This window comes from Peromyscus maniculatus, chromosome 4 (assembly GCF_049852395.1).
Source record: "Peromyscus maniculatus bairdii isolate BWxNUB_F1_BW_parent chromosome 4, HU_Pman_BW_mat_3.1, whole genome shotgun sequence".
Classification (NCBI taxonomy): domain Eukaryota; kingdom Metazoa; phylum Chordata; class Mammalia; order Rodentia; family Cricetidae; genus Peromyscus; species Peromyscus maniculatus.
The window spans coordinates 7,148,391-7,288,538 of NC_134855.1; the positions used below are offsets into that span (position 1 = coordinate 7,148,391).

Below are 140,148 nucleotides of genomic sequence, written 5' to 3' on the forward strand. Positions count from 1 at the left end.
ATCTGCCCCACCCCCCGAAGCACCAGGTCAGTCTCAGACAGTCCAAGGAGAGGGACAGGTAGCCCAAGACAGTCTGCTCGGAGACTTTTCACCCTGAGGCTCTCTGAGGCAGAAGTCAAGGTTGGGGAAGAATGGCTGACCATGTTCCAGGGAAATGTTATGTAGTAAGGGTGGGAAGTCTTGCGCCAGCCAGCCCATGTGCTCCGCCTTTGACCCACTACTACCCTCATTAGCAGAGGCTAGATTGAGAGACAATGCCACAAAAAAAAAAAAAAAAAAAAAAAAGTAAAACTGTAAGGTGAGAGGGATGGCTAGACGCTTAGGAACACTGACCTAGGTCCCAAGCACACCCGCACGTGGTGGCTCACAGTCTGTAACTCCAGTTCCAGGGGATCTGACGCCGCCTTCTGACCTCCACAAGCAGGATGAACGCATGGGGCACACATACATACACGTAAGCAAAACACTCACCAAGAAGTTTAAAATAAAAATAAAGACTAAAAACAAATGAAACCACCAAAACATGGGCCAGCAAGATGTCTGCTGGTAAAGGTGCTTGCCCCCAAGCCTAGCGACATCAGTTCGATCCGGATGACCTAATCCACATGGTGGAAGGAGAAAACCAACTTGAAAAAGTTCACTTGTGTCCTGCACAGGGGCGCCGTCACCTCGGCCCCACAACAGATGTTAAGATAAACAAACGTCTAAAACACCCAAACTTCATTGGCTAGCTCGGTCCTGGTGGCCACGCCTTCAGACTCATCCCACACTCCAATTGGACAATCTTGCCCACGAGGGCACAGGCTCCCATTGGTCAGCTCTAATTGGGGGCGGGTTCTAGCGTCCCATTGGCCACGCCTGCCGCGGAGGCCGCGCTCGCCCGAGCGGCGACAGTTCGCGGGTCGCTCTCTGCGGTGCCAGCATGTCGCCCGAGGACGCCGAGGAGACGCTGCCGCTACTGCGGCCGCCGGCCGCCAGGTGCGGACCCCGGGGGTCTGCGGCCTCCCTCTCACGCCCAGCGGCGCCGCTCACGCCCCGCCTTGTACCCGCAGCGTTCCCCGCGGCCGCCGGGTCTTCCTCGCCGCCTTCGCCGCCGCCCTGGGCCCGCTCAGCTTCGGCTTCGCGCTCGGCTACAGCTCCCCAGCCATCCCCAGCCTGCGGCGCACCGCGCCCCCCGCCCTGCGCCTCGGAGACAGTGCGGCCTCCTGGTTCGGGGTGAGCCCGCGGGGGTCCCCCACTCTCCGCCGCACCCCAGGGTCCTTTATTCTCTTTCCTCTGAGGCTGCGGGGCGTGGGGTGGAGGGATCGTGGACCGTGGCCCTTGGTGACCGTACGGGTTCCCAGGCCATCGTGACCCTGGGCGCTGCGGCAGGGGGCGTACTGGGCGGCTGGCTCGTGGATCGTGCAGGGCGCAAGCTGAGCCTCCTGCTCTGCACCGTGCCCTTCGTGACCGGCTTTGCCGTCATCACCGCGGCTCAGGACGTGTGGATGCTGCTCGGAGGCCGTCTCCTCACTGGCCTAGCTTGCGGAGTCGCCTCACTAGTGGCACCGGTGAGTGGTTTGGGCCTTCTAGATGATCTTTGCCAGGAAGGCAGTGAAGCCATTCCTCACTTCCAGCATTGCCCTTAGTTGAGCCTCTTTTACTCTACAAATGATGGTATCCCTGTTGTTTAGCAGTTATGACTGGGTTCCCCCTCTTTTCATGTCAGCAGGGCGGTTCTGTTCTGCTTTGTCCCTGGGACAGACTTCTCACTACCTTCACTGCTTGAAACCTACACATTTGCAGCCCACACCAGGATCTTTTATCTGGGCACAGGCTCTTCTCTAAGCTCAGTCCGCGCCCTTGTAAATTAAGAGTTATCCTGAGCTGGTTGTGAGGTCTTTGTACGGGAAGCTGCCGGTCCAGGCATGGTCTCTAGATAGAGACTTGGGCCCTGGTAACAGATCACCAGCAACCCGCAACCACAGACTTGGATGACCACGTCCCTTCCTCACCTCTCATTCTCTGCATCCGTCGGAGCTGTGAAGGAGCTAGAGGAGAGGGAGGCTGTAGACCTGCAGATTTTTTTTTTAACTAGCATAGTCTTGGGCATAAGGTATGGAATAATCTAGAAGTATGGTCGATGCCTGTGACCCCTGAGCTTTGAAGAAGTGATGGCAGCCCCTGGTCGAATTAGGCTGGACACGGGCACTTTCAGTGTCCTGGGTAGCACCTGGAGCTGACCAGGAAGGGAGAAGTCTTTTGTTCTAACTCACATTTGTGCGTATTAAACGTGTACTGGGCTGGGCCTGGTGGCACATGCCTGTAATCCCAGGACTTAAGGGGTAAACACATGAAGATCAGGAATTCATGGTTATCTTCAGCTCATTGGAGGCTAGCCTGGGCTACATGAAACTGTCTAAAAAAATAAATGAGTATAAGGAAGTTCTGTGCACTCCTCTCTCCCCCTGCTCATACACACAGCAGCAACCATTACCCACAATCCTCTCTAAAAATCTGCAGAAGATGGGGTGTCACTCTGCGGCAGTGTGGTTAGACCCTTCCGTCTAAGGGCCCAAGTGAAGTCTCACCTTACCTACGCAGGTGTATATCTCGGAAATTGCCTACCCAGCCGTCCGTGGGCTGCTCGGCTCCTGTGTGCAGCTGATGGTTGTCACCGGCATCCTCTTGGCCTACGCGGCAGGTAGATTTGCACGCTGTCTTTATCCCCGTTAATGGCTACGTGGCCACTTTGGAAACTGAGGTTTAGAGAGGGCAGGAGTTTGCCCAGTGCTACTGACCAGGTGCCAGGTTCTCGGTCACACCCCTGGAGCTTGGTGTGGTAACCGAGCGCCAGGGAGAACTAGAGCAGGTGGTTTCTTCCTTGTCCCAGAAGCCCACGGCACTGGGGGGGCGGGGGGGGGGGGGGGGGGGGACGACTCAGCAGAGGGTTCCAGTGCAAGGAGGGGCGGGGTATAGGGAAATGCCTTAGCTCCCTCACTGGGAGAACTGGAGTTTCAGCATGTTGTCACTGGGTTCAAGTCACATGAAGGAGGCTGGTTCCCAGAGACCCTGAGGGGCAGAGCTGGTGGCCTGCAGAAGTTTCAGGAATTGTTTCCTCACTAGGAAACCTGCCACACCGCCACTTGCTACGTGACTTTGGCCAAGTTTCACTGCCCCTGAGAGCCTCAATTCCCCATCCCTAAATAAATGTCCAGGGCCAGGAGAGTGACAGCATGTGGATGTGCCTGAGAGTGCATCCCCAATGAGAACTGTTAAAAGTTGAGAGCCATGGCGGGTGGGGTGGCTGACAGGCTGTGATCTAGCCTGGGGTATACATACTGGATCTTCACAGTGAACCCCACACAGGTCTCAGTCTTTCATGTTTAACCCCTTTATTGTCCCGGCTTTTCTGTTCGTCCCTGCAGCCTGGCTGCCTCAGGAGCGCTGGGTGAGCCAGAGCCCCTGTGAGGCACAGATGTTGACACTGTGGTGAGGAGACAGTCGGTGTCCGTCAACCACAGTGTTGCCTCCAATGCGAATTCATCACACTGCCTTGCACTGACCTGGTTCTGTCCTTTTGACCCACTGGTATGAGTTGACTGTGACACCAGAAAGTGACGTGGTGGGAACAATAATGCCTCAGTCACGAGACTTAGTGGAACAGCTATTTGTGAGCCTAATTGCTAAAGCAAACTGACTCCTGCAGGCTGTCCTCTGACCTCCACACACGCTGTGCCATGCATCATGCATGCATTTATGTTTTTCAAGACAGGGTTTCTCTGTGTAGCCCTGGCTGTCCTAGAACTCTTTTTGTAGACCAGGCTGGCCTCGAACTTAGAGATCCGCCTGCCTCTGCCTCCCAAGTGCTGGGATTAAAGGCGTGCACCCCCAGGCCCAGCTTAATTACTTGTATACCGCTATGACAAAACACCATGATCAAGGCAACTTATAAAAGTCAACATTTAATTTGAGGTGTATGGTTCCAGAGTCTCCATCATGGTGGGGAGCATGGCAGCAGGCAGGTAAGCATGGCACTGGAACAGAGGCAGAGCTAACTGGGAATGGCAAGGACTTTTTAAACCTCAAAGCTGCTCCCACTGACACACCTCCTACTCCTTCCCAAGCGGTCCCACCAACTGCGGACCAGGTATTCAAACATGCGCATGGAGGGGCCATTCTCATTCAAACCAGCACACCCCAAATAGTTAAATGATACAATAAAATTATGATAAAGGTATAACATGGGGCTTGGGAAGTAGTTCAGCAAGTAGAAGAGCTTGATGCCTAAGCATGGGACCTGAGTTCAAATCCCAGAACCCACATTAAAAGCGGAAGTGTGGTCATGAGTTCCTGGAACTCCAGTGCTGTGGTAGGGCAGACAGGAGGATGCTGGGGCTGCTGACCACCAGCCTCGCTCCAGGTCTAATGGAAGACCCCTGTCTAGGGGATAAGGTGGGCAGCAGTAGACACCAGTGCCTCTGGCTTCCACACTCATACATGAGTGCATACACGCCACACTCACACAGATAAATCAAGAATCGCTTTAAAAGCATACTGTAGTAAATGCATCAATGCAATAGCAGTCATTTCTAGCCGTTTTGCGACGCCCATGCTTTAACATGACTGGGAGGGCAGCCTTTGGGCTCCATCAATATCACCACTGCAGTGCACTGTAATATGTTACCATGGCTACAAGGCAGGCTTGGCATGGACATCTTTCAGCTGCGATAACTTTACATCTTATGTGCAGTCCATCTGTATTCCCCTAAATAGATGCCACCCAATGATGTCCTGATGGAACATTCCTAGTAGCAGCAGTCTCTAACCAACATGAAGGCAGCCGGGCGAGGCAGTGAGGGCCACCCTTGGATGAGTCCCCGCCCGGGCTGGCAAGGGGGCTAGGCTGGCCCGCCCTGGCGCTGACGTCTGCCTTTGCAGGCTGGGTCCTGGAGTGGCGCTGGCTGGCCGTGCTGGGCTGTGTGCCTCCCACCTTCATGCTGCTGCTCATGTGCTGGATGCCCGAGACCCCACGCTTCCTCCTGACTCAGCACCAGCACCAGGAGGCCATGGCTGCCCTTCGGTTCCTGTGGGGCTCTGAGGAGGGCTGGGAAGAGCCCCCCGTTGGGGCTGAGCACCAGGTGAGAGGCTGAGAGATAGCCCGCTGCCAAGGCCACATGCCTGCGTGGCAGCAGCCCTCCCCCCTCAGTGAGGACCAGGACCACCCTGCCTGGGGGCGGGGGGGGGGGGGGGGGCAGCCGGAGCCCCACTTAGCTCCTGCTGTCCCAACAAGTGAAAGGCCAGGCCTGAGGGGAACCGGGGAGGGCTTCATTTCCTGGGAACCACAGGCAGGGGAGTCTCCAGAGTCAGGGCACGCAGACACTGGGCAGCTGTGTGACTGGCCATCTTTGAGTCTTGGCTCCTTCACCTGTAAAAGGAGAGTCCTCACCTCATGGTGATGCTGAGGTCCACACACGGCTACAGGAGGTACTCTCCTCCCCCAGGTGGAGGTGAGCCTGAACACACACAGGTGCTTGTCAGGTACAGGATTCTTGCCCGGAGGGCTGGAGTGCCAGCCTCCACCCCTCCCCTCCTACGTGAGGAGGCTGCAGGGGTCTGTCTGCACACTCAGCGCCACAGGTGGGGTGGGGCCAGCAGGCTGAGGCTCAGTCCCTCACTTAGGCTTCTGGGCTCAAAGAGGGCTTCTCAGGTCGGAGAGAGAACACTGACAGCCGTCTTTGCGGCAGGGCTTCCGTCTGGCTATGCTAAGGCGCCCTGGCGTCTACAAGCCCCTCGTCATTGGCATTTCACTCATGGCCTTCCAGCAGCTGTCAGGGGTCAACGCCATCATGTTCTATGCCAACACCATCTTTGAGGAGGCCAAGTTCAAGGTAAGAGGCCTCCGCCCAGCCTGCCTCATGCCACACGTGTGATTTAGCCTCCCGAAGCCTGGGGCTTTTGACCCAGCTCAGGGACAGAGGGAGAGGGAGGGACTTGCCTCTCTAGCAGACCACCTTTCCCCTCTTCCAGGACAGCAGCCTGGCCTCGGTCACGGTGGGCATCATCCAGGTCCTCTTCACTGCTGTGGCGGCCCTCATCATGGACAGAGCAGGGCGGAGGCTGCTTCTGGCCTTGTCGGGTGAGGCCTGAGGGGAGGGCTCAGCCTCCGCAGCTCACATGGGGAGACAGGGTCAGGGAGGCAAGTGACCATCTGTCCCCAAGCCTTCTTTTCCCTCTGAATTGGGGAAGGGCTGTGGTGAGGTCAGGTCCTGGGCAGTAGCTTTGGCCTACACGCCCATGGGCCACTGGAGCCTGTGAAGGCCGCTGTGGGTGTGGTTGGCCGCTGCCCTTGCTGCTCCTGCGTGTGAACCTCCCAGCATTGGCTGAGGGCTGAGCTCCAAAGCATGGTAGGAATGCTGTCCAGTTGGGCTACCACGGCCAAGGTGTGAGAGTGCGGAAGCTGGCCTTACTCTATTGGAGCAGCCGCACACACTGCCCTCTAGGCCCGTCCCCGCACCCTGCCGAGCCTGAGCCCTTGCCTGCAGGTGTGATCATGGTATTCAGCATGAGTGCCTTCGGGACCTACTTCAAGCTGACCCAGAGTGGCCCCAGCAACTCCTCCCATGTAGGCCTCCTGGTGCCGATCTCTGCGGAGCCTGGTGATGTCCACGTGGGGCTGGCCTGGCTGGCTGTAGGCAGCATGTGCCTCTTCATTGCTGGTAAGAAGGGACTCGGGACGCTGAGGGCGTGGTTTTCCCTGTAGCCCACCATGCCAGGTTCGGTAGCACACACCTTCAAATTTCATCTTACTTGGCTTTGCCCTCTGTCCCAAGGAACATGACTTCCGTGCATGTGGCTCTGACCGTGTGCTGGGCACTGAGCTAAATTCTTTCACATACTCTCCATGACAACTTGCAAGCAAGTCCCATCCTTGTCCTGAAGTCTAAAACGGGAAGGGACTTGCCCAAGGCTCCCAGCAGGGTTGAGGCTGGTAGAACCCCTAAGGCCCGCAGGCTGGGAAGAAGGATGGCGTCGGAGCCCAGCATGTGGGCCTCAGCACTGCCTTGCTCCCACAGGCTTTGCGGTGGGCTGGGGACCCATCCCCTGGCTCCTCATGTCGGAGATCTTCCCTCTGCACGTCAAGGGTGTGGCTACTGGTGTCTGTGTCCTCACCAACTGGTTCATGGCCTTTCTGGTGACCAAAGAGTTCAGCAGCGTCATGGTGAGTGTGGACCCGAGCTTTCTCCTCACACTGTTAGCAAAGGCTTACCTCATGAAACTTATTTCACTGCCAGAGAGATCCCGTGCCTGTGACCTTGAGTGTAAGTGAGGTCTCCTCATGACGGGGACACTGCCATCTCAGGAGTGACATGGAGCCAGAGGCTGAACCAAATGAGGAACCAAATGATCCTCTAAGTCTTCAGTCTGTGTTGGGTTGAAAATAACATGGCCGGCCTTCCCCATTAATGAGTGTCAGAGACACAGGTCAGAAGCCCGTGATATATTTAAGGAAACTTGACAGGCCTGGGCTCTGAGACACACACACACACACACACACACACACACACACACACACACACACACCGAGGGAGAGGGCCTGCTTCCCTGTGCGTACTGCGTAACTGTCTCTCAACATGGACCTGAAGCAGCAGCAGCGCGGGCACACAGCAGGCCTTCCTCTAGGTTGAAGGGATGTCAGTCCATTCACATTTCTGCCCTCAGTGTTAGCTGGCGCTGATGTGGCTGCTGCCTGCCAGCTTCTGGAGAGAGGTCCTGGGGCAGATGAGCGGCCATCTCTTCAGTCACTGGTGCCCTCCATGTCTCCCAGCATGGGCCATGCCCAGGCCTGATTAAGGCAGCAAAGATGGCACCAACTGAGGAGAACAGGGTCGCTTTCATGACAGGTGCCAGGAAGGTGGTGGGTGGCGTGGACACCCAGCTAGCCAAAGACATGCTCAGGCAGACGGGGCCTCCCAGAAAGCCCAGAGGAAGGCGAGCAGAGCCATCATGGAATGTAATAGGGAGCAGCCAGCAAAGGACCTGGGGGAGGAAGCCCAGGAGGACGTGACAGAGACCCAGCAGGGACCAGGGGAGCACCCTGCTGAAGAGGCTGGAAGGTCACTGGTGTCCCCTCCTGTGAGGAGTGAACGGAGGAGGGGACTTTGCTCTGCCACCTGCAAGGTCGCAGCCTCGCCCCTGCCCTCTTTCAAGAACAGCAGTTCCCCGCCCTTCCTCAGCAGAGGACTCACAGCAGCTGGGACACTGGAGGGCAGCGCCTAAGGTGTAGGAGTGAGGGCAGGAAGCCTGGGATGCCCAGAAACAGGAACCTGTGTCCTTGACATTTCTGATCTCAGGGCAGTCACTACATTACCTACTGTGAGCCTCGGTTCTCAGACACACGTCACCTTGGGTGGCGGTGAGCTATCATCCACACAGCTGGGTCTCCAGAGACATGCCAAGCCGGCAGGGCAGGCTGCAGTCAGGGTTGCAGGGTTGCGGGTTGCGAGGGCTGACCTCTGACCTCTGGCTACCTCCACATGTTGACCTCTGGCTACCTCCACATGTGCCTTCCTCTTCTGCAGGAGATCCTCAGGCCCTATGGCGCCTTCTGGCTCACCGCTGCCTTCTGTGTCCTCAGTGTCCTTTTCACGGTGACTTCTGTCCCTGAGACTAAAGGCAGGACTCTGGAACAAATCACAGCCCGTTTCGAGGGACGGTGACAGCCGCTTTCTGTAACTGGCAGCCCTGAGCTGGCCTGACTTCGGGTTTCAGGAGTAGACTGCCTGTAGCTGAGCCACACCTCGGTCTGAGCCTGGAGCCCCCGACTCCTCACCTCAGAGCCCCTCCTTGTCCAGGCTGAGACCCAGGCCCATGCTGTGAGGTTCACCGGGTTCTGGATCTAGTCTCTGCAGCCTGCGGCACACGCCGGACATCTGAGGAGCTGTGCAGCGGAGCCTCGCAGGAGTGTCTCCTGCCTCAGTCAGCATCTGAAGTGACGTGAGGCCTCCTGCCTGCTGTTTTCTGGCTGGGGATCTTTTGGCTCTTGGGTCCTAAGCATCTGCCTGTGCCTCACACTTGACTGTGGGATCAGAAAGGAATTTGGCCGCATAAAAGTTGGGCTCAGAGACAGGGTTGTGACCTCTTTGAGTGAGCCCAGATTGAGAAGAAATGTTCTAGTCAACCAAGCCCTCCTCAGCCCTGCCCAGAGATCCTGTGGATCCACCTTGGGGTCAGCCACCTTACCCATCACTTGGAGGTTCTTTCCAGCCCTTTCCTGGGTTCAGTGTCCTGGGTCAAATCTTGTTGAGTTTCCAAAAATAAAAAAAAAACAAAACTCTTTCTGTTTGGCTGTAATGGAGCCAGAAGTCTTTTGCAGGTTGCTTGTATCATGGGTCATGCATGAGACAGATCGAGTTAGCATGGTTGACAGCAGCCAGCCATCTGCTAGAAACTTGACTGGCATGGAAAAGCTGTGCCTTTCCAGAGGTGACCCCGAAGTGAGACCATGGCTCCATCATGAGGCTGTCCTCTGACACCCGCTGTCAGTTACTCAAAACAGCGGGCTTGCGTGGTGGTGCACTCGAGGCGGAGGCAGGGGGATCTCTGAGAGCGTCCTTCCACCGTGTGCACCTGGGACCCTGGACAGCAGGGGTCGTTCCCCAGCAGGTCATCTTGCCAGCTATCACGCCTGGCTTTCTGTGGACGTCCTGGATCTGAGTCAGGTCCTCAGGCTGTCACAGGCTGTCACAGCAGCCACTTTACTGACTGAGCACCCCAGCCCCTGGTGTCATTTTTTTACATTTATAGTGAGACACGTGTGTCATAGCTCACGTGTGAAGGTCAGAGGGCAGCTTTTGTCCCAGCTTTTGAAGCAAGGGCCTTTGCCCACTAAGCCATCCTTGCCAACTTCCAGTGTCTGTTAGGATCCTCTCTGGCTGATGGAAAGTGTGTTGCCGGTTAATCATATGGATGGAGCACTGCGGTAGCTTTCACCATCTTGGTGACTTAAATTGGACAAGAAAGAATGTAATTGTAAATCTGTTTTTGTCTGTGACTTTTTTATTTTATCTTGGGGACAGTCTCACTCTTAGTCCATCTCTCATCTCCTGATTCTCCTGCCTTAGCCCTTGGCTTCCCTGTTCCCTCTTGCGCTGTAAGGACGCCATTCTCCCTGCTGTCCTGGCTGTTTAGTTGATGCCGTTCCTGCTCTGTCCCGACTGTCTATAGTCAGTGGACGCCGATCCTGCTCTGTCCCGACTGTTTATAGTCAGTGGATGCCGTTCCTGCTCTGTCCCGACTGTCTATAGTCAGTGGATGCTGTTCCTGCTCTGTCCCGACTGTTTATAGTCAGTGGATGCCGTTCCTGCTCTGTCCCGACTGTCTATAGTCAGTGGATGCTGTTCCTGCTCTGTCCCGACTGTCTATAGTCAGTGGATGCCGATCCTGCTCTGTCCCGACTGTTTATAGTCAGTGGACGCTGTTCCTGCTCTGTCCCGACTGTTTATAGTCAGTGGATGCCGATCCTGCTCTGTCCCGACTGTTTATAGTCAGTGGACGCTGTTCCTGCTCTGTCCTGACTGTTTAGTTAGTGGACACTGATCCTGCTCTGTCCCGACTGTTTATAGTTAGTGGACGCTGTTCCCGCTCTGTCCCGACTGTTTATAGTCAGTGGATGCTGTTCCTGCTCTGTCCCGACTGTTTATAGTCAGCGGACGCTGTTCCTGCTCTGTCCCGACTGTTTATAGTCAGCGGACGCTGTTCCTGCTCTGTCCCGACTGTTTATAGTTAGTGGACACCGATCCTGCTCTGTTCCGACTGTTTAGTTAGTGGACACCGTTCTTCCTGGTTGATGTTTTTCTCTCACTTTCCACTTAGATCCTTTTTGTGGGGAGGATATGGAGACAAGTTCTTGCCCTAGAGCAGCCCAGGCTGGCCCTAAAACTCAACTGTAGCTCAGGCTGGCTTCAAGCTTAGTGATCCTACCACTGGGTGCTGTAATCCCAGGTGTGCAATTCCAGGTGTGCAAACCACACCTGCTTTCACGACACCTTTTTGTGTCTTTGCTCTGTGCTGTTTCACTTTATGTTCTACAAATACTTTGCCCTGGCAGTCATGCTTTAAAGCAATTCTAATCCTTTTCAGTTTATGACGATTGTGAGACCACACCCTCCCCTGGTGAGGATTCTTGAACAGAATCACACTGGCAGCTTTGGTGGGGTGAAATACTCTTCTGCAAGTGTCACTTAAGCCAAGTAAGCTGTAGGGTGGTGTTGCCCAAGTCTCCTGTATGAGGCAGGAGAGATGGAGCCAAACCCAGAATACATACAGGGTGTACAGAGAGACGGGTGTACAGAGAGATGGATGTACAAACGGATGAGTGTACAGATGGGTATACAGAGAGACAGGGGTGTACAGAGAGATGGATGTACAAACAGATGGGTGTACAGACAGGTGTACAGATGGATATACAGAGAGACAAGCATACTGAGAGACAGGGTGTACAGACAGTGTACAGAGACGGGTGTACAGAGACAGTGCACAGAGAGACGGGTGCAGAGAGACGGTGTACAGAGAGACAGTGCACAGAGAGACGGGTGTACAGAGAGACAGTGTACACAGAGACGGGTGTACAGAGACGGGTGTACAGAGAGACAGTGTACAGAGAGACAGTGCACAGAGAGACAGTGTACAGTTTTTGCAACGGGCTGAGAAGCCCAGAGTCGGCAGTGAGTCAGCAGCTCGTGGCCCAGGAGTGCTGACAGTGCGACTCCAGCCCAAAGGCAGGCACGAGACTCAGTGCCATTGCTGCCAATGACCATAGCCAGCTTTTGCTGCGGGTGCGGGAAACCCGCGCTTGGGTGTTGGGCTGCGGAGCAGGCACCTCAGTGACTGAGCCCTCCCCCAGCCCCTAGTTTTGTCGCTCTCTCTCCGTCTTCTCCATTTGTCTTACTCTCTGTGACTTTATCCTGTGCTGCTTAGGGTGTCTTTTCTAAGGATATACACTTACACCATTTGAGCCAGGCAGTGGTGGTACCTGCCATTAATCCCAGCACTCGGGAGGCAGAGGCAGGCAGATCTCTGAGTTCGAGGCCAACCTGGTCTACAGAGTGAGTTCCAGGACAGTCAGGGCTACACAGAGAAACCCTGTCTTGGAAAAAAAAAATCAGAATGAGGCATTATTTACATAAGCAGAAACCAACAATCAGTACAAAATCTAATGATTTATAGCACAGCGTAGTTATGAGCCACCACCACACTCAAGGACAGGACACTTTCATATCCCTGTGCAGCATCACCCCTGCATCTATGGCCCTGGACACCAGTGGCCTGTGCTCTCCACCAGGCTTTCCACAGAATCGTATAAAGGTGTAATCATGGTGTGAGGCCTCTGTGCTTGGCCTCTTTAATGGAGCACAGTACCTTTTGGATTCATTCATGTGGTTAGGGGCATCAACAAGTCACTTCCTGTAATCTGAGAAGATTGTCGCTATTTCCAGTTTGGGGATATTACTGGGGGGCGTGGAGCCCCATTGCCAACATCTGCAGACATATCTTGTGTGTGGAGCGTACTTTAGAAGCTGCTTCGACTTTCAAAGTTGTTTCCCATCCCACCCAGTGGCGCCATGTCATTGATGCTTATTCCCTGTTATAAAGCAAGCCATAGATTCTAACTTTTTTAAAGTCGTCTTGTTTTCTGATTTCTCCTCCGATGAGTTGATCTGGTTATCTTGACCCATCTCAAACAGCTGATTTTTCGCATATCTGGCATGTTTTGTCCGCACTTAGGCTTAGGGCTGAAGAACTACATTCTAATACCTGGCATAAGTCTCCTGACTCAACACACACACACCTCCAATACACTACAGATTTGTTTCTATTAATACACCTCCGATGTCATTTTGGTGGGTTTTGACAAGGAAGAAATGGAGGTGTATGTTTGGTTCACCATCAGTTCGTGCAGTTACCATGCTGACAGTACCTGGCAGAGGTAGATGCTCAGATATTTGCTGGATGTAGAATTATTCCACTGTATAACTATATCAGTACTTACGTCAACCCTTTATTAGATATAGAACTTAACGCAATTCCATAATCCACATTTAGGTTGTTTCCAGTCTCTTTATTGAGAATTTGGGTGTCATATGTAGATTCATTTTAAAAGGGGGAGACTGACAATAGATGGAGATGAAAGGAATAAAGGACAATGGTAGAGACAGATGGAGAAGCAAGGAAACCCCGAGAGGTGAGGGGGTGGAGGGTGAGGGTGGACATGAAGGAGGTAACGAAAAGAACAGATGTTGTCTGAGCAAACCTCCACAGGATGAAACCGTACAGGTGTGGTTGTTGGTCAACAGTGTGCACACTGGCAGAGCAACCCGTCCATCTTGATAGGCCGCAATGGCTGTGTCTGAGAAGGGCCTTCCCTCGTGACCAAGTCAGTTCTCAGCGAGTCACAGCAAAGGCCATGGCGTAGCACCTCAGACAGGTATGGACATGACTATGACTAGGGAAGTTAGCCGGCTCAACACATCAGGCCACAGGGGCTGAGGCAAGCGGCCTGCCTACACCACTGTCTGCTCAGGCCATCTATTCTCAGCCACAGACTGGTCCTTGCAAAGGTTAACTGTAGCTTGCCCACTGTCCAACCTCTGTCAACGGGCTAATGAAAGACCAGAAGGCAGGAGGTCAGGCGCATAGACCACTGGAGAGGTGATTAAACATGTAGGCACTATCACTGGCTTCAAACTGATTCCCTGTAACCTGGGGGAGGAGCCAGGCAGCATGGGAAAGGGTACGTCAGGAGGCTAAATTCCAATTCCAGTGTAGTACTTACTGCCTGTGACCTGGACTGTCACAATGTCTCTGGGCCAATTGATTACCTCTAAACGGCCTGGTGCTGAGGTACGTAAAGCGCCTGAACAGAGGATGGCAAAGAAAATGCTGGCCCACAGCAGCTGTTTGAGGGGGGTGGTAGGGCGCAGCATGTGTGAACCTCGGATGTATCTATCACAAACGGACACTTGAAAGGGAGTTTTCAAGGAAGGGCCTCACTCTATAAACCAGGCTGGCCTTGAACTCTTAATCCTACTGCCTTAGGTCTCTTTCCCCAGTGCTGGGATTCCAGACACACACTACCGCGTCTGGCCTGAGGTTTCCTCCTGTTTTTCCCCACCCTGCCGCCTCAGGGTACCGCCTTCTGACTACCCACCTGCTCCCAGATGCCAGTGCTCTGGGCATCCATACATTCCCCAAGGCCTCCACAGTCTCTGGAAACTTCCCCTCGGAGTATAAAGTTTGAGAAGCCACGAGCCAGCTCCATCAGACAGTCCTGTGCCTGCCCCCGCCCCTCCCCCACCAAAGAGCCGAAGTCAACAGCCTAAGAACAAGGCATGGAGAGGGGAGATGGCCATTTCCAGGAGAGGTGTAGCAGACACAGCTTTATGCTGCCTGAGGTACAAACCTGCACTCCCCACAAATGTCAATTACCCCTTACCACATCCACATTACCATCCCCGGAATAACGTGGGCAAATCCTGGTTTCTGCAAAGCGCGGAAGTGGCCTGCACCCCTACGTAGCCATATGCAGAATGACATCATCTGACACCTGAAACACTCTGCCATCTCCCGGCGGTCAAAAGTGAGACCACAGGACTAACTAAGACAGGAAACCTGCTAAAGACCAGTGGCCCTTACGGGGCTTAGCTCCTACCAGGCCTTGGAGCCATGAAGATCAATCACGCTAGCTGAGGTGAGCTCGGGGCTGCTCGATCCCAAGCAGGGGAAACGATGACTCCCTGGGCTCCGGAGCTCGTCCTGACTGCTGAGCGTGGCAGGTCAGCGAACAGTGAGGCCCAAGCTGCTTGCCTCCGACCCTCCCGGCCCGCGCCCCACCGCAAACGTGCTCGGGGCACCGCAAACGTGCTCGGGGCACCGCAAACGTGCTCGGGGAGCAATGACCTCTGTTCTCTGGGAGTCGCCCACATCAGCACCCTTCCCGGCATCCCTGGCGGCCGGGTCGCCCCCCGTCCCAGGTTCCACGTCCGGATCCGAGTGCCCTGAAAGATGCGGAGTTTAGTTCCAGGATGGACTCTGGAAGCGAGGACGGGCATGCGGGAGTTCTGTGTGAAACACACCGCACGAGGCAACAGGGGTTACAATCCTGGCAGCCGGGAAGAGACCGCAGAGGAGCGGACACACCGTGACTTGTTAGAAGTGACTTCCGGTGTGCGGACTGCGCGTGGCCGGAAGTGACGTGATTCCTACGCGCCCGCCTGCCGCGGGTGAGCGGTCCGCGCGGTGTCTGGGGCCAGGGGCTCGCAGGAGGGCCGCGTCAGGGCTGCCGTCTGTGGGGCGGTGAGAAGCGGCGGGGAGCTGTGCAGCTGTGCGCAGGAGCGCCCACCAGAACTCTCTCCACCAGCGGCCTGAGCGGAGTGGGCTCTGCGTACCCCCTGCCTGCCTCTTACCCAGAGCCGAGAGGGACACGGGCGACGTTGGCTTCCGCCCCGGGAAGCAGCTGGAGATGCTTGGAACAGGGAACACTTGGAGGTTCAGCCTCTTAGCACGGACTTCGCAGAGGCAGGGGAGGGTGCTGTCTGAAGGTCCTTAGCCTGGGTTTCTCTGTAGAAAACAGATCTTAGCTCTCTTCATGTCTCTAAGAACTGTAACCAGGTGAAACAGCGTCTGAAGGTACTTGGAACGCAGAACAAATGTGTGTGACTATCCTACCTGCATCCCAAAAGATGACGGTGTACAGGGCTAGATGCACATCAGCAGTAGGTCTATGTTAAAACCAGTGCCCGGTTCTGACCTTTTATTCAGATTAAGTTACACATCATAGTAGTCGTTTCACGCTTTTAAAGGTGACCTTTTACATTCGGTGGTTCAGGCAGTGTTTTCATGTAGTTATGTAACCACTAGGTAATTCCAGAACACATCATCTGGAAGAGAAACCCCTTATCTATTTATTAGTAGTCACTCCTCAGACCTAAGCTCCAAGTTCCTCCGCTTTCTGTCTGGATTTGCCGGGCATGTTACATAGGTGGATTCATGCAATACATGGCCTTGTCTAGCCTGTCAGTGTTCAGGGCTCATCCATGTTATAATGTGTATGAACACTCAGACCTCTTTATGACTGAAAAACACACATCCCATCTTATTCCTCAGTGAATGGACATTTTGGATTACATTCACTTATAGGTCGTTATGAGCAGTGCTGCAATTAACACGTATGCAAAGGTTGTGATGACATATTTAACGTGTGTGCACCCATGCCGAGTGTACATACATGCACACCCCAAAGAGTGTTGAATCCCCTGGAGTTACAGGTGATTGTGAGCTACCCCACTTTAGGTACTGGGAATTGAACTTGGGCCCTCTACAAGAGCAGCCACGCCAGGCAGTCAAAAAAGAAGCAGACATCCTCAGTGTGATTGTCTTAAGGGGAGAAAGCCTTCAATCTCTAGTATGTTAGTACCACATTCCATAGTAGTTATTTCCAGTCAGTGTTTTTGGTTTTTGTTTTTGCAGTACTTTAATTAGCGTAGAGCTTTATGCTTTCTAGTCGACTTCGCCCTACCCTCTTAAGAATTTTGTGTTTATGCCTGTGAGTAAATGCCACATGCATGCAGGTACCCACATAGCAGAGGTGTCAAATCCATAAGGGCTGGAATTACAGGTGTTTTAGCCAGTATGGGGCTGGGAAACACACTCAGGTCCTCTGCAAAAAGACTTAAATTCTTTTCGATTTTAAGGTGTATGTTGACCTTGCATTTATGTGCATCCCATATATGTACATACATGCCCTAAGAGACCAAAAGAGGGCATCAGTATTATTATTCAGCTGTCATGTATGCTATGAACAGAACCCAAGTCCTCTGGCAGAGCAGCCAGCATCCTTTAAACTTCTTAAAACTGTCCCCCAAATTGCTCAGGGTGGCCTACTTCAGCTTCCAATAGCCAGAATTATGGCGGGTGCCAGGAAGCAGCTTGTGTTTTAAGTGTCCACTCTGGCGGCCCACCTTGTTTCTTCTGCTTATGGTAAGCTGAGTCACTCACTAGTAATCACTTCTCATCTGCAGCCACTTTCCCCAGAGAACTAAACACGCCGTATTTCTAAACCCACCTACATGGAAGGCAGCATTGTATACCAACTGATTTACCCATAAAATCCAAAGACCAGCAGAGGTCCTGGCTCAGGCAGATCTAAACTCAAGGCCAGCCTAGTCTAGTGTTCCATGACAGCTAGAGCTATACATAAAAACTGTCTCAAAAAGACTTAAAAAAACAAAACACCTTAGACCTTTACAAGATTATCCCCTTTCCACTGATGTATGATTTGCACACTGATCCCCAGCATTGGACATGGGGAGCATAACTTTTTTTCTGAGACAGGGTTTCTGTGTAGTTTTGGTGCCTGTCCTGGATCTCGTTCTGTAGCCCAGGCTGGCCTTGAACTCACAGAGATCCATCCACCTGGCTCTGCCTCCCGGAGTGCTGGGATCAAAGGCGTGCGCCACTGTATGTATGTGTCAGGTCTCCTGGAACTAGTTTGTTGTGAGCTGCCATACGGGTGCTGGAGGAGCAGCCAGTGCTCTTAACTTCCAGCGCCCTATATGAGGGTAGGAAATGGGAAAAACTACCCAAGCACCCAGGGACCATGTCACCTGAGCCTCCCCCCTCGTGGTCAACACGGCAGCAGACAGGCTTCATTGATTTCTTTCAGCGCCTTCCCAGCCCCTAGGGTGGCTGGATGGGTGTTTGGTGAGCTGAAATCTGACAGGTTTGTAGACTGCTGCCAGCATGTGCCTGTGCATGCTTGGTATCCTTGGAATTAGAGGTGGTTGTGAACAACCATGTAGATGCTAGAAATCAAAGCCTGGTCAACTGCAAAAATACATGTGCTACCAAGTCATCTATGCAGTGTTGTTTAATTCAAGTTACATTGGACCTTTTCTTATTCTAAATACAGACACAATTTGTGTTCATTGGGGAGAAACACTTATGAAGTGGAAAACACACCCTTGACCCCACAGAGCGCTTTCCCTTTCATGCTGTGGTCCAGGTGTAGAGCTTTCTCAGATGCCTTGCTGTACATACTGCTGTCTTTTGTAACCAAGTGTCTTAGATGGCCTGTCCCTAAAGCTTAGCTGGGTTTTGGGAACTTGTACCCCACACTAGATACCACCTTGCCCAGGCTTGACCCAAGGGGAGGAACTCTGGGCCTGCCTCAACTTGAGGAGGTGCCAAGCTTTACCTCAAGCCCACAGGAGGCCTGCCCCCTTGAATGGAGGCAGGAGTACAAGGGGAGGGGGGAGTACTTGGGGGAGAGGAAACTGGCTGGTATGTAAATTAGAACAAGATTCTTCCTGACAGCCTGACCACACCCACAGAAAAGGCCCCTTTCCTTCCTAGCTGTCTTCTGAGCCTGTCTACAAAGCTACACCAGGTCTTTGTGCTTCATATTCTGCTATCATGGCCATACTGAACATCCCAAAAAGAGAAACACTCCCCCTTCCCCAAAAAACAGCCAGGCCCATTGGTTATCAGACAGATGGTCTTTTATTGAAATATTCTCTCTTGTTGCTTCTTAACTCTGTGGAAAACGGAGGAAAATTCACAATCACAATGGGGAACACACATTACAAAGAATTTTCACCCTTTAAGGATGCCCCAATAAGACACCAGAGGCAACCAGAGCCCCGCTGCCCCCACTCTAACAAGGGGAATCAGGCAAAGTCACTTACAGCTGGGCATTCCACCACACCACTGTTGATGTCGTCAATGATGTCATGAGGATGGCGCCCGTCCACATTGCAGCCCACAGACTGTGCAGTGCCCAGGATCTCTTTAATAGTTCCTATATAACAAACAAAAGTGGCCTCAGCAGATCTCAGTTCCTTGCAACTCTTAGACTGAGGGGCAGAGGGAAAAAAAAACATGGCTCCATGGGCTTCCGTGATGCTCAACTAAAAAATTTGCATCCTGCTGGGTGGTGATACACACCTTTAATCCCAGCGCTTGTGAGGCAGAGTTCAAGGCCAGTTGGGTTTACAGAGCTAATTCCAGGACAGCCGGGGATACAGAGAAACCCTGTCTCAGAAAAGTGCATGCCAATCTTGGGCCTTCAACAGCCGTTTAGTGAAAATAATTTGCTCTTACCAGAAAGTTCTCTGGCTAAAGACCGGTGTCGCATCTGCCGGGCAATGTTGACGATCTCGTCGAAAGTGATGTTTCCACTGTGTTTAACTGCAGGGAAGAAAAAAAGCTTTAGTTCAATCTGAGACAAGACCCCATGATTTCGTTTTCCCTATTTCTGGGCTGTCCCCATGCTTTCGGCACAGAGTCATCCACATGGAGGACAACCCTGTTTCCTAAGCTGGGATTTCTGTCAGCTCACCACTGGATTGCACCAGCCAACAACGCTGGTCAGGTGCAGTGGCGGGTGGCTAGGGTGCAGCCGACACTAGGGTTATTTCTGCACCCAGAGGACGAGGCAGGGGACAAAGGGCCTGAAGTGAGCCCATCCTGACCCATTTAGAGGGAACTAAATGCCAAGCAGCAAACACTGGAGGGGAACCCCGGAGTGCAAATCGACTCACTGTTCTTCTGCTTCTTTCTGTCTCTTGGTGGCTCCTTGAGGGCTTTGATGATCAGGGCAGAGGCAGAGGGCACCACCTCAATCTGCAGGAAATTAAGTTAATAAGCACAGTGCAGGAATCCTCCAACACCAATACCGCTACCAAAACATGCTAACGGAGCCAGCAAGACAGCTCAGTGGGAAACAGTATTTCTTGCTGGGCCTGACCACGAGTTTAATCCCTAGGCCCCACACGTGGAACCCTGCACCCTGGCTCCTACACCTCCAGAACAGCCAGATCCCATGACTGTCCAAGGCCTGCCACCCCCGCCCTCCCGACACCCAGCAAAGCGAATACCTGGGCCTGTCTGTTCTGGATGGTCAGCTTCACTGTGATCCTCAGGCCTTTCCAGTCTCCGGTTGCCTTGGCAATGTCGTCACCAACTTTTTTTGGAGACTGTGGAAATAATGGCAATAAAATAATTACCACGTGCCCGAAGTTGAAGGCATAGCCTTCCTCATCACTCCACATAATCGTGCCCAAAGACCCCCAAAGCTCGTTTACTAAGCCAGCTCCGTCCCAAGGGCACAGCAGCAAATGCCTTCAGCCGCAGTGGGTAACCTAGAGCTTCGCTGCTGGGTTACCATGTTACCAGGCGGGTGCGACCTTAAAGGTGCACAGGCTGGCCACAGGGATTTTACTAGCCACTCACCGACTCCACTGCTCCACCTAGGAACCAGGTAAGAACACTACTTCCTGTCCACCAGGCACATGGTGCTGTTTGAGCTTCCTCTTTACCTCCTAGAGCCCATGGGCAAGTCTGCGAGCTGGCTCAGCCAAGCCCGGGGACTGCCACAACTGTGCCGAGGCACGAGCCCATAAGCACTCATCTCAACTTTCCTTTGTAAGTGTTAGAAACAAGTCAAAACGGGGCTGCAGAGGGCCCGGGTTCGAGTCCCAGCACTCTCCCGGTAGCTGGCCCACATGAGGCACGTGGTGCCTTGACCTCCACAGGCACAGTCACGCAGTCCGCTCTCGCGGTAAGTACACGTACACGTACGTACACACACACACAAGCTCTCGGCAGCGCCCACTTACCAGACCCAGGGGGCCGATCTTGGGGGCCAGGGCGGACGTGGCGCCGACCTCACCTCCGGTGCACCTCAAGTACACTGAGAAAAAGCACAATTAGACCTCCTGCGGGGCGCGCCGGGTCGCCCTGGGCTCGGGCCGCAGACCTCCGGGGCCAGGCCTTACCCTCAGGCGCACAGGCTGCGGGGGCGTCGGTACTCCCTCCCCATCTACACTCGAGGAGGCCGAGGCCCGCGGCAGACCCGCCAGGCCCGGAGCCAGGCCCCGGGACGGCGCGCGCCGGGGAGGGCGCCCCCCGCAGCCCGGCCGCAGCCAGGGCACGCACCGACTTTGATCTCGTTGGGGTCGAACTTGGGCGGCATGGTGGAGGCGGCTGGTGTCGGATGAACCCGGATTCGGGACGACCGAAGAGCGTTGCACCGTGGCCTCCTCCGAGCCGAAAGCCGAAAAGGCGGCCGCCGCCCCGCCCACGCCGGATATAGGCAGGAAAGCTCGGCTCTCGCGATAACCGCCGGCTCCGCCCCGTGTCGGGGCGACACCCTCGCCGCCCTGTTTTTTGTGGGCAGGCGTTTGCGGCAGAGGACTGGAGAGCCGGGTTCGTGGGTGAGCCAGGGGTTCGGAAGGGGTGGACGTTCGGAGCACTTTTCCCGGGCCCAGTCAGAGTAGAGGGGCTGCCCCAGAGGCCCTGGCGCCTGATGTAGTCCACCTTCCTTACAGGGGTGACTCTGGAGTCGCAGGACCCCGCCCCGCCCCTAAGGAATCCGCACCAGGCTTGCGGGACCCCAGTGCCAATGCTGCCCTAGTACCCTCCTTACCCATTGCTGTGTGTGCATGTTAGTTATACGAGCAAACTATTCCGGTCTAAATCACGATCTTAATTCTGCAGTGCCTTGGTTTCTAGAGTCGCAAGACTTTGTCATCCTGAACTGCATGATTTTATGAGATTCAGAGTTTCGGTCCTAACTTCCTATGTTGGAAGGAGACCGGACTCCAGCCGGCCTTCCTGGTGCCTATGGTCTGCATATATGACCAAGCCTTCAGCGTGACTGGCCTACCTTGAGGTCCACCCCAAAATCGGAACATCAGTGAAGGACCTTTCCATCCACAAAGCCAGGTCAGCCACTGGCCAGCTCTGCCAGGGAAGGATGGGTGTGGTTCTCCCAACCAAGCTACACCGTCAGGGAGGTTCAAACCAGATCTGAAAGAGCCCGTGTTGAGAATGACTAGGGAAGAGGACTTGGGGTGGAGGGTGGGAGGTAGTCATTGAATAGGAGTTCCCTTGGAGGATAGGGAGGGGGGAGAGCCAGTCAGTAGCAAGCAGAAGGTAAGTCATCCATACGGGATGGAGGAGGGCTGTTTTACATCATTCTTCAGGAGTGCCAGCAGGTGAGTGGGGAAAGAGCTGGCTCTGCAGACCTGACCACCTCCCCTGACAGCCCACAGCCAGGAATGGAGGTCTGAAATCTCTAAGGACGCAGGATGTGATGTGTCTTCAACGGCCAGGCTCCTCTAGCCCTTTCTCCTGGCACCTGTAATACTTCCTGAATCTATTTGTCATAATGCACGTATGTGGTGCACTCTGTGTCAGATTCTGTGGCACAGGCCTGACATGCATGCATCACTGAGTCCCACAGAACCCACTGTTGGCAACATTACTCCATGTCACATTTGAGGAAATAGGCTGTGTGGTGACCCCCAGTGACACAGCTGATGTCTTGGATGTCAAAGCCTATGATGTGAGCTACACACTCATTCAGCACTGGAAGTTGCAGATTCTGAGCCGGCTGTGGGCACCCAGCTCCTGAGTTCAGGACAGAGTGGTTAATTTTGCTGAACTGTGAAATCCAGGGGGCTTCTCAGACCGCACAGCATCAGGGTTTGACCAGCAAGCATCCCGGGCTGGTTTTTCTGTAATCCAGGTCCTGTAGCCAGATCACTGAACTTAGTAATCACCATATTCCCCACAGGAATCCGCACCAGGACTGTCCCCGCAGGGCAGTCGTGACAATCAAGTGAATGCTAGCTTCAAGGGTGGGAAGGTGCCTGAAGGCTGCGTTTTAATTTTTATTTAACTCATACATCTCTTTAGTCTTGGCATGGTTGAATTTCCCCTGAGTCGTGGCTACTTCCAGTTTGGATTTGCGGGGCCACTCTGACAGTTTCATCAGCTGAGTCTGTCAAGGGTTCCAGAGAACATCCTTGGAAGGCACCTGGGGGACTCCTCCCTAAGGTGGAGAAAATGGCTCCCCACTGGGAGGTGATGTCAGCACCTCCCAGAGGGTCAATGGCAAAGGAGCCAAAACCCTGGGCACCTGGCCTGTGTTAAAGTTCTTTCCACCATAGTCTGTGTTTATGGCTTCGTGTGGGCTCAGGGCCCAGCTGAATGGGGCAGACAGCCCCGCCCGCAGGGCACTCCCACCAGCTCACCAGCTGCCTGCATCTATGAGCTGCCCGGCTGCAGTGTCTGTCAGATGCGGTGCAAGTTCCCAGGTGTGACTTCCCTCTCATGCCTCCAGTGTCCAGAACTCACACAGGAGGATGCCCCTTTTCTTTCGGAAGCGGAAACCCAGTGAGGAGGCTCGGAAACGCCTGGAGTACCAGATGTGTCTGGTAAGGCAGGTGTATTGTCTCTCCCTTCTCTGCCCCCTGAAATGTCGCCGGGTGCTTGCTCCTTCCCTCTGCCTTCCCACCCTGGGAGTGCCCTTCCTCACAGGCTGAGTGACCTCAGACAGTCACTGGGCCACCTGCCAAAGGGACAGTAAACGCTGGCTATGGCTTGGCTGTAGCTTTGCTGTGGTCCCTTCCAGCTCCTTCCTCCTGAATCTCCTTTCTTATTTTCTCCATTCCACAACTGTGTTTTGCCTGAGTGTTTTTTTTTGTTTGTTTGTTTGTTTGTTTTGGGTGGGGGGAACTGAGCACGGTTCCCAAAATACATGGCTCACACCTGTAATCCCAGCACTTAGGAGTCCGAGGCAAGGAGATTGCCGCAGGTTCAAGGCTAGCAAGGGCTACATAGTCGGTTGCAGGCCGGCCTGAGCCGTGATGTGAAAACCAGCTGTGCTTGCCTCACCGGTAGCAGAGGGGCTGTGTTCTGTATCCAGCACAGCCACGGAGGGCAGATAAAAGAGCAGGAGTTCAGGAAGGCATTGCCGAGAGCAACCAAAAAAAGGGGCTGGAGAGATGGCCCAGCGGTTAAGAGCACTGGCTGCTCTTCCAGAGGACCTGGGTTCAATTCTCAGCACCCACATGGCAGCTTACAACTGTCTGTAACTCCAGATTCCAGGGAATCTGACATCTTCATACAGACATACATGTAGGCAAAACACCAATGCACATAAAATAATAAATAAATCATTAAAAAGTGTTGTTTTTTTTTTTTTAAGAACGTTCAAGGCTGAAAACAAAGCCAAACTAGTTACCATCGATTTTAAGAGGCTAACACCATGAATATGAAACGCTCACAGAATCAACAGATTTTGTAAACATACAGAAGGATTTTTTTCGGGGATGGGGGTAGGAGTAGCCCTGACTGTCCTGGAACTTGCTCTGTAGCCCAGGCTGGCCTCGAACTCAGAGACCCGCCTGCCTCTGCCTCTAGAGTGCTGGGATTAAAGGTGTGCGCCACACCAGGAAACTTGAAGATTTTTAAAAATCCACTCTCCCTCCCTCCCACCCTCCCCCTCCCACCCTCACCTGTGCTGGAAGCAGGGGGATCAGAAGTTGGAGGCCAGCTTTGTCTACATGATGAGTTTGAAGCTACATGAGACCCTGTTTCAACTTAAAAATGTCTATTTCACCTTAGGCAAAAGAAGCTGGGGCAGATGACATTCTCGACATCTCTAAATGTGAACTCTCCGAGGTAAGGTGAGGGTGTGCAAAGACTGAATTTAACCTGTCCTGCGTCCGTGAGGAAAACAGGTGTAGACTGAGACTTTCAAAGTGCCAGGAGTGCAGGCGGGTGGGTGGACCACCAGTGAAGCACTTGCCTTCTGAGCGTGAGGACATGAGTCCCCTGGGGCTCGCTGGCCAACCATCCCAGCTGAGTCAGTGAGCTCTGAGTTCAGTGAGAGACTCTGAAAAACTCAAGGCGGGGAGTGAGACACCTGACATCTCGCCTGCATAGAGTGTGTGCACACAGACGTAGCCAGACCAACATTGCCATCTTGTCCAAAAGAATTGAAATGATCTTTTGACCTCAGCATAGTCTCCCAGAGTCAGGGCCTAGTTCAGAAATGAGCCAGGTGTAGTGGAGCACACCTTTACTCCCAGCGTAAGGAGGCTTATGAGTCTGAGGTCAGCCTGGGCTACATAGTAAACCCTGGAGAAAGGCCGGAAGGGAAATCTGGGGATAAACTCAGTGGTAGAGTTTGTCTAGCATGCAAGATGCCCTGGGTTCAGTCCCCAGAATGGGAAGAAGGGAAAACATTACGGATTCCTGGGGTGCTGGGAGAGAGGGCTGCCCCCTGAAGTTCCTGATACCCCAGAGTAGGTAGGCTAGGGCGGGCTGAGTGCCAGCTGTTTTGCCCCAGCCCGCCCCTGGCTGAGCACTGTTCCGGGGGCAGTGGCTTACACTCCTCAGTCACCTCCCAGCATGCCACTGGGAGGGCAGTGGGGACAGCGGCAAGTGAGGAGGCTCTGACCCTTCTTTGTCTGGTCTTAGATTCCGTTTGGGGCTTTTGCAACGTGCAAAGTTCTGCAGAAAAAGGTGAGCAGAGTCGTTGTTCAGAGAATTGCTAGCTGAGTGTCTGCTTGGGGGAAGCCACACGGGACTTAGAGGCGCCTCACGCGGCCGTCTTCCTTCTCTCTGGCCCTCACCCTTTGGTCTGCAGTAGAGGTTGTCACAATCAGAAGAGCAGGCTCTGGGGTTGGACCGCTCTGGGCCACTCCTGGCCCTGGCTTCACCAGCTTTGTGACTCCGCTTCTTTACACGCTCACGCCTCTGTTTCTTTCATTAACTTTCAGTGTTTCGTGTGTATGGGTATTTTGTTTGCGTGTATTTTTGCGTCACGTGTGTATGTTGCCTAGGAAGCCCATCAGACTCTCTCGAACTGGAGTTATAGCTGGCTGTGAGCCACCATGTGGGTCCTGGGAATCACACCTGGGTGCTCTGGAGGAGCAGTCAGTGCTCCTAACTGCAGAGCCAGCTCCAGCCCACACACCGTTCTCCTCATCTGTAGAAGGAAGAAGACATTCCTAGCTGTCTCGTGATACTGTGGGAATTGAATGAGTGCTAGAGTCTACCGCCATGCAGTTATCACCTCCCCCAGTGTCCTTAGAGAAAGGACACTCAGTGCACTCTGGCCACCCCTCAGAGTTAGAAGGGCCTGAAAGTGTTTCCAGAAGGTCGCTCCAGGCTCTGCACATAGGCGGGTTCGTCCGCACCCTTAGATCTGGACACAGAAAGGTAACATGTGTTCCCTGCCAGCAGCATAGTTGAGGCGGGAGTTAATGTCGGACAGAAATGGCTGTGGTTGACACAGTCTGAGGGGTGGACCGTATGATAGCCTGGGCTAAACACTAGTCACCAGGTGGCTTGGTAATTATGGCAGCCCTTGGAGAAGGCCCTTTGTTACTCTCTTTTCCAGGAAAGATTAGAGCCAGGAAAGGCTAAGCTCATGATAGCTGCCCCCCTCTCAGAATAGAAGGTAGAATTAGACTCCCAAACTCCCTTTTCCCCCCAGGGATCTCGGACCTTGCAGCCCTCTGAGTCAGGCTCAGAAGTGCCCGTGATCGTAACAGCCTCCCCCAGGGTGGGTCTGGTGGACGCATGGAGCACAGCATGGCCGCTCTGTGCCAGGGCCAAGCTGCTTACCTCCCATCAGCCTCCCCTGCCTGCTGCTCCTCTGGGACCTGACTTTTCTCTCCTCTTTTTCTCACAGGTGTTGATTGTGCATACAAACCATCTCACCTCCCTGCTTCCCAAATCCTGCAGCCTCTTGAGCCTCGCCACCATCAAGGTACTGGGCCCTCTCTAGGCGTTGGGGACTCTGCTCCAGGTGACAGCAGTGCCTCCACACCCTCCTTGGGACTTGTGTTAAAATACGCCAAATGGTCCTCACAGGATGGTCACTGTGGTGTCTGAACAGCGTGGTTTTCTAAGCACTCCTGTGAGTTGTTGGTAAAGAAAACCAGCCCCAGCCCCTACCCACCAAGGGTTCCACTCCAGCTGGTCCTGAACTCAAGCCCCGACAGCAGAAAGGACCGACATGATGACCCTAACCAGGGGGAGCAGGAGGGGCATCCAGAGAGGTCATTGCATTTGATGCCTCAGTGAGCTGGTGGATTCCCTCCAGGGTACGGGAGAGTCATAATAGAGTGCAGTGTCGGCCCAGGCTGTCCTACATGAGTGTGACCTGGTAGGGTGGGACTGAAGTCCTGCACGCCCTCCCAGTACTCCATCCTTAGCTCCGACAGGTGGGGCGGGAATAGCTCTGCTCCATGTGTTCTTTTTTTTAGATGTGGGCTCACTGTGCAGTCCTAGCTGGCCTAACACAGGCTGTGTAGTCCAGTCTTACCCCAGACTCACAGAGATCTGTCTCCCTCTGTCGCATGAGTCCTGGAATTAAGGGTGTATGCCACCACACGCAGTGCTCAGTGCGTTAAGAGATTGATTTTTATTTCCTGTGTATGATTGTTTGCATCTCTGTATTCCGTGCACCACACACATGCCTCAGCAAGCCAGAAGAGGGCATCAGGTCTCCTGGAGCTGGAGTTACGGGCTATTGTGAGCTGTCCAGTGTGGGTGCTGGGAACCAAACTTGGGTCCTCTGCAGGAGCCGCTCTTAACTGCTGAACCTTCTCTCCACCCCTACTCTATGCTTGTTGTTGTTTGCTTTGTGTTTGTTTATTTATTATGTGTGTGTGAGCGTGCGTGCGTGCGTGCATTGGGAATCAATATACCCAGGCCCTCACACATACTGATTACTTGCTCTGCCACTGAGTCACACCCCAGCCCATGCATAATTTTTGTATTCAGTGAAAAGAGACCACTTAAGCCAGACGTGATATATCTGCACATATCTGCAGTCCTGAGCATTGGCAAAGAGGCTGAGGCAAGAGAATTGACCTAGCCTGGGCTACATTGTAAGAGCCTGCCTCTAATACCTGGAAGAGAAAGAAACACAAGAATATGAGATGCAGAGCTGATGGAGCTGCATGTGCGGCACACACCTCTAGTCCAGCAGATGCAGGCAGAGCTCTGTAAGTTCAAGGCCAGCCAGGACTGCATAGTGTGAGACCTTGTCTCAAAAAAAAAACAAAAACAAAAACAAAAAAAACAGTTGGGCATGGTGGTGCACACCTTCAGTCCCAGCACTCAGGAGGCAAAGGCAGGTGGGTATCTATAGGCCAGACTGGTCTGCGGAGTGAGTTCCCGGACAGCCAGGACTATGTAGAGAAACACTCCCCAAAAAATAAAACTAAAAGACAGAAAAGACCCCGAGACGGCATGCTGACCAGTGGGCATGAAGAAGGATGCTGTGGTGTGTGAGTCCTGCAGGAAGATCAAAGGATCGCTGCAGGATGAAAGCGGCCTTGCAGGCAGCAGAGAGGATCAGCCATGCAGAAGCTGATTTCTTGACAGTCACACAAAAGTTGTTTTTAAAATAAAACAAGTTCCTTAGACCAAAATCGAGATCTAATCTCCATTTCTGGAAAGAACACCTCACCCTTCCATTTTCTGTTCTTAGTGTGCGCTGTTTGCAGTACTTCATAATGAAAGACGTTCCAGGTGTGTCAGGGCCATCACGTGACCTTGTCATGAAAGGCTGTGAAGGTCCTTCAGAGAAACAACTCTGTAGATATCAGAAAACAACCACTGTTTTCTATATTGATTTCTTCAAGGTCTAGGTACTTGCAGAAAACAGCTGGTTTGTTCTGTTGTTTAGACACAGCAACTCTGTTAGATTTCCTGCTACAGGTTGCCATGTTATTACCAGGGTATGGGGTGGCCTTATCATCTCCCAGCTGCTCTCTGGGCCTGACCGACGTGTTTGTTCTGTAGGTTCTGGATCTCCATGACAACCAGCTGACAGCCCTTCCTGAAGACATGGGGCAGCTGACAGCCCTGCAGGTGAGGCCCTGGGAGTCACCACTGGACCAGGACTTGGCTTGTACTTCATGGTATTTCATGGCTTCACAGCTCTCACTCCTCCCCACAAAAAGCCCAACCCCCAGTGGGTCTCCACCTTAAAGACAGATTCCACGACTGGAGAGATGCCTCAGCTGCTCTTGAGAAGGACCCTGGTTAGGTTCCCAGCACCTACATGACAGCTCACAACTTTCTGTAACTCCAGTTTCAAGGGACTTGATGTGCTCCTCTGGCCTCCACGGGTGCTGCATACAAGTGGTGCATAAGTTTTAGTACATCATTTTAAAAGGACAAATTCTGTACTCTCCTGGCTTCCCGATGCTTTGTCTGTAGCTGCCCTGCACTGGCTGAGTGCTTTATTTGGGGCTAGCCTGAGCTCTGCCTCCCCGTTGTTCAACAGTAGATAGCCGTATCCTAACCCTCCCTGCCTCACTGGGCCCCTGGCAGCCTTTCTGCCTCCCTGTTGCTTCATGCAATTCCTGGGCATTCTGCAGTGTGTACAGATGGTAAAACCTCAAGTGGGGGTGTGTCCGGGGGCCTGGCCTGGCTCTTCTAGACACATGACCTCTGTAAGTCTCAGTTTTCTCATCTCTTAGATGCGACCATAACAATCTCTACCTCCCTGTCAGGGCTGTAGGAAGAGGTCAAGGCAGGTATATTCGGTGCCTGGGTGACGGCAGGGCTGAGCACGCAGACATTGTTGTCCTGTGGGCTCCTTGCATGATCGTTTTCTTCCTTAGGTACTGAACGTGGAAAAGAACCAACTGACTCATCTCCCACGCTCTATTGGGAACCTGCTGCAGCTCCAGACCCTCAATGTGAAAGGTGGGGCCACAAAGCCCAGTCCATGTCAGCAGCTCCAGGGTCAGGCCAGCTTGTCCTTCCAGCCTCCACAGAGTGTGAGGGTGATGCCATAAGCCAGATTGACCTCCAGCTAGCCAGCCTGTCTCTGGTCACGAACCAGAGGCAGTGTGTCTAAAGTGCCCTGACCCCCAGAATCAGAGACTTGTGGGGCAGAAGGCAGAGTGTAGCGAGTGGTAAGCTGAGCGACGGGAAGAGGGTGGCCTAATGGGCAAAACGGAAGGAAGTGACTGGGTAGCTTGGGGCACTCAGTGAGAAATGCTGGCCCTGTGCATGTGACTGGCCTGGTAAGTCCCTGAGGCAGGCTCAGAGCTGTGGCCTGCTCGGGACCCCCACCCCTGCATTGAGGTAGTGATTAGCCAAGATACCAGCGTAGTATCCTCATCCTCCAAAGAGGACTTGCCTCACTGTGGCCAGGCTCTTCATCTCACTCTTGCGGCCCCTCAGCAGAGGCTCAGCCCATCGAGTGACTGATGGGAAGTAGTGGTGTTGTTACCGAGGAGAAGCCGTACAGGGAGGGAAGGCCAGGTGGCCTGAGTTGCTCAGCTTAGTAGTGACAGAGCCTCCCGGCCCCACATCCCCCCACCCCACCCCCCGGGTGTCAGGAGGTGGCCGCAGGCTTTGGGTACCGAGTTTGCCGCCTGGGTCCCTGCAGACAACAAGCTGAAGGAGCTTCCTGACACACTGGGAGAGCTGCGAAGCCTGCGTACCCTGGACATCAGTGGAAACGAGGTTCGGAGACTGCCTCAGATCCTGGCTCATGTGCGGACCCTGGAGGTAAGGGGCGTTCTCTCCAGTGCTCACAGAGACTGACGTGTGACCGCTTGTCATGTTGTGACTTTGCTGCCATCATGGAAGTGGGAGGGCGGAAGTCCAAAGTGACGGAGAACAGTTGAATCCAGAAGGTCCTCACTCTGTGGCCTTGAAGCCAGACTTTGAAGAGCAATGAGATTTGGGACATAGCCATGGAAATGGGGGTGTCCAGTAGGGAGAACAGGACACAGACGTAAGCAAGATGGAATGAGCTGTGGACAGAAAATAACAAGGCCAGAAATTTCTGTGCCTGGAGCCTGGGAAGCTGGGAATAGAGCAGGAGCGATGTGGAGAGCTGGGCTTCGGTGTGGAAACCACATCTCATCAGAGCATGTGGGTGAGCGTCCTGGGACCCCACGTGAGTCACCTCAGGGTGGAGATCCTCACACCAAAGGGGTTTGTGTCCTCACAGTCTGGTGAGAATCCAAGGCCCCACTGCTGACAGACAGGGTTGGTTCCTTTAAGGCCCCCCTCTGCGGGTGGCCTGTCCTTCCCAAGCCCTGGACGTCTGTGTCACATCTCCTCTTTCTGAGAGGACACCGGTCAGATTGGACTAGGGTCCGGCCTGGCTCTAAATGTAGTCACATTCTGGAGTCCAGGGGTTAGGACTCAGGGTATAAAGCGGGGACACAGCTCAGCCCACCACCGGAGCCAGCACCAGGTGGCCCGCCAGGGCAGTGGGCTCTTGGTCGTGACAGGGTGGCTTGTTGCTGCTCTAGCACTTTGTGCAGCTGAGGATGGCCTTGAACTTACGATCCTCCTGCTTCCACCTGCTGAGACTACAGATGTGCCCGGGCCTTTTCTCAGGGTGAGGGCACAGGCATTGTCTACAAGGCCATATTGTGTGCTGACTCCATTCCAAGCTGTCCAAAGTGACTAAGGACGTCAAGGCCCAGCACAGCTAAGTGACCTTGCTGGGGTTTAAAGCCAGGCTGAGTGTCTCAAGAGACAGACTACCCCTGCAGGGAACAGAAATGCTGTCATCCGTGCGGCCACCAAGAACTAACTGGTGGCTACCAAGCTGATGTGCGGTTCCTCTAGCCCAGGTGGCCTTAACTAATTAAAACTGCAACGAAGGGTGCTGTGACCATGCACCCCCGTGACCCTGATACTCGGGAGGCAGAAGCAGGAGAATCACAGGTTCCCATGCAGCCTGGACCACAAGATCTTGTCTCAAGAAACCATTGGAGCTGGGGCGATGACTCACTGGGGAAGTGCTGGCACAGGACCTGAACCCGGGGCCCCAGAGCCAGGCACCTCCAGTCCTAGCCCTGGGCGCAGAGACAGCAGGTCCCTGGGCCTTGCCAGCCAGCTAACCTAGCCAGCTTACCCAGTTCAGGCCAGTGAGAGATGATCTCAAAAACAGTCAGTGGTTCCTAATGAACACCACTCAGGGTTATCCCCTGGCCCTCCACACATACACACACGCATGTACACCCAGGCATGCACACACAACTCAAGAAATGTAAATGGCCACATGTGACTTCCAGCCACCGTACTGGGCAGTGTGGCCCAGAGTGCACACTCAAGCCACCCCAGTGGTGACTGGTGTCACCAGGTGGGATTAATGCTCTTTAGATCTGGCCTTGGCTGCTCCCTGGGTGCTCCTAGTAGGCAGGGGAGACTGTAAGCACCCAAGTTAGTAACAAAACCAAGCGCCGGGCTGTGAAGTGGTGTACACGGTAAGGGGGTTCTCTGTCCACAGACGCTGAGCCTCGATGCCTTGTCCATGGTCTACCCGCCTCCAGAGGTGTGCGCTGCTGGTGTTGCGTCTGTGCAGCAGTTCCTTTGCCGAGGTAAAGGCCGGCCACCCCGCTCCTCCCCACACCCTGTGGTCATCCCCTGCCACCAGGCTGGGACAGCTGAGACCAGCTGGTGCAGTCTGCCTGGTCAGAGGTCAGAGGTCAGTGAAGGATCACACAGGGACGTAAACACCCAGGCTGAGCTCAGGAAAGATTAGGGTCAGGAGTCTGCCTTAGGTTAGAGCTGGGGAAGGCTGAGAAAGCAACGTGGCCGACACCTGATGGGGAGCTGGGCCAGGAGAAGAGACCGTTTTTAGCAGAGGAGGCAAGTGCTAAGAGACCTGGAGGAAGGTAGGGAACCCGAGGTTCTGTGGAGAAAGAGCCGGTGTGGCTGGAGTGCTGAAGGCCCAGGAGGAAGGGTGGGGTGCGGCCCAGCAGGAGGCCTGGTTTCACAAAGATCACATGGTAAAGTGAGAAGTAACTGGAGTAAGGACTACAAGCTAGGCAGGCCCCTGGGGCCGCCGAGGGGACACCCTGGTGGCCTGGGCACCAGGAGGGAGCAGCTGTTGTCTGCTGTGGCTCCCGTCACCTGTGGCATCCTCAGCAAGCCTCTGGTCATCTGAATTATTCAGGATGTGGTACAAAGCGAATTGAAGGATCTTTTCAATATGCAGCTGATCCCAGATCCAATGGCCTGGAGCTGCAGGAAAAACCAACTCCAGTTCAAGGCCAGGCTATAGCACCTGACTGTCTCCAGAGAGGCTGGGGAAGCAGATGTGCAATTCTGTGCTGGCCTGGTAAACACGAAGCCCTAAGTTGGAGCCCCAGTACCACATAATGTTTGTGTGGTAGCACAGACCCATAATCCTAGCACTCCAGAGGTAGAAGCAGATATGTAGTGTTATATAATATAAATTATAGCTGGGTGTGGTACTGAGTACTTGGAAAGCTGAGGCAGGGAATTCAGCCTGGGTTACATAGTGAGTTCAAAGTTAGCCTGAGCTGTGGAGCAAGACTCTGTCCGTCTCCCTCTCCCACTTTGGATGTTACCGGCATCTGTTTGAGCTGAACATTCAGGCCTGCAGCTCAGTTCCCTGACTAGGTGTTTGCGCAGCAGCAGGAGAAGCCGGTTGCTCCCTAGCAATGTGACCCGTAGGAGACTGAACTGTTTCCCCCTCACATGTGAGTGCACACAGCATAGCGAACAAACTGCGTACGGCGAGCTGGAGTCTCTGCCAGAGAGAGGAGGTAGGCCTGGCCTGGCGTGTAAGGGTGTGTTTGCCTTTACATGGGCTTCAGTCTAGTACACATGAGGCCCTGGCTTTAGTTCCCAGCTGCTAAAATAAAAGAGAGTTTTCTGGGTAGAGTAATATCACCTATAATTTTAACACCTGAGGGAACAGAAGCAGGAAGATGGTGAATTTGAGGCCAGCCTAGGCTACCTACCGAGGCTCTCAATACCAAAGTAATGTTTTAAGAGTCTCTAATTTTCATTTAAACAGACATAAAAATAAAGAGTAAATTTGCACATGCTGACTACAGAACTCAACTATGACCTGTATTTTCCTCCCTAGGGGTGGAACTGGGGCCCACACACGGCAAGGGCTCTGCGCTCGTGCATCCCAGTCCTTTCTCTGTTTTCATTTTGAGACAGGGTCTTGCTGAGTTGCTCAGACTGACCTTGGACTTGCTCTGTAGCCCTGGCAGGCTCAGAACTTGCAGTCACCCTGATCTCTGAGTAGCTGGGATCATAGGCCTACGTCACCAGGCCTGACGCTGAGCAGTACTTAGCAGTGAGACCCAGCCTTGGGAGAGGAGAGTGGACTGAGCCAGCGAGGAGGGTGAGGGCAGCAGGAGCAAGCCGCCGGGGTGCTTCTGGCCAGCCTGTGCTCCTTCTCCCATAGAATCAGGACTGGAGTACTACCCCCCTTCTCAGTACCTGCTGCCAGTCCTGGAGCAAGATGGAGCTGAGAACTCCCAGGACAGCCCCGATGGACCCATAAACAGATTCTCCAGGGAGGAGGCTGAATGGCAGGTAAGAGAAGCTGGCAGCGGGGGCGTGGCTGCTCGGCTGTACCTGTGCAGGTATTGAGGGCTGTGTGGGGCGTTTACCCACCAACCCCACAGCTTCCCAGAGTTTTCTTGAGTGCAAGCAGCAGGAAATATTAGATAGAAGGATTTATATTGCGGAGATAAATAGATAGAAAATAAAGGATAGCCCCAAGAGGGCCTGGAACCTTTTCCAATGGGCCCTGACTGTCTCTGCCCCAGGGTATTTATAGAGACGCTAAGGGGTGGAGCAAAAGACCGACACCCCCCCCCCCCCCCCAGCACAGCCAAGTGCAGACCATCTCAGACACCTGCACTCAGGCCCGTGACTCTAATCATCCTCTATGAGGACCTGCTGGGTAAAGCCACGAAGAACCTGAAAACAGGCTTCCACAGGTCCCCCTTTCTTAATATTTAAAAAAAGAACTCATTAGTAGCTTATAGCAATTTCCATAGCTGTTATACCTCCCAGTATGGAGTAGAGGATGATATAGATGGCATTTCTCTTTTGGATTAGGTCCAAGGTGACTACAGCAGTCTTAGCTGCCTCAAGCCCTTTCTAAACCAAAACTTAATGCAATCACAAACTTAAAGAATCCCTTAGCTTCATCATTACCATGAACAGGTTAACAAACATTGCTATACATAGTCACAGTTCTCCCAATCTTACAACTCAAAGCAAACTCAACAGAACCATTAGAATTAGCATATATGGTGCTATATATAGTCAACAATTTTCTCCGTCTTACAACTTGAACTCAATCATTTGAATTTTCTTGCTAACAGGACATAGGGAAAACTTCAATGTATTCACATCAAACTTAAATATTTCCTTAACTCCACAAAACCAGGGTGCATTAATACCAATAGGGCCGGGCGCCTTTGATCCCAGCACTGGGAGGCAGAGGCAGGCGGATCTCTGTGAGTTCAAGGCCAGCCTGGGCTACCAAGTGAGTTCCAGGAAAGGCACAAAGCTACACAGAGAAACCCTGTCTCGAAAAACAAAAACGAAAACAAACAAACAAAAAAAAAATACCAATAGGTTAAACATAATTTCTGCAAACATAATTCAACCTCATAACTCCTCCTTTTCTTTATAATTTAACAAAATCTCGAACCTAGTTAGAAAATACCCAAACTTATACAATTCCTACAAACCCACATTGAAAAGCAATATTCTCAATCTAACCATTAACACTTTGAAAACTTAGCAAAAATTCCAAAAGCAGTTTCTTAATAAAACTCTTTACACTTTAAAAGTAGTCTCTTAGTATACACCATTTGCATTTCTTACTAACAAAATATGACATTAATCCACTCAAACAACAATTTAAATTAAATAGACTAAGGAATATTAACTCTCCCTTTTCTTTATAATTTTTAAGCAAAATCTCAAGCCTGGTTAGAAAACCCAAACTTTTCTGTTTAAACAGTTCTATTTGTAACACAAAACTAGTTCCATAAGTAATTCCATTTTTACATAAACCATTCCAAGATCATTACTATAAGTAAACTCAAAATTGTCCCATTGCAATGAAATCTATTGTTCATTTCATTAAGTCCCAAAATTCAAATAAATTCTGGTATGAGCCTTCCAAATATGAAGAAATCCATAACCAAAATCGTTTTGTAGTTTTATCTCATTTTAACTTCAAAAAGTTCAAACAAGAAATAAATTCTGATATCAGGCTTTCACTTCAAAATATGAAGAGACGTTTTACAACCAAAACTTTTTGCAGTTAACAATTTTAGTTCAAACAAGCGTCTCTGCAACTTTTGTTCTCACAGATAGAGACCTTTTTAGGTACAGTAGTATTCTAAACCGCACCGTTTTTTATGTTAGCTCAGGTTTTTCTGTGTTGCGTCGATTTTCCACGGATCTCAGCTGCGGATGCTTTGTTGTCCTGGTTCTGGCGTCCGCCATTCTTAGCTTCTTAGCGGCTTCTGGAGCTTTTGAAAACCGCTCAGACTGACTACTTTGCAGTCTACTAGGACGCTACACCTTCTGTGTCTTGGGTTCTTTCAACCATATACATTAAGCATAGACTCACACTTAACATTTACACTTTTTTACAAACTCACATATAACATATTAACATCTACTTATTTATACTCCTTAAAGAAACTATAGAACTACTTTAGCAAATATATTTCTTATATATATATATATTTTTTTTCTCCTCAAATTGCTTTTGATCATGGTCTTTATCACAGCAACAGAAAACAAACACACTGGCCTTGAGTGAATGGCCCTCCCTTTCTCTCTGGAGTGCTGGATTACAGAGTGTGCTGGCACTTCTGATTTTTGCGGTACTGGGTTTAGACCTAGGGCCTTCTTCATACTAGACAGGCATTCTACCAACTGAGCTGTAGTCTGAGTCCTTCAACTTCTTTCTTTTTTTTTTTTTTTTTGGTTTTTCGAGACAGGGTTTCTCTGTGTAGCTTTGTGCCTTTCCTGGAACTCACTTGGTAGCCCAGGCTGGCCTCGAACTCACAGAGATCCGCCTGCCTCTGCCTCCCGAGTGCTGGGATTAAAGGCGTGCGCCACCACCGCCCGGCCCTTCAACTTCTTTTAATGCAACCATGTAGCATGCAGCCTTTTGAGTTTAGCTACTGGAACTCAGCACAATGTCTTCAGGATTCATCAACATCCTTGTGTGAATTAGTAAGTCATTCCTTTGAATTGTCAAGTAATAGTTCATTGTGTAGACTCACGGCGGCAGTTTGTTTATCCACCAACAATTAAATACTTGTGGCAAGTATGAATAAAACCCCCAAAGCACTGGCAAGTATGTTTTCTTCTGTGTGTATTAATTTTCACTGCCTTGGTAAGCCCTAATAGAATTGATGGGTAGTATATGCTGATGTCAGTCAGCTTCCTGTGCATGTGGGCGCGTGCGTGCGTGCGTGCGTGCGTGCGTGCGTGCGTGCGCGTGTGTGTGTGTGTGTGTGTGTGTGTGTGTGTGTGTGCATTTAGAGGCCATATTACTTTTTCTTTCACTCTCCATATTACTTTTTTAAAGTTACAGTCTCTTCACTGAACTTGGAGATCACCAACTGGCTAGCTTGGTTGGCCCGTGAGCTCTAGGGATCTGCCTGTTTCTGTTCCTTTAGTGCCATGGTTACAGAGATGTATCACCATGCCTGGCTTTTTATGTGGGTTCTGGAGATCTGAACTGAGGTCCTAATGCTTTGTGGCAGGCACTTTACCAACTGAGCCCTCTCCTTAGACCCCTCCATAGTATGTTCTAGACACTCACTGTTTTACTTCTTACATTTAGGTTTGTAAACTCTCTGTGATTTGCTTTTGTGTATGGTGTGAGCCAGAGATCAGATTTTTATTCTCCCATGTTGATTCCCAACACCATTCACAGTGAAAAGCCTCATTTTCTCACTTTCCTGCCATTTGGTAATAGACCAAGTGCTTATAAATGGGTGGGTCCACTTATGGACTCCATTTTCTTTGATTTCTATTATCACACTACTTCTTAATTCCCTTTAGAATGATTTTATACTTGATTGTTTTTCTTTGACTGTCTTAGCTATGAACAAAACCTGCACAAGATCAAGCCAGTCAACACAAAATCTCCATCTCTAACTGATGATAGCCTCTGAGGGAGGGTTTGGACTCTGGTAGGTAGACTACACTCCAGTGGATGGCCCCATACCTAGGGGCACATGGGCAGTAAAAATTGGGGTTAGTGAGTTATATGCATAGAAAAGGGGATATGAAATTGGTGGAGGGATGGGCAGGGGCTGGATCCGAGAAGAGTTAGAGTTAGGGGGAGGTGTTGGGATAATCTTTCTTTTTTCTTTTTTTTTTTTTTTTTCCCCCGAGACAGGGTTTCTCTGTGTAGCTTTGCGCCTTTCCTGGGACTCACTTGGTAGCCCAGGCTGGCCTCGAACTCACAGAGATCCAACTGGCTCTGCCTCCCAAGTGCGCCACCACCGCCCGGCTTTAAGTCTTTTTTTTTTAAACTTTATTTTTTTTTTTTTTTGTCCTTTTTTTAAAATTTTATTTTATTTTACAATACCATTCAGTTCTACATATCGGCCACGGGTTCCCCTATTCTCCCCCCTCCCACTCCCTCCCCTTCCCCCCAGCCTACCCCCCATTACCACCTCCTCCAGGGCAAATCCTCCCCCAGGACTGTGATCAACCTGGTAGACCCAGTCCAGGCAGGTCCAGACCCTTCCTGCATAAGCTCCAGGTTTCAAACAGCCAACTCATGCAATGAGCACAGGACTTGGTCCCACTGCCTGGTTGCAATCAAGCCAATCAACTGTCTCACCTATTCAGAGGGCCTGATCCAGCTGGGGGCCCCTCAGCCTTTGGTTCATAGTTCATGTGTTTCCATTCATTTGGCTATTTTTTTTTTCAATAATTGAGTAAAACCGAAATTTATTATAAGCCACAGTCGTCCTAGGGACCTCCATGCTATATATATAGCCTCCATGGTTCTATGGGTTGTGGTCTGATTGTTCTTTATTTTATATCTAGAATCCACTTATGAGTAAGTACATACCATGACTGTCTTTCTGGGTTTGGCTTACCTCACTCAGGATGATGTTTTCTAGTTCCATCCATTTGCCTGCAAATTTCATGCTTTCATTGTTTTTCTCTGCTGAGTAGTACTCCATTGTACCACATTTTTCCCATCCATTCTTCCATTGATGGGCATCTAGGTTGTTTCCAGGTTCTGGCTATTACAAATAGTGAGTGCTGCTATGAACATAGCTGAGCATATATCTTTATGGTATGAATCAGCATTCCTTGGGTATATGCCCAAGAGTGGGATGGCTGGGTCTTGAGGTAGTTCGATTCCTAATTTTCTGAGAAACCGTCATACTGATTTCCACAGTGGTTGTACAAGTTTACATTCCCACCAACAGTGGAGGAGTGTTCCCTTTGCTCCACATCCTCTCCAACATTGGCTGTCATTGGTGTTTTTGATCGTAGCCGTTCTGACAGGTGTAAGGTGGTATCTCAGAGTCATTTTGATTTGCATTTCTCTGATGATTAAGGATGTTGAGCATTTCTTTAAATGTCTTTCAGCCATTTGTAGTTCTTGTTTTGTGAATTCTCTGTTTAGCTCTTTAGCCCATTTTTTTTTTTTTTTTTTGGTTTTTCGAGACAGGGTTTCTCTGTGTAGCTTTGTGCCTTTCCTGGAACTCACTTGGTAGCCCAGGCTGGCCTCGAACTCACAAAGATCTGCCTGGCTCTGCCTCCCGAGTGCTGGGATTAAAGGCGTGCGCCACCACCGCCCGGCTAGCCCATTTTTTTTAATTGGACTGTTCAGTATTTTGATGTCTAGTTTCTTGAGTTCTTTATATACTGTGGAAATCAATCCTCTGTCAGATGTGGGGTTGGTGAAGATCTTTTCCCATTCTGTTGGCTGTCTTTTTGTCTTATTGACTGTGTCTTTTGCCCTGCAAAAGCGTCTCAATTTCGAGAGGTCCCATTTATTAATTGTTGTGCTCAGGGTCTATGCTGTTGGTGTTTTATTTAGGAAATGGTCTCCGGTACCAATGCATTCAAGAGAGCTTCCTACTTTCTTTTCTATTAAGTTTAGTGTAACTAGATTTATGTTCAGGTCTTTGATCCACTTGGACTTTTTTTTGTGCATGGTGACAGATATGGATCTATTTGTAATCTTTTACATATTGACATCCAATTATGCCAGCACCATTTGTTGAAGATACTTTCTTTTTTCCATTGTATAGTTTTGGCTTCTTTGTCAAAAATCAGGTGTACATCCATATTCAAAAAGTTCAGAACAAAAAGAGCATGATTTGCCTTGCGGTGGTGGCGCACGCCTTTGATCCCAGCACTCAGGCGGCAGAGGCAGGCGGATCTCTGTGAGTTCGAGGCCAACCTGGGCTACCAAGTGAGTTCCAGGAAAGGCGCAAAGCTACACAGAGAAACCCTGTCTCCAAAAAAAAAAAAAAAAAAAAAAAAGCATGATTTAATGTATTATGTGGTGATTGAGGGTAAATTTCTTTTATTTTTACTTTTTGAAGTTGTACTTTAAGACTGCTATGAGCCCTTTATACAGTACCTTGTCCCTGAGAATTATAAGGAATACCTGTTTTATGTACGATTTTCCATTGGTTACAAAATTGTTGAAATGCCTTACTACCATATCCAGAACCATTATCAGTTTTAATTTTTGGTATACCCATGTACGAAAAACACCTCAAACAGTGCATAATTACATGTTTTGTAGCTTCCCCAGGTTGTGCACTAGCCATTAAAAATCCTGAACAAGTGTCAATAGTCACATGTACATATTTTAATTTGCCAAATTCTGCAATATGAGTAACGTCCATTTGCCATAGATGATTAGGAAGAAGACCTCGAGGGTTTACCCCTAAGTGAGGGACTGGAAAATATTTTGGATATACCCCACATTGTTTAACTATGATGAGCTGCTTCTTTGGCAAGATTGAATTGCTTTCTTAAGGTTTTACTATTTTGATTATGAAGAGCATGTGACTGTTGAACCATTTCCACTTGGGATAATGCTACTATCTTTGTTAATTTATCAGCCAGTGCATTACCCTCAGCTAAAGGACCAGGAAGATTGGAGTGAGCTCTAATATGACCCACAGAGCATGGCAGCTTTCTTTTGTGAATAGCGTCTTGAATTTCTTGAAACATTTTGACTTGATTGTTGTTAGTTCCACTATTTCCAAAACTGTTACTATTCAAAGGAGTCAAGAACATAGATGTTCTTTCGTGAAACATATCCTTCATTAGCTTACTCTGAGAAAAAGCATTTTCAGGATTTAATATTTTCACTTCATTAGCTTTAACTCCTGATGTTATTAGCTGTGGTATTTAGCACTGATTTCTTATAAGGAAGCTTTTTTTTAAGACAAATTTTTCTGAAGTTTGTTTCCCATTATAAAGCAGTCATTTCTTTTTTGAATGTCTGTTTCCTTGTCTCTTTATTAGATTTGCAAAGGAATTACTCATTGCAGGCAGTTTGTTCAAAAGGCAAAGAACTTTAATTTCAACATAAGTTTCTTCATATCTAAGACAACGTTCAGTGTATAAACTGCTTTCCCTTGTTTTAAGGATTTTAAAGTGGCTTGTTTGCTCTTATAGGTAGCTTTTTGTCGTCCAACTACTGTAAAAACTTTGCACAGTTATTAGGGTAAATAAGGCATTTTACCAATGGCGCCCCAAACCGCGAAGCACCTAGTTCCGTATCCTTTCAATTTTTCATTGGAACTGACACTTAAACTTAGACGATTTTCCTTCTTATTCTTTTAAAAGCTGTATTTTAAGTTTACCATGAACGTATTTTCGAGCTGACAAAAGTGTTTCAGGGCAATGTCGCCATCTTTAGCGGTAAAACTACCTTTCCCAGAATGCATTTCCCTTATGTCAGTCCCTATTGCAAGCTAGCTTTTGGACTTCATTTCCCATAGTTCTTTTTGGGTCTGGGAGTCAACCTCCAGTACTTTTACCAGGCTTGCTTACGAAGTTTTTGCTTTTGCAACAAGAGATTTGAACCAAGAGTTTTAAGTTTTCAATTATGGGACATTGAGAGATTTCTGTTCTCTCCTCAGCTGGCTTTAACAGGTGTTTCTCCTTCATCAGACATGGGCCGGATCAGAACCGCACCTGCCTCGTTATTGCGCATTGAGGCTGGCATTTCTGATAGCAACTTTCCTCGGGGCTTGTGCTTGCCTTAGCCAGTCAGTGAAAAACAACGTTTTACAGCAGAGCTTTTCCATGGCTCCTTCAGAGAGACTTTCTCCTACTGATTTTATTCTCATTTTGCTTGTTCCTTTGCTTCCCCACCCCTCCATACAGAGCTTCAGGTATCTGTGTGCGGCTCTGTTCCTCTGCTAGCTGCCTTTGGAGGTACAGGCTTTCTTCCCCCTGAATCTGCCTCAGATTCTAGCAGCTTTTTCAGGTCATGCATTTTCTGGGGAGGAATCTGTCCCTTCTGTTTCTTCAGAGTCTTTCTCCCTGACAGTTCCCAGTTTGGTCTCAGTTTATCACCTCTACCCCAGCAACAGTTTCCGACACTACAGTGGCGGCTTTCCCTGCTACTGAAGGTAGGGGCTTTTGTCCGTTTCTGTTTTTGGGGTCTGAAGTTTGTGTTCATAAATCAAGCTTAGCAAGGGAGGTTTTCACCATTTCTAAACTCCCATTAGGACAGGTGTTTTGCTTCATCAGGCCTTCACCTGGCCCAGTCCCCCAGTGGGTTGTGTTTGTCTGGGTGCTCAAGGACAGAGCTTATGCCAGAGGCAATCACCCCTCAGGGCTACACTCCCTCATCTCACCAGGAGTCAGTTGAAACAAAGCTTTTCTCAAAGATATGCTTTCTCTGACAGAAAAGAAAGCTTTACTCCTGGATAGTTCTGTTCTGCCCTGGCTGGGCTCTTTCCCCAGACAGCGTTCTGACTCAGCAGCACGACTGCTTCAGACACAGTTCAGCTTTACTGTTTTCCCAGAAAGGTCCTTTCTCTGATAGGAAAGCTTTTCTCAGATTTCTTTTTTGCAGCTGTGGACCTATCAACCTGGGACTTTTAGGAAAGTGGACAACTGTGCTGTTCCCACCGGCTTTAGCTTTGATTGTTCATTAGCAATCTTCCCCTGGGTCCTGCACCTTCCTGCCTCAGCTCTGTGCTCCAGGAAGTTCACAACTGCAGGAACCCTAGTATCCCCGAAATGCACTCCAACTCAGAGACGCTGGCCAGTCACCTCTGGGTTTTTGCTCAGAAGCGAGGATACAATGCTAACAGTTTGCATTGCTTCAGGGGATCTTTGCTTTAGGACGATTAGGAGCACCTTTTCATTCTTTTTTTTTTTTTTTTTTTATTTTATTTTATTTTTTTTTTGTTTTTTTTTTTGTGATATATATTTTTTATTTTACAATACCATTCAGTTCTACATATCAGCCATGGGTTCCCCTATTCTCCCCCCTCCCACGCCCTCCCCTTACCCCCAGCCCACCCTCCATTCCCACCTCCTCCAGGACAAGTCCTCCCCCGAGGACTGTGATCAACTTGGTAGACTCAGTCCAGGGAGGTCCAGTCCCTTCCTCCCAGACTAAGCCAAGTGTCCCTGCATAAGTTCCTGGTTTCAAACAGCCAACTCATGGAATGAGCACAGGACTTGGTCCCACTGCCTAGATGCCTCCCAAACGGATCAAGCCAATCAACTGTCTCACCTATTCAGAGGGCCTGATCCAGCTGGGAGCCCCTCAGCCTTTGGTTCATAGTTCATGTGTTTCCATTCATTTGGCTATTTTTTTTCAATAATTGAGTAAAACTGAAATTGATTATATGCCACAGTCATCCTAGGGACCTCCATGCTATATATATAGCCTCTATGGTTCTATGGGTTGTGGTCTGATTGTTCATTTTATATCTAGAATCCACCAATGAGTGAGTACATACCATAACTGTCTTTCTGGGTTTGGGTTACCTCACTCAGGATAATTTTTTCTAGTTCCATCCATTTGCCTGCAAATTTCATGCTTTCATTGTTTTTCTCTGCTGAGTAGTACTCCATTGTGTATATGTACTGTGATACCTCAGTAAAATCCCCCACTCTATCCCCTACAGACAAAGAGAGGTTTAAACCAGGATTCCTAAGTGTAGATAAGAACTTAGACCCCTTTTCCCCAGGTGGCTGTATCTGCTACAGGGACTTTGGAAAACAGTCAGGATATTCAACCAAAAGACTAAAAAGGGAGGCTGGTTAAAATAAATTATATGGTCTGTGTCTTTAAGAACTAGCCTCACAAAGAAAGGGGAGAGCTCCTTCCCACCTCCCTGCTGTGAGTGAGAGGTTTGGAAGAGCCTCCCTGGAGACTTGTAAACTTAGAAAACACCTTACTTTTGCATTCTGTACCTAAAGTCTTCAGTGGGGGCTTTGGGGACTGTGATTTAGGCCAGGCCAGTTTCAAGTCCCCAGAAATGATGGTGCCAGCCCCAGGAACAAAAGAACAGAGTCAGGATGTCTGATGGTAACCAATTAACCACGAGATGCCCCTCTCCAGAGATAACAAGACCTGACCCCGGAGAGAAGTTGTAAAACTCCTGACAAGGCAAACAGACAAGCTAAAATAAGATAAAGTCCAGGCCCGGGAAAAACTTGACCAATCAAGGATGGACCCGTACTAACCCCCTCCCCTCTAAGAAATTTTATGGGTTTTGCCTATAAAAACTAACTTCCCCAAGAAAGAGGCACTCCTCCCTGCCTCACTGTATTGGGTGTAGGAATGAGTCCCTGTCTAGACTTGTATTTGCAGAATAAACCTTGCTGTTGCATTCTGGACATCCAAAGGTCTACGGTGGACTCTTTGGGGGGTCACAATCTGGGCATAACATTTGGTGCATTGGCCGGGAAACCCCAGAGACCCCACCGGGACCCTCAAGGGTCCAGAGGTTTATTGACATCTACCGGTAAGAGCGCTCTTTGTCTTGTCTCTGTCTCTGTCTTGTCTCGTTCGTTATGTTTTGCGCCGGTCGACTGATTTGTACTTCGAAGGATTTGTACTTTGCAGGCTCGATTTGTACTTTGCAGGCTCTCACTGGGACAGACGTGTCCGGACAGTGATCCTGGGAGGGAAAGAGAGACGTCTCATTCCCTCATTTGGGCAAGGGACCCCCTAGTCCCGAGCCATTTGGGGCCACCTCAGAGGTGACCATTTGATTTTGGGAGTCTCCTCCAGGGAGTGCTTAGGAGAGGAGCATCTTTGGGTACCTTTCCCCATGGTGGGAAAAAGTGCCACTTTGTATTTTGTCCCGGGAAATTGTTAGAGCCATTTTGTGGGGGTTTTTTGTATGTTTTATTGTGGTCATTGTTACTTTACACTCTGTTTCTCTTCCAAGAAATAAGGTACATGTCTGATTGACAGGGATGTGAAAGCCCCCTGATGTCTGTTTGATCAAGGACAGAGATCCTCGAGTCTGGATTGTTTTTGGTGTGATTGAGACTGGAGGGTCACTCTCCACAGAGCACATCAGGTTGTCATTGTTCTTGGAGCTTTGTTGGTTGTCTCGTTGGGGCAAAGTTTTTCTTTCGTGTGCCCTTGGTCTTGTATGTAGTGTGTTAACTGTTCTCATTGTTGACTTGACTGTGACGGACGCTATGGGACAGTCCCCTTCTTCTCCACTAGACCTTTGCCTAGCCCACCAGAAGGATGTGCGAGCCGCAATCGAGGGGCTTGCTTGCTGTGAGTGAGGCCATCATCATCTCAGTGCTGATGTGCTGGTACTTGAATTGTCTGTGTAAAGGTCATCTGTTTCTGCTACTCACCTCCCTCCCTCCCTAGCTCTCTTGCTATCAGGACTGCAGGCAGCTGGCTGCTCTCACGAGGGTGGGGGTGCGTGCTCTCGGTACAGGTGGGCTAAGATTCTCATGTCCTGCTCTGGACAAGACAATGGCTGCCTGCAACTGACAACTGTGTGAACACTGAACAGAGAATCTGACTTTAGTCAGAGGAGTTAACAAAAACTTTTTTTTTCAGGAACACTGGCAGCCAAGGACATACTTTATGACCACTGCTCCCCCTCCCTTCCTTTACTGTGGTAACTTCAAGGTTTCTTCTGCCAGCCAGGAATTTCTCTTGTTAACCCTTCTCTGTCCTGGTTTTGCTTAAAAAAAAAAAAAAAGGTTACCAGTTCAAGATACTAGGAAAATTATGCTTTTGTTTCCACAGGAAAAACAAAAATTTACATGGGTTTTGGTCATTTGAGTTCAATGTGTTACAAATACTTGCCATCATTTAAAAAAATTGGTTTCAAATTATTGTTGGTTAAGATAAAAGTTTAAATAAATGATTTTTGATTTAAAAAACAGTTTAAGATATAAAAATTTAAAGGCTTAAACATGTCATGAGGGTTTAAATATATGATATTTTGGGTCTAAATAAATAGTTAAAAGATATAAAAATATAAAACTTTAAAGCTCAACTTTAAAGTTTAAATAAATTATAAGATTTAAATAAGGTTTATATAGGGTCTAAGATATAAAGATTTTATATAAAATGCAAGCTATTAAAATAAGTTATAAAGGTCTGGCTCCAAGAATAAAATGTCACTGCCTATGATTGATAAGCTACCATGGCTATGTTATAAGTTTAACTAACAGTTTCTTGTTTATGGTATAGTGCTGATGCAAATTCAGAGTTCTTCTTGTTATGGTATATGCATGTATTTCTGTTCTTGTTTAAAATATTGCAACTTTACAATATATTCTAGAGTACTGAGGGAAATCACAAGAAGGACTTTGGTAAGAGTTTCTGTTTTAAAGGAAAAAATAAATAAAATTTGTCTAGCGTAAATGTTTGAGGGATCAAAGGAATGGACTGAGGGTACATGGAAGGTCGTAGAAGGTCAGAGGGGATGTGATATAAACTGTTTGTTATGGTTTCTTATACCTGCAAATACTGAATTTGAAAGTTAATTCTTATTGGTTTTCATCTTAAAAATGGCTAATGATTCTGCAAACTGCTTATGTATGTATGTATACAGGCATGTGACTTGAAAATGAAAGCAAGCTTTAACTGTATGTATATATGTAACTTGGATCCAACTGTGTGTATGTGTGCAAGTAATTATTGTTAAAAAAAAAAAAAAACGAGCTTTAAACAGCAACCACGTGGCTCCCTCCATCTTGGCTGGTGACCTCATGGGCAGCCATGTGGCTGGCAGCCATCTTTTACTAAGGTTATAAAGATCTACTCGGGTTAATACCTAATACTTATGTCTTTACCAAGTGTTCAACAGCAAGTTTCTAGAGAATTTAAATAGATGGCAACATATGTTTAATAAATAAGGTATTTAATTAATATTAAAGCTGCACATCAACGCTTTTATATACAGGAATATACCTTGCTCTGGCAGCCAAACTTTGCAACATAAAGGAATCATAGGAAACAGCTGAGGTTTGCAAATGTATGGCAGGACTAGAGTTCCAAAAACAGTCTAGTTGCAGTGGTGAAAGACATTTGAGAGATCTCAGTCTTTTAAGAACAGTTTTTATAGTTAAAAACCAATGGCTTAAAAAATGTTTCTTCTTACCCAAGGTATGTTCAGGCTTCAGAATGTTATATAATGATATTTTATTTTGGTTTCTTTACTGAACCTGCATTTGATGCTAGAAGAGCTTCAACTTAAAAACATTGTTTTTAGGCTACTTATTGTAGACTATTAAAGAACATAAATAGACAGTCATAAATAATTGAGTTTTTTTTTTTTAAATTATAATCAAGATAAATAAATACTGATATAATATTACAGGGATATGTTTACTTATTTACTCAGTCCTTTGCATATGTTTTCAGGGTTGAGCTTGAAACAAGTAACTAGAATCAAAGTTTGTCTATTCAGATACATTTGGACAGCCCTCATACTTCAGAGATCTACAGAATATGGCATTTAAATGTTGATCTAAAAGCTTATTATATCAGACAGGCTTCCAATCCTAGCAGTGACCCAAGGTCTCCAAAGAAGATTACATACAAGGCACCACAACGTCTCTGCCTGGATCATGGCTACACTGACCACAGGGCAAGATGCCCCAATGCCTGGTTTACCCGAGAGCTGCAGAAGGAAGTGGCGCATTTTTGGGAGCTGCTGATGGCTCAGGGACTCTCAGCCTCTGCCCTAAGAGGTCTAAAGGTAAAAGAGAACATTCCTGGAGATGCTCTGTCAGTGGTATCATCTCCTCCCACCCCAGCTTCACCCTAGTCTCCTCCTCCACACAATGGGGAGCTGGAGCCCTCCTTCTCCCCCAGTGCTGAGCCCCAGATTGGGCCTGAGGAGGCCATAGAGAGGCTACAGGAGATAAAAAAGATTATTGCCAAGATAAATGAGACTTAAAAAAAGCCTCCTAAGACAAAAGCCCTCAGAATGGAGAAAAAAACATTGCTGGCAAAGATGGGCATGGCTGTCCGAGAAGATGGTACTGTACTGTAAAAGACTCCCTACCTGGTAAATCTAAATGAGGACCCCTTAATATCTGAATGTCTTCCCTACCACATCAAAGATAATGTCACCAGGGTTGGCCAGGTAGATGTAGATATCAAGTTGACTGGACAGTTCATCTGGGAGCAACATTGTCTCTTCCGAAGCATCCCCCAGCCTGATAAAAAAATGATGGTCACATTAGAGCCTGGTAAAGGAACTGATGGGAAGCTTGTGATGGAACTGCTGGTGCTGAAGTCAGGAAACAGGATCGTAATGGGCCGGATGATGAAAGAAGATTGATGCTGTTCTGACTGGTGCCTCCAACGCTCTAGAGACCTGGGTAGGGATTGGTCCCTATAATTTATAGGATTGGAAGCTTCTTGGTCTGCACTCAGATATTATCCTTCTCAGATTTCTGATAGTACTGATGGCTAGGCTAGCTCTAACTTTGTCAGCATGGGAGCATCAACCAGATCCTTCTGCAAGGAGATAACTAGCTTGTTAGTTCACTTTTACAACAAAAAAACTTCTAAGCTTTGACGATCTCAAAAAAAAATGATTTAAGATAAAATATGTTTCAGATTACTCTCTTGTTCTATGGTTCAGAGCTTAACATTTAGGAGCCCTGATGAGCTGGTAGAGCAATGACTACTTATTGTTCAGTTACAAGCTCAACATTTTAAATTTGTTTTAGATGTCATCTAAATATATGTAAATATAAACCTAAAAATGCTTCTCATGAGGCCAAAAATCTCTGTCCAATTTATACCTGGCTTTCTGGACAGAAGAAAAATGCACAAGCTTTTAACCCAAATCTGTAGTTCTTGTTGGGACTCAAAGGTATGAGTCCACTTCTGCTGTTTTACAGATACCCATTACCTGCTTTGTTTACAATATAGATTTCAGTACAAATTAGTTATACTAACGTATCTAAAACTTTTATGTCATTTTGTAAGTAGGCCTCAAAGGATCAAAAGAGTCATAAAACCTAGACCCACTTCACAGAGGTCGGAAGGACCCCAGATAAGTATTCCTAAAGATAGTATTTTCCTCTCTCATAGTTTTGGGACTAGTGCTTTTCCCATTACTAAAGATATGGACCTAGGGGTTCCAAATAAGTTCATAAATTTTAACTTCTGTTTCTAGTTTAAATTTGTCTCAACAGATCTCCATTTGGCTGGCAGTCACCTCCAAGCTTCAGTTGCTGACTGCATTGCTCCAGACGACTGTGAGCTCCAGACTTGCTAAAAGCTGACGTGGACCAGCCCAGCTAACATGATTCTTCCCTGTCCCTATGGGGTCAGGCAGATACATGCTTCTGACAAATGCCCCTTGCCCAGTCTTTGACCAGCATTTCAACTTTCTGCCCCCTGCCCGACTACTGCGCCCCAGTGCCAGCATGAAGCAGTTCCAGAAGAAAACACTTCGTCCATTTTCCCTCTTCAGTAAGGCTGAAATGCTGGGTCAAAAAAAAAGCTCCCTAACATAGAGGCAAGTCTAATAGGGCCCACTATGATCCTCATTATCTTACTCAGGCCCTATACCCTTAACAGACAAGTACAATTTATAAAACAGGCTTGGCAGCATATAACTCATGGTACAACGGAGTTATACACAAGTCAGGACCACCAAATATGAGTCATATGCAGACCCCGAAGTGAGGACATGGGAATCTCTTAAATTAGAGCAAGTTAGGGGCTCATGATTGAGCCCCTCTAGGAACAAAGAAAGGGGGGAAATGTGATACCTCAGTAAAATCCCCCACTCTATCCCCTACAGACAAAGAGAGGTTTAAACCAGGATTCCTAAGTGTAGATAAGAACTTAGACCCCTTTTCCCCAGGTGGCTGTATCTGCTACAGGGACTTTGGAAAACAGTCAGGATATTCGACCAAAAGACTAAAAAGGGAGGCGGGTTAAAATAAATTATATGGTCTGTGTCTTTAAGAACTAGCCTCACAAAGAAAGGGGAGAGCTCCTTCCCACCTCCCTGCTGTGAGTGAGAGGTTTGGAAGAGCCTCCCTGGAGACTTGTAAACTTAGAAAACACCTTACTTTTGCATTCTGTACCTAAAGTCTTCAGTGGGGGCTTTGGGGACTGTGATTTAGGCCAGGCCAGTTTCAAGTCCCCAGAAATGATGGTGCCAGCCCCAGGAACAAAAGAACAGAGTCAGGATGTCTGATGGTAACCAATTAACCACGAGATGCCCCTCTCCAGAGATAACAAGACCTGACCCCGGAGAGAAGTTGTAAAACTCCTGACAAGGCAAACAGACAAGCTAAAATAAGATAAAGTCCAGGCCCGGGAAAAACTTGACCAATCAAGGATGGACCCGTACTAACCCCCTCCCCTCTAAGAAATTTTATGGGTTTTGCCTATAAAAACTAACTTCCCCAAGAAAGAGGCACTCCTCCCTGCCTCACTGTATTGGGTGTAGGAAGGAGTCCCTGTCTAGACTTGTATTTGCAGAATAAACCTTGCTGTTGCATTCTGGACATCCAAAGGTCTACGGTGGACTCTTTGGGGGGTCACAATCTGGGCATAACAGTACCACATTTTTTTCATCCATTCTTCCGTTGATGGGCATCTAGGTTGTTTCCAGGTTCTGGCTATTACAAATAGTGCTGCTATGAACATAGCTGAGCATGTATCTTTATGGTATGTATCAGCATTCTTTGGGTATATGCCCAAGAGTGGGATGGCTGGGTCTTGAGGTAGTTCGATTCCTAATTTTCTGAGAAACCGCCATACTGATTTCCACAGTGGTTGTACAAGTTTACATTCCCACCAACAGTGAAGGAGTGTTCCCTTTGCTCCACATCCTCTCCAACATTGGTTGTCATTGGTGTTTTTGATCTTAGCCATTCTAACAGGTGTAAGGTGGTATCTCAGAGTCGTTTTGATTTGCATTTCTCTGATGATTAAGGATGTTGAGCATTTCTTTAAATGTCTTTCAGCCATTTGTAGTTCTTGTTTTGTGAATTCTCTGTTTAGCTCTTTAGCCCATTTTTTAATTGGACTGTTCAGTGCTTTGATGTCTAGTTTCTTGAGTTCTTTATATATTGTGGAAATCAATCCTCTGTCAGATGTGAGGTTGGTGAAGATCTTTTCCCAATCTGTTGGGTGTCTTTTTGTCTTATTGACTGTGCCTTTTGCCCTGCAAAAGCTTCTCAGTTTTGAGAGGTCCCATTTATTAATGGTTGTGCTCAGGGTTTGTGCTGTCGGTGTTTTATTTAGGAAATGGTCTCCAGTGCCAATGCGTTCAAGAGTGCTTCCTATCTTCTTTTCTATTAAGTTTAGTGTAACTGGATTTATGTTTAGGTCTTTGATCCACTTGGACTTGAGTTTTGTGCATGGTGACAGATATGGATCTATTTGTAATCTTTTACATATTGACATCCAGTTATGCCAGCACCATTTGTTGAAGATACTTTCTTTGTTCCATTGTATAGTTTTGGCTCCTTTGTCAAAAACCAGGTGTTCATATGTGCATGGATTAATGTCAGGGTCTTCAATTCGATTCCATTGGTCCGTATGTCGGTTTTTATACCAGTACCAAGCTGTTTTTATTACTATAGCTCTATAGTAGAGTTTGAGGTCCGGGATGGTGATGCCTCCAAGGGTTGCTTTATCGTATAGGATTATTTTAGCTATCCTGGGTCTTTTGTTTTTCCATATAAAGTTGAGTATTTTTCTTTCCAAGTCTGTGAAGAATTGTGTTGGGATTTTGATGGGGATTGCATTGAATCTGTAGATTGCTTTTGGTAAGATTGCCATTTTTACTATGTTAATCCTGCCTATCCATGAGCATGGGAGATCCTTCCATTTTCTGATATCTTCTTCAATTTCTTTCTTTAGAGATTTAAAGTTCTTATCAAAAAGGTCTTTCACTTGTTTAGTTAGTGTTATCCCAAGGTATTTTATATTATTTGTGGCTATTGTAAAGGGTGATGTTTCTCTGACTTCTTTCTCAGCCCTTTTATCATTTGTGTATAGGAGGGCTACTGATTTTTTTGAGTTGATCTTGTATCCTGCCACTTTACTGAAGGAGTTTATCAGCTGTAGAAGTTCCCTGGTAGAGTTTTTGGGGTCACTTATGTATACTATCATATCATCTGCAAATAGTGAAAGTTTGACTTCTTCCTTGCCAATTTGTATCCCTTTGATCTCCTTTTGTTGTCTTATTGCTCTAGCTAGAACTTCTAGTACTACATTGAATAAATATGGGGAGAGTGGACAGCCTTGTCTTGTTCCTGAATTTAGTGGTATCGCTTTGAGTTTCTCTCCATTTAATTTGATGTTTGCTGTTGGCTTGCTATAAATTGCTTTTATTATGTTTAGAAATGTTCCTTGTATTCCTATTCTTTCTAAGACCTTTATCATGAAGGGGTGTTGGATTTTGTCAAAGGCTTTTTCAGCATCTAGGGAGATGATCATGTGGTTTTTTTCTTTCAGTTTGTTTATATGGTGTATTACATTGACTGATTTCCGTATGTTGAACCATCCTTGCATCCCTGGGATGAATCCTACTTGGTCGTGATGGATGATTGTTTTGATGTATTCTTGGATTCGGTTTGCCAATATTTTGTTGAGTATTTTTGCATCAATGTTCATGAGGGAGATTGGTCTGTAGTTCTCTTTCTTTGTTGCATCTTTGTGTGGTTTGGGTATCAGGGTAATTGTAGCCTCATAAAAAGAGTTTGGTAGTGTTCCTTCTGTTTCTATTGTGTGGAACACTTTGAAGAGGATTGGTATTAGTTCTTCTTTGAAAGTCTGGTAGAATTCTGCACTAAAACCATCTGGTCCTGGGCTTTTTTTAGTTGGGAGACTTTTGATGACTGTTTCTATTTCTTTAGGGGTTATTGGTCTATTTAAATGGTTTATCTGGTCTTGATTTAATTTTGGTATTTGGTATTTATCCAGAAAATTGTCCATTTCTTCCTGGTTTTCCATTTTTGTGGAGTACAGGTTTTTGAAGTATGATCTGATGATTCTCTGGATTTCCTCATTGTCTGTTGTTATGTCTCCCTTTTCATTTCTGATTTTGTGAATTTGGGTGTTCTCTCTTTGCTTTTTGATTAATTTGGCTAGTGGTTTGTCTATCTTGTTGATTTTTTCAAAGAACCAACTCTTTGTTTCATTGATTTTTTGTATTGTTCTCTTGTTTTCTATTTCGTTGATTTCAGCCCTCAATTTGATTATTTCCTGGCGTCTATTTCTCCTGGGTGAGTTTGTTTCTTTTTGTTCTAGAGCTTTCAGTTGTGCTGTTAATTCATTGGTATGGGATTGCTCCATCTTCTTTATGTGTGCATTTAGAGCTATGAATTTTCCTCTTAGCACTGCTTTCATAGTATCCCATAAGTTTGGGTATGTTGTACTTTCATTTTCATTGAATTCTAGGAACTCTTTAATTTCTGTCTTTATTTCTTCCTTGACCCATTGATGTTTCAGGTGGGTATTATTCAGTTTCCATGAGTTTGTGGGTTTTCTATAATTTTTGTTGTTATTGAGTTCTAACTTTAAGGCATGGTGGTCTGATAAGATACAGGAGGTTATTCCAATTTTTTTGTATCTGTTGAGATTTGTTTTGTGTCCAAGCATGTGGTCAATTTTTGAGAAGGTTCCATGGGGTGCTGAGAAGAAGGTATATTCTTTTGTGTTAGGATGGAATATTCTGTAGATATCTGTTAGGTCCATTTGAGTCATAACATCTGTTAGGTCCTTTATTTCTTTGTTAAGTTTCAGTCTGGTAGATCTATCTTTTGGTGAGAGTGGTGTGTTAAAGTCTCCCACTACTAATGTGTGGGGTTTGATGTGCGTTTTAAACTTTAGTAGTGTTTCTTTTATGAATGTGGGTGCTTTTGTATTTGGAGCATAAATGTTTAGAATCGAGACTTCATCTTGGTGGATTTTTCCTGTGATGAATATGTAATGTCCATCCTGGTCTCTTTTGATTGATTTTAGTTTGAAGTCTATTTTATTAGATATTAGGATAGCTACACCAGCTTGTTTCTTAGGTCCATTTGCTTGGAAAACCTTTTCCCAGCCCTTTACTCGGAGGTAGTGTCTGTCTTTGGAGTTAAGGTGTGTTTCTTGTATGCAGCATATGGATGGGTCCTGTTTTCTAATCCATTCTGTTAGCCTGTGTCTTTTTATAGGTGAGTTGAGACCATTGATATTGATGGATATTAATGACCAGTGATTGTTAATTCCTGTTATTTTTTTGGTTGTGTTGTGTTGTCCTTCTGTGGTGTATGTTGGTGTAGGATTATCTATTGCTTGATTTTTCATGGATGTGTTTAGCTTCTTTGGGTTGAATTTTCCCTTCTAGTGCTTTCTGTAGGGCTGGGTTTGTGGACAGGTATTGATTAAATCTGGTTTTATCCTGGAATATTTTGTTTACTCCGCCTATGGTGATTAAGAGTTTTGCTGGGTATAATAGTCTGGGTTGGCATCCATGGTCTCTTAGTGTCTGCATGAGGTTTGTCCATGATCTTCTATCTTTCATAGTCTCTATTGAGTAGTCTGGTGTTATTCTGATGGGTTTGCCTTTATATGTTACTTGGTCCTTTTCCTTTGCAGCTCTTAATATTTCTTCTTACCTTTTCATTCTTAAAAGCTCACTAAGAAACAAAACCCTTGATGCCTCAGCTTGGCTGTAACTGAAAAGCTTGGCTTTTTTGCTTTTCCCAGTAAAGTTTCCTGCCCTTTTGGGCTCTCTGTACCTCTTTACCCACACTCTCCCAAGCATTTCCCTCAGGGTACCCTGACCCGCTGTCTTTTACTAGCGTAAAGAGACAGAGTTTAGAAGAGGTTTTTAGAACTCCATCCCTGCCTCCTGCGTTGCAGGGAGGATTTTTAAAGTTTGAAAGAGAACTTAGAGAGGTTTTACGGTCTTAAGAGGTTTGTTGTTTTCCCTTAGAGCTAATCACAGGTGGTCCTCAGTGTAGCTAGTCCACAGTCAGGATGAATCTCTGTCACCCGCCAGTCCCACAGCCGCTCAGACCCAACCGAATAAACACACTTATATTGCTTACAAACTGTATGGCCGTGGCAGGCTTCTTGCTAACTGTTCTTATATCTTAAATTAATCTATTTCCATAAATCTATACCTTGCCACGTAGCTCATGGCTTGCCGGCATCTTCACATGAGGTTTGTCATGGCGGTGGCTGGCAGTGTCTCCTTCCGCCTTCCTGTTCTTTTTTTTCCACTCTTAGTCCTATCTATACTTCCTGCCTAGCCACTGGCCAATCAGTGTTTTATTTATTGACCAATCAGAGTAATTTGACATATAGACCATCCCACAGCACCTCATACTAATATCTTCAGGTGATTCTAATTTGTCCTTCTGAGAATTCTGAAAGGCTTTAGTTTTTTAAGTTTGAGAGCTTTTGAGAAAGATTAAAGCTTTTTAGAGAGTTTTCCCAAGAGAGAAAGACCAACTTTATCCAAAACTTCCCAATTTTAAGCTTTTTGGCTTCTTACACCCACATTTTTGCCTCAGGGAAAAAATACTTTCTCCTGCCACTTAGCATTTCAGCTGTCACCAGGTCAAAAGTTTCCATGAACTTTTTCTTCCCCATAAACTCAGAGAAGAGCTTTTTTACTACCCATAAAGCTCAAAGATTTTTTTCCCAGTTTGCATTCATAGCCCCCAAAGTTAGAAAATTGAAGTTTTTCTGTCTAGTTGCCTTACTTATTTTTTCTACACGATCTTATACTTCTAAGTTTTTCCTTATATTACTATACTATGCCTTATATTTTTCACAGATAGAAAATGAGAAAGGGATAGAAGATAGAAAATTTTGACAGAAGAGAATTTTGCGCTGCAGCATCGCACATCCTTCGAGTCCGTTTTTCTTTTTCTCTCGAGGATAAAACCCCTGCTCCTCAATAATATATACATAAAGTGTGTGTGTGTGTGTGTGTGTATATATATATATATATATTTATATATATATATATATATATATATATATACATTCCCCCCCCCCCCATAACACTGGCATGCCACTTTCCACTGGCAGGGCTGACTCACATTTTCGCTAAAAACTCTGTAATAAAACTATTATTTTCCTTTTTCTTTAGTCCCTGTTCATTTGTCTTTAGTCCCCTTTTTTTCTTTTTTCTTTAGTTCCTGTTCATGGCACCATTCTGTGGGGCGTTTACCCACCAACCCCACAGCTCCCCAGAGTTTTCTTGAGTGCGAGCAGCAGGAAATATTAGATAGAAGGATTTAGATTGTGGAGATGAACAGATAGAAAATAAAGGATAGCCCCGAGAGGGCCTGGAACCTATTCCAACGGGCCCCGACTGTCTCTGCACCCGGGTATTTATAGAGACGCCAAGGGGTGGAGCAAAAGACCTCCTCCCCCAGCACAGCCCAGTGCAGACCATCTCAGACACCTGCACTCAGGACCGTGGTCCTGATCATCCTCTATGAGGACCTGCTGGGTAAAGCCACGAGGAACCTAAAAACGGGCTTCCACAGGGCTGCTGCACGGCTGTACCTGAGCAGGTACTGAGGGCTGCTAGCATAGGAGCTATAGCCGCAGATTCCTCCTTCAGACCCACAGACCCAGCTACCACAGCTGTCCCAGGCCGTCCGCTCACCACATCAAGTGTCCGGGTCTCCTCTGTTCCCTGAACAAACCATGTCCCTTTCCCAGCAGTGTCTTAGAGCAAACCATTCCCATCTGGAACTCTCCCCACTCACTCTGATTTTCATTTTATCTTACTTATTTTTTTTTTATTTTTTAATATGTAGCTAAGGATGGCCTTGAACTTAAAAATTATTTATTAGTATTGCATGTGTTTTTTTTGTTTGTTTGTTTGTTTTGTTTTGTTTCGTTTTGTTTTTTTTTCTTAACTCTTTTGGCTCTTTGCTCTTTTGGGAGGTCCGACACACACCTACCAAATAAATACACACATGGAGACTTATTACTTATAAATGTCTGGCCTTAGCTTGGTTTATTTCTAGCCAGCTTTTCTTAAATTATCCCATCTACCTTTTGCCTCTAGGATTTTACCTTTCTCTATTTTTTTATATCTTTTCTTTCCTTTTTACTCCATGTCTGGCTGCATAGCTGGCCCTTTCCTTTCTCGATCCTTCATTTTCTCTTCCCAGATTTTGTTATGCCCAGATTGTGACCCCCCAAAGAATCCACCGTAGACCTTGGATGTCCAGAATGCAAGAGCAAGGTTTATTCTGCAGATACAAGTCTAGACAGGGACTCATTCCTACACCCAATACAGTGAGGCAGGGAAGAGTGCCTCTTTCTTGGGGAAGTTAGTTTTTATAGGCAAAACCCATAAAATTTCTTAGAGGGGAGGGGGTTAGTACGGGTCCATCCTTGATTGGTCAAGTTTTTCTCGGGCCTGGACTCGATCTTATTTTATCTTATCTGTTTGCCCTGTCAGGAGTTTTACAACTCATCTCCGGGGTCTGGTCTTGTTATCTCTGGAGAGGGGCATCTCGTGGTTAATTGGTTACCATCAGACATCCTGACTCTGTTCTTTTGTTCCTGGGGCTGGCACCATCATTTCTGGGGACTTGAAACTGGCCTGGCCTAAATCACAGTCCCCAAAGCTGCCACTGAATACTTTAGGTACAGAATGCAAAAGTAAGGTGTTTTCTAAGTTTACAAGTCTCCAGGGAGGCTCTTCCAAACCTCTCACTCACAGCAGGGAGGTGGGGAGAAGGAGCCTCCCCTTTCTTTATGAGGCTAGTTCTTAAAGGCACAGACCATATAATTTATTTTAACCCACATCCCTTTTTAGTCTTTTGGTCGAATATCCTGACTTTTCCAAAGTCCCTGTAGCAGATACAGCCACCTGGGGAAAAGGGGTCTAAGTTCTTATCTACACTTAGGAATCCTGGTTTAAGCTTCTCTTTGTCTGTAGGGGATAGAGTGGGGGGTTTTACTGAGGTATCACATTTCCCCCCTTTCTTTGTTCCTAGAGGGGCTCAATCATGAGCCCCTAACTTGCTCTAATTTAAGAGATTCCCATGTTCTCACTTCGGGGTTTGCACATGACTCGTATTCAGTGGTCCTGACTTGTGTATAACCCCATTGTACCATGAGTTATATGCTGCCTAGCCTCTGTTTTATAAATTGTACTAGTCTGTTAAGTATATAGGGCCTGAGTAAGATAATGAGGATCACAGTGGGCCCTATTAGACTTGCCTCTATGTTAGGGAGCTTTTTTGACCCAGCATTTCAGCCTTACTGAAGAGGGAAAATGGACGAAGTGTTTTCTTCTGGAACTGCTTCAAGCTGGCACTGGGGCGCAGTTGTCAGGAGTGGGGCAGAAAGCTGAAATGCTGGTCAAAGACTGGGCAAGGGGCATTTGTCAGAAGCATGTAGCTGCCTGACCCCATAGGGACAGGGAAGAATCATGTTAGCTGGGCTGGTCCATGTCAGCTTTTAGCAAGTCTGGAGCTCACAGTCGTCTGGAGCAATGTAGTCAGCAACTGAAGCTTGGAGGTGACTGCCAGCCAAATGGAGATCTGTTGAGACAAATTTAAACTAGAAACAGAAGTTAAAATTTATGAACTTATTTGGAACCCCTAGGTCCATATCTTTAGTAATGGGAAAAGCACTAGTCCCAAAACTATGAGAGGAAAATACTATCTTTAGGAATACTTATCTGGGGTCCTTCCGACCTCTGTGAAGTGGGTCTAGGTTTTATGACTCTTTTGATCCTTTGAGGCCTACTTACAAAATGACATAAAAGTGGCCGGGCGGGGGTGGCGCACGCCTTTAATCCCAGCACTCGGGAGGCAGAGCCAGGCGGATTGCTGTGAGTTCGAGGCCAGCCTGGGCTACCAAGTGAGCTCCAGGAAAGGCGCAAAGCTACACAGAGAAACCCTGTCTCGAAAAACCAAAAAAAAAAAAAAAAAAAAAAAAAAAAATGACATAAAAGTTTTAGATATGTTAGTATTACTAATCTGTACTGAAATCCATATTGTAAACAAAGCAGGTAATGGGTATCTGTAAAACAGCAGAAGTGGACTCATACCTTTGAGTCCCAACAAGAACTACAGATTTGGGTTAAAAGCTTGTGCATTTTTCTTCTGTCCAGAAAGCCAGGTATAAATTGGACAGAGATTTTTGGCCTCATGAGAAGCATTTTTAGGTTTATATTTACATATATTTAGATGACATCTAAAACAAATTTAAAATGTTGAGCTTGTAACTGAACAATAAGTAGTCATTGCTCTACCAGCTCATCAGGGCTCCTAAATGTTAAGCTCTGAACCATAGAACAAGAGAGTAATCTGAAACATATTTTATCTTAAATCATTTTTTTTTTGAGATCGTCAAAGCTTAGAAGTTTTTTTTTTTATCGTAAAAGTGAACTAACAAGCTAGTTATCTCCTTGCAGAAGGATCTAGTTGATGCTCCCATGCTGACAAAGTTAGAGCTAGCCTAGCCATCAGTACTATCAGAAATCTGAGAAGGATAATATCTGAGTGCAGACCAAGAAGCTTCCAATCCTATAAATTACAGGGACCAATCCCTACCCAGGTCTCTAGAGCGTTGGAGGCACCAGTCAGAACAGCATCAATCTTTTTTTACCATCCGGCCCATTACGATCCTGTTTCCTGACTTCAGCACCAGCAGTTCCATCACAAGCTTCCCATCAGTTCCTTTACTAGGCTCTAATGTGACCATCATTTTTCCATCAGGCTGGGGGATGCTTCGGAAGAGACAATGTTGCTCCCAGATGAACTGTCCAGTCAACTTGATATCTATATCTACCTGGCCAACCCTGGTGACATTATCTTTGATGTGGTAGGGAAGACATTCAGATATCAAGGGGTCCTCATTTAGATTTACCAGGTAGGGAGTCTTTTACAGTACAGTACCATCTTCTCGGACAGCCATGCCCATCTTAGCCAGCAATGTTTTTTTTTCCATTCTGAGGGCTTTTGTCTTAGGAGGCTTTTTTTAAGTTTCATTTATCTTGGCAATAATCTTTTTTATCTCTTGTAGCCTCTCTATGGCTTCCTCAGGCCCAATTTGGGGCTCAGCACTGGGGGAGAAGGAGGGCTCCAGCTCCCCATTGTGTGGAGGAGGAGACTAGGGTGAAGCTGGGGTGGGAGGAGATGATACCACTGACAGAGCATCTCCAGGACTGTCCTCTTTTACCTTTAGACCTCTTAGGGCAGAGGCTGAGAGTCCCTGAGCCATCAGCAGCTCCCAAAAATGTGCCACCTCCTTCTGCAGCTCTCGGGTAAGCCAGGCATTGGGGCATCTTGCCCTGTGGTCAGTGTAGCCATGATCCAGGCAGAGACGTTGTGGTGCCTTGTATGTAATCTTCTTTGGAGACCTTGGGTCACTGCTAGGATTGGAAGCCTGTCTGATATAATAAGCTTTTAGATCAACATTTAAATGCCATATTCTGCAGATCTCTGAAGTATGAGGGCTGTCCAAGTGTATCTGAATAGACAAACTTTGATTCTAGTTACTTGTTTCAAGCTCAACCCTGAAAACATATGCAAGGGACTGAGTAAATAAGTAAACATATCCCTGTAATATTATATCAGTATTTATTTATCCTGATTATAATTTAAAAAGAACTCAATTATTTATGACTGACTATTTATGTTCTTTAATAGTCTACAAAAGTAGCCTAAAAACAATGCTTTTAAGTTGAAGCTCTTCTAGCATCAAATACAGGTTCAGTAAAGAAACCAAAATAAAATATCATTATATAACATTCTGAAGCCTGAACATACCTTGGGTAAGAAGAAACATTTTTTAAAGCCATTGGTTTTTAACTATAAAAACTGTTCTTAAAAGACTGAGATCTCTCAAATGTCTTTCACCATTGCAACTAGACTCTTTTTGGAACTCTAGTCCTGCCATACATTTGCAAATCTCAGCTGTTTCCTATGATTCCTTTATGTTGCAAAGTTTGGCTGCCAGAGCAAGGTATATTCCTGTGTATAAAAGCATTGATGTGCAGCTTTAATATTAATCAAATACCTTATTTATTAAACATATGTTGCCATCTATTTAAATTCTCTAGAAACTTGCTGTTGAACACTTGGTAAAGACATAAGTATTAGGTATTAACCCGAGTAGATCTTTATAACCATAGTAAAAGATGGCTGCCATCCACATGGCTGCCCATGATGTCACCAGCCAAGATGGAGGGAGCCACGTGGTTGCTGTTTAAAGCTTGTTTTTTTTTAAAACAATAATTACTTGCACACATACACACAGTTGGATCCAAGTTACATATATAGTTAAAGCTTGCTTTCATTTTCAAGTCACATGCCTGTATACATACATACATAAGCAGTTTGCAGAATCATTAGCCATTTTTAAGATGAAAACAAATAAGAATTAACTTTTAAATTCAGTATTTGCAGGTATAAGAAACCATAACAAACAGTTTATATCACATCCCCTCTGACCTTCTACAACCTTCCATGTACCTTCAGTCCATTTCTTTTATCCCTCAAACATTTACGCTAGACAAATTTTATTTTTTTTTCCTTAAAACAGTAACTCTTACCAAAGTCCTTCTTGTGATTTCCCTCAGTACTCTAGAATGTATTGTAAAGTTGCAATATTTTAAACAAGAACAGAAATACATGCATATACCATAACAAGAAGAACTCTGAATTTGCATCAGCACTATACCATAAACAAGAAACTGTTAGTTAAACTTATAACATAGCCATGGTAGCTTATCAATCATAGGCAGTGACATTTTATTCTTGGAGCCAGACCTTTATAACTTATTTTAATAGCTTGCATTTTATATAAAATCTTTATATCTTAGACCCTATATAAACCTTATTTAAATCTTATAATTTATTTAAACTTTAAAGTTGAACTTTAAAGTTTTATATTTTTATATCTTTTAACTATTTATTTAGACCCAAAATATCATATATTTAAACCCTCATGACATGTTTAAGCCTTTAAATTTTTATATCTTAAACTGTTTTTTAAATCAAAAATCATTTATTTAAACTTTTATCTTAACCAACAATAATTTGAAACCAATTTTTTTAAATGGTGGCAAGTATTTGTAACACATTGAACTCAAATGACCAAAACCCATGTAAATTTTTGTTTTTCCTGTGGAAACAAAAGCATAATTTTCCTAGTATCTTGAACTGGTAACCTTTTTTTTTTTTTTTTTAAGCAAAACCAGGACAGAGAAGGGTTAACAAGAGAAATTCCTGGCTGGCAGAAGAAACCTTGAAGTTACCACAGTAAAGGAAGGGAGGGGGAGCAGTGGTCATAAAGTATGTCCTTGGCTGCCAGTGTTCCTGAAAAAAAGTTTTTGTTAACTCCTCTGACTAAAGTCAGATTCTCTGTTCAGTGTTCACACAGTTGTCAGTTGCAGGCAGCCATTGTCCTGTCCAGAGCAGGACATGAAAATCTTAGCCCGCCTGTACCGAGAGCACGCACCCCCACCCTCGTGAGAGCAGCCAGCTGCCTGCAGTCCTGATAGCAAGAGAGCTAGGGAGGGAGGGAGGTGAGTAGCAGAAACAGATGACCTTTACACAGACAATTCAAGTACCAGCACATCAGCACTGAGATGATGATGGCCTCACTCACAGCAAGCAAGCCCCTCGATTGCGGCTCGCACATCCTTCTGGTGGGCTAGGCAAAGGTCTAGTGGAGAAGAAGGGGACTGTCCCATAGCGTCCGTCACAGTCAAGTCAACAATGAGAACAGTTAACACACTACATACAAGACCAAGGGCACACGAAAGAAAAACTTTGCCCCAACGAGACAACCAACAAAGCTCCAAGAACAATGACAACCTGATGTGCTCTGTGGAGAGTGACCCTCCAGTCTCAATCACACTAAAAACAATCCAGACTCGAGGATCTCTGTCCTTGATCAAACAGACATCAGGGGGCTTTCACATCCCTGTCAGTCAGACATGTACCTTGTTTCTTGGAAGAGAAACAGAGTGTAAAGTAACAATGACCACAATAAAACATACAAAAAAAACCCCCACAAAATGGCTCTAACAATTTCCCGGGACAAAATACAAAGTGGCACTTTTTCCCACCATGGGGAAAGGTACCCAAAGATGCTCCTCTCCTAAGCACTCCCTGGAGGAGACTCCCAAAATCAAATGGTCACCTCTGAGGTGGCCCCAAATGGCTCGGGACTAGGGGGTCCCTTGCCCAAATGAGGGAATGAGACGTCTCTCTTTCCCTCCCAGGATCACTGTCCGGACACGTCTGTCCCAGTGAGAGCCTGCAAAGTACAAATCGAGCCCGCAAAGTACAAATAGAGCCTGCAAAGTACAAATCAGTCGACCGGCGCAAAACATAACGAGACAAGACAGAGACAGAGACAAGACAAAGAGCGCTCTTACTGGTAGATGTCAATAAACCTCTGGACCCTTGAGGGTCCCGGTGGGGTCTCTGGGGTTTCCCGGCCAACGCACCAAATGTTATGCCCAGATTGTGACCCCCCAAAGAGTCCACCGTAGACCTTTGGATGTCCAGAATGCAACAGCAAGGTTTATTCTGCAGATACAAGTCTAGACAGGGACTCATTCCTACACCCAATACAGTGAGGCAGGGAGGAGTGCCTCTTTCTTGGGGAAGTTAGTTTTTATAGGCAAAACCCATAAAATTTCTTAGAGGGGAGGGGGTTAGTACGGGTCCATCCTTGATTGGTCAAGTTTTTCTCGGGCCTGGACTCGATCTTATTTTATCTTATCTGTTTGCCCTGTCAGGAGTTTTACAACTCATCTCCGGGGTCTGGTCTTGTTATCTCTGGAGAGGGGCATCTCGTGGTTAATTGGTTACCATCAGACATCCTGACTCTGTTCTTTTGTTCCTGGGGCTGGCACCATCATTTCTGGGGACTTGGAACTGGCCTGGCCTAAATCACAGTCCCCAAAGCTGCCACTGAATACTTTAGGTACAGAATGCAAAAGTAAGGTGTTTTCTAAGTTTACAAGTCTCCAGGGAGGCTCTTCCAAACCTCTCACTCACAGCAGGGAGGTGGGGAGAAGGAGCCTCCCCTTTCTTTATGAGGCTAGTTCTTAAAGGCACAGACCATATAATTTATTTTAACCCACATCCCTTTTTAGTCTTTTGGTCGAATATCCTGACTTTTCCAAAGTCCCTGTAGCAGATACAGCCACCTGGGGAAAAGGGGTCTAAGTTCTTATCTACACTTAGGAATCCTGGTTTAAGCTTCTCTTTGTCTGTAGGGGATAGAGTGGGGGGTTTTACTGAGGTATCACAATTTCTCCTTCTGTATATCCTCTCTGCCTGCCAGCCCCCCCCCCATCCTTTCTCCTGCCTTGCTATTGGCTGTTCAGCTCTTTATTAGACCATCAGGTGTTTTAGACAGGCACAGTAACACAGCTTCACAGAGTTAAACAAATGCAACATAAAAAAATGCAGCACATCTTAGCATCATTAAACAAAGGTTCCACAGCATAAATGAATGTAACACACACCTTAAAACAATATTCCACAACAGTGTGTGTTCATGCATGCATGTGTGTGTGGTGTATACATGTGAGTGTGAAATTGTGTGCATGTACCTGTGTCCATGAATGTGCATGTGTGCATGCATATATGTGCACGGAGTGAGTGTGTGTGCATGAGTATGAGTGAAATTGTGTGCACATGTGCACAGAGTTAGTGTATGTGCATGCATGTGGGGGTCTGAGGGTGACTTTGTAGCATTCTCTGCTCTTCCACGGATCCTGGTTGACAGGGCTGCCATGCCTGTGTGAAGCTTTGCTGCTGCTGAGCCATCTCTCCAGCCTCTCAATTTATTCTAAGATTTTTTATTGTATTTATTTCGTGGAGGAGAAAGAATGCACATGAAGACCAGAGGCCAAGTCTCGGGAGTCCATCCTCTGCTGTACCTGGCTGCACTAAACCTACCAGCCAAGGTCACCTGATACGGCCTCGAGGAATTCACCCAGGCCAGTTGGAGGGGCCACAGCACAATTGGGGCTGTGACAGTTTTATTGAGAGCACTCAGACTTTTTGTACCTTTATAGAAACAGAAGATAATGGCAATTGTCAGGACCAATACAGTTATGGTTGCCAGGACCCAGTGAAGTTGGCAAGTCATACAGGGCACACAAGATTAATGTCTAAGACCAAGTGTCCTGTCAAGCTTCCGTGACTGCTAAGGGAGCATACAGAGAAACACAAAGCGGCCTGAACACTTCACAGCCTGAGGGAGTGCATCAGCCTCTCAGGAACTGGAAGGCGCACAGTGCCCCAGGAGCCACAGAGTCTAGCCTGAAAAACCCAAGACATCTGCCTTTCAAGGTGGCCAGGCCAAGCCAGCTCCATGGTTCCCAGCACTTTCCTGCCGCCATGCAGGTCCTAGGGATCATGGGGTCATCAGGCTTGCTGAAATTAGCCTCTACCTGCTGAGTCATCTCACTGGCCCTGGTTCTCAGTTAAGATGTATCCTGTGAGCGTCCCCAGCCTAGGTTAAACCAGCTCCGGGCTCTCAGTGTCCTTCACATTGCCAGGGAGCGCTCACCGGTGCTGTTTAAATAACGGATTGTGTGCTAAATGTTTAGGTTACAGTCCACTCCCGCCTCCCCACTCCCGCTTGTCGGAGCTTCGGGGAGGCAGGGGGAGGCAGGAGCGTGTCTGTGGATACCTGTCAGAGCTTCGGGGAGGCAGGAGCATGTCTGTGTTGATACCTGTCTCTGCACTCCTTCCTGATCTCATGCTCCTCACTGACTAGGATAGCCGTGACTCAGGACTAGTAAAGGGACAAATGGGCACACAGGTCAGCACCCGCAGCAGGCAGGCGCCTAAGGCCCCTGAGGCTCAGCAAAGTTTGCCACAGTTATCTAGATACATCTGCTACCGGAGCAGGCAGGACCTGCCTCTGCCGTCTCCGCTCTCACCCCGGCTCACAGAGCAGATCTGATGGCTGTGGAGCAGGCAGGACCTGCCTCTGCTCTCACCCCGGCTCACAGAGCAGATCTGATGGCTGTGGAGCAGCCAGGACCTGCCTCTGCTCTCACCCCGGCTCACAGAGCAAATCTGATGGCTGTGGAGCAGGCAGGACCTGCCTCTGCCGTCTCTGCTCTCACCCCGGCTCACAGAGCAGATCTGATGGCTGTGAGTGGGAACTCCAGCTGCCTGCAGTGCGCCTTCAGTCTTCCGGGGAGTCTCACCACTTTGCCATTGTCAATGAGAATGCCTCTGTGACCTGTCGCTCTGAGCAGTTAGTGGAAATTGGAGAGGGAAGAGGGGACGAAGCAGGAAGCTCAGGCCTTTCGGACTTGGAAGCATCTGCAGTGCCCATGCCCGTTGGGCCGTATCTGAGTGTCTCCACTTTCTCTCTAAAATTCTCCAGAAACCTGCACAGCACCTTTGTGCTTTCAGAGGTTCGGGTGGCCAGAGTTGGGTGCTGTGGTGTGTTACACAGATATCCAGGAGGTAGATGGCCTGTCTTGCTCTTTCAGGAGCCCAGCACTGCCTTCCGGAGCTATCCTGGAGGACTCCTTCCTTCCCGTGGTGTCAGGCATACAGTGGTTCTCACTGCAGCCCCCAGGCCCCTGTATCAGTTCTCATCCTTCCCTGTCCTCATCCCAGTGAGGCAGGCCCGGCAGGCCAGGGTATGCAAGGGGAACCACGGCCACCACCCTCTCCTCACCTCTGGCTCTTCTCTCCCCAGAACCGGTTCTCCGACTATGAGAAGCGAAAGGTAAGGCCCTCCCTGCCACTTTTCCTCTGGAAGGTCGCAGCTCCTCAGAGACTTGGGGGACAGCTTCCTCCTGGCTTGCTTTAGACATAGAAGGCAGGCAGCTTGTCCCCACAGGAGCAGAAGATGCTGGAGAAGCTGGAGTTTGAGCGGCGCCTGGACCTCGGGCAGCGAGAGCATGCCGAGCTGCTGCAGCAGAGCTACAGTCACAAGGATGAGATCCTGCAGTCAGTCAAGCAGGTGAGTGGCCACACACCAGCCTGTGCCCCGGGGAGTGACCACACACCAGTCAGCCTGAGCCCGGGGAGTGAGCACACACCAGCCTGAGCCCCGGGGAGTGACCACACACCAGCCTGCCTGAGCCCCGGGGAGTGACCACACACCAGCCTGTGCCCCGGGGAGTGAGCACACACCAGCCAGCCTGAGCCCCGGGGAGTGAGCACACACCAGCCAGCCTGAGCCCCGGGGAGTGACCACACACCAGCCAGCCTGAGCCCCGGGGAGTGACCACACACCAGCCAGCCTGAGCCCCGGGGAGTGACCACACACCAGCCTGAGCCCCGGGGAGTGGCCACACACCAGCCTGTGTCCCGGGGAGTGAGCACACACCAGCCTGTGTCCCGGGGAGTGACCACCAGCCAGCCTGAGCCCCGGGGAGTGACCACACACCAGCCAGCCTGAGCCCCGGGGAGTGACCACACACCAGCCAGCCTGAGCCCCGGGAGTGACCACACACCAGCCTGAGCCCCGGGGAGTGACCACACACCAGCCAGCCTGAGCCCCGGGGAGTGAGCACACACCAGCCTGAGCCCCGGGAGTGAGCACACACCAGCCTGAGCCCCGGGGAGTGTGACCACACCAGCCTGAGCCCCGGGGAGTGTGACCACACCAGCCTGAGCCCCGGGGAGTGTGACCACACCAGCCTGAGCCCCGGGGAGTGTGACCACACACCACCCTGAGCCCTGGGGAGTGTGACCACACACCAGCCTGCCTGTGTCCCGGGGAGTGACCACACACCAGCCTGTGCCCCGGGGAGTGAGCACACACCAGCCTGTGCCCCGGGGAGTGACCGCACACCAGCCTGTGCCCCGGGGAGTGACCGCACACCAGCCTGTGCCCCGGGGAGTGACCACACTCCAGCCTGTGCCCCGGGGAGTGACCACACACCAGCCTGAGCCCCGGGGAGTGACCACACACCAGCCTGTGCCCCGGGGAGTGACTACACACCAGCCTGTGCCCCGGGGAGTGACCACACACCAGCCTGAGCCCCGGGGAGTGACCACACACCAGCCTGAGCCCCGGGGAGTGACCACACACCAGCCTGTGTCCCGGGGAGTGACCACACACCAGCCTGCCTGTGCCCCAGGAAAGTGGCAGAGCAGGGGATTAAGCTGTCCCACCATCCCCTGGAAGCAGGAATGGAAGTCCTGACTAGATAGCCTGGCCGGCCTCCTTGGGTACAGTGGACACTCATAGGCCTAGTGGGGAGGGATGGACCAGCCCAAGGTCACAGAGGGCACGTAGAAAGTGAGATGGGAACTCCACTGTCCTTCCTGCAGTCAAGCCCCGACTGCCTGCATCGGGTCCTGTGCCTCCCCCGCTGCAGGAGCAGACGCGGCTGGAGCAGGGCCTGAGTGAGCGCCAGCGCTGCCTCGATGCAGAGCGGCAGCAGCTGCGGGAGCAGCTGAAGCAGACCGAGCAGAGCATCGCCAGCCGCATCCAGAGACTCCTGCAGGACAATCAGAGGTCAGTCTGGCGAGCCCCAGATGCCCTGAGGGCAGGAGGTCTTCACCCTGCCCAAGCACTCCTCTGCCAGGATCCAGGGAAGGCGGGTCAGTGCTCTGATTTGCAGAGAGCCTATCCTGGGGATTGCAGACCGGGCTCTGTCGCAGGACTGCTGACTGCACTTCTCCCCAAGGCCCATTTCCACATTAGCAGGTGAAAATCACAGCCTGCCCCTGCAGGTGGCTTCCAAGTAGCCTGTTTCCTGAGGGCTCACCTGTAGGTAACACACTGTCTTACATAGGAACTACCAAGAGCCGTTCGTGATGGAGAGAAAGGAGCCGAGTAGAAATCTCAAGTCTGAAAACATTGGGTTAGGGGTCCGCCATAGGAAGAAGATTCTAGAAACTGGCTATAGCCACATGCTCCACGAGCCCCTGCTTCCTTCTTCCCTGCCTTGGGTCCTCTTTCTTCTGTCATCTGTCAGTGACAGAGTGAGTGAGTGCAGGAAAGGAGACACTGGCTGGTGCTTCTGTGCCAGGCGCTCTGTGTTCCCACACTTGTGGTCTTTTCCAAGACAAGTTTCTCTGTGTAGCCCTGGCTGTCCTGGAACTCGTTCCATAGACCAGACTGGCCTTGATCTCAGAGATCGCTGCCCTTTGCCTCCCAAGTGCTGGGATTAAAGGTGTGCGCCACCTTATCCAGCCGCCTAAGAAGTGCTTTGACTCTCCTGTCACAGAGAGCCTTAGAGGGCTTCACAGCCTGAGAACAGAGCTCCTGGGTAGTGAGCTCAGCCAGTGTGGTGAGGTGGGCAGCTTGGTTAGAAGCAGCATCGCTGTACTCACAGGGCCCATCTCTGTTTTTCCCACAGGCAGAAGAAGAGTTCTGAGATTCTGAAGTCACTGGAGAATGAGAGGTGAGTGAGCCTCTAGGACCAGTGTCTAGAGACAGTTCCCAGGGGCACTCCAGAACTGGGGAACATGGCAACCTAGGGCGCTCACTGCTCTGGGAAATGGATACCCTGGGGCGCTCACAGCTCTGGGGGAAGGGAGCCATAGGCTCCTCCCTTGTACTGGGAAGTCTCCTTGGTGCTCTAGGAGAATTACCTCTTGGCATCTAGTTAATAATAGCTCTTCTTTTAGTTTCTTTTTTTTTTTTTCAATTTTTTAAAATTTATTTATTATGTATACAGTGTTCTGCTGGCATGTATGTCTTCACTCCAGAAGAAGGCACTAGATCTCATTACAGATGGTGTGAGCTACCATGTGGGTGCTGGGGATTGAACTCAGGACCTCTGGAAAAGCAGCCAGTGCTCTTAACCACTGAGCCATCTCTCCAGCCCTTCTTTTAGTTTCTTAAAATAAAGGTACACTCTCGAGAAAAACTGAGAAATATGAAAGAAGGAAGATGGATCTGTAATGCCTGTGTGTATTTTGGCTATAAAACATCTTTAAAAATTCACATTTAGCCAGGCAGTGGTGGCGCTCACCTCTAATCCCAGCACTCGGGAGGCAGAGGCAGATGGATCTCTATGAGTTCGAGGCCAGCCTGGTCTACAAAGTGAGTTCCAGGAAAGGCGCAAAACTACACATAGAAACCCTGTCTCAAAAAAAAAAAAAAAAAAAATTCACATTTAGTCCAGGTACAAGTGGCACACGCCTTTAATCCCAGCACTAAGGAGGCAGAGGCAGTCAGGTCTCTGTGAGTTGTAGACCAGTCTGGTCTACAGAGTGAGTTCCAGGACACCCAGGCCTACATACACAGACCCTGTCCTAACCCGGAAATAAATGAATGAAAATTTTTAAAATCCACATTTGTAGAAATAAAGGGAATGTGATACTTCTGGCCCCCAAACCACAGCTGCTCAGGTCCCTTAAATAAAGTGAAATATTTGCCTAGAGCAGTAGGTCTTTGTGAGTCATGACAAGGAATTTAATAACAGTGGTCGCCTAAGACCATCGGAAAACACAGATATTTACATTCTGATTCATAACAGTAGCAGAGTTACAGTTACGAAGTAACAATGAAAATAATTTTATGATTGGGGTCACCACAACATGAGGAACTGTATTAAAGGGTCACAGCGTTACCAAGGGTGGGAACCACTGGCCTAGAGCCTCATACATTTCCCTGCCTGCTGTGTGTGCTTTGTGATACCCGATACAATGTAGATGCTGTGCACATAGCAGCTCTGCTCCATTGCTTAGGAGGTGGGGGGACGATGACACATACTCATACCAGTATAGACACAAGATTTTTCCAATATTACTGATCAGCAATTGGTTGGACCTGCAGACAGAACCCACAGGTACAAGGACCAACTGTATCCCTCGTTGCTAGAAGTGGGCAGCATCAGAGCAGCGTGGACACAGCTGTAGGCAGAAGTTTCTGTCCCGCCAGCAACTCCCAAATGTCCACAGCCACTTCCCAAGTAATTCCCTCAGAGGCCTATTGTATTACTTATAAATGCTCGGCTGGTAGCTCAGACTTATTTCTAACTAGCCCTTACACTTTAATTAACCCATAATTCTTATCTATGTTTAGCCATGTGGTTTGATACCTTTGCTCGGTACAGCATTCTCATCTTGCTTCCTCTGCGTCTGCCTGGTGACTCCTGACTCCACCCTTCCTCTTCCCAGCATTCTCAGCTTGGCTTTCCCACCTAACTTCCTGTCCAGCTACCAGCCAGTCAGCACTCCATTAACCAATGCGAGTGACAAATCTTTACAGAGTACAAGAGGATTATTCCCCAGCACACAGTGTAGCTCTTGCGATGTCTTGCCTGTGGAAAGCAAAGGGGCCCATCCCCAGGGTTGTGCTGGGCGTCTGTGGTAGACAGGAATGGTGGCCTTTGTTTTCTCTCTGTCTTGGGATTTACCAAGTTGGCCACTTTGAGGCATTTGTCATCAGAGAAAGTCATAGGTCACCGTTGGCATGCATCTGTCCTTCTAGCATTAGGGAAGTGAAGCCAGAATTCAGAAGAATCAGGAGTTCAAGGCCAGCTTCTACATAGTGAGTACTCATACCAGAAAGGGACTGAGAGATGGCTCAGTAGAGAGCTTCCCACACAGGATGAGGGTCTGAGATCAGACCATCCTTAGCCTCTGCATAAAACCCAAGTGTGGGAGTGCATCCCGCCATTGCAGGATCAGGGTGGGGTGTGTGTAGAAACAGGAACCTGAAAAGCTCTGGCTGGCCAGCAGGGAGAAACTCATGACTTCAGTTCAGTGAGAAACCTTGTCTCAAAGTAAGGTAGAAAGAAACAGAGGGAGACATGCAGCATTGACCTTTGGCCTCCACAAACACTACATGTACATACACTCATACTCACGTGCATGCACACACACACACACAAGTATGGTGGTGCACGTCTGTAATCCTAGCACTCAGGATTACAAGCTCAAGACCAACCTGGTCTGCATAGGAAGTTCCAGGCTGGCCTAGGCTATATAGTGAGGCCTGTCCAAAAGAGATAAAAAGACACAAAGATAAATGATGGTGGGAAGGGCCGGCACCATTGCCTGTCCCCGCCTGAGGCATATACTGTGACTCTTTCCTGATTCTCCTGGGTCCCACGATAACAGTATTTCTGAGCTGCCCTGGGAACCTCCTCTCCCCAGCCACCTCAGCCCTCACCACAGGAGGATCTTCTGAATGCTCCCTGGGGTCTGTCCTGCCCAGGCCAGCTGCGCGGCTGCGGAGGCCTCGCTCAGTGGGAACTGGTGGCCTCATCCATTCCGCCACTACTAACAGACCGTGTCGGGTGCTGGCCAGGCCCAGAGGACAGCCCCGTATCAGGTGGCAGCGGTTGGAGCCTCTCGGAGGGTCCAGGCCTTTGAACTAAGTCACACTCAGGAACGTGCGGGGTGCTGAGTGATGGAGGCACTCTTGGCATGTGAGAACACAAAAGCACCCAGCATGCACCACGTGTGGAAAGTTTCCTCTGAGTTTTTTACTCTTATGTCATGGATGTAGTTTTGTGCCCCAAACCTTGTTTGTAGAGGGCTGGAGAGATGGCTCAGCAGTTACAAGCACTAGCGGCTCTTCCAGAGGACCCGGGTTCAATCCCCAGCACCCATATGGCAGCTCACAACCATAACTCTAGGTCCAGGGGATCTGACAGCCTCTTGCGGCCTGTGGATACTAGGCATGAATGTGGGATGCAGGTACACATGTGGGAGAAAAAAAAAAAAAACTATATACATGGGGGCTGGAGAGATGGCTCAGCGGTTAAGAGCACTGCTTGTTCTTCCAGAGGTCCTGAGTTCAATTCCCAGCACCCACATGGTGGCTCACAACCATCTATAATGAGATCTGGTGCCCTCTTCTGGTCTGCAGGTGTACATACAGATAGAGCACTGTATACATAATAAATAAATAAAACTATACACATAATATGTTTAAAACCTTCTCAGAAGCCGGGCGGTGGTGGCGCACGCCTTTAATCCCAGCACTCGGGAGGCAGAGCCAGGCGGATCTCTGTGAGTTCGAGGCCAGCCTGGGCTACCAAGTGAGCTCCAGGAAAGGCGCAAAGCTACGCAGAGAAACCCTGTCTCGAAAAACCAAAAAAAAAATAAATAAAAAAAAAAAAAAATAAATAAAAAATAAAAAAAAATAAAAAATAAAATAAAATAAAGCCGGGCGGTGGTGGCGCACGCCTTTAATCCCAGCACTCGGGAGGCAGAGGCAGGCGGATCTCTGTGAGTTCGAGGCCAGCCTGGGCTACCAAGTGAGTTCCAGGAAAGGCGCAAAGCTATACAGAGAAACCCTGTCTCGAAAAAAAAAAAAAAAAAAAAACCTTCTCAGAAGGCAGCGGCAACAGCCAGGGCTACACAGTAGAGAGACCCTGCGTCAGAACGAGGAAACAATAAAAACCTTTGAAGCCATCTCTAGGCTGCTGTCCCCTTAGGCGCCGTAAGTGGACATTTTGGGGTGAATGCGAAGATTCAGGTGAGGATGGGACTCTCACAGACCTGTTGACAGTGTACACTCCTCTGGGCAGCGCACGAAAGTACCCATTGTCTGACCTCAGCCTGCCCTGCCCTTCAGTGGACCAGGATGTTAGGTGTCTTCCTATCTGTTCATAGTATTGGCTCCTAACGTTGGTGGCCCACTGTCCTCAAGAGTAATCACCTTCTACACGAGATCCTTTGAAGCTAAGGCTCAAGGTTAACATCCTCAGATGTGTGTGGTGCTGTGGGCATGCAGCATGGATTGGTATATCAGGGCAGACTTCCTGGAGGAGGAAGTGTCTATCTCGTAAGATTCTAGTTGGAATGAATGGGTGGGTTTTGATTTTATCTTTTTTTTTTTTCTTTGTCTTCCTAGAATAAGAATGGAACAGTTGATGTCCATAACCCAGGAGGAGACAGAGAACCTGAGGCAACGTGAGATCGCCTGTGAGTTGTGGGGTGGGAACAATGAGAGTGCTTGTGGACAGTGCTTGTGGGTAGACTGTTCCTCTCAGTCTCATGTGGAGGGTACTGAGTGTCCACCCTGAGGAAGGGCAGCCAGGTCTGTTGTGGCGCTCAGGCTCTGGGGTCAGGCAAGCTTGGATTCTGAGTCTCGAGTTTCCTTGTCTGTAGAATGGGGGGAATCTACAGTTACCTGCCTGCCACACAGGACTGTCGGGGATCCAATGGGGTCATTCCTGAACATGTCACAAAGCTGCTCTGGCTTCTGCTGTTGAGAGCCGGGGTCAGCCTCACGTGGCCACTCTTGCCCTTCCCAATGTGCCCCGTTGGCCCTGGGTTCCACATGGTCAGCGCTGATGTGACTTGATCGAGACCAGCACTGAGAACTTGCAGCCACGTGCCAGGGAAGGCCTCGGAGGCAGTGCCTGTCCTTAGCTGAAATGGAGATTGGCTCACCCCATCTTTGAGGCCTTTGTCGTGGAGGGGCTTTCTGTGTGCCAGCTCACCACACACGTGCTCACCACACCTACAGAGGGGACAGCTCACGGCCAGCTCTGTTCAAGGTCACTGTCACCATCTGTTACAGAACAGCTGTGGAAATCACCAGATGTTTATTAAGTTAATTTCACAGAGCTGGGACCAGCGTCCAGTGCTTTTGTTTTCAGCCTTTCAAACCTCCCAGTTGCTGTTGCTTTGATTGAACCCAGGGCCTAGCACACGCTAGGCAAGCACACTAGCACTGAGCCACCCTGCCCCTCACGACTTTTATAACTTAGAAAAAAAAAAATCAACAAGGAAACAGGAGAGCTGGCTCGGTGGTTAGAAGCATAGGCTGCCCTTCCAAAGGACCTGGATTTGAATTCCAGCACTTCGTGGTGGCTCACGACCATCTGTAACTCCAGCCCAGGGGATCCAGTGCCCCCTTCTGGTCTCCACAGGCACCGCATGCACGTGGTGCACAGTCACACACGCAGAACAGCCATACACATAATTTTTTGTATTTTAAAGAATTCAACAAAAAATAACAAAGGGGGAGTGCTATTTTGGGTTTTTCAAGACAGGGTTTCTCTTTGTAACAGGCCTGGCTGTCCTGGAACTCGCTCTGTAGACCAGGCCTTAAACTCACATAGATCTGCCCACCTGCCTCTGCTTCCTGATTGCTGGGACTAAAGGTGTGCGCCACCAGCACCCAGCAATACAGATTTTTTTTTTTTTTTTTTTTTTTTTTGGTTTTTCGAGACAGGGTTTTTCTGTGTAGCTTTGCACCTTTCCTGGAACTCACTCTGTAGACCACACTGGCCTTGAACTCACAGAGATCCGCCTGCCTCTGCCTCCCGAGTGCTGGGATTAAAGACGTGAGCCACCACCGCCTGGCTAGATACTTTTAAGGCTGGGTGCTGGTGCTCATCTGCAGACAGAGAACTCAGGATGCGGAGGCAGGAGGATTGGGAGTCCAAGGCCAGTCTGGCTGTTTAGCAAAACTGTCAAGGGAGGAAGGAAGGAAGGAGGAAGGGACTTTGTTAAGAATGACTGTCCAGCAGTGAGCAGGGAGCCCCTGGGCCTGTCCTCAGCAGGGAGCCCCAAGAGCAGCCACCTTTTCTCAGCAGCTCACCGCTGTCTCTCCACAGCCGCCATGCAGCAGATGCTGACTGAGAGCTGTAAGAGCCGCCTCATCCAGATGGCCTATGAGTCTCAGAGGCAGAGCCTGGTCCAGCAGGCCTGTTCCAGGTAAGGTAAGGAAGAGCGTGTGTTCCCGGGTGAGGGCTCCGAGAGAGTCAGCTGGGGGTCCAAGAGTGGAGCGAAAGCTGAGCCCTGACTCCCCAGGCCATCCCAGCCGCGGCAGTGTTACCAGGACAGAGGTGGCCGACCTCTGGGCTTCCCCATCTAGACTCATCATGAGTCAGGGTTAGGCAGCGATGAGTGAAGGCAGCCGTCTACCTCTGGCCCATTCTGAGTGTCGGGGGCTGGCCTGTGTGTGGAGACGGAACTGTTAGCCATCCCCTGTACATCAAAGCTGAGCTTCTGGGGGCACAGTCAAAACAAAACAACAATTCAAGTCTTGGCCGGGCATGGTGGCACACGTTTGTTAGGTAGAGCAGGAAGATCATGGGTAAATTACCTAGTGAATTCAGCACCCATTTGAGCTACATGAGACCCTGTCCACACGCGCGCGCGCACACACATACACATGCACACCACACACACACACACACACACACACACACACACACACACGGCTAGAGAGTTGGCTCAGCTGTTCAAAGCGCTGGCTGTACTTGTAGAGGACCAGAGTTCAGTTTGCAACACCCGCATGGTGGCTCCAGTCCTGAGGGACCTGGTGTCCTTCTAGTCTCTGTGGGCACTGCACACATGTGGTGTATTTCTATATATGCAGGCAAACCCTCATAAAAATAAGTCTTTTTTGAAAACACCAAAACAGTTTTAAAGTTAATGTGAAGGAAACTCGAAGCGGACGTCTTGATGCTTGGGAAGCCTGAGGCTGCAGGTTCTGTGCCGGTCACCAGCCTTGTAGTCTGAACACGGTACAGCCAGTGCAGAAATGCTGCGAGGACCATTCCAGAAGCCGAGCGGCTCACCAGGACATCAAGAGGTGGTTGGGCCGGAGCTAGGCATCCACTTCAGGGGTGTTGTGAAAGAGATCCAGTGGAGGACCTGGGTGGTTCTCTGCCAGCTCGGAGCTCTACCCGCTCCTTGATGTCCGTGAGACTGCACACTGCCCTCTGTAGTGTGCAGAGTGATTGTTTATCTCGGTCTCCCCCAAGGTGCCCAGCACACAGTAGGTGCTCAGGAAATACTCAGTGTGTAACTGCTGTTTTTCTGGCAGCATGGCGGAAATGGACAAGCGGTTCCAGCAGATTCTGTCATGGCAGCAGATGGATCAGAGCAAGGCCATCAGCCAGATCCTTCAGGAGGTGAGCCCTTGCCAGGGGCCTGACTGCAACCTCGGGTGGGACCCGGGGACCTTGGGAGCCTGAGCCTCCAGGCACAGCCCTCTGGTCCCTGACTCTAGAGAAGCTCCCCTTGCCTCTCCCACCCTGAGCAGGGAGCTCCACCTAAGGACTTTTAGTTCCCAGAGGTGGCTGGCGTCCTGCTCAGGAAGCCCGGGCAGGGCCTCCTCTTTCCACACACTCGCCTTCCCCTGTAGCTGAAGCTCAGACAGGGCCACACAGAACCTGATGGATCAAGCAAGGGCCCCTCTGTGGTCCTGAAGCCTTTTCCCTGAAGCGGGCCCTGATCTGCCCTGCGCTTGTCACGGCCTGTCCCTTTGTCTTTGTGTCGTCCCAGCCCTGCGTAGCCATCTTGTCCACTTCTCTTCCCAGCTCCGCTTTTCCCAAACGCGCATGATTTACCGTCTGTGGGACTTGCTGCTGGGGACCCTGGTCCTCAGGAGGGCACCTGCCTCTAGTTACGGAGACGCTGGGCATCTGGGTAGACTTGGCACCTGTCACAAGCAGGTCCTCATCTGTGAAATGGGCAGCAGAAACAGGCATGCCAACATCTGTTGTAGGAATCCAGTGTTCAGGGCTGGCCATGTGGCTCGGTGGGTAGACAGATTCCCTAGCATGCCTGAAGACCAAGGTTCCATCCCCAGCACCTCAGGAAACGGTGTGGTGGCATACACCTGTAGTCCTGTCATGAGGGGGGCGGGGTGAATACAGGAGGATCAGAAGTTCAAGCTCATCCTCAGCTACATAGGGAGTTGAAGTTTGAGACCAGCTTAGGGTACAGAAGACCACCTCACCTCAAAAAAATAAAGAGTCTGGGTGTAGTGGTGCACCCCTTTAATTCCAGCACTGAGGAGGCAGAGTGGGGCGGATCTCTGTGAGTTAGTGGCCTGCCTGGACTACAGAGTGAGTTCCAGGACAGCCAGGGAGACAGAGACCCTGTCTCAAAAATTTAAAAAAATAAATAAATAAGTAAAACAGAAAAAAAAGAAAGAAAGAAGTTGAGTGCATAGTGTGGGACGTGGAAAGCATGGTGCCAGCCCTTAATTAGCATAGGGAATGATGTTTAATACAGGTATGTCAACCTTCCTTATGTTCACCCCCATTTCCCTCTTGTTCCCCTTACCCCTTCCACTGGATCTCTTCCCCTTGCAGTAGTCCCCTCTGTTCTCATGTCTTTCCATCATAAATGCATATGTGAACTATATATATTAAATCTAGAGTCCACACATAAGAGCAAACCCTGATATTTATCTTTCACTTAACATGGTGATCTCCAGGTCTTCCTACAGACAACACAGTTTCGTTCTCCTTTATAGCTGCATAAGACACTGCATGTGCGTGTGTACATCACACTGTCGTGTGTGTGTGTGTGTGTGTGTGTGTGTGTGTGTGTGTGTGTGTGTGTACACGTCACACTGTCTTTGCCCAGTGACCTATGGTGTACATGTGCAGTTTAACAATGGCGTTTCTTTGTTGGTTTTGTTGTTGTGTTTGTTTGGATGGTCTGTCTGTTGATAAGAGAATCCTGAAGTCACCCACCATCTGTTCCTCTATGTACAATATTACCTTGTGAAATTAAGTGAACCAGTATTTGGGGCACACATACTTACAATTGCCACTTCCTCTCGCTAGAGTGTCCTTTTATTAACATTGACTTGTTTCATCCATGGGGACCGGTTCTGGCTCGGGGTCTCCTTTGTCAGGTGTGACCGTCACTGCTGGTGCTTGGCTCCATTGCTCCTTGTTGGTCACTGGTTTCCATCGCGTCGGTCCTGTCTTTGCTGAGAAGGTGTTTCTACAGATAACAACAGCTTTTTGACCTTTAATCGGAGGGCAAAGTCCATTCACATGCAGTTAGGGCTGAGGAGGCTTGCTGCTTGGTGACTTTGTCTGTACTTTTCCCCATTGGTTTGGATTTCCTTTGCGCTCTTCTTCCCCTCTCACGTTCGAGGCTGTCTTGTTTGTTGTGACTCTGCTGGGTCGAATTCATGTGTCGCTGTCAGGAAATTTACTCTGCGGGATCTCACGACTGTATTGCTTCTTTCTCTCTTCTTAAAGATCTGTTTCTTTTATTTTATGTGTGAGTGTTTTGCCTGCATTTGTGCCATGTGCTGGCTGTGCCACGTGCCGGCTCTGCCCTTGGAGACCAGTTGTGGGATCCCTGGAATTGGAGCTACAGGTATTGCTGGTCCACATGTGGGTGCTGGGAACTGAACCCCGGTCCTCTGCCGGGGCAGCCAGTGCTCTTAACCTCTGAACCATCCCTCCAGCCCGAGTAGGAGTTACCTCAGAACATGTGCCGAGCTGGCTCTGTGGTCCGGAACGGCTTCAGTTTCTCTGTGTCTTGGAATTCCATGCTTTCCTGGCTCCTAGGGTTTCTGCTAAGTCTGGTGCCATCTGCATCTTGTCTTTTTTAGGTGAGCTGATGTTTTTCAGTTGCTGCTTTTGAAAAATGATTACTACATTTATTTATTTGGGGAGGAGCACACAAGTGTCCTGGCATGGAGCTGGTTCCTCTATGTACAATATTACCATGTAGGTCTCAGGGCTTCTTCATGTAAGCACTCAGGTCATGAGGCTTTATCCCAAGCACCATTGGGCAGGAGCCATCTTGCCTGCCCTCTTTAAGATTGTAACTTTGTATCTTTGTTTTGTAGTCTTAGCAGATTAACAGAAAGTGATGGGAAGCTTAGTTTCTGATCGTTAGGGCGCTTCAGAGTACCTCTTGATCTTTTGGATATTTGCTTTCCTAGATTTGAGAACTTTTCAGTTATAATTTTTTTTTTAATTTATTTATTTCCTATATGTACAGAAGAGGGCACCAGATCTCATTACAGAGGGTTGTGAGCCACCATGTGGTTGCTGGGAATTGAACTCAGGACCTCTGGAAGAGCAGTCAGTGCTCTTAACCTCTGAGCCATCTCTCCAGCCCCAGTTATAATTTTTTTAATGTATTTGGGTGTTTTGCCTGCACTGCCCATGCAGCCCAGAAGTTCCTCTGGAACCGGAGTTACAGACAGAGTAAGCTGCCATGCGGGTGCTGGGAACTGAACGTGGGTCCTCTAGAAGAGCAACTGCGTCGAGCTCTTTCCAGCCAAGGTGTCGATTGGCAGTTGCTTAACTCCAGGTTTGGAATTCAGCTACAATCTCACTGAATGGGTCTTTTTTTTTTTTTTTTGGTTTTTCAAGACAGGGTTTCTCTGTGGAGTTTTGTGCCTGTCCTGGAACTCACTCTGTACACCAGGCTGGCCTTGAACTCACAGAGATCCGCCCGCCTTTGCCTCCAGAGTCCTGGGACTAAAGGCGTGTGCCACCACCGCCCTGCTATGTATTTACTTCTAATCTCCACTCCTGTCCCGTGGATTCTTAAGTTTGGTCAGTTTGTGGTCATATTTGAGTTTTGTTGTTGTTTTAATTTTTTAAATTAATTATTTTAGGGAGTATATGTATATTGTATATTTGTACACATGTGCATGCAGGTAGGTGTGTGTGTATGTGTGTGTGTGTGCATTTCTGTTTGTTTTGTTTCTGATTTTTATTTTTCAAAATCTTTTTTTTTTTTTTTTTTTGGTTTTTCGAGACAGGGTTTCTCTGTGTAGCTTTGCGCCTTTCCTGGAACTCACTTTGTAGACCAGGCTGGCCTTGAACTCACAGAGATCCGCCCGCCTCTGCCTCCCAAGTGCTGGGATTAAAGGCGGTGCATACCACCGCCCGGCCTCAAAATCTCTTTTTTTAATGATTCATTTATTTGTGTGCATAGGTATTCTGGTTTCATGTATGTCTGTGAGGACACTGGATCTCTTAGAGATGGAGTTACAGAAGAGGAGGAGGAATTGGGTCAGGTCTAAAGCAAACTCTATGTGAGCTGCTGTGTGGGTGCTGGGAATTGAACCTGGGTCCTTTGGAAGAAGGGCCCGTGTTCTGCACTGCTGCGCCATCTCTCCAGCCCCCAGAATCTCTTACTTGCTTGCTGAGTTCTTCATCCATGTCAGCAGCATTCCTCCCCCCCTCCCCCCCCCCACCTTGAGTGACTTCCTTACTCACCCATTTACCTGCTCTCACCTCCTCTGAAGCATTGATCTTTTGTACAGGTAGACTTTTGAATTCTTTGACTGGCGTTTCAACCATTTCAGTATCTTTGAATTGTGTGACTGGGGAGTGATGATCCTTTGGAGCAGTCATGTTGCCTTGAATTTCATTGTGTGTCTGCCTGGTGATGTGCACGTCTGTTGGAATGGGTACCAGTTCTGGTTTAATTTGGGCGGCTTCCTAGTGAGCAGACATCTCTTTTGTGTATATATATATAATTTCTTTATTTGTATTTTGTGTTCATTGGTGTTTTGTGTGCATGTATGTCTGTGTGAGGGTGTCGTATTTCCTGGAACAGGTGTTACCATGAGCTGCCATGTGTGTGTGCTGGGAATTGAACCCAGGTCCTCTGGGAGAGCAGTCAGTGCTCTTAGCCGCTGAGCCATCTCTCCAGCCCAAGCAGATGTCTCTTAAGGACTCAATCTTGAGTACCATTCAAAAAGGAGAGAGGAAAAAAGAAAAAAGAACCACTGGTAGATAAGGTGTGGCTGTACCCTCCCCACTGAGGACCCAGGACTCGAGTCACAGCGGGCTGCAGCATGATTTTGCTGCAAGGCCTTCTGTTCCTCCGAGTTTGGGGCCACTCTTCCCCTCCTGTGGTCTCTGGTGTTCTTCTCGTTCTTCAGAATACCACTGTTACCCTGACTCTTCTCAGTCAGCCATACAAACACAGATTCTGATCTGCCCTTTGACCCCAGAACCCTTAGTAGTACCTTTTTTTTTTTTTTTTAAATTTAAACAGATAAGATAAAAAGTTACTTCTCAGCTGGGTGGTGGTGGCGCACTCCTTTAATCCCAGCACTCAGGAGGCAGAGGCAGGCAGATGTCTGAGTTCAAAGCCACCCTGGTCTACAGACAGCCAGGGCTACACAGAGAAGCCCTGTCTCGAAAAAACTTACTTCTCCAGCTGGATGTGGTGGCATAGGCTAGTAATCCACCACTCGGAAGACTGGGGCAGGATGATGGAGGCAGGATTCAAAACAACTTGAGTTACATAGACCCTGCATCAAAGGAAGAAAAGAGGGGAGCTGTGTCTCCCCAGAAACATGAAGTCACACTTGAAGGTGTTTTAGGCAGATGTTGCTCCCAGTGGCTGGTGTGTGCCCTCGGAAGGGCAGGGAGTGCCCGCAGCCGAGTGGTCTGTGTGTGGTCTGTTGCAGAGTGTGATGCAGAAGGCTGCATTCGAGGCTCTCCAGGTGAAGAAAGACCTGGCGCATCGGCAGATCAGGAACCAGGTGAGTGCGGCCGGCCGCCGGTCCTGCTCCCCTTACAGACCTGGCTCGCTGGGGCAGCAGTCAAAAGACTGGAGTCTGTGGCTGGCCAGCTCACGTGAGACCTCTCCCCGGGAGACCTTCTTTTCCCCAGCAGCCACCAGTGGGACTGGTGCCTTGTGCCTTGAACAGCGCTGGAGATGGCCTCATCCCAGAACCTGGCCAGAGCCTTCGGGCAAATACAGTGTGTGCTTCCATGATACATGGGCTGGAGAGAGGGCAGCTCTAACGTGGCTCTTTGGGAAACTGGCCAGCTCAGACTCCAGTACCCCCATCAGCTCAAAATGACTGAACAGTGGCTTCTGGGGGTGGGTTGGATTTCCCACTTGAGTGGGCAGCCAGGTCCTGAGATCTGCTGAGGAAGGACCCTGGCTTGGTAGGGGGAGGCCACCCTCCCATCCAGACTCCACTGCTGACCTGTGGAGGGCCTTGGGCAGGCCTGCTGGAGCTCGTGGGGCTGGGCCAGAGGCTCTGCAAGCTGTCAGGCTATGGGAGCGCACCTCGCTTCGTGTTCACATGAACCTCATGTTTGCATGCTCTCCTTTCTTTTTTCTTCTTGTTTGACCTACACCAGCTGGATTTTTTTTTATCTCCCTCTTTAATTTCAATCCCACATTGCCAGACATGAAGCTCATTCCTCTGACCAGGGATTGGTGGGGTCAGGGACTCAGGGTTGGAAGAGGCCACAGGGCCATTGATTGACTGACAGGGGTTAGAGAAGTCACTGGCTGTGGGGTCTGGGAGCATGTGGTGACCCCCAGATATTCTCAGTGTCCCTGTTCCACTTCAGACCTTGAGCTGGGCTATCCCAAGGAAACATTCTCTCACCACTCTGCTCTGTGTCCTTGGACAAGTTCCTTAACCACACTGAGCATCAGTTTCCTTACCTGGGGTGAAGGCAGTAATGCGCCCCAACAGCCAGAGTACCAATGAAATGAAGCCGCTGCAGCCCGGCAGCGCACAGGAGGTGATCGGCAAATAACCGCAGCTCATTACTGAGTCACGTTTGTTACCCGCTGGCCCCCCTGACGGCTACATGAAAGAAGCATGTTCATGCCACAGTCCACAGATAAAGGCCCCAGTGATGAGCAGGAAGGAAGCCCCTCCGTCTCACAGACTTTCACCCAGTGCCCGCTCTGAGATGGGCCCCGTGCTGGGCTCTCGGTCAGTGATGTTGACCGAGACATGTATGTCCATGTTCCAGGCCACCCAGGGCCGTGAAGTGGCAGCTTGTTTTTATTTCCTTTAGTGAGATCCCAAGGCGCACAAGCCCCACCGTGTCCGGGGCTACCCAGCCTCCTGGCAAAGGTCTCTGGTCCCCGCTTGGCCAGGCAGCAGCACCTCAGGGATCGTGTGATTGTCCATCAACGCCCCTGTCTCGTCTTCTGTTTAGATTAGGCTAATAGAGACTGAGTTACTGCAGCTGACACAGCTGGAGTTAAAGAGGAAATCCCTGGACACAGAGACGCTGCAGGTATGTGAGGCTCCAGCCAGACAACGCCCTCGCCCCATGCCCGACCCCAGAGCGGCTGCTCCTCAGGCCCAGGCACGGGGTTCCCCGCAGGCAGAGGGCAGGTCCAGCCCTGGGTCCAGCACGGCCCAGGATCAGAGGCAGCTTGTGCTGGGCAAGAGGGTCAGAGGAAGGTTTCACTGCCAGGCCTGATGGGCACCATCACCATCTCTGCATTCCCTTCTCTGGGCTGGTGGCTGTGTGGTCAGGCGGGCTTCAGGTCCCACTCTCTGGGCTGATAGTCCCTGTTGGGGGAGCTGGGGTATCTCAAGAGCCTGTGAGCAGAAGCTGGCTGCTCACAGACCCCCGGGGGCAGCGCGGATTGGCACATAGCAGTCTGCACTGGACACTGGGACCTGGCTGTGGCTCACACACAGCCTGGCCATACAGCCTTGGCACATGGAGGAAAGGGGTCCCCTTCTCCCTTCCCTGAACCTCATTCTCCCCAGACGCACACAGGAACAGGGTAGGATGGCATGTGAACACATGCTCACGCCGGGCTTCCACCTGCCACTGTCTGTGCCCAGGAGAAGAGTCTAAGTTGACCCACAGCCTCCCAGAACTGAGGGTCCCGCTGCCCTAGGTGGCCTTGGACCTGTCATTATTTCCACTGGCCCCTCGTAAACCCCTCTCTAAGGTGGGAGCCATTTTTCATGGCTGGCCTGTGTCATCAGCCCATCAGAGAATGTTCTGGGTGAGCCCGATGGTTTTCACAGATGAGGAGCTGGGCTGCGCAGGGAAGCGGCCACCACTCTTGGTCCTTGCCGGTTTGAGTCACAGGGCTATCACTGTTGGGACCTCCGTGGGGTTTCTGAGGACAAAAACAGGGCAGTTGGCACGTGTCTCCCTGTGTGGCAGCCTCCTCATCTGTGTATGGTGCTCCCCCTGTGTATGGTGCCCCCTCCTCCTCTGTGTATGGTGCCCCCCTCCTCATCTGTGTGTGGTACCCCCCTCCTCATCTGTGTATGGTGCTCCCCTCCTCTGTGTGTGGTGCCCCCCTCCTCATCTGTGTATGGTGCCCCCCTCCTCATCTGTGTATGGTGCTCCCCTCCTCTGTGTATGGTGCCCCCCTCCTCATCTGTGTATGGTGCCCCCCTCCTCATCTGTGTATGGTGCCCCCCTCCTCATCTGTGTATGGTGCCCCCCTCCTCATCTGTGTATGGTGCCCCCCTCCTCATCTGTGTATGGTGCTCCCCTCCTCTGTGTATGGTGCCCCCCTCCTCATCTGTGTATGGTGCCCCCCTCATCTGTGTGTGGTGCCCCCTCCTCATCTGTGTATGGTGCCCCCCCTATGTATGGTGCTCCCCTGCTCTGTGTATGGTGCCCCCCTCCTCATCTGTGTATGGTGCCCCCCTCCTCATCTGTGTATGGTGCCCCCCCTCCTCTGTGTATAGTGCCCCCCTCCTCATCTGTGTATGGTGCCCCCCTCCTCATCTGTGTATGGTGCCCCCTCCTCCTCTGTGTGTGGTGCCCCCTCCTCTGTGTATGGTGCCCCCCTCCTCATCTGTGTATGGTGCCCCCTCCTCATCTGTGTATGGTGCTCCCCTGCTCTGTGTGTGGTGCCCCCTCCTCATCTGTGTATGGTGCTCCCCTGCTCTGTGTGTGGTGCCCCCTCCTCATCTGTGTATGGTGCTCCCCTCCTCATCTGTGTGTGGTGCCCCCCTCCTCATCTGTGTATGGTGCCCCCCTCATCTGTGTGTGGTGCTCCCCTCCTCATCTGTGTATGGTGCCCCCCTCCTCTTCTGTGTATGGTGCTCCCCTGCTCTGTGTGTGGTGCCCCCTCCTCATGCCGGTTCCACATCAGCCCTTCTTGCATCAACTCTCACCTGTGTGCTGTGGTCAATCAGGACCTGTGGCTTGTCATCCCCTGTGTGTGGCCTTCCCCCCCCCCCCCACTGTCACCATCACTAGGGTCCCATGCCTGGCCTGAGGGCTTGGGAGGAGGTGGGTAACTGCAAGAATAGGGGTGCCTCCAGACTCCGTCCCTCCACTCGGCCTAGAGGCATCAGTCAGAGCCTGAATTCAGTTAGTGGGGCTCCCAGGCCGTGCCTGGCTGCATCGTGGGGACACCGCAGGAGCTGACAGTGGCCTCAGGTCTGATCCTTTGTTGCAGGAGATGATCTCGGAGCAGCGCTGGGCACTGAGCAGCCTGCTCCAGCAGCTCCTCAAGGAGAAGAGGCAGCGAGAAGAAGAGCTCCATGACATCCTGGTATGCTCTCGGCCTCTGCTCCGCTCCTCACCTGGGCGGGCGCGCCCCTCGGTGCCGTGTGCGCTCCTGAAGCGCTTGTTATCCAGTAGTAGGTGCTCATCGAAGGGGACTTCAGGTGCCAGTTCCCTGGGTGCTGTCATAGGGAGTTTATTTCCTCACAGTCAGCTGATCACAGCACATCCAGAGTCAGCAGAGAGGAGCGAACACACGTCTTAGCCCCTGCACAGGGCTCTCCATGCCCTCGAGATGTGCTGGAGGGCAGTCCCCAGTATTCTCCCCAGGACAGGACTCGTTGGGAGCAGACCACTGCTTCTAGCCGGAGTGGCCCAGCCATTCGGTGTAACTGGTTGCCTTTCACCCTGGCTTTTCACTCTGGCATATATCAGGTTGGCTGAATCCCACTCCAGACATCGGTTCCTACACACTGAGGACCCCGGCTAGGCTCGCCAGACAGGGCTGAAAAGATGGAATCACTCCTATCTTTGAATGTCCCAAACGTCCATCCTAGACCAGTTGAGACGAGTGGGACCAGCTCCCACAGAGCACACACAGCCCAGGTGATGTGTCTCATGCCCATCCAAAGTGACCCATTCCCCAGGATGCCTCGCTAGTGTGTGAGCAGTGACCTTACCTCAGCAGGCCCAGGAGCCACATGTCTCAGGGAGGAAGCACCAGATAACAGACCAGTCGGGACCACGGACCCAGAAGGAAAATGTTGCCTGGCATAGTGCCGCACCCCCATCACCCCAGCCCTCCGGGGCACAGTACAGAGGAGAAGGGAGAAGGCCGTGAGGCGGCTCAGCAGGGTCTAACACTGTCGCCAAGCCTGATGGCCTGGTTCTACCGGGACACCCGGTGGAGGGACAGAACCACCTCCCAAGGTTGTCCCCACGGTAGTCCTCTGACCTCTGCATGTGTGTTTGGGGGCAGGGAGGCGCGCGCAAGATAAATTAATGTTATATCCAAACTTAAGAAAGGAAAGTGGAGTTCCCAGCCGTCTCAGGAGGGACCGCCAAGGACAGTCAGATGCAGAGCCGCTGGGAGACAGATGCCTGCTGCTGCGTCTGTCCAGAGCACACGCTCTAGAGCAAGACAGACCTGCCCAGATCCTGCTGTGGCACTGGGACAGATGTGAATCCCTCCCTGGGGGGTCGGCTCTTCCACAGAGTTGGGACGAGGGTCCCTCTGGGATAGCACCCACCCAGAGCAACCTTTATGAACATTTCCCAGTGGCAGAGCAAAGACCTCACTGCCATTGGTGACAGCCTTGTCCAGCAAAAGTGCCCTTCACCTGAAGAGACCTGCCTGGCATCCAGGTCAGGCCTGCTCTTGGGGACAGAGGTGGCTGCACAAGACTTTGCTGTCCCACAAACAGACGAAAGGGGTCCCTCTCAGCTATGACAGGGTGGGGCTGAGTGCTGGAGGCCAGGAGCAGGGCTCCCCTGCCACGCTCGTTCTCTGCAGCTGTTGGGCACAGCTGTACTTCCTGTCTGCCCTGCGGTTTACAGCAGGTGAGCAGGTGAACAGATGGCAAAGCCCGCACACTCGGAGGAGCGTGGAGTCGGAGACATGGTTTGATCATCTGTTTCCTGACTGGAATCTGAACGGCAGCTAATCGTGTCAACTTCTGTTATTGGCAGGTGGAATTAGAAGCCAAGAGCGAAACCAAGCAGGAAAATTACTGGCTTATCCAGTACCAGCGGCTCTTGAACCAGAAGCCTCTGTCCTTGAAGCTGCAGGTAAGGACCCTGGTGCTCATCTGGCCCAGGAGCTAGAGGGATCTTTCCAGAGGTACCTCAGCCCAGCCCCAGTGGGAACCACTGCACTGGGGATCCCACGTGTCAGCTTCCTGCAAGGAAAGGGAGTGAGTATTCACCTATGGGAGAGGAAGGAGAGTGGTCCTTGCTGTGGGCGGGGCAGGTGGGCGGGGCAGGTGTGGTCCCGCCCCTTCCCTCCCTTTGTGCACTCATGTGCACACATACACATAAGGTCTCCCTATGTAGCCCTGGCTGACCTGGAACTCACAGAGATCTCCCTGCCTCTGCCTCCTGAGTGCTGGGACTGAGGGTGTGCGCCACCACACCTGGCCTAAGACACACAATTTCTTTTTTAATGTTTAGTTTGGGGGGGGGTTGTTTGTTTGTTTTTAAAGATTTATTTATTTATTATGTATACAGGAGGGAGTGCCAGATCTCATTACAGATGGTTGTGAGCCACCATGTGGTTGCTGGGAATTGAACTCAGGACCTCTGGAAGAGCAATCAGTGCTCTTAACCTCTGAGCCATCTCTCCAGCCCCAGTTTTGGGGTTTTTTTATGAATGTGTTTTGTTTTATTTTGAGGCAGGGTCTCACTGTGTATCACTGGCTATCCTAGAACTTGTCGTGTAGATCAGGCTGGCCTTGAACTCACAGAAATATACATGCCTCTGCCTCCCAAGTGCTGGGATTAAAGGCGTGTGCCACCAAACCCAGCCTAGATTTACTTTATTTGTTTGTATGTGTGGGTACCTGTGAAAGTTTATGTGCACCATGTGCATGCAGGTGCCCCTGGAGGCCAGAGGGCATCAGACCCCCAGAACTGGAATTACAGGGGGTTGGTTGTGAGCTGCCTGAGGTGGGTGCTGGGAACCAAACCTCAGTCCTCTGCAAGAGCAGCACGCTCTCTCAACCACTGAGCTCCACGGATGCCATTCTGCTCACTCGCTTTCTCTCCTAAGTTCTGATGGACGGCTCCCCGTCCATGCTCACACCTCTCCCCGTTGTTCTCAGGTGTCTGCATGGTGCCCAGGATGTGGCCTGGCTTCTTGAGCCAGCTCCTTCCTGGTAGACGTTTAAGTGGCTTACCATTCAAGTGTAGAAAGCAGTGAACTCGCGTGTAGGTGGATCTGTGCACTGCACACACCGTCCTCTGGGAAAAAGCCCAAGGACACTGTGTCATGGACTCTGACTGTCCTATTTGAAACCCATGGGGTCTCCTGTCCGTCCACTCTGACCCTCTTCCCCGTGGGGCCGTCCTGCAGGAAGAAGGCCTGCAGCGCCAGCTGGTGGCCCTGCTGGTGGAGCTGTCTGCCGAGCACTACCTGCCCATATTCGCACACCACCGCATCTCGCTGGACATGCTGAGCCGAATGAGCCCTGGAGACCTGGCCAAGGTGGGCAGCCACTGGGGGAAGTCAGAAAGGCTGACTAGGCCTGGACCCAGTCTGGCCAAGGGTTGGTGTATATTTTATTCCATTTTGGAACCGCTGCCCGGTCGGCCTCCACTCACCTGTGTGCTCAGCCTGTCAGCTAACTAAGAAAGTGAGGAATGTGGATCCTGAAGTCTGGATCTTCACCTGGACGGCTAGCACAAGTGCTTGGGAGGTTCTGCGCCAGCCCCGGCCTGTGCCACAGTGTCACATTCATAGCCATAGCCCTGCCTGAGCCCCAGTTAGATCCTGACCCCACGCTGAGCGCCTTTCATGGAATTAATCCATTTCTCTTCCAAGTGAAATAATGCTGATGGTCACCAGCCCCTCCCTGGGACCCACACATGCCTGGCATCTTAGGTGTCTCACACACCAGCCACGAACCTGGAACTTGACTGTGAGTGGCTGGTAGCAGAGTCCCTGCTGCCATCCTCTTGGTGTCCTGTCTCATCCAGGACGATGAGCTCCAGGTGCAGGAGACTTTATGACACTGTGGGGCTCAGTTCACCGTGTACGTGACCGTGGGGGCAGGGTCCAGGGGAGCTGTGGTGCAGGTGACATCGGGCAGTCCTGTCCCCTGAAGCATTTAGTGAACCACATATGTCATGGATTTCCTTGGGGGGAGGGCTCAATGATGACCACATGACAGGTGAACCCGGACCTGAGTCAGCTCTCTACACAGCTGTGGTTCTGCCCTGCCACGTGCTGACCCAAGGCCCTGTTTCCATTGAAGATGCCAGAGGTGGGGGTCGAGGCCGTCCTGTGGGCTTGGGCACTATATATAGCTTAAAGCAGGAGGCTGGCTCCCGCCCTCAGCTCTTGGTCTTCTCTGTTCTGCCACAGGTGGGTGTCTCGGAAGCAGGCCTGCAACACGAGATCCTACGGAGGGCCCGGGACCTGGCAGATGCGGCCAGGGTCCAACCAGGTGCTGACTCTAGGCTCTTTCCAGGGCTATTGAGGCCCAGGTGTATGTGGACTGTGGCTGGACTCGGGGCTGCTGGCTCCAGGGCAGCACTCTGGGCATAGACAGGCCTTTGCCTGGGGGAGGGCTGGGGAACAGAGGCACCTTTGGGGTGTTCCCATTCTGCCGTCACCTCATGGAGTCCTTCTGTTTCCTGGGAACCTGGTGGAGGAAGCCTATCCTGCAGCTCCACCACTAGATGGCGATATGGCCCCAGGCAAGTGATGGCTTCGCTCTGAGCCTTGTGTTTCTGAGCTCTGAAGGATCCAGAGTGTGCGGTGGGCAGAGAATTCACTCCCGTCTCACGGATGGAGACGTGGGAAGGAACGAGGCTCAAAAAGAAAGAGCCTTTCCCTGCTCTCGGACTGGAGGCACCCCGCCTTTGTCCTTCAGACCAGTCACTTTGGGGTGCACACAAACAAGATCTCCTAGGGGTTGGGATCATCTCGGCACGACTCCTGCTTAGCCTGTCTGTCCCTCTGGTTTCTTCAGAGTTGGAACCACCCAAGGGTGAGGTCCCTGATGTCCTGGAGCCCCCCGCAGCACCCCAGGAGCCTCCTGAGACAGTGAGACCATCTGCTCCCCCAGAAGAACTGGACATGGCGACCTCAGAGTGTGTCGTGTGCCTGGAGCGTGAGGTTAGTGTGCGGAGATGCCACAGAACCCAGGACTCCCGTGACCCAGACGGGAGCAATGCCAACATCAGTTCCTAGAGGTGGTCTCCCCCAGAAGAAGGATCCTTCCCTCGGCTTATTAACTAGATTAGGGGAAATTTCCCCTATCATGACTCACGAAGAACACAGTTTCCCTGCCAGGTCTTTTTACAGTTGTTGTAAAATTAGCATTGCAAAAAGTAAACATGCGGGTGCTTGGAGCCAGGTCCTCCGTCCACCGAGGGACAGGCTTAGAAAAGTAGCCAGGAGCTGGCATGGGTGCACCCCTGTGGTCCCCGCTTGTGAGAGGTAAAGATAGCAGGGTCCCTGTGAGTCTGAGGGCTGTATAGCAAGACCTGTCACAAGAAACCCAAAAAGGCTGGAGAAATGGCCTACGCTTGCTGCTCTTCCAGAGGACCCAAGTTGGTTCCCTGTAACCGTGATAGGTGGTTCACAACTCCAAGGACCCAACCCCTCCTCTGCTCTCCGTGAGTAGCTACACACGTCTCACACACACATAAATAAGGCGGCCACAGTGGCAGCTGGATAGCTCTCCAGCTTTCGGAAGACTCTGGGATGCTGTGTCGGGGAGAGCACAGGCATGAGAACTCTAACCAAGGCCCTGTCCTCGGCTCTGGAAATGACTCCCAGTCTCATGATACGCTAAATGAGTGTAGAGTTGGAGACTTCTCAGACATGTGCATACCATGGGGTCATGCTAAACAGAGTGGGGCACATATACAAGACTGGTTGACCAATAAGGTTGAAGTCATTTTAGACCAGGCATCAGAATTTGGCAAGTACACAGAATAATTACAAATAGGCCGAGAGCCAGGTGGTGGTACACTCCTGGTATCCCAGTCCTTGGGAGGTGGAGGCAGCTCCGTAATAGGGCATTGGGCCTAGGATTCAGCGGAGGAAAGGGCCGTAGGGCTGCAGGTATTTAAGTGCTATTGTAATCCACAGAGAAACAGGCACAAAGCTGCCAACAGGCCTGACCAGGTTTGCGCATCCACAGGCGTGCTCCCGGGGCTGGGACGTGGTCGAGCTCCAGGACAGCCAAGCAGCGCCGCCACTCACCTGCTCTCTCTCTCTCCACAGGCCCAGATGGTCTTCCTCGCCTGTGGCCATGTCTGCTGCTGCCAACAGTGCTGCCAGCCGCTGCGCACCTGCCCACTGTGCCGCCAGGAGATCTCCCAGCGCCTCCGGATCTACCACAGCAGCTGAGCGCACAGCCGCCCGCCAGCCAGCGCTGGCCCTCGCTTGGCGCCACCCCTACCGCTGCTGGGCTCCCACGCACACGCACCCACGTTCCCCAGACTAGGGCAAGACTGCCATGGCCTTTTGCCACCCCCAGGCAGGCAGGTGGTGTGTTCCTGGTCAGTGACACAGTGGACAGTGAACAGATGGGCATATCTGCTGGTGACGGAGCCTGTGGGACAGGGGCAGGGTCCAGGCTGTGGAGGTGGCCATGCCGCCAGCAGGACTCAGGAATCCATGATGTTAGGCAAGCCTTAGTGCCACAGCCAGCTGTCTGCCCCGTGTGGAGGTGTCCTTGTCTGTGGCTGTACCACCTTTGGCCTGAGGTGGGGCGGTGTTTGGGTCGGGGTGGGCTGTGCAGGACCGCTCCCTCCCCGCCCTCCTGCTGCTTTCCAGTACCCGCCCTCCCATGTCTGCATCCTCAGCCCACAAGGCAGCTTGACTCAAACAGGAACACCAATAAATCTGAGTTCCTCCCAGAGTGACCTGTGCGACCTTGGGAACTTGGGAGGGAGGGGAGTGGGCTGGGTCCCAGGAGAAGGCAGCTCCTCGGGGGAGAGGGAGCAGAGCAGAGCTAAGGCACCTAGGCCAAAGGGAAGGCAGCACCCTCTTCAACAGAGGGAAGAGGGACAGCCGGGGATGGCCTCGTTATTTATAAGCAGCTCATGGGCGGGCTGTGTTCCCTGCGGTGATTATCCTAGGTAAAGACTGCCAAGCAAACTGACAAGGCATGCTAACTCAGATGGGCAGTCCACTCCCACCAGCTGTAGTGACAGGGCCAGTCCATGTGACATGACACCCTCTGCCCTTGTCAATATGAAGTGTGTGGCCTGCAGCAGGTGCTCAGCAAGTGCCACGTGATGAGCTCTGGGGAATTAGCGTGGCCATTGGCACCTAGCACAGGCCTGGAGCCCACCCTCGTGGTAGGCACTCTGGAAGAGGACAGTTACCTGAAAGCTCTGTGGCCTCTCCCTTCTCTCTGAGCCTCAGTTTCCCCCTCTAAAATAGGGCATTATAAGATCGGGTTAGGGTCAGGTGGTGGTGGTGCATTCCTTTAGTCCCAGCAGAGGCAGGTGGATCTCTTGAGTTCTAAGCCAGCCTGGTCTACATAGTGAGCTCCAAGATAGCTGGGACTACACAGTGAAACCCTGTCTCATGAAAAAAGAAAAAAGGGGGCACGGGTTAGAGAGAGAGCTCAGAAAGGTGGTTGGCCTTTTGAAGATTGGAGTCCCACACTCACGTGGAAGAAAGGCAAGTGCAATCACACACAGTACTTGGGAAGCCCAGGCGGGCGGATCCCAGGGCTCACCAGCCAGCCAGGAACCCTAATTGGTGTTTCAGGCTAGTGAAAGACCTCGTCTCAAAACACAAGGTGGAACGACACCTAAGATACTCTGGCTTCTACATGCACATGTGAGTTCACACCTACACACACACACACACACACACACACACACACACACACACACACACACAGGGACCTAGTAGCTCATATGATGAGTCCCAGAAAGCTGAGATGAATGGGGTCCCTAGACACCCTAGGCCCAGGTCTCCTGGACCCCAGCAGCACATAAGATGAGCTTTAAATAAAGCGTTTATTGATGAGCAAAGCTTACACAGTTTGCATAGATTCTTCATACCATATCTGAAGGGCGATGGAAACCCCAAGGCACTAGAGGACATTGGAAGGAATTAGTGACACAACTGAGTAGGCCGGGGGACTGGTGTCCCTGCGCGCCAGCCACATCCTAGGGGCCTTGAAGAGGCCTGTCTGCCTTGCTCTCCCAACCCCAGCATCCGAGTCTGCAGAGGCCCAAGGTGAGGGTCATGTATCAGTCATCCTTGCTTGGTGTGACCATCATGACCAAGGGGACAAACCCATATGGCTCACAAGGACGTTGGAAGAGGGGTCTGGAATTGTCAGGGTTAGAGTGGGCTCAGAGGCTGTCTTCAACAGTGTCTCAGAAAGCCACGGCCCTCGGTGTCCCTCGGGAGCCCCGCCAGCTTCCTGGCAGGTAGTGAGTACCTTGGAAGAGCAGGGCGAATAGCCCACATCCAGGCTCTGCCAATGAGCAGCTGTCAGCCCAAAGTGGGGGTGGGGGGGCCAGGCAGACAGGAGCGGCGAGCACCCGAGATTCTCCAGCTTTCAGACACTTTCTTCACGTCTCCATCCGGCCTCCGTCGGACACTCCCAAGCTCCCCCACTCAGGACACTTCCCCTGCACAGACTACCACATTCTGGGCCTTTCTCACCCCATCTCAGGCCCCTTGCATCTCTCCCCTGCAAAACCCCAAGCCCCACCCTCCTACAGCAGCAGCTAGCAGAGAGGCCAGTGACAGCAGTCTGTCTGGTCTTGGGGCCTGCAGGGAGGGCTGAGACAGACCGGGCCCCACCCCTTCCTCGCCACCTTGGTGCCAAGGAGCCCCAGAGTGAGATGACAGAGTTCACCGGCTTCAGGAACAGCACCAACGCTTTCACCATCTCCATCCAAAGACACAAGAACCACCATGAGGGAAACAGGTGACGGAGGAAGGAGGGGGTCACCAGCCCCTTGCACAAAGAGGAAGCCCTTGAAATCAGACATAGCATTGGAGACCAGCCCACAGAGAACAGGGCAGTAACAGGTATATTGAACCCCATAGGGTGACTTGGGTAAGCCAGCCCCCTGCAGGTGCCACACCACCCCAGCCACCTCCCCCACAAGGCACAGGCTGGGGTACCCCTCCCCAGACATGAGGCTACAGTGCCCAAGGAGAGGCGGCCCAGTGCAGTGTCCAACAGAAGCCCGGGGGCAGGGCCTAGAACTCTGTCTGCACACCCGCGCTGTCCTCGGTGGTGTGGATGGGAGGACGGCGACCAGGACTGGACACCTGCTCCCCGGTCTCCTGGTCACTGGGCTTCGGGGGCTCAATGTCCATACCCTTTCCAGGTGGGAGATGCCCAAGGGGCGAGGCTGGCGGTGAGGAGGCCTCAAGGACTGCCATGGGCTGGGGGCTCTCCTGGACAGGGGCCCCATTGAGAAGGGGGCTGGCTGGTGGGGGGCTCTCAGCCTGCAGATCCTGGGCCAGCAGACCTCGGAGCTCGGCGACACTGTCCGGGGATGCAGGTGAAGGTGGTTCAGAGCCAGCCTCAAAGGGCAGCCCTGACTCCTCGTCCTGGACCACGGACACCACCTGCTTGGCACGCCTGCGCTTTTCTGTGAGGTTGGCTGCTTCAGAAGGGCAGGGGCTGGGGCTGCCCCCACTGTCACTGCCATCACCGCTGTCGCCATACTGTTCGCCCCAGTCGATGGGTGCACCCTCGGCCAGCAGGTGTAGGTTGGGGTCACTGTTATGCAGAACCATGCTGTCCCGGTAGAGGTTGTGTTTGCGCTGCACGGCGGCCTCCTTCACAGCTGCAAGACCACAGGAGAGAGGCAGTGCTCTTAGCACGGGACTCGGGCCAGGCCTCCCTGCCGCAAAGCTGTAACCTCACTGACCACTCTCAGCAAAGCCAGGGACCAGGGAGGGAAGCAGGCACACAGAAGCCAGTGGTCCATCCCAGCCTCCTCTCGGACTCTTGGGTCTCTCTGTGCCCTTTAGCTAACGCCACCTGAGCCTCCTCTGGGCCGCCCCTCCCTCCTCGCTCACCCTGCAGGATGTCCTTCATGACCGTCTGCAGCACCACCTCCTCGTAGGTGTTCTCCACCAAGATGAACCTGGCGAAGTCCTCAAAGATCAGTTCCTGGAAGCGTGGCAGCTCCTGCCGGGGAAGCAGGTAGAGATGGGTCAGAGGCTTTACCCCGGTGGCCAGTCCCTGAAGGGCTAGGGCAGGCTGGGACTCACCGACTTGCAGGTGGGGGCCAGCTTTTTGAGCAGAAAGGGAATGGTGATCTGCAGCAGCGCCTCCCGGAAGAACCTCTTGCGCACAGAACTGCTGTCGTAGTCGTATTTCTGCAGGGAAGGACGCAGAAGCGACCTGGGTCAGGGGCTCCCCTAAGCACCAGGGTCCTCCTGGAGACGGGCTGGGCAGTCGGCTCTGGCTTCAGAGGCCGTGCAGCTTCCAGCCCGGGGGAGTCAGGCTCACCTTCAGCACCCGCTCCAGAATCCGCTGGATGGACTTGCACAGCTCCTCCTTGGTAGGCCCCTTCCCCAGCTCCTGGTGCAGGAGGGTTTCGAAGGTGTACACAGCATTGTCCATTTGCTGCAAGGCACACGGCAGGGCTTGTGAAACCCTCCCAGGGTGACCAGAGCCCCTTCCTGAGCCCTTGGCCAGTCTCCCCACCCCACATCTGCCACAGAGCAACCGGAGATGCTCTGGGGTGTATGCTCACTGGGGGTCTAAATGCAGGTGTCTGCCTCAGAGTACAGATCCCAGGAAGGGACTAGGCAGTAAGGACAACTTCCGGGGACGGGGAGTCGGGGATCCTAAGGAGGTCTAATAGGCAGCCAGAGTCAGCGAGGTGAACAGGAGGCAAGGTGCTCAGAGAGGCATGGGAGAGGAGAAGGGCCTCCCTCTCGTGGTGATGGGGGCCATGGAGGGCAGCTATCGGGGTGCAGGCTGGCGGGGACACACCTCTCGCATGTGGATCTGGGCTCGCTGCTTGAACACAGATGTGCTAGACACGTCAAAGCGCTGCTGCAGCCCATCCAGCCGCAGAGGCTGCATCTTCTCGTAACAGCTCTGCATCTTCAGGGGGTGGTAGGCCAGCTGAGACAGCTTCTCCATGTACTGCAGGGGGCGGGGCCACATGGGTGACTGCACAGCCCCCACACCCACACCCTGCCTGGGCCTGGCACCAGCTACCCAGGGGTGGCCTTCTGGAAACTGTGCCCCTTAGCGGACACCTGGGAGGGCCCAGGAGAGAAGGGAGGAGGATCTGAAGGTACCGCGGTGTTGAGGGGAGAGGCCAGCCCAGGCACTGGAGACAGTTCTCATCCCTCAGGACAAACACCCAGTCCCTCTGAGCATCGCTGTCTTCAGGTCCCAAATCAGGACTTCTAAGGCCCTTCTGGGTTCTCAAATTCTGATTGTTACTGCCTGGGATTCGCAAACTTAAAGTCTAAAGGGGGAGACTAAAGCTCAGGACCAATTCCAGACCCAGGCAGGCTACAAGGGACAGCCGCCCTAAGAGCTAGGTCAAAAGGGCCAGTAATGCATTACTTCACTGTGGGATGTGTGACCTGTTAATGATGCAGCTCACGCCTGACGCTTACCTCCCGCCCCTTCCTTCATCCCTCACTGTCCATTGCTCTTACACTTTAGCAACCATCCTGCCTCATAAAGGCTGATGGTAAAGGGTCAAAATAGCCACTCTTGCCTCCAGCCACCAGCCCCGTTAGACTGGACAGCTTTGCCCTGTGGCTTCTGCCTCTGGTCTCTGTGGATGCTGAGAAAGGGCAGGCCATCGTGAGACACAGCGGACACTCTGGGGGGGACACCAAACCCATGCCCAAGTCTCACCTCGCCCAACTTGTCAATGCCCCCTTCGTTGATCACGTTCAGATTCATGTCTGTGACTTCTTTGAAGAAGACATCCCGCACCTCAGTGAAGCCCTGGCTGGTGGGCACCATCAGGGCCTCTAGGATGGACGGGATGTAGGGCTGGACGTGGTTCCTCACACACACCTCCGCCTTGGGAAGGATGAAGGCTGTATGGGGAGGGAGAGGATTTGGATGGCGGGTGGTGTCGGGACACAATCTATCCCATCCTACCACCCCAGCCTTTGCACAGCCCATCCCGGATGCCCGAGAAGCTGCTGTGTTAGAGGTACTGGTGACGTGAGCTAGCTCACTGACCGAGAGAGGAACCAATAAAGACAGCAAATCAAAGCAGGAAACCGAAACCGGGCTGCCCTGGCTCTGTCTACCCTCCTAGCACTCCAGAGGGGCAGGCAGGAAAGTTAGAAGTTTAAGACCATCTCTGCTATGTATTTAAAGCTAGCCTGGGATACGTCTCACAAAAGAAAGGAAAGGAAGGAAGGAGAAGAAAAGAATTTGCAACTCAGGTGCCTTGTGGACCCATGAGCTTCGTGGAGACTGACCACCGCCCTGGAGCGGGGTGCTCTGAAGTCCGCCCCGCTTCTTGCCTGGCTAATACTACACGCAGTAAATGTCAGCTCTCAGTCCACTCCCACTAAACTCCCAGTGACCGTGGCTGGTCCACAGTCACCTCGGGAAGCCACCACCTGCTGGTACCCCATGTGGAAGGAACACAAAGTGAATGATGAAGGGAGCCCGTGCAACCCGGGGAGCTAGGCGTTTCCAAGGTGACACGGCGATCCACCAGGTGACATGTCACCAGACCTGAGTGGGCCGAGGATGGACAGAGGCCTGAACCTCAAGGACAAAAATCTCCACATTCAAGATCTGAGCTAGAGTCAAAAGCTTGTCATCCTAGGAACTCGGGAGGCTGAGGCAGGAGGATCACAGATTCAAGTCTAGCCTGGGTAACTTACAAGACTTTGTCTCAAACAGTATTTAAAAAAAAAAAAGAGGCCGGAGCTGCAGCTCGGGGACAGAGTCCTTATCCAGTGTGGATGAAGCCCTAGGTTCAATTCCTAGCACCTCTAGAATCAAATCTGAAGAAATAAAACTTATACTGGGCGGTGGTGGCGCACACCTTTAATCCCAGCACCTAGGAGGCAGAGGCAGGCAGATCTGTGAGTTCGAGGCCAGCCTGGTCTACAGAGTTCCAGAACAGACAAGGCTACACAGACAAACCCTGTCTCAAAAAACAAAAAAGTAGAAAAACAACAACTTAGAGAAGAATTTGCAGGAGAGCCTTGGATTCGATTCTGAGTCTTCGGCAGAACCACCTCCAGTGATGGATAACAGCAGAGAAACTGGCCTGGCCCTGGAGAACCGTGTACACACACAGCGGCTTCCGGTCCACCCACCCCGGATCTTGCTAGCCAGGTGCTCCTTGGAGGTGATGATCTGATCCATGTCAGTGCGGATGACTGCCTCCATGGCCGGCCGGGCCAGCTGCAGCTTAGAGAGCACCTCCTCAAAGTGCACCTTGGCCTGCTCAAACACCAGCCGGTATACGGCATCTGAGATCTGTGGGTACAGGAGAGGCGTCAGCCAGGGCTGAGAGCAGAGTGCCAGCCGTCCCCCTCAATGCCCTCGTCTCCGCCAGGGCCTCCCGGGTCCACTCACCTGGATCCACTGTCGCTGTCGCTCTTGTGGCTTCCCCTTTAGCCGGGGGCCAAGCTCTGCCTTCAGCGCTGGGCCCAGCTCCTCCATCACCAGATTGCTTAGGATCTAGGACCAAGAGGCAAGAGTCAGGGCTGGGGTTGGTGCTGATCCACCTGCCTTATTTCTCTGTGATTGCAGCCACTCAAGGCCCCTGCTCTGGGCCTCCTCCACACCCCTGCTGGGCTAGCTCCCACACAAACCCTACAGGTATCAGGTGTCTCTGCCTGGGTGCCCAACAGCACCCTTGAAGTCAGGTGTCCCACCACAGGGCCTCTGCATGCACATGTAAATACGTCTGTGGAGTTAGTGTCTCCTGCGAGGCAGAGCTCCTGATGGGAGCTAGAGCCATACTGTGCACAGCTGCCCTGCCCCCCAGCACCCAGGGGCACGAGTGGGCAGATTTACAGAGGTTCTCACTCACCCAGATCTGATCTTGCCATCTCTTCCCAAACCTATTGCTCCCCAGAACCCCATTCCTGGTACCAGCCTTACCCACTGGGACCCCAAGATGTCCTCGGAGGGCTCCTCACACAGCCCTTCTATCCTCACCTGCACCTCATTCCCACACAGCATTTCCCAGGTGCCGTACTGCTCCTTCGACTGGCGGTACATGCGGATGGCATCGGTAAATGCAGGGCCCTCCACCTTCGAGTTCTCAGGGATCCCTGCCCAGGATGGAGGGAGGGAGAGAGGGAGAGACGAGAGGTCAGCAAATGACCCTCTGCCAAGACCAGCCAGCCAGAGTGCACACTCACCCCATCGAGGGCACACGCAGCAGGAAGAGCAGCTGTGACTCACCTGGCAGCACCCTGGCAACCCTGTGCCCCCACCCCGACCCAGCACAGTCATTAACGCGACCTCACAGAAAAACAGCCATAAGTAGTGAGTGGCCAAGCTAGACCTGGAAAGTCACCCCTCCCTTGGACAGCACACCGCGGCTCCTGGACTCCTGAGACCCACACTCTAGCCCTGTTCCCCACAGAGTGGCTACATTAGTGTCCTGTGACCCTCTGGTGGCATGACAGACTCCAGTTGTGCAGACCAGACAACCTCTGTCCCAACACCGGACGTCGCATCCCAGCTTGCAAACAGCCAGAGCTGGTCTTTGTCAATACACTTTGCTACAAAAGTAGACCAGAAGATGAACCTGACCCATGGGCTGCTTTCTGGGCCTTCCTTTATATCACTGAACCCCAAAAGAGCCCCCGTTTCCTCTTATGGGAACAGTGACCTTAGCCTGGCATCCTACACACACTGAGGAGACTCTGAGCTGCATCATGGGGACAATGAGCCAAGAAGGGGGCACCAGGGCCTTTTGAATGACACTTTTGTGTGGTTTTGGTTTTTTGAGGTGCTGAAGATCGAACCCAGGGCCCTGGGTGTGTTAGGCAAGCACTTTATCACTGAGCCACATGCCCAGCCCCTGAAGGACACTTTTTATCAGAAGCTAAAGAGCCCCCTGGGCCCTGGGTCTGTCTTGTCTACGTGCCAGCAGGTACAGATGCTAAAACATTATTGAATAAAGAGCTGGGAGTGAGCCGGGTGGTGGTGGCGCACGCCTTTAATCCCAGCACTCAGGAGGCAGAGGCAGGCGGAACTCTGTGAGTTCGAGGCCAGCCTGGTCTACAGAGTGAGTTCCAGAACAGGCACAAAACTACACAGGGAAACCCTGTCTCGAAGAAAAAAAAAGAGCTGGGAGTGTGGCTCAGTGATGGAGTGTTTGTGTAATATACACAGGGTCCTGAGTTCAACTCCTAGTGGGAAAGTAGAGCCTGGGAGGGTAAAATGAGAGTAGGAACCACTGCTAACAACCAGGAAAAATACTGTTTCTCAATGCGGCTGCTACTGGTGGTGATGGTGGCCTGCGTCACGAGGGAGTTAATAAACACGGCATGGACCCCAGACCAATGCTGAGGAAACAAGATACAGGAAGTGGCCAGCTCTGAGTAGGGAGAGAGCGTGGTTAACACACCCAACCTAGCCACGTGCCCCTGACCACAGTGTCCCTGGAGCCCCAGAAGGGGAAATGACAGTCTGTGCATCACAAACCCCAGCATCCACTGAGTGACAACAGGCTGAGTCACCCCACAGAAAGAAAGCTTCTCCCTCCCCCGCAGCCAGCGGCCCACAGGGATTGCTGCCTGTCAGAACTCAGAGCCGACAGCACCCACCCCAGCTTTCAGGGACCGGGGCCAGCCTGTGGGCAGAGCAGAGAGCCTTCAGCAAAGGTGGTACCCAAGCCAGGGCAGCCAATGTGGCCCCGAGAGGAACCCAGCCAGGCTCTCAGGAGGACACAAGTCCCCTGGAGCCCAAGTCTGGAAAATCTGGCAATGCATAAATCACAGCCTCTCTCAGGTCTAGAAAGTTCCACTGTGCAGGTGGCAAGGAAAGCGTGTGCAGGGCAGGGGCGTTCCAGGTAGGGAAAGTGAGGCAGCGGCCAGGGAACAGCAGGTTTACAATCCACCCCCTCTGGGCTCTTCCTGTGAGCCTGGCCGCTGTCCACTGTGTTCACCTGGCTCACACCTCAGAATGTGGCTGTGTTTGTAATGACGTCTCTCTCCTAACAGCAAAGCTCAACTGAAAGATTAGGCTGAGCTCAGATCTGGGTGGATTGGTGTCTTCATAAAAAAGGGAAATCTCGTGTGTGTGTGTGTGTGTGTGTGTGTGTGTGTGTGTGTGTGTGTGTGTGTACACGTACCTTTACTCATCCATGTATGTGCATGTTGAGGCCAAAGGTCAGTGGGAATTTTCTTCTATCCATCTTCTTTCTTTTTTAATTTAATTTTATTGTATGTGTATGGGTATTCTGCCTGCATGTATGTGTCCATATTTGTGCAGTTCCTAAGGAGACCAGAAGAGGGCGTCGGAGCTCCTGGAACTGGATGTGAGCCATGTGTGGGTAATGGGACAGGTCCTCTGGAAGGCAGCCAGAGCTCTTAATCACTGAGCCATCTCAGCCCCTCCAACTTATTTTTTGAGACATGGTCTCTCACTGAACCTGGAATACATTTTAGCTAGACTGGCTGCCTCTGGCCACTGCGTCCCCTCCAGGACTGGGTAACAAAGAGATGCTGCTCCACCAGACTTTATGTGGGTGTTAGGGATCCAAACTCAGGCCCACAGGCTCCTACAACGCTTCATTCACTGAGCTGCCTCCCTGTCCTGTTTGCTTGCTTGTTTGTTTGCTTTTGAGACAGGTTCTAAACTTAGCCCAGACTGGCCTGGAACTCACTATATTGTCCAAGTCTGAGCCACCATACCTCACCTTGAAAGAAGGGGATTTTTATTTGTTTGCTTGTTTGTTTATCGGAGGCAGTCTTGTTTATGTATTTGTTTAATGAGGGCAGTCTCGTTTACTTACTTACTTACTTACTTACTTATTTATTTATTTATTTATTGGAGACAGTCTCACTGTGTAGTCCTAGCTGGCAGGCCTTGAACTTACAGAGATCTGAGGCAGAATGACCACTATGAGCCTAGAGATTTGGGGCCAGCCTGGGCAAGACTCTGTCTCAATGAGAAAAAAAAGAGAAAACTGTGTGCTCAACAGAGGAATGACTCACCACTGACGCCTGGTCCTCTAACCTCCAGAACTAGAAAAAGAGTAAATTTCCTTGTGTGAAACACCCAGTCCTGGACGGAGACTTCACACACATCGGCCCTCTTCACCCTCAAAGAGGGAATGGGGCAGCGTGGGGGCTGTCTTAGCTTCAAAGAAACTGAGGTTCCAGCTGCGTGTGCGTGTGCGTGTGTGTATGCGTGCATGCCTGCATGTTTGCATGTGGTGGTGATGCGTGCAAGAGTGCACACATATCCCAACATTGAGGGGAGGGGGCCCAGGCAGGAGGAAGACAGCAGGTTCGAGACCAGCAAGACTACATAGCAAGACTCTGGCTCAAAAGAAACCGAGGATGGGATGGGCAAAGACTTGAGAACACACCGCTAAGGAATAGTTAAATCAGGGCTGGAACCCAGGACCAGGGACTGAGCAGGACGTGGACACCAGGCCGAGGAGGGCTGAAGTCAGTGCCCCAGCTGCCTCCTGCCACCCCCCACTGCTCCGGGAATGCAGGATGTGAAGGGGGCCCTAGCCAGGCTGGCAGCCACCCAGCTTGGCGTCCTTCCCTACCACCCACCCCCACTTCCTGGCAGGGCCAGGAGTGAGCAATTCCAGGCTCCACAAATTCCAGGCCCAGCCTCAACAGGGAGGAAGCAGAGAACTTTCTCACAGTCCTGGGGTGGAGGGAAGGGCCATGTCTGGAACTGGCCTTGTCAGCTCCTGCAGGGGGTAAGAGAGCTGGTCTGGGGTAGGGCTTTCTGTCATAAGGCTCTTTGGTACCTCCTCTCCGGCCCACAACACCCAAGACCTTCCAGCTGAATGCCGGCTGTGTGGAGGCACTTTTTTTTTTTTTTTTTTTCCAGCGTTATCTGAACCAGTTCATTCTTCCCCCTAATACCTCCATTTCAGTCTCTACTGTCATATACCCCAGGGAACTGACCGGTGGCTCCTCCCCACAGCCTTTTCCTCACCCTTCTCCTACCTGACCTGGGGTCCCCTACTCGGCCATAAGTAAGCCGGCAGCCCTGGGAACCTACCGAGGGCTCCTGGGCCAGCAATAGGTGAAGAAGAAGGGTGCCCCAGGCCAGGCAGCCAGATCCTGAGCCAGAGGCCCAGCTCCAGGGACCTGGGAACAGGAGCCCCTTTGTGGGGAGCAGGGCAGGGGCCAGCCCAGGTGGCAGGGCTTGGCCTGGCTGAAGACCTGGTTCCCTCCCATCTGACAGATTCCAGAAAGGGCGGAGGCCCTTCAAGAGAGGTGAGGTGAGCTGGGTTCAGCCAGGCGCCTACACCTCCCTCACCATCTTGTGGAGCTGTGCCCGAGAGCAAGGTGAGAGCCGCTTTGCCTCCCCCTGCCTCTGGGACCACATCACCAGGCCGGGGTTATTCCTTCTCCAGGGGCAGAAAGATGCTCCTCACCTCACCTGGGAGACATCTCTAAGCTTTAGAGTTCCTCAGCACCCTCTAGACCTGGCCTCAGAGCCATCCCAGCCTCACTTCAAGTCTCACACACAGAGTACTGTCCCCATTCCAAGTCACGCTTTTGGGGGCCACAGCCTCCTACAGGAACACTTCCCCACCCCATGCCTGCCCCATCACCTCCCCCAACACACGCACAGGCTCCTGGGTGACTCCCAGCCAGCACCCAGCACAGAGAACACCATCCTGGTAGCTCATCTGTGCCACATCTGTCTCCATCACACAGCTGGCTGTATGTGGGCAGGGTTCATGCCTCGCTCCTTTCCATAAGCTCAGAATAGAAGCCATAAATGTTTGTCGAATACATGAATAAACTGAAGAATCAAACCATGAGTTTACAAAGGAGGGAGAGAGCCGGGGGGGGGGGGGAACCTTTGCAGATTGCCATGTGTAAAGAAGGAAATTATATCATAAGAAATATTTTGGGCCGGACAGTGGTGGTGCACACCTTTAATCCCAGCACTCGGGAGGCAGAGCCAGGCAGATCTCTGTGAGTTCGAGGACAGCCTGGTCTACAGAGCGAGATCCAGGACAGGCACCAAAACAACACGGAGAAACCCTGTCTCGAAAAACTAAAAAAAAAAAAAAAAAAAGAAGAAGAAGAAGAAGAAGTATTTTGGTATGTGGGATCTCACTGTAGCCCAGGCTATCCTAGAATCACTATGTAGCCCAGGCTGGCCTCGAATTCACAGGGATCCTCTGCAAACCATTATTCTCATCTATAAGAAAAATCTTGACCAAGCACAAAGTGGACTCATGCTATGAATCCCCGTCATACCTCCCAAATATGCAGGGATCCTCTCGACATTTTACAGAGAACTCAGAGGGAAGTCAGTCTCCATGAAAGTTAATCTTGGTTGTCAACCAACAATCACCATGGAAACAAATCTCTGGGCCTATCTGTGAGGAAGTTTCTAGATTGGCCTAGCTGAGGTGGATTCACCCTCAGTACAGGGGGCACTCATGGGCTGGGGTCCCAGACTGGATAAGAAGGGGAAGGGCTGACAGCAGCAGCCTCCATGGCTCTCTGCTTTCTGGATGCGGTGTGAGCTGCTGCCACACTCCTGCCCCCAGGCCCTCTGAAATGAGAGACAAAGTCAACCTTTGCTCCTTTAAGTTGCCTTTCTGGGTGTGTTTGTTACAGCAACAACACTAATAACTAGGAAGTCTCCTAACATCACATTGCTAGAAAGTGGCAAAAATCAAGATGATTCTGAGATTGTGGGTCCAGAGGCTCAACAAGTACAGCCTTTGGAGAACAATTTTCCAATGTTGCCTTGGCAACACAGAAGTATTTTCATCAAGGAGAAGGATAAAGAGTGATAATCAAAAGTTTACAACTCAGAAGGGAAGTGAGAGCAGATCGTAGAGCAGGGTTGCCATACCATCCACAACCACTAGGTGTCGCCACCCAGCACATGAGTAAGTGCTGCCACCTGCTGGCCCCTCACCATTGTTGCAGTGTCGGACGCAATCCTGAAGCACGGCCTGCCATTTGTCCTGTTCGGCTGCCGTCATCATGCAGAAGTAGTAGTGACGGGCATAAGGATGCCACAGGACCAGCGGGAACTGCGTGGGGCACTTGAGGATGGGCGTGGAGCCCGATTTCGATGTGGTCCCTGTGGAGACATAGCTGTGAGCAGCTGCCCTCTGCCGCTGAGGCCTAGGCTCAGGCCTAGATAAGGCTGTCCTGTCCTCAGGGTGTCTCAGCAAGGAAGCAGCTGACCTTCATTTGACCTCCAAGGCTCAGCTACAATAACTGAGAAGCCTGGCACCGTGGCCCCTCCTTCCAGAACTGGAAATAGGTCACACCCACCCTGATCGAGTGCATGGCTTTATGAGAGGGTCAGGACTCTAGTTCATTACATTCTTGGGTTTCCCTTCAAATTTCAACAGCAGAGGCCAAGCTGGTGGTTTAAATATCCAGGGAGGGAGGGAGGCATGTGGGCAAACAAAATAAACAGAAAGGACTTTTTTCCCTTGCTTTGGCCCTCATGGGTATTTTAGATCCAGCAAGACAACAGGTCCTGGGCTCACCACTGTGGTCAGCAATATGACAATAACAGTTGTCTGTGGTCCAGCTTTGGGTGGCTGGGATAAGCTTACAGGGCACACCCCGAGGCCTTCGGGCCCTCCCAGCACCAGGTTCAGTTGGTACTGAAGAACCTGACGTCAGAAGGGGAGGGGCTTTACCTGTGTGGCCCCAACAAAAGGACAGAGAGTCAGTCCTGGAATCCAGGAAAATGGACTACTACGTGGCATCTACAGCCACATGGGCTTTAGTTCCAAGCCTCACATCCCAGGTGGGGACTGAATAGAATGGGGAGGTCTAAGATAATGCCTCAGAAATCCCTGGCAGGGTCACCACCATCTTCTCCAGAGACAACCATGGTTTCAGGGAGGTGGGAAGGGCCTCCATCACAGAACTCTGGTGCATACGGCTTTGGCCTAGGCAGGGCCTGGCTGAGGGCCCACATGATCTGGGTCCAGACCCTATCCATACACAGCCTGGGGCAAACTCCACCTCATGAACCTTTGGAGTCTCCCCTTTGAGGGCTCGGTTTGTTCAAGAAATATGCAGACTTTCTAGGCCCAACTGGCTGCCCTGCAGAATGGAGCCCGAGCAATGGGCTCAGGGTCATCCCCTTCCCTAGCCAATCCTTAGGCCCATGTAGGACAGTAGGGTCGGAGACCACTTACCTGGTAGGGAATTGCCAACAAGCTCCAGGTACTGGTCTACAGAGGTGAGAACTTTGTAGCCTGCACTGTTAATGACAGCTCTGGGTGGCATCTGCCGCTCATAGGCCTGAAGAGAGCAAGAGAAATGAAGCCTCATGGTTAAGAATGTGGCCAAGCACAAACCCCCATTTCCAGCTGGCCCCAGGATTACGCAGCTACTTGTCCAAGGTGGGGGAGGGAGAACTAGAGGAGTCAGAAGTGACTGACCGACCAACCAACCGACCAACCGACTGACAGGGCAGGGATGCAGCCTCATGTGGAGTGCTTGCTTGGCATGCTCTAGGGACTGAGTTTAGTCCCCACAATGGAGGGCATGGAGATTGACTGTCGTATTATTGGAGATGGAGTGGCATAGACCAGACCCAGCTCTGGGCCCTGACTTCAAGAGCTGGGCCAGGAGGGAGGGGAAACGCTTGGCACAATATCAATAGATAAGCTTTGTTAGGGGGCAGCAACTACAATCACTGCCACTGCTGCCTCTGGGACCAGCGAGTCTGTGATTGTCTGTTACATATGAGACACTGCTGCGGATGCTCTCACAATATAAGAGGTGGCTCATTTCCAGTTCACAAGGACAGGAAGTAGGCGTTGACTCTGAACCAGGACTGTCTCCAGAACCCAAGGGCTTTGACATTACCTTGAACCGCTCACCCCAAATTTCTAGCTTCTAAGCATTGCAGTGTTTCAAGGGAGAGTTAGGTCAGTGCCCAGCTTTCCTTACAGCTATGGGAGGGAAAAGGATTCTGACCCAATTGCCCATACATCAGGGCTGCCAGGCAGCTGTCTGCCACTAGGGGGCAGACAGAGCTACTCTGAAAAAGGCCTGTCTTTGGGGCAGCGCTGGAGAAAAGTTGGGCAGATGAAATAAAATCTGTAACATAACCAGGTGGGACTTCTCCCAAGGGCTCAAAGCAAATACAAGACACGGTCAAACTCCCATTTCTGCTCAGACCCACATCAGGGCAAGGAGGATTGGGGAAGGAGAATTCAGGAGCCCCACCCAGAGAGTGGCACGCAGGGCCAGATGGCCAGCAAACAGCTGGTGTGACTGCGGAAGCCTAAGGATGGAGGGGCCTCCTGGGAGAAGTAGGAAGGCTAGCCACGAAGGAGACCAAGGCAAGCAGAGGGCAGGCTCTGCGTTGAGCAAGGGATTTGGTGGGGCTTGGGCATGACCAGAGGGCAAGAAGGGTTAATGACGTGGACACCTGGACAAAAGGTAAAGGACATTGAGAGAAAGAGCCCCCAGGCAAACAGGTCTGGAGAAGTGGAGAAGGCTCGGGAAGTTTGCCGTGGAGAAATACTGGGGGCAGGCGTGAATGGGGAAAGCATGGAGCCTGGAGCCTCAGGTTTGGAATGGGGGTCACGGAGTAAGAAGGGGGTAAGTGCAGAGGGCGGTGGCTGGCTGCCAGGGGCAGGCCAGACTCACTCACCACTTTGTTCTCGTACAGCACCAGCCCATAGTTGTGGGGCACCAGGCTGAAGCGATTCCTCCACTTCTTATTGTCCTCCTGGTACTGGAAAAGGTTCCCAGAGAAGATGATGCGTTCATCCAGGGGCACCTGTGGGCAGGAAGTGAGCGTGAAGCCAAGAAGGAACAAGGGGTCCCAACAAGGTGGCCGCACAGCCGTCAGGGCTTGCATTTGAACTCCTCGTAGGGTGTCACCCACACACGGGTGTCACCTACACACACATACCACCGCCACCGCCGCCACCACCACCACCAAACCCCTGGCCTCATCAGGACTCGGAGACCAGGCTGCACTGCACCCCCTGTGAGGTTCAGGGCAGTGAGGGACTCACTCGGGGTTCAAAGAGAATATGAGTGGAACCCAGCCTGGGCATTCATTTGGAGCCAGGCCTAAGCTTTCCCACTCTCTTCTAGTCCAGGGAGCCCCCCAGGGAGGGAAGTGGGGAGCAGGCTGCTTCCCCTGTCCACCTGCTACCTCTACTTCAGGGCACAGCATTGACCCAGCTGGAGGACACACCATTAGGCCAATACTTAAAAGGTCCTAGTATGTGGGCAAGCCTCTGCCCAGCTCTGGGCCTCAATTTCCCCTCAGAACAATGAAGACTTGAACTTATATCCAGAGAGCATCCCAGCTCTGCCAGCTGGCCAGGTGGCATCCCAGAGTCGGGGTGAGGAGAGATGTTGGACCAGCGTCCAGGCAAAGAGATGACCTATGTGGGCTGCAGACACGCTCAGCCATTCCTACAAACCCTACAAGGACTGGCATGACTCTCATTCAGCTCCCTCGTCTGTAAAATGGAGACTGTGGCCGACACCAGGCAGGCAGCCCATACAAAGCCAACACAACAGTGATCATGTCAGGAGTCTGCCAGAGTGCACGAGACATGTTCTCCGCTTCTGGGCTGACTTGGACATGGGAAGGGATGTCTTTACCCAAGCCGAGACTACGGAGATCAAGGAAGCTTCTGGAAGGGAGGTGCAGAAGCTGCAATGGACTGTGGGGCCCGGGGATCTAGGAATCTCCATTTCTAGGCAAGTTCTGTTTATTCTATGATAAACGTGGTACCAGTTACAAAACAGACCGAGTACTCTATGCATTATTGATGGGAAAAAGTATGACTTTGCATCTTGGTCTGTGGATCTTGCTCCTCCTCCTGTGTTCTCTCCTGGCTCCTTTCCCTAGCTGCCTCCCCTCCCACACCCCACACCCCCCCCACTCCCCCACTCCCCCCCACACTCCCTCCCACCCCGCTCCTCAGGGGAAACTACACTCTTAAAAGGAGAGGCCATTGTGCTCAGACAATGGCCCCACACCAGTTTCCTCTCTAGAAGAAAATATTTACAGGAAAAAAGGGTCTGCTCCCCTCCCCCACCCGGGCTTTGCCCTTGTCAGGCGGCCCCCACTTGGTGGTCTATATTTAGACTTCTGTAACCCAGCCCTCCAATCCGTCTTTTCTAGGAAGAAAAGCCAGGGTTTTCCTAACACCCTGGGAAGACCCAACCGGCTCAGCTGGGCATCTACAACCGGAAGGCCCTGAGATTAGGAACAGTCCCAGAGGGTTGACTCTAGGAAGTGCCTGAGCCATGAAGCCAGGCTCTGCACCCCACCACTGAGCACATCCCCAGATCCTGGGCCATCTCACTGAGACTGCCTGGCTGCTGGGTTAGGTTTTATTTTTAAGATTTTTTTTCCAAAGGCAAGCAAGCCTCTAATCCCAGGTTCAGGAGGGAGGTAGAAGGAAGGGGGACCAGAAACCCAAGGTAATCCTCAGTTACAGGTGGAGTTTGAGGCTAGCCTGGGCTACATGAGACCTTACTCAACAGAAAAACAGGTTTTCTCAAATGGCAAGAGTCCTGTTTTGAGTGGAAGGCCTTTGGGAGGCCCACAATATTCCAGACCCTACAAATCAAGGGTACCCTTGCCACCCATCACAGGAGCCAGAGAAGTGACCCCCCAGTGACCCTCAGAGCAGGGAGGGGGTGGTGTGAGGTTCTCCACCACAAAACAACTACTGATTACTCTGTTTGCTGGGGTGGAAGGTGAGACACCTCTTTCTATGAGTGTGTACCCCAGATGGCCTTAACTCCTGCTGGTCCTGCCTCAGCTCCTGAGTGCTGGGGTCCCAGGCCGGCGCCTCATCCTGACCCTCTGTTATTTTACTGCAATGACTGTTATGACTGTGACCGCTCTGGTGACCGACACTATTTCCCTTCTATTACGGTAAGGACTTCACGTGGCAGTCAGCTTCATGAGCCATCAAAGAAAGCCCCAGGCGATCAGGAACATCAACAAATTTCAGGCCACTCTTCTGGCTACATGTCCCGTTTGCCTGCAGTGGGACACAGTCCTGTGAGGGTGAAAAGCCAGACACACAGAGAAACTGCTTACCACAGCATCGGCCTCACTCATCCTGGGGAACCACGTTGCCTGAACCCTTTGTCTGTCTCTGGTTTTGTTCTTGTTTTGAGTCAGGGTCCTAGGATATAGCCCTCCTTGGCCTGGTGTTCAGCACGTAGTAGCCTAGGCTGGCTCCTACCTCAGCTTCACAAATACTGGGATTACAGGTTTGGGTCCCCACGTTGGATGGGCCTCTCGCCTTGCCGTCTAGACAGGAAAAGCAGTTTAGGCCCTGCTCATCCGGGCTGAATTCCAGCCTCCCTTTCCTCGCCACACAGGTGCCGGTCGGTGCACACCTGCCCGAGCCAAGGCCAGGCCACGCCCAGGCCTCTCTGCTTTAGAGTGGTACACGAGGCACAAACAGCCCACCCTTTCCTCCCAAGGCAGGCTGCAGGCGGGAGAAGGGTTCTGGGCTAGGAATCTAAGCCAGCTCTGTCGGCTCCTGGGCCCAGACCGGGTCCTCTGGGCTAAGCTTGGGACTTTGTACATCTGGATTCACTCTGTCCGTCAGTCCCTTCTCACAGTCAACCCCTCCCTGGCCCTCAGGGCCTCAGCGGAGCAGCCTTTTCCAGACTGCCCAGACTGTGGTGTCTGTAGCCGCCAGTCATATTCCCGGGTCCCACTGTACTGTGCAGACAGCATTCACTGTCTGTCACCTTGAGCACTGCCTGGAGCCTTAGCACCTGACCCTGCAGCCGCCCTCAGTTCTGTATAACCTTCTTGTACACTGTGAAGATGTGTCTTCGCCAAGGCACCTTCGGGTTGGTTTAATAAAGAGCTGAATGGCCAATAGCTAGGCAGGAGTGGATAGGGAGGATTCTGGGCAGAGGGAGGAACTCAAGATGAATTAGGTGTGCCAGAGATGCCAGCAAGACATTGCAGAAATTGGACATACCAAGAGGTAACCGAGCCACGTGGCCGAACGTAGATTAATAGAAACAGGTTAATTATGTTATAGGAGCTAGTCGGGGAAAAGCCTAAGCTAAGGCCAAGTTTTCATAATTAATAACAAGTCTCTGTGTCATTATTTGGGGCTGGCGGGCCAAGAAAGTCCAAATACAGTCATCAGCAAAGATTCCCTTCAGAGAGCCCTGGAGTAGTGTTCCAGGCACGTAGCTAGCCTCTGCCTCAAGTTGGGTAATTCAGCAGCCAAACCAACTGTTTCCTTCCTGATTTCACCCGAGCTCTGTTACCTCCAGGCCTATCACAGTCCCCACTAATTCTAACGCTAGCACTGGATAATGAATGACAAGGTCCTAAGGGGAGGGGAACCTAGAGCAGGTGGCCTGGGACAGTGTTAATGGATCTGTGAAGCAGAGACCATGCCACTTCCATGCTGGAGGGGAGGACACAGGACCAGAGAGGCTTGCCACATGTCACTTGACAGTGAGTAACCTGAGCTATCAAGACTGCAAAATGCAGCTGTGACAATAGAGAGGTTGCACTGGCAGTGGGGTGGTTTGCACTGGCAGTGGGGGTGGTTTGCACTGGCAGTGAGGTGGTTTGCACTGGCAGTGGGGTGGTTTGCAACTGGCAGTGGGCAGGTTGCACTGGCAGTGGGGGTGGTTTGCACTGGCAGCGGGCAGGTTGCACTGGCAGTGGGGTGGCTTGCACTGGCAGTGAGGTGGTTTGCACTGGCAGTGGGGTGGTTTGCACTGGCAGTGGGAGGGGTGGGTTGCACTGGCAGTGGGCAGGTTGCACTGGCAGTGAGGTGGTTTGCACTGGCAGTGGGAGGGGTGGGTTGCACTGGCAGTGGGGGGTGGTTTGCACTGGCAGTGGGGGGTGGTTTGCACTGGCAGTGGGAGGGGTGGTTTGCACTGGCAGTGGGAGGGGTGGGTTGCACTGGCAGTGGGGGTGGTTTGCACCGGCAGTGGGGGTGGTTTGCACTGGCAGTGGAGGTGGTTTGCACTGGCAGTGGGGGTGGTTTGCACTGGCAGTGGGAGGGGTGGTTTGCACTGGCAGTGGGGGGCAGGGACCAAGTGAGGGAAGGTTACCTCAGCCAATGAAGGGCCCTTAGAGACCAGCCCACCAACACAGGGAAACAAAGGCCCAGAGAAGCCACATCAAAGGCCTCATGGGAGAAGGGCTGGCAGAGCCCAGGCTGCCCCCCCCCCATGCCTCTCACCTTGCGCCAGAGCAGCTGCGCCTGTGGTGGACCGGTGCCCTCGATCTCATGGCGCATGCTGTTGAAGAGGGAGACACCATATTGGTCCTCGTAGAAACGGAGGAACTCTCTCAGGATCTTCTCAGTTTTCTCTGAAAGGGAAGCATGCAAGAGAGTGTGAGGCCTAGGGAAGGTGTGTGGACACCTAGGGAATCAAGTCTGCAAAGTCCTGCGTGAAGAACTGTTCACGCGATGCACAAATGCCCTTTCACCCAAACTGGGACTGGTCACCTTGGTCTCTCACACGCTAGGCAAGGGCTTTGGTTGTGAGCGGTCTGCACAGTGGCCACCCACTCCTGACAGGAAGCTGGTCAGTGGCCACACAGAGAGAAAGGAAAACCACATCCAACAGGCCTAGGAGAGTCTCGGGCTCACTGGCAACCAGCACCAAGTGAGTCCGCTTTCCCCCTGGGTGGACAGGGTGTGGTGAGTGGGCACGGGTTCCCTACAGGGCTGCATGCTCCTTTTGATGCCTTGCTCACACCTAGGATACCATGTAAGTGGGCATGGACCAGCTAATGTGCAGAGGTGGAACTGACCAGCACAAACCAGTCCACCCAAGACAGAAAAAAGCCAGGCTATGGTGGAAGTGACTGGTAGACCCTGTGAAGACAGCTGGAAAGCAATGGTCTCATACGCTGAACACAGTCTCTGAGCAAGAATGATTCCTATTGGCGAAAGGTGTGGCGGCCATGGGCTCGGGCTTTCCCGTGCAGGGATTGGGGGGTGCAGAAAGCCTCCTCACTTTCATATATTTGAGTCATTTACTCATGATTCAAATTCATCTACCAAGTTAACCCTTTTTTCTTCTTCTTTTGAGACAAGAGCACATGTAGCCCAGGTTGGCCTCTAACTCTTTACATAGCCAAAGCTGACTTTGAACTGATCCTCCAGGCATGAGCCACCAAGCCCTGTTTAAAGGTCAGGGGTCAAATCCTGAGATTCATGCAGGTTAGGTACACACTCCACCAACTGAGCTATTGTTGCATAATATTAATGTAAGACGTGTTACATTCATTTATGCTGTGGAACCTTTGTTTAATGATGCAAAGATGTGCTGCATTCTTTTATGTTGCATTTGTTTAACTCTGTGAAGCTGTGTTACTGTGCAGCCAGGACAGCCCCAGGGCCCGGGGTGAAAGTCACTCGGTGTCTTTTCACACAAAGTGAACATAAGTCACCCAAGGGAGATGGGACCACAGCTCCGGAGAGGAAGCAGGAAGCCTAGGGAAGGAGAAGCCACGGGGCCCACGGAAGAAGTGGAGAGAAGGGCAGAAATGGTGTGGGATGGGGGCATGGCTCCACTGAATGATGTGAAAAAGAGGGCACACTCATGCATCCAAGAACAGAGTGCCCGGCGGGAGCCCTGCTGCCCCTGACTGCAGTCCCAGGCACACTCCTCTACTTGACCTCAGGAACCATAGCAAACGTGACCCAAATCTGGCAAACCCTTTGCCAGCTGATCTTCCAGAATCAACCAGCACACGAGAAGGCGGGGCCCTCTTGCTACATATCTGCTCCCATTTCTGGAGCGGACGGGACGGGATGGACTAGGGACGGCAGCTGGTGTTGAGGTTACAGACCTCCCATGTGGGTGGGGAGAAAGCGGGTTGTCCCTTACTGGGCCACGCACAGCGGGGGCTTGACGAAGGGAAGGGACCTAGGGGTGGACCAGTGACCAAATGGTTATTGAGCAACGACAAGGATGGCTGGGGTCTCAGCATCGGGACCCGCGAGCAGCCGGGCAAGTGGCAGCAAAGGTGGTCTGTGAGCTGGCACCCCAGGCAGAGCTGGAAGAGGCTGACAGTAGTGGCAGAGCCCAGTCAGCCTGAGAAGAACTACCACGTGCCTGGTACTGAGGAAGTGCCCCCAAACACAAGGGATGAGAAGCTGGACCTTCAGGGGGCAAAGGGGACCCCAAAGATCAGCAGCACTCCGTTGTTCTAACCTGGACTTAAGGCTCTCAGAGCTGCATGGGAGAAGACATGAGTCAGTACACGGGCCTGGCTCAGGCCTTACCTCCCTGCCAGAGGGCTCTGCAAGCCCAGGCAGTCCCCTTTCCTTGGGGGCCCTTCACGGTGTCCACCCTGTAAATGCTACTTAGCACCCCTTTAGATACAGTTGTGTTTAACTGTATACCCCAGGCTGGCCTGGAACTCACTCTGTAGCCCAGGCTGGCCTGCAATTCCCATCAGTTCTGCTTTTACCCTCCTGAGTGTTGGAATTACAAGCGGGAGCCACCAAGGCCACTGCTTTTGTCAACTGTTGCCCGAGGCTAGCTCCAGAGAGCGTCAGAGGATTCCATGACTCAGCATCCAGCCTAGGATCTGCGGGAGGTACCTAGGGCTGGGGGAGGGGTGGACCTCTCTCTACACCTGCCCACATCAGCTCTTCCAATCTCTCCATGGCCTCTAGAGACACTCCAGTGCATGGATTCAGGGTTTCCGAAGCCAAGGCTCACAACCCTGAGGACTGCTCTGACCAGTGGGTGTAGGGGGCTGGCTAGATCACACAGGAGATGGAGACGGTCAGGATCCGAGTGGGCTCCGACCGCTGTCCACAAAACCTCAGAGGGCAGTGAGGAGGCAGCCTGTGGCCCCACCCGAGGAGAGAGGACCAGCCTCAGGGGCCCAGAACCTGGAGGCTAGTACAACAGGTACAGAGGCGTGGGTGGGCAGGTCTGTGGGCGTGGGCTGGCCTCACCTCCTGTGCGCTGACTCAGCTCAGATGCCGCTGCCTAAGGAGCTGTGGGAACCGTGGAAACTGATGGGCCCGCCCTCCAGCTTCCCGTGAGAGGGAGGCTTGGGGCTGCCCAGTTCTCTCAGACCCTCGCCCTTCATAGAAGCCAGGCATCACAGAGCCCCTCACAGGGGCAAACAGGATGTGGACAGGGCAGGTTATGGACAGCGCCACATGCACAGCCCAGGGCACCAAAAACACTAGTCTTAATTATAACAGTGCTCAGCTTGTAACTATGGAGGCAAGAGGTGGGCTGAACCACTCATTACCAGGGAGAGAGAGAGAGAGAGAGAGAGAGAGAGAGAGAGAGAGAGAGAGAGAGAGGAGGGGGAGGGGGAGGGGGAGGGGGAGGGGGAGGGAGAGGAGAGGAGAGGAGAGGAGACAAAACTAAAGTTAGGAGCAGGGCTTGTGTGTGTCCTCTGTGCACCCAGGTTCCCCACCACACCCCAACCTGGGCTGCGTGTCTCACCCTGCTCCTGAGCCAGCGATACCCCTCAGATGTGGCTCACCTCACACAGAAGCTGGGCTACCCGCCTCTGCCCAACACGCAGATTTTTCTGCCGGCCCAGGGATCAGGGTGCATACAAGCTCCCACTTCCCAGGTTGTAAGAGGAGGCTCGGGAAAGACCATCCCACAGTAAGTCAACAGAAACCAAGCTGGCCCCGTGTGGGCTGTCCCAGGGGCCCTGCCTGGTCCCCTGTCACCCTGAGGACAGCTGGGAAATCCAGAGCTGTGTCAGGCAGTCTCGGAAGTACCAATGCCCCAGGCCTTGCAAGGCCTCTACGCCATGTCTCAAGAAGGCAGGGTATGCCATGAGGCTCTGAAAAGGCCGGTTCCCAGGACAAAGTATTCTTGTTCTCTCTCTCTCTCTCTCTCTCTCTCTCTCTCTCTCTCTCTCTCTCTCTCTCTCTCTCTCTCTCTCTCCCTCCCTCCCTCCCTCCCTCCCTCCCTCCCTCCCTCCCTCCCTCCCCCTCCCTCCCTCCCTCCCCCTCCCTCCCTCCCTCCCTCCCTCCCTCTCTCTCTCTCTCTCTCTCTCTCTCTCTCTCTCTCTCTCTCTCTCTCTCTCTCTCTCCCTGCTCTTTCTGTGTGGGGGTGTGGGGATGTTGAGGAGCCCAGTCTTAAAGCAAGTCAGTTGAGTAAGGGGTGGTGAGTCTTGATGCAGCTGGATACACCCTTCGGAGGAGCTCAAGGGTGACCCAGAGAGGCCCCTCACCAGCCAATCCTCCTAATTCTGCACCCAGAATTCCCAGAGCTCCCTGGGTGTGCCCACTGAGAACTCAGCACAGGCTTCTCAGCCCTTGTGGTCCTGAGGCTCAGAGACACAGCCTGGAAGAAAAGAGAAGAGGAATTTCAGAAGGAGGAATTAGAGTTGTTTATCTGAGTGAAGGGGTTCCACCACGCAGCCCAGGCTGACCTCAAACTTGAGACAACTCTCTTCCTGAAGCTTCCCAAGCACTGGCATCACAGGGCTCTGTCACCGTACCGAGTTAGAAGTGGGACTCTTGTTTTGTTTTTGTGATGCTGAGGACCAGACCTAGCTAGGGCTTCATGCATGCCAGGTGAGCAGTCTACCAGGGAGCTACATCCCAGGCCAACGGGAGTCGGCTTGGACTCTTTCTTCCCCCAGGCCCAGAGTCCCCCATCCCCAGTGGCCTTTCACACTGCCATACGGTGCCTTTATGAGGCCCTAGCTTCACTTTTCTATGTCCTTACCCAGGCCCAGGGGGATGCAAAGCGAGCTTAACTGTCCCCATTTGACAGATGAGGACATTCAGGCTCAGAAAAGCAAAGTGACTTTCCCAAGGTTATAATCTGTGAGTGTCAGATCTAGTCTGGCTCTCCACCTCCCTACCTGCTCCCACGTAGTCAAGGCTGGCACCGCTCCCTCCCACCTACTGGACACCCCTGCCCTGGCTGACCCTCCCTGGGCTAAAATGGGCAGCTAGGTCTCAGGGACCTAAGGTCTTAATGAAAATCTCCACAGTGTTGCCCTGGCCTTGGGAGCCGACCAAAACGCTACCCTCAGCACTTCCACTGAGCTGCGTGTGAGTCAAGCCGGGTAGGGACTGACCACAGTCACCTGGGACTGACAAGTGGCCAGGACACAACCCACAAGGGCTCCAGCACCTCAGTGCCTTACAGGCACAGACTCTGGGTTCAAGTCCCAGTTCCGCCCCCTAGCTGATGGTCTTGGCCAAGGCACTTGCTCTCTGTGAGCCTGACTCTCTCTCAAGATGGCACATGGGTACACGCCCGACTAGGTGATGAGGAAATCTGAACCAATGAGCATAAGACACTTGGCCCTGACAAGGACAGTGCACATGACTGACACTAACTGCAGTTCAGTGGCCGGAAGAATGCTGATCTCTGATTTTCCAAAGTGACAATTTTAGGGATCATGTTACTTCCTGTGTAGATAGCAGACGCCACCAAGAACAAGGGCCCCAGAGTGCCCTGAAGTCCCTGAAGCCTTGGGGAGCTGGGAGAGGGGTGCTGGGTCTATCCTGCAGATGAAGCTCAGTATGGGGAAGGTAAAGAGGGGCCCCTGGGGACACGCTGCAGGAAGTCTGTGAGACCCTGCATGCTGCACCCCTGTGGAAACCCTACATAATCTCTATCCACAGGAGCACGAGGAACTGAGATCCCCTCCCACACTGTTCATGAAAGAGCAGCCCAAGCAAGAGCTGAGCCCAGGTCCAAGACCCAGGGACCTGAGTCTGAATCCCCTTCCACAGTGACGGCATGAGGACAAAGAAGACGATCTCCAACCAGGGCAGCAGCCGACCTCGCGTGGACACAGGGACTTCACACAAGTCCTACCCTGATTTGGACTCAGATGTGGGCACTGAGCCAGGCCCATCCTGGTCTGGCTGGTCCCTCCAGCAGGCTCGTGGAACAAGCCTCACCACCATGCCCGGCCCAGTTTCAGGGTTTCACGGGGACTGAAACCTAGCAGCTGGCAGCAGCTGCAGGGTGGGGCCGTTCAGAACTGGCCTGCCTGGTTCTCGGGGCACTGGGGAGCACTCCCGATAGGGAGGTGGGGGAAGTGGCTAGGACGATGACCCGCCCACCCCAGAAACTAAGGAGGCAGGGACTCCTTGGGTTCCCCAAGTCACGAAGTCAAATACCAGAAACTACATCACCTAACTGGTGCAGCCAGAACTGAGGCCCAGAGAGGCAGTCACACACTCCTGGAGTCACACAGCACAGCTCGACCAAAGGACTGGAGTACCAGGTCTCAGTGTGTCCCTAAAGGCTCTCTCCTGACCCCGAAATCTCACTACTGACACTTCCACTTAGGTCTCCCCAGCCCCAGGATATGGCTCGTGTAGCCCAGGCTGGCCTCAAACTTGTTATGTAGCCAAGAGTAACTCCGAATTCCTGAGCCCTCTGCCTCCACCTCCAAGATCCACAATTAAAAGCATGAGTTGCCACACCCATCTAAAAGTATGAGATTTTTTTTTTCCTCGCAGCATTGAGGATCAAACTCGGGACCTCCCACATGCAAGGAAAACACTGCCAGCCGGGCCGTATCCCTGGTCCTGCGTCGGAGCTGCCTGCATTGACCTTCCTCCACCAATGCTCTGAGAGGTTACGTGATGTCTGAGAACACACAGCATAAACACAGTACGGTGGGGGGGGGGGGGCGGCGGCGGACGGACGGACGGACGGACGGGGGAGTGGTGTCGGGGCCACACCGGAGAGACAGCTCTGCTGCCAAAATGGCTGCCGTGCAACCACAGGGAACTGAGTTTGGACACCCAGCACCCACATAAAAATCCAGCATAGCACCCCAGGTCTTTAACCCCAGTGCTGGGGGCGGAGACAAGCAGGTCCCTGGGGCTTATGGGCTGGCCAACCTAACTGAACTAAGGAGCTCCAGGTTCCGGGAGAGACCCTGTCCCCAAAGTAAGGCACAAAGCAAATGTGGAAAGATTCCGCATGCACTCACAAATTACCTATACAGGTGTCTAAAAAGACACATGCAGACACACACTCCACACGTATATACATACATGTGTACATACATAAACGACACAGACTCAGAACCAAAGTTTGGGCAAATACATTTCACACCATGGAGACTGTCAGCCTCTGGGGTGGATACGGCAGCCTGTGGGTGGCCCCATCAGGAGGACCGATGCAGGGGCCCTGCTGGGGAGTTGGGAAGAAGGATAATGATAGGCTCCGCCATCCAGCAGGAGGGAGGGAGGGAGGGAGGGAGGGAGGGAGGGAGGGAGGGAGGGAGGGAGGGAGGGAGGGAGCAATCGGCCCATGAGAAGAGCTGGGGCCAGCAGGCCAGGACCCTGCAGAGCCAGAGTCAGGGAGAGAGCGTGACAGCCACACCAATGAGGCTTATCCAGAGAGCAGGGGCCGATGCAGGCCCCTTGACAAGAAGTCCAAAGGAAGGGTGTCCTCAACAATGGCAGGTGCCTGGGGCTCTGCTTCTGGGCCTCAGAGGGTAACTGTGAGGTGACTCCTGTCAGTCAGCCGGCCAGCTCACCTCAGCTCAGCCTGCACCACCCGCCACTGCCCAGCCCGGTCACTACCCTCTTACACCTGCCTCAGCCTCAAACTATTCCTGACTCCCTCTGGTCCGTGCCATTCCAGGACCTGGCCTGGCCCTCCCACGTTCACAGACCTTCTAAGGCTCCCTCTGCCCTCGGGACAAAGGCTCGGCTCCTGGTGTAAGTACCCTGAGTACTCTAATATCTGAACATCCCCTCCTCCCCGAACCATCGCTTCCTTGGGGATCCCCAGGATGGGTGGGTGCTCTCCACTTATCCACGTTCGACTTCTCATAAGCTCCACCGACCCTAGGCTCCTCACATGTAAGAGAGGTTTATGTAGAAGCTGGGCCTCGGAGGCGCCTGAGGAGAAAGGAACACGGCCAGCACAGTCCTTCTTTGTTGGAGAGTGGGTGTCACGTGGCCTCCCTCCTTCCTCACTGCAGGTGTCCTGAAGGGACCTCCTGCTGAGTTGGCCTCCGACACCAGGGACTAACGTGGAAACCCCTTCCCAGGAACGCAGGTCCACATGGGCCTGTGTATGCATTTGCTGTGGGCTGGGGACATGAGTGTCCAGGGACCCTGCTTCACTGGACTCTGCCATCTCGCTGAGGATAGACTGAGGACCTATAGAGCTGATTGTTAGTCACAGCCAGATGGCTAAGGATACAGTACAGTGGTAGAGCATCTGCCTATCACGCTCAAGGCCCTGGGTTCAATCCCCAGGACTACCAAAAAAAAAAAGTTCTTATTCAGACAGGTGGAGAGGCACCAGGCTGGCAGGGGACCTATCATTTCTCATGTAGGTCACAGAGTATGACACCAAATCACAACCTGCCACAGTCCGGAAGCATCTAGGAGCATCAATGCCATTGGAGAAACAGACTTGTCCACCAGACCAGCGGGACCTGGACTCCGAGGACTGTGGCAGTGTCCAGAGGATCAGGTGACTTGCTTTGTTAAGGATGAGCCTTCAACAGCCCCAGGAGACCTTAGGTTCCCTATCAGGGCTGACACAACACCTACCCATGTCCTGACATGCTGCAGCCCATCAGCAGGTAGCGATGAATGGAATCCAAGATAGGGGCTCTCAGCCACACTTCCCTCCCACTGATACCAAGTGCATCCCGCTCTGTCCTCTCTCCTACAACAGGCCCTTTGGCAGAACATCCTTCTTGATTTCCAGCTCAGAATCTCAGCCGGACTCCCTCGCCCTGCTCCCACCACTAAGGCTCTTTAGTTCTCCATTTGCATATAATTATAACCATCACAGCATGAGCTAATGCATGCCACAGTTGCCCAGAGCCAGCACTGAAGCACTTCTGAAACACGTTAGCAATAATTGTCACGTGACTTCATTTAATCCCACCAAGACAAACTGTTAAACCCATTCTCTGGATGAGGGATCCGAGGCTCAGAATTCAGTGACTTGCCTGCCCAACATTAGACAAGAGAGCAGAACCAGGCATGATGTCCCAGACCCCCTGCTTCCCTAATGGTAATGGAGAACTCTGAGATACCGTGGACCCTACGGTTAATAGTCAAGGCTTCGAGTGGTTTACTGACTGAATCCTGCCCTGCCACATTTCCTCGTTAACAGGCCACTGGAACTTTGGGAAGGCTGACCCTTGGACAGGTGGGGAACAGAGGTCAGGAAATTAGGGAGCAGTTCTCTCTCCAGGCTCTTTCCACCCTGGCTCCCCAGGACTCGGCCTGGCCTTTGCCCTCTCTCCCTGATCCATCGAACCCCAGAGTGAAAGGTTATCTAGTTCCAGATGCCAAGACGGCCACCTGCAAAGGCTCTGAAGGCCCAGGAGGGCTGGGTCTCCTTAGCAGACAGGGTTGGGAGTCAGCCGGGACTTTTACAGAAAGCCGCCTTGCAAACTTCTCAGTTAGCAAATATTTAACCAGAACTCGGCCACAACAGGTCTGGTGAAGAGTAAATGCTGAAACAGGAGGGCCTGAGGGTGGCGAGGGCAGCCAGGGTGGAGGCCTGGGGAAATGTCTGGAGGTGGGGGAACACCCGAAACTGCCCTTCACATCCTCCACTTCAGTCGAGAAAATCAGTTCCCATCTGGACACAAACAGGAGAAACAAAGGCCTTCTCATCCCTTCCCAGCTCCACCCACCTGCCTGGCATCAGCTCTCCGCTCGCAGCCTCCAGCTGGCAGCCTGTTCTAGGAGGCCAGGACACTTGGGGAGCAGACAGAGAAAGGGGGCCCAGGCCACCAGCAACATCCCCAACCCAGAGCAGGACAAGTCTGTCTACACCTATCGCAGGCTGACACAGGACTGGCATCATGCCCACCCTCCAAGAACCTCTCTCTGTGTCTCCAGGGATAGGCTCTAGGGATCTGATGAAGGAGATGGACTGTCAATAAAAAAAAAAAAACCACAATGGGACTGGAGAGATGGCTCAGTGGTTAAGAGCACTTGATGGTGTTGCAGGGGACCCGGGTTCTGTTCCCAGCAACTGCATGGTGGCCCACAACAAGTTCCAGGAGATTGACTACCCTTTTCTGGCCTCCACAGGCATCAGGCATGCAAACATTCGTGCACATAAAATAAATATAAATAAAATTTTAGCCAACCAAACAAACAACAACAAAAACCCGACACTGACGGTTGGCCCAGCAGATAAAGGCACCCACAGCCAAGTCTCATGACCTCAGTTCAATCCCGGGACCCCACAGGGCAGAAGGAGAGAATTAACCCCCACAAGTCAGCCTCTAACACACACAATTTTTATTAAGCGACCCCCCAATGGGTAACCACTCTAACTAGGAAGCCAGAGGAGGGCAAGTGATACAGTCTGAGGATCCAGAGGATCTAGCGCCTCGCTAGGTGAGAGAGAGCTGAGTGTGCCCAGCAGACAAAAAGCAAGCTGGTCTGTAGACACACAGGAAGCAGGAATCTGTCTGCTCCTCCCCTTGTAGGCCAAGGGCTCTCTGAGCAACAGCAAGGTGCCCAAGCCACAGGCTTAGACGGCGTTTTCAAACAAGCCCACCCGTCACTGGCTCGGGGGAATGAGTATGCATTTCATTCTCTCTGAACTCCACAGAGCCTTTCAAGCAGGAGTTGACATTGCCCACGGCAGCCACTGAAGGTTGGAAGAAATTCGTTTCATCTGCTCCAGCTCCATGGCCACATGATGAGCAGCTAGGGAAGGGTGACTGCCAGGTAGCAGCAGCCACCCAGTTCTCCTGCAGAACGAGCAAGAAACGGGAAACATGCTGGGCACAAGTGGCGAATGTCCTTAGTCCCAGCACTCGGTAGGCGGAGGCAGGTGGATGTCTGTGAGTTCAAGGCCAGCCTGGTCTACATTGTAAGTTCCAAGACAGCCAGGGCTACAGAAAGACCTTGTCAAAAGAAAGAAAGAAAGGGAGGGAGGGAGGGGAGGGAGGGAGGGAGGGAGGGAGGGGAGGAAATGTGGCACATTTGGGATCTACTTTTCTAGGCCCTTGATATTCAAAGGTTAATTAATCAGAAAGGGGAAGTGGACCCAACAAAGGACAGCCAGTAAACCACACCAGCCGCAGCCCTGCTCCCACAGCACTGTGGATGGGGTGCCACCCCACACTCCCCAACACAGCAGCAATCATCAGAGATGCTGGGTCATCATCCCCAGAGACAGCGTCTGCTGGGAATCCAAGATCCTCAAGAGCTTGATCATCGGTCACGGGTTCGCGCGCGCCCCAGGCTAGCTTCTTGTCTGTTTTCTTCGTGTCTCTCCAAGCTCCTTCCCAGGGATGGTTGAAAGAAGAAAAGTAAGGCTCAGGGACAGGCTACAGGGAAGTACTTGAGTGGCACCATGCCATGAGCAATCACGAAGTTGGAAAACTCCCTGGGAACCAGGTTCTGGGCTTGCTGCAGCCGCGGCCTGACCAAGCTGGATCTGGTTTGCGGATGACCCACAGACAGCACACAGGACCTCAGCAAGGGCTCTGACTGCATCTGATGCCCAGAACAGGGCAGGGGACCCACAGGGAGAGAGCTCCCAACTATCAGAGGTGGGCAAACAGAGGCTAACAATTGTGCCCCAGAAGGGTAACCCGGAACAATGTGAACACTGGGACCACACAGGCCCAGCTCTGCCAATGACTGAATCTTTCTGAGCCTCAATTTCTTTCCATTAAATGAGCATTGAAAATAGCCCAGCCATGCCAGGCAGTGGTGGCGCACACCTTTAATCCCAGCATTCTAGAGACCGAGGCAGTTGGATCTCTGAGTTTGAGGTCAGCCTGGTCTACAGAGTGAGTTCTAGAACAGCCAGGGCTACACAGAGACCCTGTCTCAGAAAAGCACCTGCCCCCCACCAAAAAAATGCAGTGTAGAGGCTGGAGAGACGGCTCAGCAGTTCGGAGCACTTGTGGCTCTTGCAGAGGACCTGGGTTCAATTCCCAGCACCCATATGGAGGCTCACAACCATCTGTAACTCCAGTTCCAGGGGACCCAATGAATGTCCTTCTGACCTCCTCAGACATCAAGCACAGATGTGGTGCACATACATGCATGCAGGCAAAACACTCACACATAAAGTAATAAATAGATCTAGAAGTAAAAGAAGTCCGCCAGGTATGGTGGCGCACACCTTCAATCCCAGCACTGGGGAGGCAGAGGCAGGCAGATCTCTGTGAGTTCAAGACCAGCCTGGTCTACATATTGATTTCTGAGACAGCCAGAGTTACATACAGAGAGACTCTGTCTCAAAAAAGTTTAAAAAATAATAATTAAAAAAAATAAATAAAAAGACCCACCTAAGCTGGATGTAGTGGCGGCATGCTTGTAATCCCAGCACTCAGGAAGTTGAGGCAGGAAAACTGTAAATTCGAGGTCAGCCTGGGCTACATAACAAAACCCTGTCTGGACAACAACAAAAGTTGTAAGGCCCCAGTGAGATGTGCCAGGAGCACCTGACACCGTCCACCTGACAAGAAGAACCCAGTAAGTGCAGTGCCATCCTGGCAGGAACCAGCGGACAGAAGGCACCAGTTACTTCAGCCCAGCCCGGCAGGAAAGGCTGAGAAGGACACAAGCCCCACCACAAATCTGCTGGGTGCCTACAATGCCACTGTCCTTACCAAATCCAGGTCGAGCTCCTTCCCAAGCTGCCCCGGAATGCCAGACCCCTCCCTGGCCACCACACAAGCCTGCACACACACACACACACACACACACACACACACGCACACGCACACGCACACGCACACGCACACGCATGCAGCTCTCAGAGCCAAGGTCCTGACAGCAGACAGTGTGAGAACAGGGGAATACCGCTTTCTTCAAGTCAGGGAGGAAGACAGGGGAACAGGGACACAGGAAGATGAGCCAGCCAGTGCAAAGCCGTTCATGTGCTTACAGCTGAGCATCAGAAACTCAACCCTGGGCTGCAATGTCAGGCGCGAGGCATCCATAGAGATGGAAGGCTGGGTCTGGTGGCTCACAGTTATAGTACCAGCTACTCAGGAGGCTGAGGCAGGAGGATCACAAGTTCAAGGCTAGCCTGAGCAGCATGAGAAGACCCTGTCTCAAAACAAAATGAATAAATAAGATAAGCCAAGTTGTATTCTCGACTGGCCAGGTCTCTGTCCTGAGTGGGGGCTGGTAACAGTTAAAACAAGGTGCACCCTAGGTGGATGGAGGGAACTTGGGGTAAGTTTGATTAAGGCTGAGTGGTCCCTTGGGCCTGCCACTGTAGTGGGAAAGGACATTCATCGTCTTCTGTCACAATGGGAGGGTCTGGGCCTTGAGGGTCTAGCATGGTAGCCAGCTCCTTCACTGGACAAAAAAGGGTATCACGTCATCCCGTAACAGACAGACAGACTGGGGGCTGGAGCCGATAGCCCTGCATCATCTCCCATGCCGCCTGGTGCTGGGGAGATGGTGAGCCTGGGCCCATTACTTCCAGGGACGCCCCTCCTCCAAAGCACACAGAATGCCGAGCGTGTTGGCTGAGCACTGTAGTCTCCATGAAGCACCAGTGAGGGGAGAGGGTGGAACGGGATGGACGGCTGGCCTCCAGCACACGGCAACCTCCTGCCTCAGCCCCTCGGTGCCAGGACCACAGCAACACACCAGCAACCCTAGCACAAGCTGGCTGTACTATTATTCGGATTATTATTGTATGTACATGATGTATGTATGTGTCCATGATGTGTATGTGGGGAATGCATGTGCCACAGAACATGTATGAAGACCAGAGGACAACTTTGTAGTGTCCATTCTCTTCTTCCAGTTTGTTTGTTTTTGTTTGAGACAGGGTCTCTGAATGTAGCCCAGGCTGGCCTTGAACTCACAGAGATCCACCTCCTCTGCCTCCGAAGTGCTGGGATTAAAGGCGTGCCACCACACTTGGCTCTCCATGTTTGTGAGCTTCCGGGATCGAACTCAGGTCCCCAGGCTCACAGAGCAAGCCCCTGTAACTGCTAAGCCATCTCGAAGCACACATTTGTTTGTCCTCTGACTGGGTGAGGTCACACCAGAGCTCCACAGTTCACTCTCCCGGAAACCCTAAGACACAGAAAGACAATTGAGTTTTCCCACAAAGCTTAACTCTGGCTCTTGGACAGCTCCTGCCCAGCCTCTGGGGCTAGATTAACCAAGGGCTTGACGGTCCCAGTACTGCCCAGTCTGCACAGGGCCAGGTCTAGAGCTCAACAGGCCAGCCCCAGGTCACACGTCAATGGTAGAAAAGGTCACCACCCCAGCATGCCAACTAAAGCTGTCACGTGAGTTCAGACCTTCTGCCTCCTCTTCCTGATCCAACACTGTCCAGGGCTCCTGCACCTGGAGAGACTGGGAAACCGCAGCAGGCCAGGTCTGCAAGCAGTGTCTCCCCAACTCTGTGAACTCTCCACAGACACTCATCCGGGCAGGCACATCACTCCACTTGCCCAGCCCCAGAAACACATGATGGTACTTTGCAAAACAACTCTCAGAGTTGTGGCTATGGCTATGACCAGCAAGAACACACAATCTCCTTTACCAGACGGGGGGCCTCATCTCCATCCATCCATCCTTCAGGTCCTATCTCAGAGATCCCTCCTCCCAAGAGCCTCAGGAGCTCCGACAGTGGAGATAAGGTGCTTATGTTCAGTGTGCACTGTGCACCGAGCAGAGCATCCCTCATGAAGCTCACAGGGGGGAGCTAACAATCATGCCCTTCTCAGACAGATGAACAGCCTCTTTCCAGAACCTTCCTCACTCCTCTCCAGATCTTGCCCTGTGCTTGTAACTTCCTTTTGGCTCTTGTCAGATTAGGGTGACCCCAGTTCTGGAATCAGACAGAATTGTCCTTCCAAAATACAACCAACGGGGTCACAGTATTCTTTTTAATTTGATACACTTACTGCTAAAAAAAAAAAAATCAGGAAAGGAGATGGGTGTGGTGGCGCACGCCTTTAATCTCGGCACTGGGGAGGCAGAGGCAGATGTATCTCAGTGAGGCCAGCCTGGTCTACAAATCCAGTTCCACTCACACACTCACACAAATACTAAATATATAAAGAAAAAGTCAGGAATAAAGGAAAAATTCAAATAATATACTATCCTGCTATTCCAAATTTTTGTCTATATTTCAGTGCATTTCCTCCCATTGTGTGTGTGTGTGTGTGTGTGTGTGTGTGTGTGTGTGTGTGTGTGTGTGTGTCTGTAAACACACTTTTTTTTTTTTGAGACAGGGTCTCTCTGTGTAGCCTTGACTACCCGGGACTTGATCTGTAGACCAGGCTGTCCTTGAACACGCAGAGACCTGCTTGCCTCTGCCTGCCCAGTGCTGGAATCAAAGGCCTGTGCCACCACCACCCAGCTAATATACCCATTTTTTTTTCTTTCTTTTTTTTTTTTTTTTTTTTCTGGAGCTGAGGTCCGAACCCAGGACCTTTCGCTTGCCAGGCAAGAAGCGCTCTACCACTGAGCTAAATCCCCAACCCCTAATATACAGACATACAAAAACTATATTTAAGCTGGGCGTGGTGGCTAATGCCTTTAATCCCAGTACTGGGGAGGCAGATCTCTGAGTTGGAGGTCAGCCTGGTCTACAGAGGGAATTCCAGGACAGCCAGAGCCGCACCGAGAAACCCTGTCTGGGTGGGTGGGTGTGGGGGAGGGGATTATACTTTCCCTTTTCATGGCTACATATTATATCATTGAATAATACCTATTGATACAGTGTTTCCCTTTCCCTGCTTTAGTAAGTGCTCTGTGCTACCATTTGGTTACAAGCTGACCTAGCGCTAACTCTCTCTTAAGGTACCTATGCAGGGCTCAGTCTCTTTCCCCTAAGCCTGTGAGTGTGGGGACTACTGATCTCTTCTGGTCGCCATTTCCCGCCTGGCCTTTAAAAGTTCCCACGGTTTCAGGCACAGCAGCTTCAGCACTCCATCTTTCGGCCAGGGAACACAAGCTTCTGGATCCCCCAGCACTGCATGAGGCCAGCAGCGGGACCCTATCACCACCTCTTTAAGATAGGTAACAAGGACTGAAGTCACCAAGCAAGTGAAAGTGCTAGCCTCAGACCTAAAACCACCAGGGGAGCCCAGGCCACCAGGGGAGCCCAGACCACCAGGAAGACGTCTCATCTGTGACGGGAGAGCACATGACAATGGGCAGGAGCAAGCTGTCACGGGGAGGGCAACTTCACAGCAGCCATGAACACGTCTCTGCACAGGCAAAACCTAGGTGTCCGGGCTTGGCAGTCACCAGCTCATTTGCCAAACACACATGGATCTCTCAGTCCACACACACTTCTGAACCTGGTATACACCAAGAATGGCCCCTGCCTGTCACTAAGGGTTCAGCCAAGACCAGAGACGGGTCAGGAGCCCAGGCGAGGACCAGCCCGATCACGAACAAATCCCTGGCCTTACCCTCCGGAACAAGAACAAAGATGTGAAAGGCTGTGAGTCACACCACGGGGAATACACGCAGGGAGGAAGGAAGCCCTCTGCAGCAGATGCACGCACCTTATGCCTGTGGCCTCAGACAGTACAGGCCCACACTGCTCCTTCCAAAAGGGCAGAAACACAGGCCATGCTCTCCTGCATCTGCCCTCAGCACCCAAAATCCACACCCACACACACTGTGCACACACACACACCCCAGGCCCTCATGCAGAGGGTTCCAGGTCCCTATGCATCAAGGTTGAGAAGTGGCATATCTCTTTTTGTGAGTTATTTCTAGGTTTTTATTTGTCTGCACGAGTTTTGCCCGTGTATATGGGTGCACAACAGATGCACACCCACAGAAGTCAGAAGAGAGCTTTGGTTCTCTTGGATCTGAATTTAAGGATGGTTGTGAGCCACCACATGGGGACTGGGAATTGAAACTGGGTCCTCTGCAGGAGCAACAAGTGTGCTTAAGCACTGAGTCATCTCTCCAGCCCCAAGTGGCATCTTTTCATTCTCACACATCTAAGTATCAAGCACCGTGGTGTCCATCATCACAGAACAGTGACGGCCAGCCCCACACAAAACCTTTGCAGCCATTGAGGATTAGTGATATCCTGTTAATAGCAAATGAAACATCTATCAGCCGAGGGGCACTTGGCAGTAGATGGAAAAGTAGACTGTCACCACCAAAGCCACTGTCCTAGTTGAGGGTCTATGGTTGTGATAAAACACCATGATCAAAAAGCAAGTTGGGGAGGAAAGGGTTTATTTGGCTCACACTTCCATATCACCACTGTTCATCACCAAAGGAAGTCAGGACAGGAGCTCAAGCAGGGCAGGATCCTGGAGGCAGGAGCTGATGCAACACCATGGAGGGTGCTGCTTACTGGCTTGTTCCCCATGGCTTGCTCAGCCTGCTTTCTTACAGACCCAGGACCAGCAGCCCAGGGACGGCACCACCCACCATGGGCTGGGCCCTCCCCCATCGATCACTAATTAAGAAAATGCCTTACATTTGGACCTCATGAGGCATTTCCTCAACTGAGGTTCCTTCCTTCCTCTCTGATGATTCTAGCTTGTCTCAAGTTGACATAAAACCAGCCAGTATTGCCACTGTCCACCCAAGGAAGCCCAGGGGCATCAACCCTCAGCTGCTACAAATATGTTAGTAAGGATGGTCACCAGGGCAACCAAACCCCGCTCCCTGCCCCCCAGCACAGAGGCTACAGAATGAGGCTGAGAGTCCTGTAATGTCTTTCGGTATTTATAACATGACTCAGAGGTCCAGATGAGCCTGGAAGGGCCTGCAGGTGTCGGCACATAGCGGGAAAGGAAGCGCAGCGTGGAGGAGGCGTCACCCAAGGCTACACACAGTTCTGAGTACATCTAATTGCTGATACACTAAACTGGCCTCTTAAAAGCTCTCCATGTGACTGGGGGGCTGGGGGGTGGGTGGAGGACAGCCCCTAACTACCCAGGAAGTCTGCTGAGCCCCATGTGGGAGTGGAGGGGCCCAGGCCAGCAGGGCAAGACCCCAAGCCACTAGTCCTGGATTCCATGACAGTTTCCACGGAAAACAGAAAAGCTGTGCTGTGCAGTCTGCAACAGCCTCGCCTGGAAGGACAAGGGGTCCTAGGCCGCTAAGAAAATAACCCCTTTGCTGAGTGCAGAAGCCCCCGCCTCAGGCCAAGACTAAAGGACTAACTTCTGAGGTCCCAGCAGGAGCCAGACCAGACAGACAAAGGGCCTGCTCTGTTCACCCACTGGACTCACCATCTTCTCAGCTTGTCACCATGGAATGGGATCACCACCACTCTAAAGAAGGGGAAACTGAGGCCCAGAGACATACAGTGACTATCCTGAGCAGAGCCTGGAGATTGTCCTACAGTCGTTCCCTGGGGACTGGGCCCAATTCCCCACAAGGAGGGTCAGTGCCCCCTCCCCTTTTCCTGGCAGCCTTAAATACAGGGTGGGGGTGGGAGGAGAGCGGGGGAGGGTGGGGGGGAGGAGAGTGGTGCTTTGGCTATTTTTAACCAGACACAGTTTTCTGTCTGGGAGTGGACAAGCCTGGGCTGTCCTGAAACACAGGCCTGTCTGTGATGCTGCCCAGGGCCTGCCTTGCTCACTGAGGACTTGTTTGTTTACTCAGTTTTCAAAATTATACCCTCTGCAGCCTGGCCCAGCCCAGTCACCCTCCCCTGGCTGAGTCTAAGCTGCTCCTTGTGGGGAGGGCAGTCAGGAGTCCCGTCCAGCTCTGAGGCCTCTGGATTTGGGCTCTTCCTTTCCACTCTCAGGCCTCAGTCTACTCAGTGACGAAATGAAAAACAAGATCAGTTAGATCGATCGAGCTGTCTGTCTGTCTATCTCTCCTTCCTTCCTTCCTTCCTTCCTTCCTTCCTTCCTTCCTTCCTTCCTTCCTTCCTTCCTTCCTTCCTTCCTTCCTTCTTTCCTCTCTCTGACAGGGTCTCCTTATGTGCCCCTGGTTGCCTTGACCTTGTGACCCTCCTAGCCTCCTGACATTTAGATCATTTCAATCGTCCCACCTGAGAGGCAGAAGTGTCCAGGCCAGAGAAAAAAAAACTTCAAGGCCAACATAGGGACTCTGAGGCCAGTCACCTGTAAACAGAATATGGATCCCAAAACTTAAGCCCCGGGTCCACACCCTTTGCTCTCACTCTCCCCACACCCTTCACATTCCAAAGAACTGCCCTAGCTGGGTGGTGGCACATGCCTTTAATTCCAGCAGAGGCAGGCGGATCTCTGAGTTTGAGGCCAGCCTGGTCTACAGAGTGAGTTCCAGGACAGCCAAGGCTACACAAAGAAACTCCGTCTTTTAAAAAAAAAAAAATCACAACTGGGCGTGGTGGTTCAAGCCTTTAATGTACGCACACAGGAGGCAAAGGCAGGCACATCTCTGTGATTTAAAGGATAGCCTGGTCTACATAGTGAGTTTCAGCTCAGCTAAACAGAGAACACACACACACACACACACACACACACACCAGCTATGAAGACACATAATGTGTAAATGTCAGGATTTGGAGCATTAAGGCAAGCTGAGGCAGTTTGCTGCAAGTTCAAGGCCAGCCTGGACTACACGGTGAGACTCTGTCTCAAAACAAAACCTCGGTTGGTAGAATGCCTGCACTGCATGCACATGGCCCGGAGTTCAGTCCCCAGCACCACACAAAACTGCATGTGTGGCACATGCCTGTAACCCCAGCACAATAATCAGAAGTTCAAAGTCATCAGGTAAGGCTGGCATGGACCCACCTGGCATAGGCCAAGATCTCTACAGGGCATCTCTCAGAACCTTTAGACACTCCAGAAGCAAGAAATGGGGTCACTGTCCCCACCTTACTGTCACCTGACGCTTCAAGGAGAGTACCACGACCAAAGCCACACAGCTTTGTCCCTGCAGAAGCCTGCTGCCACCCTGCCACAGCCAGACACAGGGCCTCCTGAACAAGGCTGGCGGAGCGTTCTAAGCCAGCATGCGCTTAGGAAACCATAAACACCACTGTCTCTGTCATACAGACCACAACTGGCCGGCACCTTGTTGAAGAGTTCCCCAAAATCAAGGCTTATGTCACAGCTTTACCCCGCCATGTGGCTTACACTGGGTCCAAGACAGCTTTGAGAACAAGCTCTACCTCCTTCAGCAAGATCTTTGTGCAATAAACATCCACCATGGCTATTCTGGACTTGGATTGATACAGCTGGGCTCCTCTTAACCAGTGACCCCTGGTTAAGAGCGGCAAGAGAGGAAGGGTCCCAGATGGGGCACAGACAAGAGGAAGGACTCGCCAGAGTCCCTTGGCATTCAGACTGTGTGGCCTACTTCCCGGCCTACACCCTGCAGAGAGAGGGGCAAAGTGGGGTCACACTTTACAAGTCGCAATGTAGTCTTCTTCCTCCTGGACGCTCAGGTACCTGTCAGAGCACCCAGCCCTGCACAGAGATCCTTGCCCAGTTTTCTTATTTTGATTTCTTTTTGTATCTTATTTATTGTGTGTGTCTCGGGGAGGGGACACACACACCACTACACATGTGTGGAAGTCAGGGGACAATGTACAGCAGCTGTTTCTTTCCTTCCAGTGTGTGGGCTGCAGGGACCAGTTAGGTCCTCAGGCTTGGTGACAGATTCCTTTACCTGCTGAGCCATCTCATTGGCCCCCAGCCCTGCACTTCCTCATGAGAGAAGGGACTTCCTGAGTCCTTCCATGAACTTTATAGCAGCTGTTGCTGAGACACCAGGAAACCCTGCCACACAGTCTCACCAATCCAACCCCACCTGGTGACCCAGTATGGCCGGAGGCTATGAAGCCCACTTCTCAGACTTGGAGTTGTCAGGGAGGAGAGTGAGCCTCCTGACATCAGAAGGGTAAAAGCAGAGGCTGAGGGAGGTCATGCTCCATCCAAGAATGTGCAGAATCTGCCAGCCCTGTGGGGTTCCGTCAACCCCGCAGGGCCATAACTGGTGCACCTCAGATAGCTCCCGCCACTTGTCACTGAGGCCTTGGACACTCCACCCCTACCTGGGCATGCCCCTCACCATCCACACCATGCTCAGGCCACCACCGCAACTGGCTGTCATCTCCACCTGGAAATAAGCCAAGGCTTCCCCAGGTCTCTCAGGACAAGGTCCCTCCTCTTCAAGGTCAACACTTATGGCTCCTTCCACCCCACACTCCCCCACCTTCCCTTGAGAGAACACAGCCAGCCAGGAAGCTGCAAGCAAAGGAGGACCACTGAGAAATTATGATCAGCCTGTCCCCGGCACAGGAAGGGCTTTGTAACTGTCTGGCCTTCCTTTTTAAGTGAGCACTCTGACACTGGGTTTGAAACGCCAGAACTATTTTTTTTTTAATTGTATGTGTGTATTTGGGGGTGGACGCCCTCAAGAGTATCACAGCACATGTGTGGAGAACAACTTCACAGAATCATTCCTTCCTTCTACCACAGGTTCTGAGGACTGAACTCAGGAGTTAGGTCTGCACAACGGGCATTTCCCTGCTGGACCATGCACAGGTCCTCATAACTACCACTTCACTATGGCTTTGAGACAGGGTCTCATGTAACCCAGGCTGGCATCCAACTGGATATGGAGCCTAGGATGATCTGCACTCCTGACCTTCTTTCTCCAACCTCCTGAGTGCTGGGATTACAGGCATGCACTCTTAAGCCCAGATGAAATTCCATAACTACTGACTGAGTGAATAAAAGAATGACCTAGTATGTCAGGGGCCAGAGCACATCTCTGTAGAAGGTCTCAGAGGCGTGGACCTCTATTTCCACACAATAACCCACCTGTTAGGGCTTTGAGAGCCCTGGGAAAGGGTTTTCAAAGGCAGAGACTTCCCAAAAGAGGATGTTGATCTTAAGGTCACAAATGAGGAGACCAATCAGAGAGGCACAGCCCCTGGCCAGGATCACACAGCAAACAGTCGACAGGACCAGGTTCAGATTCACAGATCTAATTCTGGACACAAAGTGCTCTTATCTTCTGTGTCCCAACTCACGGCAGACACTGAGTGGACGATGCTGGGAACCACGGCCCCTCTCAAAGCTCTGCACATAGAAGCTGAATAGCTCAGCATCCTGAACCAAGGCTGGTGTTGCTCAGGCTGGGACATGCCTGCTTCCTGGATACAAGGCTGGCCACACGTGAGGGGGCAGATGAATCAGCAAGCCCGGACATTTGTTTTAATTTTTATTTGTGAACGCTGCCATGTGGGTGCTGGGAATTGAACCCTGAACGGGGAAAGCAGCCAGTGCTCTTTAACTACTGAGCCATCTCTCCAGCCCCAAGCCCAGATGGTTTACAAGCCTTTTTCATGTAAACGTGACAAAGCTTGATCCCCCAGAAGCCATGTAAAGGTGGAAGGAGAGAACCACAGAGGTATCCTCTGGCCTGCAAATGTGCACCATGGCACACGTGCCCCACACACTTACATCACTCATACACAGACAATAAAAAAAATGTAAAAGCCGGTGGGGGTGTGCACACCTTTGATCCCAGCACTCAGGAGGCAGAGGCAGGTGGATGTCTGAGTCTGAGGCCAGCCTGGTCTACAGAGTAAGTTCCAGGACAGCCAGGGCTACAACAGGAAACCCTGTCTCACAAAATCAAAAACCAAAACCCAAACAAACAAAAATAAATCTATCATTCAGCTGGGGCATAACGCCGTAGTCGGTGCTTGCCGAGTACACATCAGGCCCTGAGAAAGCCCGGTAGGCACCACACAAACAGGGCACAGTGTCAGGCACTTGCGGTGCCCGCGCATGGTGGAGAGAAGAGGACCACGGGCTACAGAGCAAGTTCGAGACCAGCCTCGGATACACGAGACCGTCTCAAAACAAAATAAAATAGCTGTCCTTCACTGCACTGTCACCATCCACTCACCCTCTCCAAAGATTACCACCCTGGATCCTCCCAACTGCACTGGGATGGCAAAACAACCTCCATCTTTTACAGAGAACCCTGAGGCTCAGAGACCATGTGCCCAGAGACACCAAATCATCTAGAGACAGAGTCAAGACCTGGGTCCAAACTACACACACACACACACACACACACACACACACAGCCTTGTCCTAGGTACCCCCTCAGATGCCTGCTTCCCATTCACTGTCCACTGTGGCAGCACATTTCCTAATGGGGCCGGGTCCCGAGTGGGCGGGGTCCCGAGTGGGCGGGGCACCACACAGGCAGCACTTCCGGTTCTCCCCCTTTCGCCATCCAGGCTGCTCAGTGACTCAGGCCCTGAAACTCCACCTAGAGCGTGGCTTTGCTCCCCACTCAGGCTTCAGAACGCCCTGCTTCCACAGGCAGGGAAGTGGATGGGGGTGGGGCTGGGGACGGAAAAGGCCGCGCAGGAATCTGTAACCGCAGGAGGGTGCTTCTGCCACAGTGTACTGTGAGTCAAGATCTCTGCCTGGGGAGGGGGTGGGGCAGAGGGGTGGGTGCTCAGAGAGAGACGGTGAGACTCAGACTGGGTAATGACTACGGGGTAGGATATATCTGTGCAACCCGCCAGAGCCTCTGACACGGCCGCATACTCCCACTCATCTGCTCTCACTCCCTCCGGGCCCCTGTATCTCTCGGGGGCCTTTCCCACACTGTCCCCTGCCCATCAAAGCTCTGCAGTCTCAGTGGGGTTTGGTCTTAGCCTCTGAGGCCTTGCTCTCCCTGTTTCCTGCCTGCCATGGAGGTAATTCTGTGAGATAACCCAGGCAGAGGATGGCATGGGGCAGAGTAAGTGCTCAATTAAAAGATTTGGGCTGGACTGTGGCTCAGTTGGTGGAGCTCTTGCCTAGCAAACCTGAGGCCCTGGGTTTGATCCCTGCCTAAAATCTTAACACTCAAGAGGTACAAGGTCATCCTCAGCTACCCAGTGAGTTTGAGGACAGCCTGGATTATAAAGGCTATATCTTAAAAAAAAAAAAAAAAACTGTTTCAGCCTTCACAGCCCGAGAACCACCCCTCCCTTCACTATCGCCCGCCATTCTCAGACAGGAAACGGACCAGTCCCTGTGGGCAGCAGGCCAGGAGTGCAGTTCCTGGGGCCACATATCCCGAGGCCACGGACTTCAGTCCACACTAACAACTCCTGGGCTGTCCCTTCAAGGGCACTAGCATCTGACAATGCTCAGAGGTCCCCTGGGCTCCCAAAAGGGAACCTTCCTGGACATGTCTGGATGAATAAAAAGCGGGCAGGGTAGGGGTGAGTATGACTGCAAGATGAGTCTGTCTTCAGCAGGAAAGCCAAACACAGCCACGGAGGAACCCTACAGAGCAGACTGTGCTCCAAAAACCAACACTGCGGGAACAGCCCAAAGGCCAACACTTGGAGAAAGGCTAAGACACGTCCTCACCTGGAAGGACATACAGACTTTGGAAAAGATGTTTATTGCAGACGGTTTAGAAAAAGAAGCAAGACACACAGCGTTGAGTCCCAGTCCCAGCAACCTATGACCACAAACAGGGGCAGGCGGGAACCGCTACAAAAGGGCATCACGGGCAGGCGGGGCGGGCCAGCCGCCCTTCTTGTCTTTCAGCTTCATTCCTTAGGCGGCAGGAGGCAGGGAGGGCGGGCGATGGCCCAGTTTGGGATTAGAAAGGTCTCTTTTGGCAGCCTGTGTGGGAAGGCCTGGAGGGTGAGGTGGGAGGCCCCCAGGAGGCCAGAGCACAGGCTAAAGGGTGGGAGAGGACCGAACAGAAGACTAGAGGAGGCTGGGGGGAGGGGAGGGCAGGGTCAAAGCCAACAAAAGCACATTATGTAAGACCCAACACAAGAGACGGCAGGGTCCCCAGACAGCTTCACCCCAGAGGCTGACCCAGGCCTGGATCAAGCATCCGGCCCGCCGAGTCTCTTGGCAAAGCCCTGGATGACGATTGGGCAGCACCACAGGGAGGGGGTGATGGACACCCACATCCTTCACTCCTGCACCTGCAGCCACTTTCAGAAGGGGAGTGGCGTGGAGGGCGCTAGGATCAACTTGCAAACAGATATTATTTGCTTTTCTTGACAAATAAACATGAACCCTTTTTCATAGCCAGTTATCAGAAAGGATGATAACCTCAATAATCAAGCAGGTCTTGGCAGAGGGGTAGGAAATGTTTGCCACCTTCCAAAGGCTATGGATGGATGTATTTACATTCCCCAGAAGTTCTCCTTGGAGCCTCTGAGACCAGCTCCTAGCACATGATGTATACAGGGAGGTTTAAGCAGCACAATGCAGTCTAGCAAGATGCCAGTAAAAACCCAAGCAGCCATGACCAGGCTCTGGACAAATACCACCGCCCCAGGCACGGAATGGCACTTGGAGTGGAAGAAAAGGCCAGCTGTAGGTGTGAACCTATACAGGAGAGGTGACCAGATGAGTGATTTCTTCTGAGGAGTGATATCCAAGAAAGAAAGAAGACCTGGTTTTTACACTTTCCCTCCTAAAGTGCCCGGGCACATGTGGCCTTGGCAATCTGACGAAGGGTGCCTAGAGTTGAGAGGACAGGAGGGTGGGATGGGGTGGCTACCGATGGGTTCAGGGTTTATTTCAAGCAGGCTGAAATGCTCCCAGACTGTGTGGGAAGATGCTTGCACACTTCAGTCAATACACTAAAAACCATTCTCTGTGGGGAGATGGTACAGGGTGCGCAACTGGGTCTCAGTAAAGCTGTTGTTGTTAAAAAAAAAAAAAAAAAATGAGCCAGGCCAAGGGAGAGCAGAGCAGGTGGGTGGAGCCCACGGGAACATTAGTACTGCACAGTCTGCCCTCTGGGGGACAACACTTGCACTTTTACTGAGGGGTGAACCCCAATAGTGGAAGATGTCCTGGAGAAGGGATTTCCCCATCACAGCCAATGCCAGCTCTCACATTGGCAGCTCAGGTTTCAGTCCCCACCCCTCACCCTTAGCCTCTGGGATTCTGGGGCTCCAGGCATTGGCATAAAATCCCTCAAAGGGCTCAGAACTCACATGAGTCCTGTCCTCTATCTCATGGAAAGTCTATCTTCTGGTGCCTTCTACACACCTTACTGTCCCTGTCACTAATCTCTCAGCCTCCACCAGACAGCCCATGTGCACCACACACGCCGGCCCCAGTGAAGAAAGGCAGGAATCAAAGCTTTGGAAAACCTTGGTTTATCTTCAGATCCAGGGAACTGGCCATTCTGCTTCCAGAGACAGGACAGACCTCACCCACCCCTTTGAACTCCGACATTAGAGGGAACCCAATTACGGAAACCCAAGAGCTATCTCAATAATACGATGTTTGCTGCCCAAGGACCAGGCTGGGCAGAACCTTATCTTGCGTGAGGCCGCTAGATGCTCCCAGCAGAACCTAGCTACCATTGTCATTCCCATATTACTGATAAGAAAACTGAGATTCGATCCTCAGAAGAGGCGGTGGGGAGGGGTGGAGGGGTCTGGCGGCACAGGCCTGGAATCCCAGCTAGTCAGGAGCTGAGAAACAAAAGGAGCGTAGAGTCAAGTCCTGCCTGGGCTACAAACTGAGTCCAAGGCAGCCTAGGCAACTTAGTAAAACTGTCTCAAAAATAAGTAATAATTAAAAAAAAAAAAAAAAGACTTGAGATATAGCCCAGTGGTGGAGGGCTCACAGAGGCAGGAGAGGGTTGCAGAGATGGCTCAGTTAAGAGCACTTGTCCATGAAGGTTGTGGGCTCGGTTCCCAGCGCCATCTGTAACTCCAGCTCCGGGGGGACCTGATGCCCATCCTCTGACCAGGAACACATTCAGTGTACGGACAAAACGGGAGCAAAACACTCACACAGGTTTTTTTAAAAAAAGGAGCTAGAGATGCTGGCCCAAGGTCAGCCACTTAACACCATGTAGTCTGAGTTGAGACTTAGCTCCAGTCAAGGTTTGTAGGGAATTTTAGTCCTGTTAGGCCCTCATAGCAACTAGAAGGGACTTCAGCCACCAAGTGCCATACCCCATTCTGTTCATATCTAGGGAAACTGACACCTAGGGAAAATAAGCAGCCCCTAGGTGACAATGGCTTCCCAGCTCTCAGGCCCATCCTGCACTCAGTGTGCACAAACCACCCTGCTACCAGCATCACCAGCACTGGGTAGGAACAAGCCTCTGCTTGCCAGAGGCTTTGAAATCGCAGGATGAAAGGTGCCGGGGCAGCAAGACAGCACCCTGGCTAAGCACGCCTGACCTTTGCCAGGACTTGCAGGCTGCATTCACCTGCTCACCTGCTAGGGGAGGGACAAGGCCGCCAGCCAAGACAGCACCCAACAGGCCTGGGAGCTTAGGCCTGTGGGAAGGGGTGTTCCCACAGCTGACACTTCAACAGGGAGGGAGGACTCTGGAATCTTAATCATCTGCTCCGGAAGTGCTCCGGTACCTGCTAGGTGGGGCGAGGAGACTGAATGGGTGGCTGGAGGTGGCGGAGACACAACCCGGTTTCCCTCCA

General features: G+C 51.2%; 4 protein-coding genes and 1 non-coding gene across 10 annotated transcripts in view; 2 read left to right on the forward strand and 3 right to left on the reverse strand.

Moving 5' to 3' along the window:
* Positions 1-861: 861 nt before the first annotated feature.
* On the forward strand, positions 862-9,102 carry Slc2a8 (solute carrier family 2 member 8). Of its 2 annotated transcripts, XM_006988708.4 has the most exons (10): positions 862-978; positions 1,053-1,215; positions 1,344-1,550; positions 2,584-2,683; positions 4,921-5,120; positions 5,727-5,870; positions 6,010-6,118; positions 6,525-6,698; positions 7,056-7,201; positions 8,562-9,102. In XM_006988708.4, exons 1-10 carry the CDS (start codon positions 923-925, stop codon positions 8,697-8,699), a joined length of 1,437 nt encoding a protein of 478 aa, XP_006988770.1. In that variant the 5' UTR covers positions 862-922; the 3' UTR covers positions 8,700-9,102. The 2 variants fall into 2 exon arrangements, with proteins under 2 accessions (XP_006988770.1, XP_076424981.1); XM_076568866.1 differs by lacking the exons at positions 6,010-6,118; positions 6,525-6,698; positions 8,562-9,102 and having other exon boundaries at positions 7,056-7,200.
* A 9,412-nt stretch (positions 9,103-18,514) lies between these two features.
* Positions 18,515-21,374, reverse strand: Rpl12 (ribosomal protein L12). The gene is made up of 7 exons (XM_006988707.4): positions 20,974-21,374; positions 20,655-20,728; positions 19,914-20,012; positions 19,578-19,659; positions 19,138-19,224; positions 18,723-18,835; positions 18,515-18,571 (listed from the first exon to the last, which is right to left on the reverse strand). Exons 1-7 carry the CDS (start codon positions 21,008-21,010, stop codon positions 18,566-18,568), a joined length of 498 nt encoding a protein of 165 aa, XP_006988769.1. The 5' UTR covers positions 21,011-21,374; the 3' UTR covers positions 18,515-18,565.
* On the reverse strand, positions 19,295-19,421 carry LOC121829226 (small nucleolar RNA SNORA65). The gene has a single exon (XR_006072009.1). It is a non-coding gene; the product is annotated as a small nucleolar RNA SNORA65 (small nucleolar RNA).
* Positions 21,128-92,566, forward strand: Lrsam1 (leucine rich repeat and sterile alpha motif containing 1). Of its 5 annotated transcripts, none has more exons than XM_042274841.2 (26): positions 21,128-21,251; positions 21,535-21,762; positions 23,165-23,258; positions 24,451-24,507; positions 25,309-25,353; positions 26,528-26,605; positions 28,651-28,719; positions 29,478-29,562; positions 30,254-30,375; positions 32,117-32,207; positions 34,058-34,188; positions 66,812-66,841; positions 66,956-67,078; positions 68,445-68,584; positions 69,432-69,476; positions 73,889-73,959; positions 75,603-75,702; positions 76,820-76,907; positions 82,193-82,267; positions 83,697-83,777; positions 85,927-86,022; positions 87,663-87,761; positions 89,044-89,175; positions 90,055-90,136; positions 90,665-90,810; positions 91,927-92,566. In XM_042274841.2, the coding sequence occupies exons 3-26, from the start codon at positions 23,187-23,189 to the stop codon at positions 92,050-92,052; spliced, it is 2,184 nt and encodes a 727-aa protein (XP_042130775.1). In that variant the 5' UTR covers positions 21,128-21,251; positions 21,535-21,762; positions 23,165-23,186; the 3' UTR covers positions 92,053-92,566. The 5 variants fall into 5 exon arrangements, with proteins under 5 accessions (XP_042130775.1, XP_076424982.1, XP_042130776.1 ...); XM_042274842.2 differs by having other exon boundaries at positions 21,162-21,251; positions 21,550-21,762; XM_076568867.1 differs by lacking the exon at positions 83,697-83,777.
* A 1,095-nt stretch (positions 92,567-93,661) lies between these two features.
* The window catches only part of Niban2 (niban apoptosis regulator 2), a 48,542-nt gene continuing 2,055 nt past the window's right edge, over positions 93,662-140,148 (reverse strand). The window contains exons 2-14 of the mRNA XM_006998038.4: positions 113,031-113,161; positions 108,470-108,598; positions 107,001-107,106; positions 105,752-105,919; positions 99,815-99,930; positions 99,227-99,331; positions 98,965-99,127; positions 97,529-97,716; positions 96,641-96,796; positions 96,152-96,268; positions 95,911-96,018; positions 95,716-95,827; positions 93,662-95,480 (exon numbers count right to left, since the gene is read on the reverse strand). Of these exons, the coding sequence (XP_006998100.1) occupies positions 94,885-95,480; positions 95,716-95,827; positions 95,911-96,018; positions 96,152-96,268; positions 96,641-96,796; positions 97,529-97,716; positions 98,965-99,127; positions 99,227-99,331; positions 99,815-99,930; positions 105,752-105,919; positions 107,001-107,106; positions 108,470-108,598; positions 113,031-113,161 (2,195 nt within the window). The 3' untranslated portion in view covers positions 93,662-94,884. The remainder of the gene's footprint in view (positions 95,481-95,715; positions 95,828-95,910; positions 96,019-96,151; positions 96,269-96,640; positions 96,797-97,528; positions 97,717-98,964; positions 99,128-99,226; positions 99,332-99,814; positions 99,931-105,751; positions 105,920-107,000; positions 107,107-108,469; positions 108,599-113,030; positions 113,162-140,148) is intronic.

What these genes read in the sequence shown, in the direction of transcription:
- Slc2a8 (XM_006988708.4), top strand. Translation starts at nt 923, where the DNA reads ATGTCGCCCGAGGACGCCGAGGAGACGCTGCCGCTACTGCGGCCGCCG. An exon ending in CTGCGGCCGCCGGCCGCCAG is followed by an intron (nt 979 to 1,052) that starts GTGCGGACCCCG and finishes TTGTACCCGCAG; the next exon opens with CGTTCCCCGCGGCCGCCGGG. An exon ending in TTGAGGAGGCCAAGTTCAAG is followed by an intron (nt 5,871 to 6,009) that starts GTAAGAGGCCTC and finishes CCCCTCTTCCAG; the next exon opens with GACAGCAGCCTGGCCTCGGT.
- Rpl12 (XM_006988707.4), bottom strand. Translation starts at nt 21,010, where the DNA reads ATGCCGCCCAAGTTCGACCCCAACGAGATCAAAGTCG. An exon ending in CCCCAACGAGATCAAAGTCG is followed by an intron (nt 20,729 to 20,973) that starts GTGCGTGCCCTG and finishes GCTTTTTCTCAG; the next exon opens with TGTACTTGAGGTGCACCGGA. An exon ending in TCCAGAACAGACAGGCCCAG is followed by an intron (nt 19,660 to 19,913) that starts GTATTCGCTTTG and finishes AATTTCCTGCAG; the next exon opens with ATTGAGGTGGTGCCCTCTGC.
- Lrsam1 (XM_042274841.2), top strand. Translation starts at nt 23,187, where the DNA reads ATGCCCCTTTTCTTTCGGAAGCGGAAACCCAGTGAGGAGGCTCGGAAA. An exon ending in TCCTGCAGTCAGTCAAGCAG is followed by an intron (nt 67,079 to 68,444) that starts GTGAGTGGCCAC and finishes CCCCCGCTGCAG; the next exon opens with GAGCAGACGCGGCTGGAGCA. An exon ending in TGCGGCCAGGGTCCAACCAG is followed by an intron (nt 90,137 to 90,664) that starts GTGCTGACTCTA and finishes TGGTTTCTTCAG; the next exon opens with AGTTGGAACCACCCAAGGGT.